At 29.5% G+C, this 144179-nt stretch overlaps 9 protein-coding genes and 2 pseudogenes across 16 annotated transcripts; 4 read left to right on the top strand and 7 right to left on the bottom strand.

Annotated features, from left to right (window-relative positions):
• The first annotated feature begins 5444 nt into the window (after nucleotides 1-5444).
• Nucleotides 5445-5906, top strand: LOC132935289 (uncharacterized; annotated as a pseudogene).
• A 13366-nt stretch (nucleotides 5907-19272) lies between these two features.
• LOC132948111 (piggyBac transposable element-derived protein 4-like) lies at nucleotides 19273-20452 on the bottom strand. Its single transcript, XM_061018432.1, has 2 exons — nucleotides 20192-20452; nucleotides 19273-20028 (listed from the first exon to the last, which is right to left on the bottom strand). Exons 1-2 carry the CDS (start codon nucleotides 20450-20452, stop codon nucleotides 19273-19275), a joined length of 1017 nt encoding a protein of 338 aa, XP_060874415.1.
• Nucleotides 20453-38273: 17821 nt separating this feature from the next.
• Nucleotides 38274-41175, bottom strand: LOC132948103 (E3 SUMO-protein ligase ZBED1-like). The gene is made up of 3 exons (XM_061018420.1): nucleotides 41115-41175; nucleotides 38996-39346; nucleotides 38274-38875 (listed from the first exon to the last, which is right to left on the bottom strand). Exons 1-3 carry the CDS (start codon nucleotides 41173-41175, stop codon nucleotides 38274-38276), a joined length of 1014 nt encoding a protein of 337 aa, XP_060874403.1.
• A 5471-nt stretch (nucleotides 41176-46646) lies between these two features.
• On the bottom strand, nucleotides 46647-47123 carry LOC132948097 (uncharacterized). Its single transcript, XM_061018410.1, has one exon. It carries the CDS (start codon nucleotides 47121-47123, stop codon nucleotides 46647-46649), a length of 477 nt encoding a protein of 158 aa, XP_060874393.1.
• A 5425-nt stretch (nucleotides 47124-52548) lies between these two features.
• LOC132948090 (uncharacterized) lies at nucleotides 52549-53412 on the top strand (annotated as a pseudogene).
• A 2342-nt stretch (nucleotides 53413-55754) lies between these two features.
• Nucleotides 55755-57233, top strand: LOC132948084 (ATP-dependent DNA helicase pif1-like). The gene has a single exon (XM_061018386.1). The coding sequence runs from the start codon at nucleotides 55755-55757 to the stop codon at nucleotides 57231-57233; it is 1479 nt and encodes a 492-aa protein (XP_060874369.1).
• A 261-nt stretch (nucleotides 57234-57494) lies between these two features.
• On the bottom strand, nucleotides 57495-57836 carry LOC132934180 (zinc finger MYM-type protein 1-like). The gene has a single exon (XM_061000459.1). It carries the CDS (start codon nucleotides 57834-57836, stop codon nucleotides 57495-57497), a length of 342 nt encoding a protein of 113 aa, XP_060856442.1.
• Nucleotides 57837-84692: 26856 nt separating this feature from the next.
• Nucleotides 84693-88472, bottom strand: LOC132933911 (uncharacterized). The gene is made up of 2 exons (XM_061000184.1): nucleotides 87540-88472; nucleotides 84693-85226 (listed from the first exon to the last, which is right to left on the bottom strand). Exons 1-2 carry the CDS (start codon nucleotides 88470-88472, stop codon nucleotides 84726-84728), a joined length of 1434 nt encoding a protein of 477 aa, XP_060856167.1. The 3' UTR covers nucleotides 84693-84725.
• Nucleotides 88473-91512: 3040 nt separating this feature from the next.
• Nucleotides 91513-101382, bottom strand: LOC132934954 (dual specificity protein phosphatase CDC14C-like). Of its 3 annotated transcripts, none has more exons than XM_061001393.1 (13): nucleotides 100806-101382; nucleotides 100655-100698; nucleotides 100367-100577; nucleotides 100100-100308; nucleotides 97116-97199; nucleotides 96971-97050; nucleotides 96775-96907; nucleotides 96628-96715; nucleotides 96195-96542; nucleotides 95996-96134; nucleotides 95648-95879; nucleotides 95234-95589; nucleotides 91513-94381 (listed from the first exon to the last, which is right to left on the bottom strand). In XM_061001393.1, exons 3-13 carry the CDS (start codon nucleotides 100446-100448, stop codon nucleotides 94282-94284), a joined length of 1851 nt encoding a protein of 616 aa, XP_060857376.1. In that variant the 5' UTR covers nucleotides 100449-100577; nucleotides 100655-100698; nucleotides 100806-101382; the 3' UTR covers nucleotides 91513-94281. The 3 variants fall into 3 exon arrangements, with proteins under 3 accessions (XP_060857376.1, XP_060857374.1, XP_060857375.1); XM_061001391.1 differs by having other exon boundaries at nucleotides 100367-100558; XM_061001392.1 differs by having other exon boundaries at nucleotides 100367-100555.
• Nucleotides 101383-106196: 4814 nt separating this feature from the next.
• On the top strand, nucleotides 106197-123897 carry LOC132934957 (uncharacterized). 6 transcript variants are annotated; one of them, XR_009663114.1, is made up of 16 exons: nucleotides 106197-106272; nucleotides 106423-106648; nucleotides 106854-107126; nucleotides 107204-107330; nucleotides 107391-107540; nucleotides 112499-112863; nucleotides 112926-113057; nucleotides 113117-113339; nucleotides 113408-113632; nucleotides 115668-115941; nucleotides 116372-116519; nucleotides 116601-120421; nucleotides 120854-121018; nucleotides 121110-121171; nucleotides 121248-121322; nucleotides 123296-123897. XR_009663114.1 is itself a non-coding variant. In XM_061001399.1 (11 exons), exons 2-11 carry the CDS (start codon nucleotides 107056-107058, stop codon nucleotides 116650-116652), a joined length of 1767 nt encoding a protein of 588 aa, XP_060857382.1. In that variant the 5' UTR covers nucleotides 106212-106648; nucleotides 106854-107055; the 3' UTR covers nucleotides 116653-120842. The 6 variants fall into 6 exon arrangements, 1 of the variants encoding a protein (XP_060857382.1); XR_009663113.1 differs by lacking the exon at nucleotides 106197-106272 and adding an exon at nucleotides 106339-106353; XR_009663115.1 differs by having other exon boundaries at nucleotides 106212-106648; nucleotides 116601-116680.
• On the bottom strand, nucleotides 110127-112189 carry LOC132936329 (uncharacterized). The gene is made up of 4 exons (XM_061003040.1): nucleotides 112159-112189; nucleotides 110728-110865; nucleotides 110296-110493; nucleotides 110127-110208 (listed from the first exon to the last, which is right to left on the bottom strand). The coding sequence occupies exons 1-4, from the start codon at nucleotides 112187-112189 to the stop codon at nucleotides 110171-110173; spliced, it is 405 nt and encodes a 134-aa protein (XP_060859023.1). The 3' UTR covers nucleotides 110127-110170.
• Nucleotides 123898-144179: the final 20282 nt, after the last annotated feature.

The following is a 144179-nucleotide window of genomic DNA, read 5'->3' as shown; positions in this document are numbered from 1 at the left end:
ATCATTGAATTCAAATTTAACACCATCCATTACGGTGACCCACTTGTAACCTACTGTACAGCAGAGCGACATCCACTTATCCACCTTTTTAATTATTTGATGTATGAAATGAACTCTTTGCTTGGAAACCAATGTTTTCGGACATTCAGAAAAAAAAGCAATTTGCATTCAAATCTGTTCCCTAGTTATAACCAACGTCGTATTCGTCCCAACACTGACAAGACTTTTACTATAATTTATTATTAGTATCTATTTTTCATGCAACCTAATAAGCATATTAAAGAAGACAATGATTAAACGAGCGGGTAAGTGGATGTTGCACTGCTGTGCAGTAGGTTACAAGTGGATCTCTGTAATGGATGATATTAAAATTAAATTTAATGATATATATCATACAAAAAACGATTCCGAACGGAAACGGTTTGTCAGTCTAGGATATTTTGTATTATATTTATTATATTGTTATTACTTATGAATACAGTAGCCGGTAAGTTTAATTAATATTATAAAATTACAAAAAAATAATTAAAATCGTTATTCACGGTTATTTAATATGTAATTTCCTCCAAATTTTAACGTAAAATACCTATAACAAAAAAGTGCCGAAAAACCAGTTGTTGATAGTTGTAGTATCTTTGTAATATCTTTGTTGTAATATCTTTGAATAGTCCACAATTTTCCATTTGAGGAACTTAATTTACCTCACTTTCTTTAGGACCATTACAAAAGTAACTAGATAAAATATAAATACATAATTTTATACGATTGCAGATAAAAAAAAAGTGTCATTTAATTTATTTTAAATTTTATACTTAGCACAATTAGAATGATGTCCAAATACATGGTATGGGCTGTTCAATATATCTTGTTTTAAAAGTTCAACTTTTTCATTATGATGCAACGTCATATTTTTTCGAAAAACTATTGCTTTGGTAATTGCACACCTATTTTAAAATATATACATTTATGATTTTTTGATTTTTCTAATAATTTTTAACAGACCAATTTAAATTGCATTCTTACAGTATTAATATAATATAATTTACATATAAATCATGCATATACACACACCGTAATTTTAGTCGTTTATCTTTTAAAACTTTCCTAAGAAATCCGGGTACAACTATTCCAGAAGAACTTTTTCGATGGACGGACAAATCAACAATTCGATTCAGATAATTTCTGAGGATGTGATTCATACATTCAATTTTTTTAACAAAAACATCGCGTCCATATGGTTTAGCCAGAAATAATTTTTTAGTTACACTTGAGTCACCATCTCCTATAAGTTTATTATATATAATATTATGCATTGGAATGCTTTGCCGAAATCCTTTCACAATAATATCAGCTTCCATTGCTGTAGAAGTACCATCCCAATTTTTGAAGTATACGTGAGCTGAAGCAGAATTTCCGTTTAATTTTGCTTTATCACAGATCGAACAATATTTATTACGCACCCCCATATACAGTACTTTTTTTGTATTATAACCTATTATTGACGCCCGTTGTGATAATATAAAATTCAATAGTGATAGCGAAAATATCAAATAATCTATAAATATATAAAATAAAATACTTACTACACCAGACAGTGCATTATAACCACTTTTGTATGATCTTTTCGACCAAGCACCGTCGGCAATCACAGTTATAAGTGGTACTCCATTTTCATTTATATTACCTTCTTTTTTTAGCAATTTCAGCTTCCTCATTTCCCGCTAGTATCATTGCTTCTATAGCCGTTTCATTAGTGTGATTTGATACATCTAAGTGAAGTTTTTGGTCAGTCATGTTTGACATACTTGGCATATTTAAAAAAGCTGCCATGGTATCTAATTGAGCAAATCCTTGTCCTGAGTTTATGGTTGCCATTACAATAGCGGTGTTAATAGATAACGAAATGTCAGTTGTCTTAGGCTCGTTAGATATAATGTCAATTTTATAGCATAAATCACATTTGAAAATAAATTCCGAAAAAAAGCCATTTTTTCTTTCATTTATTAAATTTAAATTTTCAAATGTACAACTAAAAGGATCGTGTTTAATATTTTTTAAAGAATTAAAGAAGTGTTTTATGTCCATAAATCTTCGACCTTCACAATTGTACCTTGCAAAAACAAAACAAAAAACAATACTTTTAAAATTTTTAAAAAAATGTGAAATCGTTTCCTAATTTACTAGTGAATATCTCATGTTATAAATTAAATTTCTAACCACAAAACAATTTTTTTATTGGATTTTTTAATCCTATTTTATGTTAACATCTAATTAAAATAATTAAAATAATTTGTCTAACATACAATATTGCACGGGGACACACCTAGACCTAATATTATATTATTATGTAAGAAACAAATTGTTATCTTCGGTATAAAGATTATTTACTTACTGTACTTGTTTATTTTCGCTTGTATTTGTCACAAGCAATTTATACTTCGAATGAAGTATATTGTGATAAATATTTGATGTCGACGGAGATAAAATATTAAAACCCATTTCTACATCATCGGTATTTATTCTAAATAATGAAAAAAAAATTGTATCAGTAGCCCAAAACGCAGGGCCTTGCACCCGAATCATTTATTCGGGTTTCGGGTTTTGGGTGCTGGATGTATTTGGGTGTTCAAACACCCGAATAAAAAATTTAAACAAACATTTGGGTTTTTAAAACCGTTATTATTGGGGTTAATATTGGTTAATAGGGGTGCTGAGAAATCTGGATAAAACAGAACTTTTGATGACCCCCCCCCCCCCCAAAAAAAAAAAAAAAACCGTAAGTGTTCATGTTTATGTTATTTATAATAAAATATAAAAGTTTTACCCAAATTCGCAACGTTTGTTTTTAACTAAACTAGGTTAATCAATGTACAGTAGTTACCTTTTTCTATGAACTATAAGAAATAAGACAATGGGAAACTAATTATTTAACTACCTATTCGTTTTATTATAGGCATTAGAGTCCACGTAACTCATTTTTTTTTACTATATAACATGCCTAAATTCTAAATAGGTACTGGACTTTAATTATATACTAGCATAATTAAAAAAAAAATTGTACTTATTAAAAATATTCAGAAAAATTGTATTTGATAAGCTAACAAAAAACAGTCATCAAAAATCAAAATGTTTATAAGGCTTTCTGTGGTCAAAAAATAGTTAACTTGCTAGAGCCTAATCCCATTTAAAAGTAAATACAAAAACATAATGAATAGGTATATTTTACAAAATCAACAGTTACAACAGATTGATATTTTAATTTTGCATAATGTTACGTACCTATATAACAGAATAGGTATTGATTATTTTGTGATGACTTAAAAATTAAAAAAATTAATCTTTATAAATATTATGAATAATATTATTATACTATAACTAAAAGGTAATATAAAAATTATATAGGTACTTATAAATTGTACGATGAAATAATAATACAAATGAAAATTGAGTAGGTACGTAGTGAGAGGCGCGTCGTAGACTCGTAGACCGAATGTGATACAAATTACAAATGTACAATTTCTCACATACCAACGCCAAGTCGATGGATATAATAAATAATAAAATATTAAAATGTTTAAAATAGATGTCCATAGGGGCTGACTGTTGAGCCATAGACAAATAAAATAAAATATAAATTATGATTTCGTGATTACCGAAACACTGGTAAATAATAAATATAGCCGCGTATTACGATATTCGAGTTACTAAATTAGATATTATAGGACATAGGTAATTCCGCTTTGGAAGTTCGTCGCAAATAATGAAATAACACAAGTTATTATTAGTTATTAGTGTTTGGTATTTTGGTCACGGCTGTCAATACTTTCAGTTTTGTTGAGACCACGTCTATTTTATATTGCTATTGGCTATATTTGGATTTATTTTACTAATAAAGTAATAAAGTAATAAATTATATCATATAATAGGTATAAGAAATAATTATATACTTCGTATTTTAATCAGAATCAATTAAATTATTAAACATTTTAATGGATTTTATTTTCAAGAAATTACCTATGATTGCTTGTTAGATTGTTCCTGTTATTATTATTATTGATTATTTAACTCTACAAAATCGAACTCACCACAAGAAATACATACGAAATGATATGTCACACGAAGAATGAGAAAAAAAAAATTTTTCGGGATTTCGGGTTAACCCGAATATTTATTCGGGTTTTGGTTAACACGGGTGTTTTGAAAACAGAATCATTGGGGTTTCGGGTGTTTGATTTTTTAAAAGTGTTTAGGGGTGTTAGGGGTTCGGGTTAAATCGGGTGCAAGGCCCTGCCAAAACGTGTAAATGTACAAAAAAATAAAATTTATTACGAACAATTCAATACTACTTTGTTCTACATACTCGTTATTTTGACCTTCAATTGGAATAGTCAAACTATCGGTGTTATCCTACGAAATAATTTAAACAAAAATAAAAAATGAAATTTATAAGTAAACAAACATTTAAGTAAGTATATTCACTTACTGTTTTTTGTATGCGATGAGTTTGCCAATTTAAAAGTGATGAAACATTACCTCTATTTTTTTTCACTTTGGATAGTTTTTGTTTTTTATTTCTCATTTTACCGAATTATTATCAATAAAATAAATCACGTTTTATAAAAACAAAATCTAAGTTTTAATCACTTAAGTGCGTAAAAATCTTGCTACTTTACACTAGCGAAAAAAATACATAATATACCAAGTCCAAGTGTAGTAATGACGTGAGGCGAAGCTCAAATGAACAATATTTCATATTTTCATGTTACATTATTAAATTATATTTCATTCATACCAAATTATCAATATACGCAAGATAATAAATATCTTATTATAAATTTTATAATTGTACCGTAGTAATTCCACAGATTATATGAAAACAGATTGTGCACTTAAATGTAAACAAAAAACGGCCTGATATGATCACTGCCAGAATCAATGTGACCATTTCAATGAACTAAAAATATTTGAAACTTATTATATACTGGTGGCTCACCTGATAGTGATACCAGAGTATACGACAATAACAAACATCTTGTTATAAACTCTGACTTTTGGTTTTCACATGTTTGGCCTTTGGTAGTTCTGACTTTTGTGTTTGGTTTTCTACAACAGTTACTGACTTACTGTTTCGTTTGTTTTTTGAATTTTTTTTGAATCAAGATAGATTGGAAAATTTATTTGGTACGTTTCGAACCCAACATAATGGAAATAATGTTAATCCAACTCCCATACAATTCATCTGGTCATTTAAACAAAATTTTTGTCTTAATTATTTCACTCACTCAGAGAATGCCAATTGCATAGCAGACTTGGATGAAATTTTATCTAAAATAAATACTGATTCTTTTAATGACGAAACCATAAAAATAATATTTCAAGATAAAAATCCATTTAAATTTAAAAATACACTTAAAATAGATACCCCAGATTATAGGAATTTATCGATGCCTGAGAAAAATGCTTTTATATATGTTTGTGGGTTTTTGATGAAAAAATGTATTGAATAACATAGTTGCGAAGTTTGTATTCATTATGCAAAATCACAAAAAAAATTGGATGACTCTTTTTTATTTTGTTATTTCAAAGCATATGAAAATTCAGAAAAATCAATGTTTGGCAATTTAATGATGCCACAACATGAATTTTATGATTTTATAGATGAGTTAGAAAACATTTTTATAAATAGGTTTCCACAATTATCTATTGAAAATGAAGTAGGTATTAAGTTAAAGCTAAGCATGACTAATGTTGTATTTCGACATCCGTGTCCACTATTTAATAAAGAGTATTTAATTAATTATTTTATAAGATTTAGGATTCATGCTGCTATTAAATTTTTAAATAGGAATTTAATATCAGAAAAACAAAAAAAAAATAGAAAATTGTGTATATTAAATCATTTATAAATAAATTAGAAAGAAAGCCATTTGTAATAAAATTTTGTACTTAGTTATGTTTATAATTTATAATATGTATTTATTTTTAATTGTTTATAGTAAAAATTTGAAGGTATTTGTAATTTACCTGCATTCTAAAATTTTTTAATTGTAAAAATATTGTTATATATTAATATATGTTAATATATTTTTGGAGACAACGATTTGCATTTTTTACTTTTCTATTACTTTTACCAAAGTACAATATTATGAGTATTGAGTTGCAATTGAAAAGTTCACTGAGCTTAATTCAATATTATGGTATGTAAGTATATACAATAAATTAGCATTGGTATTTGTGGTCACACTGATTTGGGAGACAACCAATCAGAGCACCTTATTCATTTTTTACATTGCAGCATAGGAAGTGCACAATCTGTTTTCATATAATCTGTGGTAATACCTAGAATAGTATAATTACGATTTGTAATCTATCTATAGCAGACCGTGGCATGCGATAAGGGTGAAGGAACGGTAGTGGCGGAGGAACTCTTCCGCACGCGGCACGCGCAATACATGTCACTGTCGCATTGTCGCGCGCATGAACGATCCAGAACGTGTGTTTTTTTTACTAAAACTATGTATTTCTATTTCATCATACTAATCGCTGTAGTAATGCGATAATACTTTTAAAAACTGATTTGAATTCGTTATAATGTCTACTTGAGATCGGTCAGTTCACATTTTAAGATTTCTGATTTATATTCCGAATAATCAACGTTTGAAAATGCCGAAATTTCAAAATATTCAAACTAAATTTTTGGTTGTTAGGGGGGAGAAATTGGGAAAAATAGACTGACCGATCTCAAGTAGACATAATAACAAATTCAAATCAGTTTTAAAAAGTATTATCGCATTACTACATCGATTAGTATGATGGAATAAAAATTGGATGTTTTGGCTAAAATAACAGTCCGCCACCGATCCCCTTAAAACAAAAAATGTCGAACAAATTTGCTAAATAATAAATAAAAAAAATGGTTGTATTAAATATATGTATGTCAAATAAAACTGGTTCTATGCCAGATATATACTGCTCAATTTTCTATAATACTACTTTCTTCTTGCTATATCTTGTTCTATTCTTAAAAAACAGTTCCACATTTCAATTTCAATTTTCGGTTGTTTTCGTCTTCTTCGTCTGTCTAATTTGCCTAACCAGGTATTTTCGAAATAGTCTAAAAATTGTTCTAATATTTCTTCATTTTCTGTATAATAATTTCTTTCAATTAAAACACTATATGAACTTATTACATCATCCTTAGGTACAAATGCTAAAACTGGTAACATTCTTAATTGCAATGCAAATTCAGGGTCTTCACTGTATGTTTTTCGCAAGCCAAATTCCTGAACATGACGCCACATACACTGGGACAAATTAAAAAAAACACGCATTTACTTTAGTGATAGGAAATTCTGTTTTAATTGCATTAATAGTAGCTTTTTCATAATCAATCATTATAGTTTTGGGATTTAAATTTAGTTTTAATGACTTTAAAGCATCAAACATTCGACGATAGGTATCTTCTTTTCTATCTTTTTTATCTTTTTATTTTTCTTTTTATCAATACATAAACACTGGGAACCACATTTGAATATCATAAACATGAATTGTGCATAATTGCGTAAAAATCGGTGGAGCTACCGTACACGTTCCATCACAGAACTAATGTTCCCAATTCTCCATAAAATTCAAATTTTTTTGGGTTGTATAAATCAAAATACGCGGGAGATGTGTGTCACTATCGTAATGTAAAAATAACTCACCATCACTTGTCTTTCGGTACAGCTCAGGAATAATAAAATTAAAATTATTTGGGTTAGGTGGAGAAGCTTCTTCTCTTTGACGAAGACGTTGAATTGTTTTATTTAACCTTTGTACACTTGGCATATCTGCAGCTAGAGCACTTGGTAACTAATTATAAAAAAAAACATTTTAAATTAATTTAAAATTATTGTTTTATATTTATGTTAGGTATAGCTAGCCTGTCCACCTTTTTTTTATTATTCAAGTAACAAACATTTATGGATCCTTATATTATAATATGTAATTATATTATTCAATGATAACATTAACATATCAATAAACATTTTAAATACTTACGTGGAATCTTGTTTTATAAGTATTTTTTTCTATGAATGTCAATACAACTTAATTTGTTGGGTAAAAAAGCTTTAATTTCACACGACTGTCCCATCGGATTTCTGCCCATTTTTTAATAGAAAGTTCATTACAATGATTTTTTTAAATTTCCCATCTGTTTATTGATGCTCAAAATAAAACATAAATCCTTTTAATCATTTCAAAAAATAATTGAGCCTGAGAATAACTTCCTCCAGCATCCTTGAGACAAAGGTTAAGGTGATGTGCGGCACATGGAACAAAAAATGCCCGAGGATTTTGGTTTAAAATATGAGCCCGTACACCTTTATAGAGACCCGCCATATCTATCTGTAAAATTCTTATAAATTATTATAGATTCTTATACATCTTATAGAAATCTGTTCACAGTGGCTAATATCTGGAGTAGTATCCATAATGACAGAAAAATATTTAGAATTTTTTATAAATTTAATTATTTTAAGTTTTACTTCTTGTGCCATCGTAGAAATCAATGAGTCTTGAATATTATGTCCAAGATAATGGACATGCGTCTCGTTATCTTTAATACGACGTACATGTTCAGAGATGACTGGATTAAATTTAGCCAACATTTCTATAACGCCTAAAAATTTACCATTATTTTTCTCATTTGATATTATATTTGTTTATACCTTTTTATGATTCGACGAATGCATATTTAAATATTTAATATATTTTTAAATATTCATATACATATATCTAAGCCAGAATTTAGTTACAAACTACACGGAGGATAGGGAACTAGTCGAATGTTCGAATGAAGAGTGTTCGAACAAATCTGTTCCAAATGGACTTGTGTTAGAATAATAATATGTACGAATGTTATATTTTCCTATTTGAACATAATTAGGAGTATACGAATATCGTTTATAGTCACAGATATAATAATAATAATAATAATAATAATAATACATTTTTCTTCCGATTGACCGATTTTGTAGTGTATTATAATATCATATTTAATTGTATAATTAAATTATAAATAATAATAACAATAATTAATTTTTATACCGAAAAATTACATTTTGTTGATTCCACAATAAAAATATTATTCGAACATTGTCTGCAGCTATACATATAGTGGGATAATCTATAGTATTCCCGTTATCCCGCATAACCAATAACCATTAAGGCAGGCATTGTATCTGATGTTATCAACAGTTATCTAATAATTCAAAGGGAATATTGTTATTCAATAACTATTTTTAGAAATCTGGTTTTCACAAACCTTCGGGCTTCGGCTAACACAGAAATACAGGATATTAATAAAACTATTATTCTTTTATTGTAGTGGACAATAATATTTTTCCAACCAATTATTTCGAATAAAAATAAAATGTTCGAAATAAAAAACCAAAGTATTCAATACAAACAAGTATTTAATACAAAAAAAAGTGTTTAAAATACCATTCAAAATACTTCATGCTGAAAGTATTTAAAAAGTTATTCAATACTTAAAAAAGTATTTGAATACTTTTACTCAAATACTTAACAGGACTGTGTATACTATATAAATTTCTATAATATGATACTTCCCTATTGGAAATAAAAAGATTATATACATATATAATTATATAAGTATAAAAAATACACCTTATGATACTTACAAGATTGTTGACCATAACATAAGGAATTAATTGACGGATTAGGTTTAAGGAACATTGACTTAGGAAAACATTGGATTATGACATCATTGTTCTCAACTCCCTTAATCATTTTGCAAGCAGACGTCATATCTTTAACAATTCAAAAAGTCCTATTATTTTATTCTAATAACATATAATTTAAAATTTCTTATTTTTATCCAAATTATAAAAAAAAGGTACCTATTTATTATCATAGACCTATAAACTAATGGATAGCGCATAGTGAGAGAGGTCAGGGGTACGATATAGTGTAAAAGAGAAAAGAGAACGTGGGGGAAATACAGCATTAGTTTCCATAGACGTATGATTACCCCCTTTATGTTCTTTCTCTCTTTTCTCTCTTCGTTCTTTCTTCTTTCTTTCTCTTATATGATTCCCGTGCATTGAGGGCAGGGCGAAGTGGAATGCGCTGTCCATTAGTTTATAGGTCTATGTATATTATATCCCGGGTAGAAATATTGGTTTTCAGTTAGTGTCAGTAGTTATATTTATTGGTCCTGTACTGGTGCCAGACACCAATCCAACACTTACATTTGAATACGACAAGATCATTGAATGTGTCAAGTTTGGACACCGGTGCCTAAATGGTGTCTTTAAAATAAATATGGACTTGTGTCTGAACAGTGCCAGGGGCGTATTTATGGGCTGGGGGGGGGGGGGCACATGGGACCTGTATCCTCCCAATTGACCGTATATAATTTGTACATGATCTAAAAGTATAACTTGTAACATGACAGCATTTTTTGGCGTATTATTTTATCAAAGACAGTCCCCGAGCGTGTGGTTACAATCTACGGTTGCGCGTACCCACTCTCATACAATGGTCATTATATAACAAATAGTACCTATCGCTAGGGATGGCAACGATATATCGATATATATCGATATTTTTATATCGATATTTACTTTTCGATAATATCGGTACATCGATATTTTCTCTTCTACATTATCGGTACATCGATATTTTATCAATTGGTACGACTGTACGAGCCGATACTTCATACGTATCGGTTTTGTTTCTTTGAAAATCTAGAATCTCTTTTTTTCATGGTGGTGATACTGTCGATAAATGATAATAATTATTTTATCAAATTATCGCCACCGACAAGGCGACAACCGCCAAATGCCGTCAATGTACGACTGTACGAGTAGTACGACTCAGTACGACTCAGTATTTTATTAGTTTATTACACTTTTTAAAAGTTTTGTCTTGTGTCTTGTGTGTTTAGTGATATTTGAACAATGGCCCCTCCCAGTAAATTGTGGCAAACATTTACTAAAATAAACCAAATATCGGCTAAGTGTAATTTATGCAACCAAATCATAAAAACCAGTGGAAATACGTCAAATCTTAAAGCACATCTCGAAAAGCATACCAAGAAGAACGTGGATGAAACTGAAGGCACAAGCACAACCAAGAAAAAACAGGTTGCGATTTCAAGCTTTGTGTCTTGTAGCCAAAGTAGTAGCCAGGTCCAGGAATACGGAAAACGAAAAAAATCTAGTTTGGACAATGTGGTTGATGATCCAGACGATCCAGATGAGGTAATTTTACTTATAGGTTTTAAAAATTAGGCAGATTGGGATAGTATCCTGACAAAATGGCTATAAATTATATAATATTCTAAGACTTTTTTAACTTTTACCATTTAGATTTGTAGCGTCACAAGTGATACATATGGTGTTGTTGCTGAACCGTCAAGATTGTGTATTCCTAAACAACAAAATATTGACAGAATGTTTGGCCAAATATCATCAATAGCTGGTAAGTTATTCAATGAATGATAAGTTTTGTGAGGTAATGCTTGTTTTTTTTTGAATCTCATACATTTTTAGAAAGGTTGTTCTATACACATAAAATATTTTATGTTCCTTGTAAATGCTGCTTATACTTTTAATTTTCCTTAACTTGGCATTATAAATAATTTATACAGTAATACAAAATATAAATAGTTTACACAATTCTAAATGTAAAAAAAGTTTGTCTATACAAAATGTATATATTTATTACTTTAAACTATAACTATATGAATATTTTGTTATAAATTACACATTTGTAATATTAGTAATTTATTTTTATAGTTGGCGGTTCCCAATATCACCGTATAAATGAATCAATTGCTTATTATATCTGTAAAGATAATAAGCCATTTTCTACTGTTGAGGGAAAGGGATTTCTTCATATGATGAAACAAGTATGTCCACTATACAAAGTTCCCTCAAGAAATACAATGAAAAATATTATAGACCAAAAGTATTCCATTGTTGAAACGCGATTTCGTTTAGCATTGCAAGATATTAATTATTTTTCACTGACAACTGATATTTGGACTGATACCCAACAGATGAAGAGTTTTCTTGGTTTAACCATACATTTTTTGGAAAACCAATCTTTACAATCTGGTTTGTGTATTATTTTTCATTAATTTAAACATTTAACTTGCAAAATGTACCAACAACAAAAACAATCTTTGTTTAACAGGTACTTTTGGAGTCATTGAACTTAATCAATCACACACTGCCGAGTACATATCCAGAGAAATTTCAAATTGTTTAGATAGATGGAATGTTGACAAATCAAAAATTGTAGGAATTACTAGCGATAATGGGGCAAACATGGTGAAAGCAGCTAAACAATTATTTGGTGTTGAAAAACACATTCCATGTTTTGCACACACAATCAATCTTGTGGTTGAAAATGTAATAAAAAACACTGATTCTTTATTAAATCTTTTATCAAAAGTGCGAGAAGTTGTGAAATATTTCAAACGCAGTACACATGCTAGTGATCAGCTTAGGAAAAGGCAAATTGACGAAGGTAAACATTATTTTAATGAACATTTATATTATTAGTTTACATTATGATTATCCTAATTTTTATGTAACATTAATTTTAGGAAAAAAAGAAGGGAATTGCAAAAAACTAATTTTGGACGTCAGCACGCGTTGGAACAGTGTATATTACATGGTGCAACGGTTTCTAGAATTTTCTTCGTTAATATCTGATATATTACTACATCGTCCATCTGCACCTCAAATGCCTTCCGCCATTAACCTTCAGGAACTTCAAGCTGTCTTAGTGGTATTGCGACCATTTGAAAACGTTACTTTAGAGATGTCATCGCAACGTAATGTGACTATTAGCAAAGTCCTTCCACTTGTGAGTTGCTTAAATAATAGCATAACTTCGTACACACCTGATACTGAATTGGGGTCAAAATTAAAAGATGTTACAGTTGCTGAATTAAACAAAAGATTTGGGAATATTGAAAAGTTCTATTCATTTCCTATTGCTACATTACTTGATCCTAGATTTAAGAACTTTCATTTCAAAGATCCTGTTGATTGTTCCAAAGCTATTTCAAATTTAAAAAAATTAGTATGTCAACATAATATAATATCATCTTCTTCTGAAGATGATCAACCTGAGGCTGTCGAAAAAAAATTTGATTTGTGGGAACATCATAAAAATCTAGCGCATCAAAAATCAAAAAAAAAAGTCATCAAAATCAACATCTAAAAATCAGGAATCAGCATCAGACCAAATGGTTATGCAATACTTAGGAACACCGGTTATAAATCTCTCCCAAGATCCTATTGAAACATGGGAAGAAATGAAAATGGTGTACCCACAACTGTACAACGAAAGTCAGAAAATGTTCTGTATTTTGGCAACATCAGTTCCATCAGAGAGGCTGTTCTCTAAGGCTGGAGCCACGTTATCTAAAGAACGCAACAGGTTGTTGGGAAAAAGGCTGTCAAAATTACTATTCTTAAACTCAATCGAAGATAAATACTGGTTTTGATATATTACAAACACCGTTATATGTTCATTTGTATACAGTGTTAAATATTGTAAAAATATAATTTGTTAAAATATAATTTTTTTTCGAGATTGGCAGCATTATTACCTATTATTATTAATGTAATGTTTTACATTTTGGCAATTTGAAATTATGTTCTTTAGTAGGTACTGTTTTATGTTACTGCCAGTACCTAACTGTCTAACCTAACCAGTATACATTAAACAATACCAAGAAAGTTGCTTCAATGAGAAGAGATAAAATGTGTTTATGACAGAACATTAGGTAATCATTTAAAAAATATTAAAAGTTGCACAACCTATTGTCTATCTAGTTTGACCAAGGTAGTTGTGACGTCCAACGCAAACGATACTACCATAGTTTATAATTGTACTAGCAGGTACCGGAGAGCGCGAAATGCGACGAGATAGATAAGGAATACTATCCCCCGCGCCTCAGTCTCCGCCGTACTACACCACCGTTCCGGCAGTCGCACACACGCTCCCCTCCTAGTACCCACGGCCCAGAGTACCGGCCACTCACGTTATCTGTACATATGTGCCCCCCTCCCTCACCTGTCGTGTTCCGTGCCACCAAAGGTCGCAAAGAACTGACCGACACCAGCAAAAGCCATCACTACCTTTTTTCCCGTCTGAGCTCCCGGTACCATGAGCGAGTAGCACGCGTTTCGCTGATGCGCCGAGGGGCGGCACGGGACCCACACTAATCTACTGGTAACGTTTTGGGTACATTATTATTACTATTCTCACCGTGGCCGGTACTTATTTAGGGTATTATTATTATATTATTATTATTATTATATTATTATTATTGTACTTGTATTATTATTATCTTTATAGCTTTACTCTGACCGAGTTTTATGCCTTCGGCTTTCTCGGCACCAACTTAATACAAATTTATTCAAATAAACTCATATATATATATCTTTCCCCAAATTGAGGTGTTATTATTTCACCGTCGGTCACCTGTCCTATTACTGTGTCAAATGTATTCACGTTTCTTAAATAATAAAAAAAAAAATCCACGCCACTCCGACTTTCGGGTCTCGGTCCGTGGTTGGCGACCGTGAAATGTTCGAGGCGGCCACATGACTCTCGAGAACATGACAAACATGATCGAGCAGTCACATAGTATTCAAACATAATTTAATAAACTTTTTTAACTGAGTAAAACATTTTCTTATGACTACAATTTTAGTATTGAATATATTATTTATTAACTGTTTATCAACTTAACTTAAATATTTTTTCTCATCAACTTACTAACTGTCTAATTACCAAATAATAAAGTATTTCAACATTATTATTAGGTATATTAGTATAATATACATACTATATATATTATATGGAAAGTATTTGCATATCTTCTTAAACAATTTTTCAAAATGGATGTTTTTTGTGGACATTTTATTATATTATACTATGGCATATACTATGTTAAGATGTTAATTTATGTTAATTTAAAACATTAAAAATTTGGTAATTAATTCAATAAAATTGAGTAAAAAAAATTAAGGCGTATCCTTTCTCCCTGTTCATTGAACGTGGATATGAATTCCGTTGTGATTGATGTAGCCTCACAGACTACAACATTATCCAGTGTATAAACATGACCCGAAATCAAGAGGGACAGGGAATACTACGCACTGATAGTAATTGGTATGAAAATCCTTTATATAGTTATCATTTGAACCGTGCCGTCACAAGTGAGAGCGAGAGTAGGTCAAAACACGCCATCTAGTAATTAAAAAAAAACTCAAAAACCGCGATATATCGATATTTTCTGATCCGATATATCGGTGTATCGATATTTCGATTTTCGATAATCGATAATCGATATATCGAGGTCTGGAAAATTTTTGCCATCCCTACCTATCGCGCGTTAATGCGTAAATCCGTAAATGATCGTAGTATTATGTAACAAATATCCCCCGACCACCACAACCTGCAGTGTTCAGTGTCCACACGCCGTTACCCACGGCTGCCGATGCCGTCAGCGCCTCGGTCACGTCCGGCATCATAACACCGGCAGAACAACCTGTCTCCAAAAATGTAATTAATTGCATGACAAGATAAATAGGTATGCTATCAACTTTGTGATACGCAACTGTGTGTTCTCCCCATAGAGTAATAATACTATAGAGGAGGCATAACCCACTATTCTACATATCGGCTTTTGCAGCTCATGTAGACACACTGCAGTGCTGCCGTTTTCACAAAAAAAAAAATGTTCGCCCAATGAATCCAGATTTAAATTACTTAATTAGAAGATGCTGATTAGTATAAGCAATTTTTTATAAGTAATTATTATAGTTATATTAAAGAAATATGTTGACATTAAATTATTAAGCAATAATGAATGTTATTAATATTTTTTAAGGTATGCATTTATTAATGTTGATTATTTTATATTTATTTTATTGCCGGTACTATTGTGTACATTATCAATGTTGTTACATTATCAATTATTACTTTATGATTTAAAATTTCTGTTTTCTTCAAAAGTTCGAAACAATAAATTTTAAGTTTGTAATTTCGTAAAATTTTGTAACTTCCTTACAAATTTATATAAATTCAATTTAAAATGCCGAGTTGTGTTGTATGTGGAAGATCGCGTAATTCCAAAAGCAAATCTGATGGCATTACATTTCACATGTAAAATTATTATATACTATTATTATTTATTTAATTATATTTTAATATACATATTTTACTATTTTATCAAGACTACCATCAGGCCCTATTCAAGCTGAATGGATTACATTTGCATTTAAATGTGGTATCCATGCCAACATGCTTGAACCACAGCATAGTCTGTTTTGTTCTGAACATTTTAATAAAAACTGTTTTGAAAAATATGTTCGTACTACATTATTAAAACCAGATTCTGTACCATCAATCGAGGTTCAAAGAATACAATGTGTAAGTTTTAAATCAATCTTACAACATATCTTGTTATTCAAAACAAAATATAAATCTTGATGATTAAGATTTATTTTTTAGTTCTGATTAAAAATAATAATAATTTTGATGCATTTCAATAATTATTATTTGAATAACTTATCATGTGTTTAATTAATAAAGGCAAAAGTTCTGCATCCTGAAAAAGCAGTTTCGGTGGTAATGAATTTGAACAATACTTCTACCATTGATACTCAAGATGACATTGGTGTTCAAGTAGTATCCAATCTTTGAACCTTAACTTGTAAGTGAATTTGTTTTTATCGTATTATTTTTTTTTTTTTAGGTTTTATCTAGCGAAGACCTCATCAACAATTGTGATCCAATTACTGCAAGTCCTGGTGTATCTGTTGAATTGATTACAACACCACAAAATGTAATTGTGAAATTTTTATATTCTGACATAATGTTTTAAAGATTTGTTTTAAAGATTTGAGAACTTTGTTTAAAATGTGATATTTAGATAGGGTTGCCATTTGTATGTTATGTACTCATAGATGCAATTTATTTTTACCAAATTATATTCAAATATTCAATACCTATATTTATATATTTTTAAGGGCTCTGACAAAAGTGTTAGTAATGAAATTTGGAAGCCAGACCAAGATGACACGCCAAAAAGATCTTTGCTAAAACGTACAGTTTCAAAATTGATTGTTAATGATGCTGTAAAATCTAAAAAACTAAAGTATCTAAGGCAAAAAGTTAAACGACAAGCAAAGAAAATTGCTTCAATGAAAATGGTCCTCAGTCATTTGAAAAAAAAAATTTACTTAACGATGATGCACTTGAACTCTTCACTGAACAATTTGGTAAGCATAATGATTTAATTAAACGATTTGTTAAAAAGGGTAAAGGCCAGAAAATCCCTAAAAAATATAGTCCAGAGTTACGAAAATTTGCTATCACACTACACTTTCATTCTGCTAAGGTATATAACTTTGTTAGAAAAGAGTTTAATACAATAATTCCTCATCCAAGAACTTTAAGTAAATGGTATTCCCACACAAAAGCTGAACCAGGATTTACTGAAGAAACAATAAAAATTTTGACCCTCAGAGCGAAAAACTCTGATCATACTATTTATTGTGGTTTAATCATTGATGAAATTTCAATCAGACATCATGTTGAATGGGATGGCAATAAATACCACGGATATGTGAATTTTGGTGCTGGCTTTAATAATGATAAGTCTGATATTGCTACCGAGTGTTTTGTTTTCATGCTAGTTGCAATTAATGAATTGTGGAAAATACCTGTGGGATACTTTTTGTGCAATCACTTGAATAGTTCACAGAAATCGGAACTAGTTCAACAATGTTTAAACCTTATATACAAAACTGGCATAAAAGTGGTTAGCTAAACTTTTGATGGATGTGCATCAAATATTAACATGTCAAAACTTTTAGGTTGTGATTTAGACCCAACTTCATTTAAAACTAATTTTGAATTTAAATCAACTGATTCATTAACACAAAATATTGCGATATTTCCTGACCCTGCACATATGGTTAAGTTGGTCAGAAATACTTTGGCTGAAAAAAAAATTATTATAGATGGTGATTACAACATTATTAAATTTGATTATCTTGAAAAATTGTTGATACTACAAGAATCTGAAGGCTTGCATTTAGCAAATAAATTAAAAAAACAACATATTTCGTTTTTTAAACAAAAAATGAAGGTCAAACTAGCTACACAATTATTGAGCAGATCTGTAGCAGATGCATTAGAGTTATGTAAAAAAGTTTTATGTCTGGACGATTTCCAATCATGTGAACCCACAATTAAGTTTATTCGAATGTTCAACGATGCATTTGACGTATTGAATTCTAGAAACCTAAATAGTTATGGTAAAAAAAAAGCTTTGTGCTCACAAAACTTGGAAGACTTTAAAATTTTTAAAACACATTTTTATGAGTATGTTATTAATTTAAAATTTCCCTGTGGGACATCGGTGTTAAGTTCAAATAGAAAAACTGGATTCTTGGGGTTTATGATTTGTTTTGAATCATTATTATTTTTGCATAATGAACTAATTGCCACTAGTTGTTTAACCCTACGTTAGGCGCGTCGACATTTGTTTTGTGTTTTTTTTTTTTTTTATTTATAATTTATTACTTTTTTTATTATCAAACGTTAAAATTTACATTATTTATTTATAATTATTTTATTACTTATGATTAGAAAGATATAAATAGCTTATACATTTTTTTTTATAGTACACAATTTTTACATATGTCTTTTAAATGGTCACCGCACATCCACTTCTTACACTTACAACACCACCTTCTGGTAGTTTTATCACGCGCTCGTCCACAATCATAACATCGACCTCTGGATCCATCTGGTCTTTCTGTCTCTATAACTACCGTATCCTTTTCTCCTAACAGAATTTTAGCACGTCTTCGAAGTTCAATTGGAAGTGTTTGTATTGTAGATCTAAATTGAATTTGTGGTTTTATTAGTTCCCACGACAAGTCTTGTAAAAAGTCGATCCTTTTTATTTTTATATTTTCCGTGTGATTAGCTTTATAAATACATAGTGCATTTATTGCAGCCACGTTCAAAAGATTATAAAATATAACCATTGGCCAGCGTTTAGTGTTACGTGCTATATTATAATTTTGACAATATTGATCAACCAAATCAACACCAGTTTTAGTCCTATTATAGAATGTAATTATATCTGGTTTTTTTTTGTCACCTGTTTCTTCGTCTATTGCATCATCATGATGCATAGACGAGATTACTAAAACCGTTTTATTTTTTTTTTGGACAATATGAAACCAATGCACATTCTTTTTGAAATCCAAATACTGATGACGTTTCAACTCGTTGTTTGTTTAGTAAAAATTCTTTTGGAATTTCACGTTTATTTTTACGAATTGTACCTACATATGTAAGTTTTTTTTCTTTCAAACTGATAATCAAAGGCATACTGGTAAACCAGTTGTCACCCGTAATATTTCTATTTGTTCCAAAAATAGGTTCAACTAATCGCAAAACTACATCTTGAGAAGCATTACTAATTTTGTATGGTCCGTCGGGTTGTACACCAAGATAGGTCTCTAAATTTAAAGTATAGACAATTCTAGGATCAACTAGAGCAAATGTTTTTATGCCATATTTGGCCGGTTTACTCGGAATATATTGCCTAAATGGACATTTTCCTCGAAAAGCTAATAGCTGCTCATCTATGGTCACATATTCACTGGGGCAGTAATATTTTTGAAAATTATCAACCATCAATGTAAAAATATCTCTAATAGGAGCTAATTTGTCAAATTGTTTACGAACCGCTCGATCATGCACATCATCAAACCGTAAACATCTTACAAGAAAACGAAATCTCTTTTCACTCATAGTCAAATAACATGACTCCATTCCATTTCCTTTTGAATTGTCCCAAAGTTGATGTATATTTTTACGGGAGCACCTAAAGGATCCTATTTGGTATAATAGTCCAATAAAGGCTCTAATTTCTGTTACGCATGTAAGCCTCGCGTCTCTACTTCGCTGAAATTTGTCACGGATTGATTCAATATAAATATTTGTACAATGTGTTATAATTCTAGTAATATTATCGTCAAAAATAAATTTGAGACTTTTTTCCACATGCTTCTCTTTTAGGGCCAGGAAGATGGGTTATAATATTATGTGCACGTGTACGAACATTTACAGGAGGTTTTATTTTACACCACTTTGTTTTTCCATCTTTTCCTATGTAAAAATTATCGGTATTTTCACGGACCTCGTCTATCTCGGAATCAGTTGCCTCTTCTTCAGAATTGGTATCGTGATCACTTCTAAGTACAATATCCTCATCTGAATCACTATCCTCTCCAAAAGATTCTTCGTCACTACTAAAATCATCGAACCAATTTTGAATTATATTTTCGTCTAACGTCCTCTCAAGTCTCAGTCTTTTATTATTTAACATATTAAGCTAAATAAATAAAATTGTGAAAAAAATATTACCCAACTATTGATTTTATATTGTTATTTACTATATATTTTTACCTGAGAGATTCCGAATATTTTATTGCAAAGAAAGTCGCGTGGTGGACACTTGTCACCCAAAACGATAAATAAATTTATATAACAGTTCCAAACAACAGCCCATCGGTAAATGAGTCAGAAAACGTTTCACGTATGTCTAAATGAGAGGTACTAAAGATAACAAAGTCGTAAATTGCATTCGATAAGAATAACCTAATTTTAAAATATACTGGGTGACATCTGTCAACCGCGCGCCTAACGTAGGGTTAAAGTTCATACCGTGCTATAAAATGAGTCAGGACCACATTGAACTGTTTTTCGGAGCCATTAGATCTCACCAAGGACATAACAACAATCCTACTGCTCGTCAGTTCAAAGCTGCTTACCTTAAATTGTTGATTCATGCCGAGATAAAACAAGGAGGTGTTGGTAATTGTATACCTTTGGAGGATGTAGATATTCTAGTTAGTTCTAGTGTTTGTGAAAAAGAACCTGAAGATATTATCAATGAAGCAAATATAAATTATTTTTCAGACATTACTCCTGAACCTGAAAGTTATTTTTTAAAAGACCATGATTACATTTTTGATAACTCTCTTTCAATGTTTACTCGTGAAATTGTAATTTACTTAAGTGGTTTTGTCGTTCATAAATTAAGTAGTAAAATTAAATGTGATGTATGTATTTCAGCTCTTCATGGTGATAAAAATAATTTCCTAAAGTCTTTAATAGATTTAAAAGACAATGGTGGATTGACTTATCCTAGTGCTGATGTCATAAATATTTGTATTCAAACAGAAAAATATATAAGATCTTATGAAATTGATAGCTTAAAAAAATTAACTAAATTATTTATTCAAAATAAAACTTTACAGTTCTTTATAAATGACACCACTATTTTTGAGACAATTAAATTTCACAATGAAAATGATCCTCTGCAAAACCATGTAATTCTGTTGATAAAATCAGTGATTTCTTCGTATTACGATATTAAAATTCAACATCTTTGTAAAAAACAAAATGAAAAAGATTCTTTACGAACATGGTACAATAAGTTGGTACTTTTTAAGGGACAATAATTCAATCGTGTTTTTTTTTATTGCATTCTTTTTTTAAATTTAAATGTTATTAGGTAGTTAATGTTATTTGTTAGCTATAAATATTGTGTGCATTAATAAAGTACTACATTTATAATATTTGTTTTTTGTTATTACAGTTTAGCCAACGATGATCCAACATTCATATCTTGAAGTATTATAATTTTATTTGGATTTATTATAATTACCGTCCTGCGACTACTTTGCTGTTTTTTTTTAATGCATTTTGGTGGTTTAACCAACTTTCTAAGTCTAAAATTGACCAAGTTACAGGCTTATAGCCAATCAAAAAAAATACGCGAAATTTTTAGATTTTTTACTGTAATTCTGTATATTTATTTAGGTAATATTTAGGTGATACATAAATGTATGGATCTTATGTCAGAATTTTTTCCAGTGGCATTAAATAACTATTGAGAAAATCGAAAAATGACCTCTCTAAAGTATCACCTTGATCCGATTTGCTAAAAGATAAGGTACTATATGTTGAAATCAAAGAATTCCCATCAGGTATAAAAAAAAAAATAAACACCATTGTAAAACCATTCTAAAATCTAAAAACTTCGCGTATTTTGCAGAATTTTTGTTGATTGGCTATTAAAAGCCTGTAACTTGGTCAATTTTGGACTTAGAAAGTTGGTTAAGCCACCAAAATGCGTTAAAAAATTAGGCAAAAATATTTTGTGGTTAAAATAGGTGGTTGTCATTTAAGAAAAAAAAGAGTTGTAAGTACTGCGCATGCTCAAGCCTAATTAAGTTAAAAAAATTCAAAGGCTATGAAAAGGTATATTTTTATGACAATAACAACCAACAAAAAATCAGAATTCAAATTGCAGGGCTCTACGCAAAGATATTGAGTGTTCTCAATTAGCGTTTACCCACTGTATAATATATATTAATTATATATTTAAATTTTTTTCAAGCATATTTTGTATGAAAGTTTATTAGGCCAATTATTTTATTTCTATTTCACTGTAGAAACTAGTTTATAATTTATTAGTTCATTATGTATTGTTGGGAAAAAAATTTTATTCTTCAAATGTTATATTTTTAGACAGTTTATGTGCTAATATGACACCTGAATATATGGACAAATATATTATTGTCAACTCTTTTTATAAAAAGTAAAAATCATACATTGTAATTTTTATCAAAATATTTTTTAATTTTTTTTATTGAACAAAAATTGTATTTACAATCTCTAATTACATGTAGTACAATAAGTCAATGGGATGTGGGTTGATTAGTGGGAGGGGGAAGTCAACCAATGGTGGTACCCCGCTTATTAATAACTTAATTACGTTTTTATTGGTTTAAATTGTTTTTTTTTTTATAAAATTTATTTATTTTTTTTTTTTCATAAATATTTACCAAAGAAATGCTATAAGTGGATTTAATACATTTTTATTTGTATTTATTATTATTCTTAATTAAACTAATCGTTTTATTTGTTTAATTTTATTTAATTTAGTTGAATTATTATTTATGAAAGAATTCAAAAAAACGATAATATTTAAATGCATATATTTTGGTAAGAGCATATTTTTGTATATTATTAAAAAAAATAAGAGCATAATATCATGTGCATATTTTGAAGTTTTTTGATGCATAAAGGCATTCTAATTTCTAATATACTATTTTATATATAATATTTTGTTATAGGTGCACGGTAAGTAATTACTATTTACTAATTACGAGTTGAGTTTACATGCGTTCACAATTTCACATTCATATTTAAATTTTTCGGTGAGCTTTTGTTAGTTATAATAATTAATGTTTTAAATTTAACACTGACTATTGACCATAAAAGTAAATTATTTGTGCTACACTAAAAAGTTTACAATTACTATTGTATGAGTGGTACCACTGCAGTGTGTCCATTTGCGCTGCAGTTAATTTGTCATGTAGACCCCCCTTGGTTCTCCCACAACAAAAATTATGTCATCCATTCTCCAATATTATATATTATTATTATTATTATTTCTGCTGGTGAGAACGGCTTACGTCACAGTTCTTGACGAAGTGCGGGAGGGGTGCGCGTTCTCGACCAATATTAGTTACGTTGATAGCATACCTATTTATTTTGTCATGATTAATTGTATTATTGTAAAATAATGACAACAACGCCGACACTGACCTGCCCCACTTTCTACAACAAACACGAAGCTCAGTCGCCGGGCCGAAGCAGATCTCCGTCGCCGATTCAAAAACTTAAAACATTTCTTTTTCACAACCACTGGTGACACAACGTTTCTTTTTCGGTACACCAGTACGGCACGAATATTCGAGGATACCAAGGATACCAAGGATACCAGACACGGAATCTCCACTCAAGATGCAGCACAAATCGACGGTTGTTGTTCCGTCAAATGTCGTAATATAAATTTCCCTATGTCCCCCCCCCCCCTTTAAAAGCACGATTTATAGGCGTCGCAAGACGCGGGTCCTTTTAATATTTTCCTTCCCAAACTGTCGCAAGCTCTATGCTCTGGCGTACTTTAAAAATAACCTTGAACTTAATAAAAAAAAATACTATTATGTACACACCAGGTAACCCTGCGAGAGTATACCACGAGTTATGTGGTTATGTAATATTATGTTTTATAAGACGGATATTCGTTATACAAATTATTATTAAGTACTGAATACCGGTAAACTAATATATATAATTATGATGTCTTGCGACAGGTTCCGTACTCTAATTATTATTCTTTTTCCCACACCTGCCATGTGTAAATGCCACTATTGTTATAATTATTATTTACTATATTATGTCAAAAATAAAAACCTCATGATTACCTCAAACTTTACCTTTATTATTTTATTTTTCTTAATTAATATCGTTTTTTCTTTTCCCCAACATAAATCTTCAAAATTCAATTGTTGATGTGTGTAAAAAAACCTATGAGTTCTACTGACTTGACGCTCGGGTCACACGCGGTGCGGCTCATAGGTCACGAACAAAGTGTTCCCCTTTGGTCTTGGGTAGTTTTTGGTAGTGTCACAACTCCAAATTCTTACAAACTGATAAAGTGACAAGATTTCATGATAAAAAATGTGAGATAAGTTATAGCTGTGTAGTGCTTCTCGCTAACTGCAGAAACGGGACAAGTCCACTTTTCCTAATTTTTCTGGAATGATGAAAAACTGAACTTATGAAATGTTAATGTAAAAACTTTGAAATTTTAAACTCTATATTTAATTAAATCACTTAAAAATTTCATTTAATTTGTAAAAAAAAAAATTTTATAACTTTTTTTTAATTAATAAATTTAAGTTATGGACATGTCTCCTTTTTGCAGAAAACATCGTTTTCATATCTTATTTATTGATGTAGGGAGAGAAACACTATCAAATTATGCAAAATATTGTTTTTATTCATCAATTTATTTTTACCAAATATAACTTATATAACTTATGTTATTATTAAATATAAATATAAAATTATTTTTTACGTTTTTTTTTTTTTTGAACTACAACTTATAATTAAAATACATTGATGGTATTATTTTTAATACATTTTTGTCATTATATTTTTAGTCTAATACATTTTCATCAGATTTTGAAGGCCATTCACTTATTGGTTTCCAAAATCCAATATACTCCTCCAGGATAAATTTCAATGTATTTTTGATATCTTCCAACTTTTTTTCGTTGATTGGCAACTTTCCGTTGTGTGCTTTGTCGATTGGAAATAAAAAGCCCGTTGTGGAATTTCAAAGACGAAATGTATGTTCAACCAACGCATTTATAAATTCACGACATTTAATTTCGTTTTTATTGGAACATGAAACAGTGAGGTGATGATAAGATGATAAAGCAAATGATGATTTATTAGCTCTCAATACATTTTTCCCGTATGAGGCATTACTTAAACATGTTTTTTTGTAATATGTTGGCCATCATTTTTTGTAATCAATTATATAGTTTTGATCAACTTTTACGACTGAAAATTTGTTAGAAATTTTCGAAGCTTCGGAAATTAAATTAATGTATTGGTCTATTGTGTATAATCTTTCGTATTTTACTAGCGTACTTTTAATCAATCCAAAATCACGGTCACAAGGCATGAAAGAATGACCTCTCATTGGATATAAAACTTGGACTTCTTTAAATCTGTTATTTTCCACCAAACCCATTAAAAACCTAATAATTGCGTTGTTTTTGTTCTGACCTGCACAGTTATCACAAAAAATATAGAGGCGTTCAACTTCTTTGTCAATATCATTATTGATGTAATGATTTATAAATGATATGACTTCGTTAGGTCCTTTACCAGCTACCCCCTCATGATAAACGTAGCATTTCATACTTCCTGTGGATAAGTTATGAACACCAAAGTTACAAACTGTGAGCTGTCTATAATAATAAAGATCTTGGACAGGTATTTGAGGTAATGAAAGATTGGCCATGTAATCGATACAAATGCCCACACTTTTTGTATCGTCCAGGCATATTTTTTTAATCGAACTTAAAGCTGTATAAAACTTTTGACTTCGACGCTTGTGAATTAACAATTCAGCAACAGCCACTTTTTTTGCATTTTCATTAAGACTTTGAGATTTTATTTTAGCATTTAGCTCTTCACAAGTGGGAAAAGTATCCTTTTGTGGACGTCCAAATCTCAGATTGAAATTTTCCTTAAAATACGACCAGAAAGATTTATAAGAAACTTTGTGATAAGTATATTTTTCTTTAAAAATTTCGTACATTTTTTTGACAGACAATTTTGAATCCAAATATTTGACATCCTTTCCAGTATAGTGAGATAATTTTACTGGAAAAGATTCTAAATAACTATGAATATCAGTCATAATTTCACCACCCAATGCATTACCACTAACATTTTTTCCTCGCATATCCCGTGGACTTTGATTATTTTTAGATAAAAAAATTAGACGTTCACAACGTTTTTTTGTTATACAGAAAACACTCAAAAAAGCACTTTTACATACCATTTGTTTTTTTGTTTGGTACGTAACGAAATATTTTATCGAAACCGATTTAGGCTTGGCTTGTTCAGCACACATTTCTAATCTACTTCGTTTTCTCTGTACAGGCTGTAGTTCCATTAAACGTTGTATGTAAGAATCTTGCTCGTCCTTGTCCTTCATTTGGTTGAACATTTCAAGTAAATTTTTTTTTCTTCATCAGTGAATACAGATAGACATTGTTTTTTACACCTATAGATCATCCATTTTATTTTAATATGATTATATTATTTAGTAATAAAAATAAGAAGTGGACATACGTGCATATGGTTGCTGGTAATTTTTCATGAATTTCTTTTCCAGCGTAATTTATATAAGATTCACCTCGTACTTTCGCATTTTTAATAATGTTACGTTTATATTTTTCGCTGTTTATTACACCTTTCTTCCTTTTTGACGTTTCAAGAATTTCTGTCTCGGAATCAGAGTCAGAATTCATTTTCAAAAATAAAATAACAGTCCACACTATACTTTACTGTCGTAAAGGCTACGATATACTGAATTACATTACACTGATTACAGCACATTATGATGGTTATGGATAATATTGACAAAAATATTATATATTAATGATAGTGAATTTCTTGGTATTTTGTTCAACACGTAGTATAATTGTATACTATTAATAGTACATTAATTTGTTTCCATACAACTAAGATAAGATAAATTCAAAATAATTATATATATAAGATGTTTACTGCAGAAACGGGACATGTCATGGACATGTTCCCTTTCTGCAGTAAAGTGAAATTTCCAAACACTATATTTAGCGTTTGGATGGTCGGATTTGACTCCTTTCTACAGTAAACGATGTATTTACGCGTGCTTAACGAAAAATGATAATAAAATCAAAATTGAAAAAAATGGACTTGTCCCGTTTCTGCAGTTATTCATGTACAAAAAAATACAAAACGAAAACCCTCACTCACGGGCTCGGTTGTCAACCGTGACAATAAATTAATAGTAGGTACTCAATAAAATATTCGTTATCTAATAGCAATGTCATAGTTTTTGACGCTCAACACAACGGTGGTGATCGCCAACCAAACGACGACGGTCGTCGGGTCGTGTAATATCTATATATTAATATGGGGTATTTCTAAGAAACGCTTGAGAATTGCCGATAAATTTTACGATTATTAATTTTATTTATAGACAAATATTTATGTTGTTTACAACAAAAAATATGATGGATATACCGTGTTCTTATATAAATATAGTTTAAAAATGCATACTTCGGGTATATTCCGGGCACGGTCTTAGATGATAAGGTCGGACAACTATACATTATCAACATTCCGCTTAGTGAGGCAAATCCATTTCAAAATTTGGCCAATATACAATTGAGTGCTGCCCTGCAGACTTTTTTTGAGGTTATGGCATTATAGTATTATACAAGTTTAAAATAATCTTCGATAAGCTAGTTTATATGGTTGGAGAAAATAATATAATAATATAGTCCATAAAAATAACCCCGAATGGCCGAATGCCATATAGATATTGTTAACCTCAAAATAAGCCTAACTGGCAGCGCTTTTGTGGCAACTTGGGAAATGTTTTTGCCTCATTAAGCGGAAATATTGTAAGTGGTGGGTGGGTGGGAAGTTGTCCGACCTTATCTTCTAAGACCGTGATTCCGGGCCTACCAGGCCTACCCGCTGGACATGCCTCCGTTGTGAGGTTAGTTATTATGCAAAAACATGCGTATTTATGATTGATGAAAACCCATTTACTGCATGTAATTGCTCATAAAAATATGAACATGCATTATATACAAAATCCGGTCTTTAGTGATAATACAACATAAATGATCTGTATCTTGCAAAAGAAGCCTTCCGGAGTAAACAAATGACTGCTAGTGGTGCTACCAGGCTATTTAACATATCACGGCCTATTCTTTATGACCATATTAAAGAAGATTATTAAATCTAATAATATCGGTAGAAATACAGCACTTGGACTTCAGCTTGAACAAAAATTGGCCAATTTAATGAGAATAATGGATAAACATGATCAGGGTTTATTAAAAAAGAAGTTTTAAATTTAGTGAGTAAATATATTAATTAAAATGAAATGTCACTCTGTTTAAAAATGGTTATCCCAACCAAGTTTTGTTCTCGAAATAATTAAAGTTTATAAGAGCTTCAAGTTGTTGGATGTTCTTTAAAAAAAGCATGTGAAGGGAAAAATAATAGGACAATTTTTTTTTCTGTCAAATCTGATTTTACTTACAACAAATGGGTGGATGGAAATAGACGTGCTTTAAATTATTTTGAAAAAAGTTTTCTCAAAACTGCCCTACTTACATCAGATAACCATGTTTTGTTAATCTACGACGGACATTTCTCGCATGTTTATTTAAAATTAATTGAAACTGCTAATAACAACAATGTAACGTGAACAGCTATTGATCAAAGATCGCGGGAGTTGCTCGGCGTTATCGGACACGAGGGTTGATTAAGTACAAGATATATTATTTTTAACTATTCGTAATAATTATATTGCATACAAACAAAAGTATATTGTACACAATGATTAGAGGCGGTCACGATCAGTAGGGGGAATAATGTATATATATACAAAAAAAATAATAATGTGAGAATAATACATAAGTATTTAGCCAAAATAATAACAAGGTATCATACACTAAAATACAGTGGTCACCGCTTATTGGACTCACGGTTAATTGACTCATTCGCCTATTAGACTCAAAACGGCTGGTCCCAATTCACACATATATTACTAACACACAGCAAAAAATTTGTCTATTCGACTCACACACCGGTTAATAGGGTCATTTTAAAATTAGATAAATAAAGAAAATATGTAGGTATATACATTGAACAAACGTTTTATAATTAAGTCGGTACCTTTTATAAAAATAAATATTGTCTGCGTTTATATTCTGTGTAAAAATTTTTATTTTTCGTGTTACAACGAACAATCGACGTGATTTGAGTGTGGAAAAAATATGACGAGCTTCCGAAAATGAGCCAGCGACAAGCAGCATGTAAGTTAAAAGTGTCTCAAAGTTTACTAGGTAGGATAATGAAAAGTCGACAGGAAATCGAAAATGCATCATTAGAAAATCTGAATTCAAACCGTAAAAGAAAAAGGGTCGGTAAAGAAGAAGTTGAAGAAGCTTTGAAACCATGATTCACAAAAGTCAGAGAAAAAGATGCCCGAGATACAGAACCACTGTTGCGCCAAAAAACCAAAGATCTCGCGAAAAAAATGGGTAAAGATGATTTTGTGGCAACAGAAGGTTGGTTTCACCGATGGAAGAAACGCGAAAACATTTCATTCGTTAAGCCACATGGAGAACAGGGAGAAGCAGACCAAGTAGCTGCACGGTCGTGGATTAATTCCATCTAAGAATGGCTCAAAACTGCTTGAGATTGGTAAAAGTAAAAATCCCTGGTGTTTCAAGGGTGTTAAGAATCTACCGATAGACTATACTGCAAACAGTAATGCATGGATGACAAAGGACATTTTCACAGAATGGTTGACCAAGTAAGAACTTCGTCATGACGTTTTATTGTTAGTCGATAACTTCACGGCTCATGTGGTTGCACTGAAATTCAAACATATTGACCTCGTATTTTTACCCTCTAACACTACATCAGTCATACAACCGTGTGATCAAGGGATTATACGCACTTTTAAAGCTTATTACAGAACAGGCATGAGAAAGAATGTGATCAGTGTGATTGATGCTAACCTGGAACAAGAATTATGTACCTTACGTGCTCATGAAATCGCCAAAAAAATAACTGTACTTGAAGGTTTGCATTTAGCCTACGAAGCGTGGAATATCGTCAGTAAAATCACAATACGTAATTGTTTCCGACACAGTGGTTTCATTCTCAGTCCAACAGAAGTTGAAGCTCCTGTCGAAAGACCCACTGACCTATCAACTGAACTTTATAATGAATGGATAAATATTGACGAAGAAGTCCGTTACCGAGGAAGATATATGTGATGAAATACAGTCAAAACGGCTTAAAGAGAATGTGGCTGGTGATAGCGACGAAGAGGAACCTGATGAGAAACCACCATCAACTAAACAAATGCTAGAAGCGCTTCAAATTTTACGTAGAGGGATTCAGCGAAGAGGCGATTTTGACGTATTCGAGAAACATAAATCTTATGAAGATATGATTATAAAGTTGGCCGAAAAAGGGAAAATCCAATTAACATTAGATGGATTTTTATCAAAAAATTAATTTATTTTATTAATTATGTTTGTATCTTATTTATTTAATTTTATTTTTTAATTGTGTATAGCTAGATTTTTAATTTTATACATACCTTGAACCTCAATACATATTTTTAAATTTAAGCATTTTCAAAATTTTTTTGAGTCATTCGCCTTATTGACTCATTCGGTTAATCGACTCAAATTGACGGTCCCAAAGTGAGTCCAATAAGCGGCGACTACTGTAATACAAAATATGTGGCTGACAGCCAACTCACAAAACCATCAGATGTTGAATATGGTGGTCCATGCTCCGGCATGATATTGTTGGTATATGATTTAATATGAAGTGTTATGGTACGAGATGAAATGTAGAATAATAATTTTGTCACACAATGAATGATGGTACAGCACGTCACACAGTGGTCGGAAACGTAATCTAGCTTGCCTAAATTAATATCTCCGAAGTAAATCAATATTTTTTAATGCGGTTTTTTTCACAGTTATCTGTATATAGAGGTCAATTTGAAAATAAAACAAACATTTTTTATGGAATTTAATTTTTGGAAAATTTTGAATAATTTGTCCTTTTATAATTTATTTTTTTTTTCATTTTTTTTGTTGTGGGGTTTATCCGGCTACTAGGACAATCCCGGTCATGAGATGTCTCACAACCATTTTTCTAACCATCTCTAGTCATTGCCAAACCATTTTATTACCTTATTTTTTTATTTAATAAAAAATATATATATATATATATTCAAATTAAGGAAAATTGTATTAGTTTTCAGCCGGTATAATACTTCAAAAAAACATATTTTCTAATAACAATAATTAATTATAACGATAAAGTTATATTACTAAGTGTTATTTAATCAATTATAGGATTCAGATTCATGGTAAACGGAAAATTGGTACGGTGATTGTGTTTTGAACAAAAGAAATGAAATAGGCGGAATATTGGTACTATAAAATATTTTATTTTCAGTGGTTCAAAAAATTAAATTAAAATAAACATATGTTCACAATTAATATTAATAATATAGTAAAAAAATATGCCGAAAATTAAATTAAATATATATTCATAATAGTAATATGGTAGTCAAAAAATGTGTCCAAAATTAAATAATTCATAATAATTCAAAATTAAATATAAATTCACAATAGTTTCCCTATGATATTTAAAAAAATGTCCATTGTAATTTCTTTATTTACGTAACTGGTAATAGTTTCATGAAGTTTATATTGAAGGGAAGCATATTTTTTTTTTTTTTCGAGATGTTAAATTATTAGGTTGTTTATGCCGTATACTTTCAATTCGCATCGTAGATTCATCTTGTTGAATACATTGTAGAACTAACCAAAATGATGGGTTGCTTGTTCCTACAAGCTTATTAAAATAATTATTCGCAATAGTTATTTGTTCTATCACCACCGTTCAATGTGACATCGAATACATTCCACAAAATTGGAGAAAACATTGGGGGTACCGCTAGTACCACTGACATAGATGTCATCAAAATATTTAGCCACTAACAATAGTTCTATAAGAATTATTGTGTACAAATAAGCCATTCCACTGGATACTTCATTGAGAGGTAAAAAAGCTAAAGCATTAATCATACTGCAATTTATTCTGATATTTTTGTTATTTTTATAAACAGAACTTAGACCTAGGTGTTGAATTTTTCGCCACATTGACAGGCATAAGTGAAAAAAACATCCTTTAACCTGCACACTATCACCAAATACATGTTTAGTAGCACTTATAGCTCCTATTTCGAAATCCATCACGATATATTTTGGTTTTGGATTGTTTGAAGTTTGAAGACAATTAATAACAACTTGTTGTAAAATAGTGATATACGTACTTATTAGGCAAAAATGCATACACACAAGTAGATATTTGATTTTTATACTTTCCTCGTATAACATAAAGTTGTTGGAATATAGTAGTTGAGCATTTGAAAGTTCCATCCATAAACCAAGTTTCGCGCAAGACAAAATATTTAAAGCAAAATTAGAGGCAAAAATCAAAATTCGCGAATCAGCTTGTTTATTATCAAAAATCAAAAATGGCTTAGGTTCAGCACCCATCACAGTTTTCCACTCTTCAGGAAGACAAAAATTTGCATTTAACGGTTCATCGGGAAATTTTCTATGTCGGTAATTTCGTATGTTACGTTTTATGGAAGACAAATTTCCCAGTGTTACCGCTGTATCTTCTACAGCCATAAAATATTTAAAAAAAAATTAATAATAATAATATTTATTTTATAAAAAAAATAATCATCTAACCAGAAATATTGTGCATGATGGATGAAACCATCTGACTTGGAGTTTCTCGTGTGTCTAAGGCTTTTTTTTTATATTATGTTTAATAACAATTATTTCCTCAATTTTATTATTTGAAGTGTGATTATGAGGCACTATATTTGAATAGTTTATATACTAAAATAAAATTAATAATAATACATTACAATACAATAGATACAATAATATAAATTATTACTAATTTAAAACTTACGGGTTTATTTAAATTCGTTGTAATTTTTCCCGGACATTTTAATGTTGTATTTTGTGAACATTTCCACCTAATAGTATTATTATTTTTTCTTAAAATTACATACGAATAATTCTTGTACGGCATTAGTTAATTTCCCTTTTCAGTTTTAAAACTTTCCATTATAACAAAAATAAAAATTGAAAATTGTGGACACGTGGCAATAAGTTGAACGTTGCAGTTGCACTAGGTCGCATGAAACCTATACAATATCTTTATTCATCGTTATCGATATTGTCATTTGTCGTTGTAGATTAGATTAATACTTCCCTACAATTTCATGCAGTACTTATCTAATTTAAGATTGTTTTTTCATAGTTTAAGAAACCCTGGTTTTTAACGACCATACCAATATTCCACGTTCAAAACAACCGTACCAATTTTCCGACAATCATACAATTAATAACATTTTTATTGTGATAAAAGGGTGTAACTCTTGAATTTTTTTTTTGTTAATACTTTTGTAATACTTATTTAAAAATAACATTTTAATAGGTATTACATATTGAATTTTAAAAGGTATATCAATTATTAAAAAAGGTTGTAAAAATTTAGATTGGCCCTTTCATATCAATTACATCAAACTTTTCTTTTCCAACACAGTGAATCATTTGAGTCCAAGCATAAGGGTGGTTTATAGATAAAGGGTATCGTTTGCGTCCTTTTTCAATACGTGCACGCTCCGAGTCACACTCCATTTGTGTGTGATACTGAACTAAAAAATTGTGATCTTTTATAGTGATAATATTTTGATGCTCCATAAACCAAAGAACCATTGCCATCATAATGCTATTAATATTTTGGCCAGAGCATAATAGTATAATAGTATAATAGTCATTAATCGGCGTTAATTTCTGGCGAGAGACGTTTTAAATAATTAAAAACACAAGAATCAATATCATTCCCTCCCCTCTTTGCAATAGGTTCACTCCATATGAAACATGATGCTGTTTAAGTGTTTATGTTATGTATACTACAGATCTTTTGAAAAACGAGTTAAACGAATGCCTTTCCTACGGGAATTCGAACAATTTATTGCCGTACATTCCCCCCCCCCCCCATATTATATTTTAATGTATGTTGTGGATTTGAAATTTAACTTACATCAAAACTCGTTAGAAATAAATTTTACTCTTTTCATGATTAATAAAATTAACACAAAAACACATAACAAACGCATTGACGAATAATGACAATTCACGACGTCAACGTTTATTTTTATTATTTTATAGGCATATATAATGAGATTGATGAAAGAAATGAAATAGAATATAATAATAATACTACACTAGAAACATCATCTTGTCTGGTACAAGTTCCTTCAAATTATCATCAAGAATGTGAATATTTTTCCTGTATTTTTATCTTAATGTAGAAGTATTTCACTAATAATTAATAAATAATCTTTTAGGTTTTGAATTACAAAAGGTTGATCAAGTGTTGAACAATAATATTCATTCTGTATAAAACTTAACTTGCAGTCTTTAATGCAAAAGTCAACATGGTTTAATTTTTTGAAAACATTTAAAGCTTTTTCAAACTCTGCATAGCTTTCGAATGTATCACCCATTTGCGTCATGATATGGTTATTATAATTTAAACACTAATTTACACTAATGTTCACCAATAAATTCAAAAATGTAAAAAAAAAACCACCAACACTACCTCTTGATGTATATAATAACAGTTGTTCACCTTTTATTGTTAAATACAAAAATACAACAAAAAAAAAAGCAGCAATAAAAATAAAGAAAATGTGATATCATCAAATGTTCATCAAAACCAGTTCACATTTTCCAGTTTCAAATAGACAATAGACCATAGAGTATAGACAGTAGAGTATGTATTTCATCATACTCTATATCTTACTATATTATAAGACATAATATAATAATTTATAAAAATACTTTTTTTTTTTATATTTTTATTAAAAGAATAATTACAATCTATACAAACATTTTATACAATAAGTAATTTTTTTGATGGATAATAGCGTTGATACAACAGAGAGGGAAGGTACTCAGTAGTACCACCCGACAGATCAAGCAAGGTTGTGTTCTGTACTTAAAATTATAATTTCAGTTTTATAATAAGGTTTGTTGGGAAAAAATAAAATTTGGTGTGTGCACGGTAAATATTTTTGAGTAAGGGGAGAATTCGTGGATAAAAAATGTGAAATCTCCCTGTAAAATGCTATACGGTAAATATTTTTGTGTGAGGGGGAAATAGGTGGACAACGAGTGTGAAATCTCCCCGTGATTTTTATCACGGTAAAATCATTGTGTTCAAGCGGGACATTCTCCATTGAACGTTGCGAAATTACCGCGGTTTAAAAAAAATAAGACTGAACATACAAATGTATACTATTACAGACATTTGTGGTTCGTGAAGTAGAAGAAGAAAATTCTGCCCATATTTCCGGAGGAAACACTGCAGAATCTGTATTTATATAGTTGTCAAAAACATAATCTATAAAATCGTGTGTAGCAGTACAGTCAGCCGGCAGCGTAGACATAAAATCATCTGTAAAGCAGTCATCCACTTCGTTAGGTAACAAAAACGGTAGACCAAAAAATATTTTTAAAAAGTTCCCCTTTTCATCCTCAGTACTATTTACTTTAGATAGACCTAATGACTGTATTTTTCTGTGCCAAGCTTGTCCGAGATGGAACCGACATCCTTTTATTTTGCTCATTGGCCACACTAGACGAACAGCTGAGTGGATAGATTGTTCAAAATCAATATGAAAAGTGGTTGGTAGTTGTGGTGAACGTTGTTTCAAAAACTTGAGTGCTGTACAATAATCAGTAACTGACTGACTAAGCCCACCAACAAACAAAAAAATAATGGTACGTAAATACTATTTTATACGCCATGAACCACGAATAATTGATTAAACAGAAATAAACAGCTTGAAAAAGTACCATCCATCAAAACAGCGTCACACTTTTGAAAAAAATTAAAATTTTTTATCGTAGAGAAGCACACAACACTTTTATTACTGTCAATGTCAATAATCCGTTTTTCAGCTCCCTTGGTGTGTAATTTATCTACTGCATCGGGAACCATCGCATAAAATTCTAAAAATATTTTAGGTAATATTGGATATATACGTATTCATACGAGCAGTGTGAATATTCTTTCAGATTAAATTTATATCCTTTGTGTGTAATACATTTAAATCATCTGGTGTAATCTCAGAATGTATAATTTCGCTGAGACGTTCACATAGCTGCTCTACCGCTTTGCGTTTGACACTATTACTTAACTTCTGCCTCACAAGTGATCGTTTCTCATCGGCCCCGTGGTTCTTATGTTCAAGATAATTTTCTATTTGAACACTATGTGTATTAAATTTTAAAAATGCATTACACCTTTTATTTGTACACGCCCACCCGTTGAATTTCATTTTTCATTATGCGATGTTAACGGAACTTGAACCCGTCCAATCACATGTAACTCTTTAAGTTTTTCACCATACATTTTTATACAGAAAATAAACGAACAGCAAGCGAGTATGGTTGTCGATAAGCTGATTAAACATAGGCAGCGGTTTCAAATGCACCGACACAATCTTAATCGTTAGTATAATAATATCACGGTTATCTACACAGGTTGGAGCTCACGCCTATGCTACCCGTGCACTGGTTATGTCGTGGTGACGACTACGCACAACTACAGCGCTAGGTGTACTTGGCCCTATCTATATATATAAAAAGAGGGTTGGGGGCAGTTGTCCGAAAAATGATAAGGAAGTTTATACTAGTGATGGGAACAATCGAGTGATTTCGATAATCGAGAAGTGAGTAATCGAAAAGTTATAGCAATCGAGAGATTCACTCGAAAAAACCTCTCGTTCAATTTAGTATTTCATTAATTTATTATTATTAGTTATTACACTCAATAGTCAATACACTCAGTTACTCTGTACTCGAAAAAATGACTCGGTTAGTACAAATACTAAATAGTAAATAGTAGGTAGGTACTAGGTAGTGTGCGATTTCGCTCGCTCACTTATCTCATTAATAAAGCAGACCAAACTTACCGAACATTGTATACTACTTATTTATTTTTATTTTTTATTATTATATTAGTATAATCATATTTCCCGGACATATTTAAAGTTTATTATTAGCAATAACTCATCAACTTTAACATGATTACTTTATTAATTATTATGGTACAACCGTACAACTTAATATGTTATATAATAATGAAATGTAAAAAAAAAATTAAAATATGTTTAAATTTGAATTTAAAAAAATTATAATATCCAAATTTTTCGGTGAAAGTCTATTTCGGCGGTCATTTGTGATTTGTCCAGTTTTAGAAAAGACACGTTCTGACGGTACCGAAGTTGCTGGAATAGATAAATATTTTGAACTTAACTTGTACATTTCTGGAAACGTTTGTTTATATTGTTGCCAATATTCCAATGGATTTTTTGTTCTTTCCAAATGCGGAATGTCTAAGTACTGGCGTAACATCAATGTGATCATCACACTTGGAGTGATTGTAGTTTTTACTTGTAATACTTTTGAGTCAAATTGTTGCCATAGTGAATTCGATTGTTCTTGTTCATGAGCATTAATATCAGCACTTGTAGTTGTAGTATTTAAATTATCTGGTTCGGAAGTTATGGCACATAGTTCATCACATATCCATTTTTGAACGTTGCTCGCATTTTCAGTCAGACCAAAAGCCGTTTTTTTAAATCTAGGATCAATAAATGTTGATTTGGCAATTATTTTATTGCCTTCCAAAGATCCCAAACGTCTGGAAACTGCATTTAATAGTGTTGTTTTTAATATTTGACCTGTGGCAGTCTTTGGCATTATCTTTCCAATAGTATACTGCAGGCCTCGTACAAGTGGTATTACCATAGATAAAGTTGGATAAGTTTGTCCAGATAGTTAAGTGGTCATGCTCTCAAACGGTTTCAATAGTGGTATACAATCTTCAATTAATTCCCATTCTATAGCAGTTAAGCCGTTTGGAGCACGTGGAAGTGATGTTAATGCAGCAGATAAAGGGGCTTTAATCTCGAGAAGTCTTTCCATCATAATTAAACTCCAGTTCCATCTTGTAGGAACGTCTTGTTTAACTTTTAGTTGTGGTAAGCCCATTTGGATTTGGTAATTTTTTAATTTTTCATTAGCAAAAGTACTATGTTTAAAGTGTCCTACTATTATTTTACATGATTTTAACACTTGACTCAGCTCTGTATTGTTTGTGATCGCTTCACTAACACTTAAATTTAATGTGTGTGCTACGCAAGGATGGTGGTACTTTTGAAGATGAATGTTGATTGCGTTTTTAATATTTGCGCCGTTATCAGACACTATAGTTACAATTTTATTATTTATTTCCCACTCATTAAATATTTCCGAAAGCACAGCCGCAATATTCTCCCCGGTATGCGCTCCGTGTACTTCTCTAGTGGCCAAAACTGGCGAGTATAATTTGTCGTCGAATATAAAATGACATGTTACAGTAATATAACCTTTATTAGAATCTGAAGTCCACATATCGGTTGTGATTGACACATAATCAATGGTTACAAGCATACATTTTAATTTAGAGACTATTGTATTATACTCGTCCGGTAATAATTTTGTTGTAAGCAATTTCCTACTCGGGGGATAATATAAAGGTTGCAACATTTTGGAGTATTCTAAAAAACCGATATTTTCTACTATAGACAGAGGTTGATAGTCAGCAATAATCATTTTTATTAAAGCCTTGTCAATAGATTTATTTTCTGTGTCACTAAGTTGGTTTTTTTTCGTTGAACCAAATAATTTAAGTTGTCGTTGACGCTTAGCAGGGGGAATACAATTTTGTTCTGAAGTTATAGATGATGTTGGAAAAGCAATTGATGTAGATGTACTTGCTAAAGTTTGGACATTTTGCACTTCGGAGTCGGGATCATCTTCATTAGTAAGTGTAACATTTAGTGCAGTTGGGTGTTTTCGTTTTAGATGGTCTTGGGAAGGTATAACAAATTAAAATTAAAACTAGATTGTTGATAGTTATATTATAAATTATAATATTATATATTTGCTCTAAGCTTTGAAAAATAGTGTTATATAAGTTTAGCAATTATATTGTTATTAATTATTATTCATTATTTTGCAAAATAATATTTAATTTTTATCTATAGAAATACATCGAAAAATATTTTGGTTTAGATATAAAATTCAAAATTCAAATAAGTAAAAACTCAAATATTTAACGATAAAAAAAATTGAAAATATAATGATTATTTTTAAAAAATAATGTTTTACAATGACTTGAAATTATCTAAATTTTTGAAATATTTTAACTTTGAAAAAATAAGTGCATGCCTTAAATTGATCACCTTGTATCTATGTATTGAATATGTATGCTTGTGCTACAGCTATATGCTATATATTATATGCTTGAATAAATGTTCTGTGTTTTAAAATAAATTGTAAGAACTTACTATTGAAATGAATACTTAATAATGTACTTCTTTTATATAATAAAAATTACTATTTTTTTTAAAACACCATTATTTAATTTTTAATTATTTATAGGTATTATTTTATAATTTTATTGATTTAATATAGGTGCTAAAAATAAAACTGGTAGCTCTTGAAACAATATACAATACGTATTAGCTAATAGTTAAAGTATAGAACTATTTTTCAAAGCCCAGAAGATTAATTTAAGTTTACCTTTTAAATTAGTTGTATTTCCATAATAATTGAAACTTTTTTTACATATCTGACAAATAACAGTTTTATTTGTATCTGTATTTTTTTTTAAATGTTCCCACACTACAGATCGCTGCCTATTACCTGGTCACATTTTTAAAAAATACTGGTAGGCAAGAAAATGTTTATATATACGAAAGTGTAAAAACCTGCAGTGAAAATATGGAGAATATAGACTATGGAATAATAATATTTAAAATTACAAATCCAAGAAATCATATTTAAATAATTTATTTTATTACTTACCTACTAAAATTTATGCGATATTAGGTATGCAATGCAATAAAAATGTTAGTACACCTATATTGTATGTAATCACTAATTATACTCTTTCAGTTTAAAGTTGAAAAAATCAAAATTATATTATAATACAACAAAAACTGGCATGTGCATATCAGACCGCATCAGGGAAAGAAATAAGAAACTAAAATAATTTAAAAATCTACTTATTATTATTCTGATTTATCGTGTGTATTATTATTATTTGTATGTTTAAATATGTGTACCAATAAGAAATTAAATGTAAACTATAAATAATTATATTGAAATAGATATGAATAATTAATATTAAATACTAAAATATACTAAATATAGTATAGTATAGTTCTTAGTTTAGAATGTTTAGATAATCCTGCAGTATTACGATTAAAAATTTAAAACCCAAACAAAAATATTAAATAATAGTGTTTTGCTTTAAGAGAATCAAATACCGAAATGAATAAACTGATAATGGAAATAGCTTGTACTTAGTAGTTAGTAGTTTTTACATATCTACTTAATTAAATGTTTATCTTTATATTATTGTCAATATTTCGAGAGAATTGATTTCGAGAGATCGAGAGAATCACTCGACGAGTTATTTTTCATTCGATTGTTTTTAGTTGATACCGAGATCGAAAGAATCACTCGATTATTTTTATAGTAATCGAAATAATCGAGTGATTCAAACAATCGAGTATTTCGATTATTTTCTCTCGATTGTTCCCATCACTAGTTTATACCACAATACCGTACTAGCATATACCAGCATATTCCAGTGACACCAATTTGAAAAAGCATCGTACAGTGATGCCATGCTAGCGGCACTCGTCGCTACGCTCCTCGGCGCCGTCGCTCCGCTCCGCAAATCGAAAATATCCCCCGACTTGCTGTGCAACACCACCTCAAGTTGGTCACAGGGTAACCACAGGTGAACCACCGTACAACCACTCTTATCGGTCTTTATCATTATTCGGACAACTGCCAGCCACCGATAAAAAGACTTGTCCTGGGTGATTCATCATCGCCTAGCCGGAACTGCTGAAGCTATGGATATGAAATTTTCAGTAAATGTACTTATTACTATGTATAGGCGCACTAAGAAAGGATTTTTCGAAATTCTCATTTTAAATAGCTGCTCAAACAGGGACATTGAGGTTCAAGATGGAAATTGGAAATTTTATTTTTATTTATTAATAGTTGCCATTGGTTACACTCTACAGTAGAAATTAGTAATTATTTATTATTGGTTGCCATTAGTAGTTTTAAAGTGTATATAAATAAAATGAATTCGTAAAATATCCTACGTATACACAAGGACAAGGTGTTTACTTATTATTACGAATATTAATGCGTCATCGTATACGCACCCCAGTTTATGTACGGTTCTTTCTAAACATTGAAGTGTATTAAAATAAAATTTACATACTTACAAATTAATAAAAAAATAATTAATATGGTTGTCGAATTATTGAACATAAATGGCATAATGATGTCCCACACTATCATTCCAATTATTGGTGACGGAGCTTGCCTGTTTAGGGCAATATCTTTTGTGTTATATGACACTCAAGATAAGGCCCAAGAAGTACGTAAAAAGATAGTAACCCATGTGATAAATAATTGGGAAGCTTATTCAATAATGTCACATGATAGTGATGGAAATAATTATCGTAGTTCTGCTGACTACTTTAGTGATATGTTAAAATTTAATACTTATGGAGGTTTATGTGAGCTGGTGGTAGCCGGACAATTATTTTTGGTATTTATTGAGGTGTACCTCAATGGTGAACTGTATGAAAAATTTGGTTCAGAAAGGAACCCCGTAAAGAGATTTCGTTTTAGTTCTATGCAAAACATATCTAATGGGCATTTTGATGTTTATTTACCATATGAAGATGAATTGACTAACTCTGTATCTGATGAGTTTGATAACATACCCAGCTCTCAGAAGCATACTAAAAAAAGACAGAAGAGATTTACAAATAATATCAGAAAAAAACAGCTTATACAATCTGCTACTAAATATCAGCTCAAAAATAAAGAAGTTCATAAAGTAGCAGCAGCCAAGTATAAAAAAAAAAAATCCAGAAGTAAATAGAGTGCAAGTTCATAGATATGAACAAAATAATTCAGGAGGACGATCAGAAAGGCGAATCCATCCATGGAAAATAAAAGCTTTTTCCGGCATGAAATATGAATCGGAAATAGCTTATGAGACGGATGAAACCGTATCTTTGGGTACTATGAGTCATAAATGCGTATACTGCGATGCTCTTAAATTCAAAGAAGAGGCGCCTGGAATGTGTTGTAGTGCCGGTAAAGTACAACTTCCGTCTTTTTTACCTCTTCCTGAACCTCTTTACAGTTTGATTATGGGGTTCCATCCTGATCACAAAAATTTCATGGACCGTATTAGAAAATACAATAACTGCTTCCAAATGACATCTTTTGGAGCGAAACAAATTATCGAAGATGGATTTATGCCCACATTCAAAGTGAAAGGTCAGGTGTATCATTTAATTGGTAGTTTGCAAGCTTTACCTAAACGAAACCCTCAATTTCTACAGATTTATTTCGTTGGAGATGATGAGAGAGAAACACGCTTAAGATGTAGCCACTTCGCTGATGTAAAGCAAAGCCTGGTAAAACAATAATAAGCGATGTTGCACCATAATAACCCATACATAAAGGACTTGAAAACCACACTCGAAAGAGTACCTCAAAATAGTAAAAACATTGAAATTATAATACAAGATGATAGAAAACCTGATAATGCTCACAGAGGACGTTATAATGCACCAACAACAAGTGAAGTATCATTGGTCATAGTTGGACAACAGTTTGAAAAACGAGATATTATGTTACAAAGTCATGATAACAAAGTGCAACGGATTAGTGAATTGCACCGTTCATACGATACACTTCAGTACCCGTTACTTTTCTGTCATGGGGAGGATGGTTATTCCATTAATATCTCTCAGATTGATCCCAAAACTAAATTACCACTTCAGAAAACAGTTTCTGCATCGCAATTTTATTCTTACCACATCATGATTAGACAAACGGAAATCAACCATTTACTGTACTTTAGATCACTTTTTAATCAATATTTAGTACTGTGTACTTGTATTACTGTACTTTAGATCACTTTTTAATCAATATTTAGTTGATATGTACGCTAAAATTGAAACAGAGCGCTTAAATTTTATTAAAAACAATCAAATGCAACTCAGAGCTGATAATTACATACATCTCAGAGATGCTATTGGGAGACAAGATACTGATCTTACCCATCTTGGTCAGATGGTAGTTCTTCCGTCATCTTTTACTGGCTCACCACGGTATATGCATGAAAAAACTCAGGACGCCATGACATACGTTCGTCATTACGGTCGTCGGTTTGAGTCTTATAGAATTGGTACATTTAACGGGCAACGAAGTGCCAGTGGGATCAGCTAGTTTTGACATATAGAAGATAGTGTTTATAGTTGTTTTTAATTTATATTTCGGAATTAAATATTTTTACGAACAAATTGTACATAACTAAAATTATAAATATAAAAATATCAAAACGATTTTTATTAGATTAAATTGTTATCAATTTATTATCTTTATTCAGTGTTCAAGTTATCTACAACTCTTGAGCTGTAAGCTTCAAATAAAAAAAACCGCGAACGGCCAAGTAGATGATAACTACTGTAATTCGTACATTGTTTTTTGTGATCTAAGTACTATTAAATATTATTGTTATTTAATTATTATAATATTAATATTGTAATAATTTATATTTATATATGTTATTTGACAATGGTTAAATGTATAATCGTTGGTTGTACATCCGGGTACAAAAGTAACACCGATAAAGTGCACCAATTTGGTGCTCCTAAAGATTCGAAATTACGAAGTGAATGGCAAAGGTGTATTCCTAGAAAAGATTTTATTCTTAAAGATAATTCGTATGTTTGTGAAAAACATTTCAAAGAAGAAGATATCATAAAGTATTGGGAATCTGGTTCAGTGAAAGTATTATATAATAATATTTATTGTTTTTTTTGTAAATTAATTCTGTATATATTATGATACATACCGATATAATATGTTTTATTTTTTAGGTACCATATACTAAGTGGAAGCTTAAAGAGGGAACAAAACCTTCAATTTTCCCTGGTCCTTCATACTTATCTAATTTTAAAAAACAACGTAACCTAACCTAACGGAAGTTGCCTGCTGTTCGTCATACCACAATAAGTAAATCTAGTGATGAAAATGCTGTAGATTATACTAATAATTGTTCAATAGAACAAGAATCTTGTCGTATTGAAGGTAAACTTTTAACAATAATATTTTATATATATATAGGTAGATATATGAAATCTACTTAAAAACTACCTAAATTTAAATAAAATAATAAATAATAATAATGATAGTGCATTGCACTCATCCTATTAGCAATAATTATTTTAACAATAATATTAAATTAAACATAATATGTAAAATTCAAAACAGTAATAATATGACATGTAGTAAATAGATATACATTAAAATGGACTTGAAATATAAAAATAATTTAATTAATTATTATTTTTAATTAATTTTGATTTTATATTTATGTTTTAGACAATTTGTATCATAAGTTAGCTAACTTCCAATTTAGTCCATGGGTAAAATTACCTATGACAGTAGAAAATACAGATATATGTTTTGTTATTTTTATTGCAAACTCTAATTCAGTACCCACTGTTGAAAGAAGTATACAAGTCAATAAGCAAGGTCAAGTGTCTTATGCTGTCAATGGTAAACGTATTGATATAACAGAACAAGGTATTGAAGTTGTAAAAAACATTGAAGATTTTTCAAATAATATTAAAAAGTTTGAATCAATAAGATTGTGTTATGGTAGTCATCTAGCAAATATTTTTCCAAACTTTCCTAAAGACTTGTGCACTAAATCAAATAAAGGCTTTCTCCAGCACAGACAATGTCTTCTTACCATTCAAAATTGTTCAAAAGACACTTATTGTAGCAAATATAAATTATTGAAAAATATGTTGGCATGTAGAGAAAAAAGGAAAACTCTTGGTTCTAAAGAAATGTTAGCTAAAATAGCAATAACGATGAATTCATTTAACAAACTTAATTTATTTTCCAAGCTACATGAATCTTCACTTTCATAGCATGATTCAACTGGGTACCATTGACCAGTGTTGAGCATTATCTAGATGATTAATACATTATCTAGATAAAAATAAAATTGATTATCTGATGAGTTATCTTAGATGAATAAATGTGTTTTCTAACCTCATTCATCTAGATAGTGGTTTTTATTTTTATATAGGTATATAATTTATATGACATTCATCATAAAATCCAAATGTAACAATATATTATTTTGAATAATAATTATTATTGAGTAATACATTATAGTTAAGATACAAATTGAGTTTATTTTATTTATTTTAAAATATAAATTGTTAAAAATGTGTATCTTGTAAAAAACAAATAATTTTTTTTTTTTTGCTTTATTTCAGTTTGAAACCGACGACGCCGCGGGAACTGCTCTCGCATTGCTGCCGCGACGCCGCCATCGTTTATTTGACCAGAAAAGACAAATATTTATACATACTTGGGGGGTAGTCGGGACAGTCTCTGAATTACCCCCCAGACATAGTCCTACGTTATACAAAAATATACATGTTACAATTTAATTTTGATATTTTGCCGGTGAACGTGAGCTTCCCGGGTCGACCGGAGTCAGTCACCCTCGTAGTCGCGTACAAGTCCGTGTTGGCGGGCCGACCGGAGTCCGCCGCCCTTGAGTTCGCGTTCTCCTCTTGAGATGCCGCGATGCCGTGATCGCCGTCCCGCCCGTAATTCCTAACCTTTTTTTTTTTTTTTTCTGTTTGAATCGCAGTCAGGGAGGGAAAAAGGTTTCCCCATTGCTGCCTCCCTGACCACATCATTTATTTCAATAAATAAAATCACAACAATAAACATTATTTAAATAACAAAAACTTGGGGGCCTCTAACCACCCTGATTGGCCTTTCAGCCCACAACAAATATCAACACATCAAAATAATTATAACAATGTTTAGTTAGTTTACAAAAACCTGGGGGCCTCTAACCACCCTGATCGGCCATTTCAGCCCACAACAAATAAACTTAACTAATGGTTATGTATTCTCATTTGGTACTGGCGCTGCCTCTCCAATTCTTCTTTCCCGGAGAGAATGGTCTCCACCATCTGTTGAAAGAGTTCCGTGTGTCTCTTTGAAGCCTCAATTAACCTACTCCGTTGCGATGGTTGTTCCGGGAGCTCTTGTTGGTCGGGACCGCACAGGAGGTACGGAACGTCCTCTGGACCGACTGGATTCCTTAACGCCGCCGCAACAGAATGGACAGGCGAATAACGTGTGTTCAGCATCATCAAACACAGCTGGACAGTGCACGCACCCCGGATTCTCGGCTTTTCCTTTCCGCCATAAATAACTCTGAAAGCATCCATGGCCCGTTAGGGCTTGAGCCATGTGGTAGCTTACTTCCCTTGGTCCTTGGCTCCACCATCTTCGTAAGTCCGGGATGAGCTCCTTCGTCCACGCGGCTTTGGTGGAGACGTCCCACATCTCCTGCCACTGGCCAATCATTGCATCCTCTTTCTGCTGGTTGGTCAAGACCGCACCTTCGCGCCTGAGAGCATTGGCACGTTTGCGCCCGACTGCCTGAAGCGTGACTGGCGGCATCCTCGCCAAAACAAGAGCAGCCATGTCTGAAACTGTTCTAAAGCATCTCGCCACTCTGAGGGCAGCGCACCTCTGACTCTGGAGCATCAGGTTCCTGTACTTGGCCACGTGCTGAATCTCATCAGCCCACACATCGGCACCTTACAGCAGGCGGCTGTGTACCACACTCATCAGCAGGCTGCGCTTGGACTGGGCTGGACCGCCTACGTTTGGCATTAGCCTGCCGAGCGCAGAGGCGGCTTTCCTCGCGCCCGTCGTCACCGACTCCGCGTGATCACCAAAGGAGAGGCGGGTGTCCAAATTTACGCCTAGATATCTCACCGCCCTTTTGACGGCTACCGTGCACCCATCTATGAGCAGTGCTGGATCCCGATAAACATACTTCTTTGTTAGAACCACGCACTCAGATTTCTCTGGCGCGAGCCGCAATTGATTCTCTGCCATCCACTCGCAAATCATCCTGAGAACAGGGTTCACCAATTGCTCGATCAGATCCGCATTGTGGGCCACTGCCACCAGCGCCACATCATCCGCGAATGCGACTAGTTTGATTCCGTCGGGTACTGGGAGTCTGAGCACTCCATCGTAAAACAGATTCCATAGAGTTGGGCCCAGCACCGAGCCCTGAGGAACCCCACAGGTGACGGGGAGGCAGTCGTTGTCCCCTATTAACAGTTCCCTGTTCTCCATAAATGATCTTAAGATGTTCAACAAGTAGTTCGGGGTCGCACAGCGGCGTAGTGCCGCGTCGATTAGCCTCCACGGAGCTGTATTAAAAGCATTCTTTACGTCGATCGTCACCAGGACGCATAAGTCTCTGTTTTGAAGCGGGCCACTGCCCGCAGCTTTGGCCACATTCAGAACTTGTTGGATGGCGTCTACGGTGGATCTCGACCGCCTGAAACCAAATTGGAGATCACTCAACGCACCAGCACTGTCGATGTGTTGGGTCAACCTCTCTAGGAGCAGCCTCTCTAGAACCTTGCCGGACCCGTCCAGTAGGCTGATCGGACGATAGCTCGACGGTTCATTCTTAGGTTTCCCTTTACCCTTGTGCAGTAACACCAACTTGGCGCATAACCTAACCTAACCTAACCTAACCTAACCTAACCTAACCTAACCTAAATAATTAAATAAATATTCTGATTCGCAGCAGTATATTGCCAGGTAGGCAATTTACCTGTGGTAGGTCGCGGACCCAGTGCTGTTTGTACGTAAGTGTAGGATTTAACTCTAAATTATCGAAGTTATACCAAGTTAATTTTGATATTATAATATAATTCGAATTGATGCCAGCTTGTACCTGATCCACCCGAATAACCAATGGCAACCAATAATAAATAATTACTAATTTCTACTGTAGAGTGTAACCAATGGCAACTATTAATAAATAAAAATAAAATTTCCAATTTCCATCTTGAACCTCAATGTCCCTGTTTGAGCAGCTATTTAAAATGCGAATTTCGAAAAATCCTTTCTTAGTGTGCCTATACATAGTAATAAATACATTTACTGAAAATTTCATATCCATAGCTTCAGCAGTTCCGGCTAGGCGATGATGAATCACCCAGGACAAGTCTTTTTATATATATAGATAAAACAAAATATATAAATATATTATAAATTATAATATTAATAGTAAGTATTATAATAATATACCGGGCCAGGTACAGCTAGCGCTTTTAGTTCCTATAGTCGCCACTTCGACAAGTGATAAGGCCGTGAGCTCCAACCTGTGTAGATAACCGTGGTTAATATCAAATAGTAATTTCCCAACGTTCACGATCGCTATATCAAAAATAATAATAGGAAATTTCTTATCTTATATATTTGTGTCCGTGTGTTACCTTTTTAGATTTCGTCCGCAACTCGCATGGTTTTTGTCACTTGGTCTGCAATTCGGAAACACCGAGAAAAACGATTCTGAGCGGAGACGGTTTATCAGTCTGGATTTTTAAAATTTTTATTATTTATTATTATAGCCTTTAAATTAAAAAAATCCCATTTTAAGCGGTTTTTCGTAATTTACCAGTAGTTTTTTCGTGGCATTAAACAACTATTGAGAAAATCGAAAAATTACCTCTCTAAAGTCTAAAGTACCATCTTGATCCAATTTGCTAAAAGATGAGGTACTATAAATTGAAATCGAAGCACTCCATCTGGTAGAAACTTTGTAATTTATAATATTAAATCAACATATAGGCTATAATAAAATATAATAACAATATACAATATCCACACCAATGAACCGTCCCCGGTCAGAATCGTTTTTCGTATACAATGATATGATATCATTGAATTCAAATTTAATACAATCAATTATACAGAGACCCACTTGTAATCTACTGTAGAGTACAGCGACATCCACTTACCCGCTTTTTTTTTTTAACTGTATTGGACGCGTTAAAAAATATATTTTGGGGATAAATATGGGCTCCGAAAATCAATGGGCCCCGGGACCGTGCCCCCCTTGCCCCCCCTTAATCCGGGCTTGTATATAGATGTACATTATATATTATGTACCTATATGTTATTTAAATTATTAGGAATTTAACACATACTATTTTCTCTAAATTGTCATTTTTATATTATATCATACAATAAATACGTATTATATTTGTTTTATTTTTTGTAAATTATTTCGAATGTTGTGTGTATGGGTTTTTAGAAAATACTATTTTTTCACTTTCTATAGTGAAAGTAATAGAAAATAATTAAAAACTACTTAAGGAGTACTTTATCACAGTGTAAGCTTACAATCTTAGCTACTCTATCGATTGAACAAGAAATTTGTGACTCATTAGATTTTAATGAGCTGATTGAAATTTTTGCTGCAGCAAAGGTTAGAAAAAAACAATTTTGATGTTAAAATGTTGATTTTTTTTTTAAATTTTTGTGTAGATAACTTGTATTTATTGTATCTTAATATTTGATCAGTACATATTTTATTTTAATATGAAAAATGTATCTAATAGTGCATAAGCAAAATAATATTTGTAATTTTAAAAAATAAATCCACAGTCAAAAGTGTACGTTTAATACTTTGTTTAATTGTGTGCATAAAGAATAAAATATTTTTTAGGGGTTATGTAAAATAGAAAAAAATGTATTTTTTCCTCTTAATTTTTTATAGGGCCTATGAAAAAAATCTGCCCTGGGCCCCGCAAAACCTCGCGCCGGCGCTGAGTCGGATAGCCCAGTGTTTCTCAACCTTTTTACTGTGGCAACCCCTTTTTTAAATTTAAATTTATTAGCGACCCCTACATATATATTTTTTACATACTCGCTTAGATTATCATTATAAATAATCTAGAGTCCATAGTTACTTCAAGTACTGTACACGAGAAATATAAAAGATACATATTATAATATTATATTTATTTAAAATTAAAAAAAACGTACATTAAATATTTCATTTTATTATATAAATATATTTTTAAATTAAGATTTTTAATGGTTTGGTTGTTGCTGTTGATGTGATATTATTTCGTCAATTCTAAGTTTAATTGACTTCGTCAAGCTAATTCTCATAACCGATGAAATTTCCAGACGGTTTCTAGTTTTATTTTTTATTGTTGTTAATGTGGAAAAACCATTTTCACACAAATATGTAGTAGAAAATGGAATAAGTAATTTTAATGCTTCTTCAGCCAAACTAGGATATTCATTTTGAACCTGAAAATCTCGTGTAAGCCCACATCTGCACTCAATTCAATCAACTTTTCTTTATTTGTTAATGATACTATATTTTGATCAGATTGTACGAATGGATTTATTACCCATTTACAATTTTTACGAATGTCTTTTGTGGGGTCGAAATATTTGGACATTTTTTTTCTTAATCTACCTAAGTGTTCTTCGATGATAATACACATTTCATTATATTAAATTTTTTGTCAATATATTTTCCTGAGTCATGTTAAAAAAATTTGGAAACATATCAAATGTGTAGTTTTTTACTCGATTTGTCCATAGTCCTATTTTTTTTTAGGAATGCGTCAATTTTGTTGTACGGTATAAAAAGATTAGTATGTGGACCTTGCATACTTAAATTTAATTCATTAAGAATTGAAAATATATCGGAAAGATATGCAAGTTTGGCTAACCACACATTATTTTCGAAATAATCACTAAGTGGTGATTTTTTGTCTCTCAAAAATATTTCTACTTCAGTTTTCAGTTCAAATAACCTAGTCAAAACTTTTCCTCGCGACAATCATCGAACATGAGTGTGTAATAGCAAATTGTTAAAACCTGAACCCATTTCTTCACACATGACACATCACTTTAAAAACGCGAGTGTTTACGGCACTAGCTCGAATAAAATTTACTATTTTTATGCATATATTTAGAACGTCAAATAGGTTTTCGTTCATATCTTTAGCGGCTAATTGCTCACGATGGATGAAACAGTGTGTTGATATAATGTTTTTATGAGCAATTTGTTGAACGCGTGTGACAAGACCATTCAATTTTCCGGTCATAGCTGCAGCTCCATCAGTACAAATACCGATACAGTTAGAAAATTGTAAATTATTTTTTTGGAAATGAAATGAAATGGTTTTGAAAATTTCTTCAGAAGTACAGTATGTATTTAAATTTAAGCAACAGAAAAACTTTTCTTGTATATCGTTCAGATCAGTATCTACATACCTCACATACATCAATAATATAGCTTCATTATTTATATCAGTAGATTCGTTAAGTTGTATTGCGTAAAAAATTGATTTTTTCATTTTTTCATTAAGCTGATTTTCAATACCATTAGACATAGTATTTATTCTTCTACTTATCGTATCATTAGACATAGGTATTTTTTTAATCTTTGTCACGTGCTCATTACTAAATAATTCTGTACAAATATCAATCATACACGGTTTTTACAATTTTTCCCCAATCGAGTATGGTTTTTTTGATTTAGCTATGTGTAAGGCTGCCAAATAAGAACATTTTAGGTAGATTTTGTGGTGGTTCATCAACATTTTGAGTAGTATCCAAATTATGTTTTTTTATAATATTTGAGTTTTGATTATCAGAATGCGATGTATTGTGCGGTTGTTTGAAAAAGTTCGTCATTTGCGACTGTTTACTCATATTAGAAATATTTTATAATAATAAATAAAGTCAAATAAAGATAAAGTGTATAAAAATGTGAAAAACAATATAAAAATGCAACTTATTACAACGGCGCACGGCACGGCGATGTTAACGATGAACTGTGACATAAATAATAATATATAATATATATAATAATATAATTATGTCACAGTTGTCTATTGTACGTTGACCTGTACGGTCGTTTTGCGTTTTACGTTGGTCGCTTATCGCAGTTACCGCTTTACAACTGTTATCTAACCGCATAGTGCTATATCGTTACCGTTGTGCTCGCGTTTCATTTCCACGTACATAATCTATACATATATTTAGTCACGTACATAATCTATACATAATGACTATTTGTAATAGCTGTTCTACTGCTATTACATCAAGATCCTTATCCATATCTTGCAATGATTGCAAATTACCATGGCATGCAAAATGCCAAAAACTCACAAAAGAAGACGTTGCATTTTATAACGATGAAGGCTCATACTGGAGATGCCACAAGTGTTCGGCAGAAAAAAGAGCTTCTCTACGAATAGATAACCAAATTAATGATGATAATACAAATCTCTCCCATATTAAGGACAATATATTACAACTCAAAGATAGTTTTGAAATGTTTAAAAAAGAAACCGGGAACAACTTCGATCTTATAAACAAAAATATTAATATGATTGATATAATCAAAATATGAAAACCCAAATCAATACTAATTGAAATCCTTGAACGTCGTTTGATTAATAATGAAATTGTCATTGCCGGTGTTCCCGAAAATAAATTAGAAAATTGCTACGAAATAGTCAAAGCCATCGGTACTCAACTTAATATTAAAATTACAGACCCTATGATTAATGACTGTCACAGAGTTGGTCGTACACAAAATAATCTTACAAGAAGAATAGTAGTTGGATTCACAAGTCACCAAGATAAAGCAAAAATATTAGACTCTCGTAAAATAATAAGAAATCTGTCCACAAAGAATATTGGTATGGAACCTGAAGTGTCAATATACATGAGAGAAAATTTAACATCAAAAAGCAGTTTTCTATTCAAACAAGCTCGAGACTTCCGCAATCAATACAACTATAAATTCGTCTGGACTAAAAACGGGCAGATTTTCCTCCGCAAAAATGAGTCAGAGAAAATAATCAACGTGGCCAATGAAGAGGTAATTCATAATCTGAAATCTAACTCTACTCATTTAAAATAATTTGTTTCATATTTGCAAAATCATACTCTCACATTAACATTAAAAAAAATCATCTACTATTTATTAATAAGTACATCTGTTTAATATCATTATGTAAACACACACACTATTCAAAATTATTATTGTATTGTCTAAAACTTAAATTGTTATTCCCTAATTACATAAACAGAAAGAAGGTCTTATTAGTGAACGTCTATTTCAATTCATTAGCCAAGTTATTAACCACTAAATATCACATTAATTAACTTTACAAATATTCATTGAACTTTAAACTAATACACTACTATATGTGTCCCTCGTATCATGATTATTTCACTATATTTTATGAATGCTAATTATAACACCGATAGTGCATTAGTTCTTGATAACATCAACGATTTGTGTGAAATGGAATGTGTGTATAATAATCTCGACGCCATAATGTTCAATCAAAATGCAATAAATATATTTACAATGAATATCTGCAGTATACAAAAACACTTTGATGAATAATGTATTATTTTGGATAATATTGAAACAAAATTTGAGGTAATTATCTTAACTGAAGCTTGGCTAGGTTTAGAAGGTATATCAATTAATAATTTCCAAATGAATGGTTATACGGTTCATGCATCCGAGCGTAATACAAATTAAAATGATGGAGTCGTAATTTATTTAAAACACATTACATGTTATCTCGGTATCGGAAACTCAACATTCAGAATATAACAGCCCTAGAAATTGTCTTCAAAAAATCAAAAACTGATTTTCTGATTTACCCACTGTACAGATCACCCAATAGTAACGTTGATTTTGCCCTAAATGAACTAGATGATACCATATTATACAGATCTACCCTAATAGCCGCTAAATATAAAATTATATTGGGTGACATTAATATTGATTTGCTTAAACCCTCAAAAATTAAAGAAGACTATTCGCTTATGATGGCACAGTTTGGCTTTTTACCGTTAATCAAAAACATCACCAGACCTACCTCAAAAACATGTATAGACCAAATATTTTTAAAAACAAAATCCTATAACAATCTGTTACTAATAGTTGTGCATACAAACATAACAGATCACTACCCAACGACTCTTAGTATAGGTCACTTATCAGATAACCGTAATAACAGTCCGAACCCCTTGAAAGTCTTAAAAATTGATGACTGTAAGCTAACTAATCTGATTCAAAATCATAATTGGTCAGAAATATTCGACTTTAATGATGTCAATCCAGCCTTACAGTACTTGGTTGAAACTATAAATAAACTAAAAAAAAACTCCACAATAGAAATAACTATTTCATCTAAAACTAAAAAATTAAATCCATGGGCCACTACTGCGATTATTAATTCCATCAGACAAAGAGATCGCTTACATATACAAGTTAGAAAATTTCCTATAAATCTGAAATTAAAAAGCTACTACATACGATTTAGGAACAAATTAACCAATGTAATAAAAGACGCTAAGATAACGTACTATAAAACTGAAATACTGAATTCCGGAAATAATATAAAACTTGCGCTACTATTTATCTCGACTTAACCAAAGCATTCGACACAGTAGATCATAACATACTTTTAAATAAAATGAATAGTATCGGAATATCTGGTTCCGCTCTTTCTCTTTTTACATCATATCTTAATAATAGAAAACAAATTGTAAAAATTAATGATTCTATCAGAAATGAGTTGTCAATAAAATGTGGAGTCCCGCAAGGAACAACGTTATCTCCTATTTTATTTAATATCCAACTACATGATATAAAATCACTTAATTTAAAAAGTCAAGTTATATGCTACGCTGATGATACTGCACTAATTTGCATAGCTAATACATGGAACGAAGTTTTTAATAATATTGAGACAGACCTCAAAACCATTGATAACTGGTTAGGTGTTAACATAGGCGCAAATCACCCAAAAACATTAGGGGGGCTTAAGCACCAAACATTTTTGAGGAAACAGACCAAACTCGACCCCAATAGTACTATACCATATATCTATTATATAAAAATAAGTCCGGTTTTCCTCCCTGACGCTATAACTCCAGAACGCACGAACCGATTTCCACGGTTTTGCATTCGTTGGAAAGGTCTTGGGCTCCGTGAGGTTTATAGCAAAGAAAATTCTGGAAAATTCAGGAAAAATTCAACAGAAAAGTGAGGAAATCGTTTTTCACATACAGCGCCATCTATTATACATAGCATGTACTTCAAACCAATAGCAACGGTGCGTGATAAAGTGTTTGACAGATAGTCATTATTCTCTGCTCAGTTAATTTCATTTAAGCTCAGTGTAAATTATGTGGATCGTGCATTTGAAGTTAAATTCAACACTCTGTCCATAGTCCAAAATGCCTAGAGAACGACGTGCGAACATCGGCCGCCGCACAAGACATGCAAGCCAGCAACAAGTCTATTCAAGGAACTTAAGAGAAGAAAGACAAAATATAATAAGAGAAAATGACCGATTGAGACATCGCGTGAGCACACGAAGATCATTGGCATCATACAATCGCTTGGCATTCCAATATGATCCCACTGCGAACTACAGTGATGATGAAAATTTGGATATTGGACGAATGACGACTATATGCCGATATTGCAATGCGTTAAAGTTCAAAAGAGAAACGGTTGGATTGTGCTGCGCAAGTGGAAAAGTCAAACTGGATCCATTACTTACACCACCACAGCCACTGAAAACATTGTTTGATGGAAGTGATCCCATGTCCAATATTTCCCGATCCAGTGCAATGGGAAAATTGTTAATGCAATGCAAGCTCATTGTTTGGGATGAGTGCACAATGGCACATAAGAAATCACTTGAAGCACTTAACTTCACACTGAAGGATCTTCGGAGAAATAACAACATCTTTGGCGGCTTGATGATATTGTTGGCAGGCGATTTCAGGCAGACGTTGCCAGTAGTTCCCCGTGGAACGCCTGCAGATGAATTGAATGCTTGCCTAAAGGCATCACCTTTATGGAATAACGTAAAAACATTATCGCTAACCACTAATATGAGAGTTCAACTTCAAAATGATCAAAGTGCTGCACAATTTTCCAAACAATTGTTAGATCTTGGAAATGGAAAAGTCCCAGTTGATGCGACATCTGGATTAATTACTCTTACCAACGACTTTTGCCGATTTGTAGACACTCAATTAGTTCTTATTGAAAATGTTTTCCCAAACATTAGTGAGAATTATAAGAATTATGCTTGGTTAAGTCAACGAGCAATTCTTGCAGCAAAGAATAATGATGTCCACGCACTGAATTTCACCATTCAATCAAAAATTGCTGGCGATTTGGTGACATACAAATCCGTTGATTCAATAACAAATCCCGATGATGTAGTAAATTATCCAACGGAGTTTTTGAACTCTCTGGAGATACCAGGATTACCACCACATAACTTGCAACTGAAAGTTGGTACAGTTATTTTGATACTGCGTAATTTGAATCCACCGCGACTTTGCAACGGTACTCGACTTTCGGTAAAGAGACTTATGCCGAATTTAATTGAGGCAACCATTATTAACGGAAAGTACGCAGGTGAAAATGTATGTATTCCTCGAATACCAATGATTCCGACTGATCTTCCGTTTGACTTCAAACGATTGCAATTCCCAGTTCGCCTTGCGTTCGCAATGACAATTAATAAGTCGCAAGGCCAATCGCTTAGTGTTTGCGGGATAAATTTGGAAAATCATTGTTTTTCACATGGACAGTTATACGTTGCGTGTTCACGAGTTGGGAAACCATCCGCTTTGTTTGTGTTAACGTCAGACCAAAAAACAAAAAATGTGGTTTACCAAAGAGCACTACAATGAAACAATTAAATAACACTTCATTTTAGTAGGTAATTGAAATGAATTTATTACTGTTGTGAAATGAAATAAATATTTTCCTTTTCAAATATATAACAAAAAAAATTTTTTTTCTTTATCTTTAAATCACCAAACGAAATGTTACATAAAACGAATCTGGTGGCGAAACGGAGTTCACCGGGTCTGCTAGTTATTATATAAATAAAAATATAAAATAAAAATCAAACAAACACAACTAAACATTTTATTATTATTATTTATTTATTAAAAATGTAAAGGCAACGTGCGCTTATTTTCAGCAAACTTATTTAAAATGATGTCTTTATCAATGACTAGATCGCTCTCAATATGAATTATCGATAAGTCAGATAGTCTTTCCTGACCCATCGTGGTACGTGTCCAAGATTTTATTCTTCTCATTGCAGAAAAGCTTCTTTCACATGAAGCAGATGATATCGGCAAAACTAAGGCAACTTGAAGTAGCTTGAACAGATTTGGATAAACAGTCTTACTGATTACCTGTTTTAGCTCTTTTAAGCCAAATTTGTTACTAAGTTGAATTGCACAATTTCTAGCAACTGTCATTTCCGACTTTAAACACTCCATGTTTATTGAAAACAAATCCTTAAATATAGAATTATTTTATTATATAAATGTACTTAATAAAATATTTAAAAGGGACTCAAAAATATTTTTCAAACCTTGTAATGGTTAATAAAATATAATGAATTGGTAAAGTCAAGACTTATTAAACTCTCTGTTGCTTGGGCTAATTCTTGCGATTCTTCGGAAAATCTTAATTTTAAATGACTTAAAATGGTATCAACAATAGGGTTGTAAAAATGATTACGCCAATAGTTTTGAATTTGTTTGTCTACGGTTTCTGTACATTGAATTGGTAGCTGTTGTTCTGCACCAGTAGCAACAGTAACATCAAAGTCTCTTAAATGATAAGGTTCAGTACGCTGTCTTTTTGATTCTAAAATTGAAGTGTTGTCAGTGTTGACTACTAAATATTTATCAATTATTATAATTAGTATATAATTACTTTTTGGAATATCAAGTGAAATATCATTTTTAGATGCAAAATTTGAAATTTTATCCCAAATTCCAGAAAAGTGATCAATATTTCTCATTTCTTCAAATGTTTTTATCACTCCATTTATGGTATTTGTAGCATTGCTCAAATTAGTATTTTTTTGCTGCAACTGCTTACTCAGTATATTTATTATTTTCAATACTTCATGGAATATAAATAGATGAAATACAAATGTTTGGGTTTTCATCATGTTCAAGAGACCTTTCAATAGAAAAGATATATAGTTCCTAATTAAGTAAAATAAAGTAAGAATAGAAGATATAATAACTAGCAAATGGGTATTAATAATGAGAAACATTTTAAAATTATACATTTATCATTGATATAAATTAAAATGTTCGTATAATTGATTGTTACCAATTGCTTGTGGCACATCTCTATTTAAACCTTCGTCAACTTCTCTTACTAAAATGCTAATTATCGCACCAAAATTGTTTAATACAGCATCACAATTTTTGAAGCGACAGGCCCATCTTGTTTCACACAATCTCATGATAGATAATGGTTTAATTTTCATTTCAGATAACAAATTAGTCAGTTCATTATTAATACCAGGTTGAGAAAAGTGAACGTATATAGCTTCAAGAGTATTAAAGAAATTTCTTACTTCCTATATTAAATTTAAATTTAAAATGAAATAATATTACAAATACAATGATATTTAAATTGTTTTAAAAAAGTTCATCACACAATACCTTGATACTACTGCAAGTATTGCAAACAACTAAATTTAGTTTATGAACTAAACAATGAATATATACTGCCTCTGGATAGTGTTCTCGAATTTTTTGTTGAACTCCAGATACTGACCCTGACATTACATTAGCTCCATCATAAGATTGAGCTACTAATGGTATTTTATGAATATTATACTTTTGAATTGCAGTCAAAATTGTACTAGCTAAATGTGATGCTCCTCTGCCACTTGAAACATCCATAAAACAAATAAATCTCTCATTTACTTCCAAGTCCTTAACATACCGAATACAAAGTGATAACTGCTCTTGCTTGTAGAATTTATAGAATATAATGTATTAATGCAATACAATTGTTAGTAATTAATTTAGTAAATATTAAGAAGGAATGTATAATTTCAACTTTAAAAATATAATGACCTGGCTTCATCACACATTATTACATACATTCCACAACTTTTAATTTCCTCTAATATACTATCAACAATAAATGTAGCACATATGTTTAATATTTCATTTTGTACTTTCCAACTAGTATAATTTGTCTTTTGTTTGAATATAATTAAAAAGTTATCATCATATTTGGAGTGTAATTTGCATAACTCTTTAAAATTACCTACATACACAGTAAATAATTATTTTAGATTAGGTTAGGTACATTCACATAAATAAGAACTATTTTTTTCTACGTACTAATTGTATAGTAATATAGTATACAATCTACTATCTACTAAGTATGTGGTATACTGGCATAGGTATGTGTTAATAACAAAAAAAAATATAATGTATTGACTTTTAGGTGAAATTTAAGAACTATAAATTAAATAGGGAACATCAAAAAAATTGCTTATTATAATATTAATTGATGGTTAATTTATACCTTGATTAATGGAATGTTTTGATTCATCATGTCCCCGTAGAGCAATTCCTTGTCTGGCTAAATAAATTAAAATGTCAATTATTACTTTTAAATAATTTCTTTTCTTTTCAATAAAATCTTTATGAGCTGTAGATAATTGGGTGTGAACTGTTCCCGTTTTTTCTGTTTGAATAAACAACTGGAATTTTGTAAAACTTGATAAATGTGACAATGATTTCTGATGTCTATTCAACTTATCACTCAACTAAATTAAATTTGTAAATATATATTATTAGTTAGTACTAATCAAATTATATATTTAAAAGATTAAATTTACTTTTCTCCAGTTCCTAATACCATTAGTATTATCAAACTTATCATCATGAGTATTATTAGAGAAATGACGGCAACTAAAATAGAAAACTGCATCATTTTTTTCACTGTACTCAATCCAACTGAATTTATTATAGAAACTTGATGAAAATGCTCTATTTTGAACGCCAAATTTGGTTAATGGATACATCTATAATTAATTTAAAAATAGCTTCATAATTTTTTATTTCAGTTTTATTTGGATTTAATTATAATATAGTCTATAATTGTAAATAATACATTTTTAATATAATTTTAATGTGACTCACACGTAATACTGGTTGTTTTAGACCCGTGTCCTTTGTTCCTAGATCATCTGGACAAATCTGCATGCCAGTATTATGGCTTTTTTCAGTACCGATTTTTGTAGCTGGTGTGACGGAAGTAACTGAGGCCGAAAATGTTTCAGGTTTACTTTAATGCGGCAAAGACTAAAATTGTAAAAAAAATTATATGTACCTAAATCTACATAATATACGTATACTGTATAGACTTGGCCTAATACTGATTGAAGGAACATACCTCAAGTTCCTTGTCTGTATTCGACGGTTTTTTGTTGAAATATGAAAATAACGTATTCATTTTTTTTAAATGTACCTATATATTTATGTTTATTTAATGTATACAAATGTTGTGTACACTGTACAATAATAATATAATTGTAATTTTTATAGCAAAAAAAAAAAATAAAACACTTAACGTGAACGACGAATAATTAAACGATGTCGAACTAATCGCGTAGACTCGTGGTTGGGTAATGCCGTGCTTGGAACCGTTCTGGTATTATAATTTTTAATACAAATAGTAAAAACTATTTATAATTTATAATCAATGATATTATGTTTGTAATAACTAATAATTGATATTTGATAATATTATATATATATATTATTATATTATAGTGACGGTCGACGGGACGGAATGCAATCAAGCTACAAAATTATTTTAATCCTATTTTATGGAATTCCTCACTGCGGGTCAAATTAAATAAAATTATATACCTGTAGTGTCGTTGCGGTCGGTCTGCGTAGATTATAGATACTCCGAATTTTATTATTTACATACCTATATGTTTAACAATTTATTATTTCCCGTTAATATCATAATTTCACAATTATTATGATATTATATAATATGTTTTATACGTCATTGCAGTTAAATATATCCAGACGTAAACTCGACATATACATATTATTATATTATAAATAATTAAATAAATATAAAACTGTTTTTGAATTTTTAATAAATGTAATTAATTTGAAAATGTGATGGTAATAGTACTATAAGTTATAATCACGGGATTCGGGGTATTAAAATTCAGGGTGCTAAGCACCCTTAGCACCCCTGCGATTTGCGCCTATGGTGTTAACAACTTTTTTTTAAATTTTGAAAAATCAGCTATTATACTACATTCTCTCACCAAGCCCACTTTACCGAGCTTCAATTCAATTAAAATTCACGATAATACACGTCAGATTCATGACCTATGCCATTGCAAATCAATCAATATAGTAAAAAATTTCAAATATCTAGGTATTGAAATGTGCTCTGATATGAAGTGGGTAAATCAAATTACATCTGTCTGCAATAAGTTGGAAAAATTAATTTATATAAGAAAACAACTTCGTGATATTCTACCACCTAAAGACATTAGAATATTTTACTTAGCTCTTGTTGAGTCGCAAATCACATATGGTTTAATAGGTTGGGGCGGTGCCTATCATAATATTCTCTCCCTACTTCAAACCTGTCAAAACACAATTATCGAAGTTGCAATCAAAAAAGACCGTAGATATCCAACCGAAAAAATATTTAAAGAGTTTAATGTATTAAATATTAAAAACCTGTACTTTAAAATAAGCATTTTGTATATAAAAAAACACAACATACTGTCCCCTTTGAACCATGGTGTCAATACTAGGTACGCACTAAATAAATACTCCCAATTTTGGCCTAAAAAAACCGGCTGTCGAATGGTATTTGATTTCATAGGGACCCAGATTTTCAATTCAATGCCAACTTATTTAGCAAACATGCCATTGCCATTGTTTAAGAAACATATCACACACTGGTTAATGTATGAATGTGACGTCACTAAATATGATTAAAAATATGCCACTCTATTCACACACATATTACCATTCAGAATCTTATGTTACCTATTGCTTCCATGTATATATTTATAATATTTATAATATTAGTATTATTTTCATCATGAATTATTTTGTACCAATCTACCTATAACTTACTTTATCTGTTTTTGTTTTTGTTTTTACTTTTATTGTACAATTAGGATATTAATTTCAAACACAAATATTGTAGATGTCTGTCAATTATAATTTTTATGCAAATGTGTAATGTATAGTAGATAACCCTGGGCCTCCACACGAGTATGTCTCAGCGAGGCCCAGTAATCTCATGGATTTAAATTTAAATAAAATAAAATAATATGTGCAGTGTGCACTGCGGCCGCGGCGGTGGCCTTATCTTAGGTTGATACTTGATAATCTATATTCGACGTTTATTATAGATTCTTTAATAGACGTCATAGAGTAATATCGCTTTAAAAATTATAATAGTGTGTTTTCCATTTTAATATAAATAATCTATACTCGTGATAGGTATGTAATATAATAATATTTTATTGATTTTATTTTTTTATTATTTGAGCTTTAATTTTCGCATTGATTTAAATCATTCGATTGCGACCCTAAATAATAAGTTGGCGACCCCCAGGTTGAGAAACACTGGGATAGCCTACCTAGTTGGCTAACTTGAAAGTTAATAGATTTTGACTTGAGATGACTGACTTGCTAGACACTCTAATACGGTTTTCGACTTTACACTTTTTACATAAGAAAAAGCACCGGACATGCGACGGCACATACCTACCACTCTATCCGCTGTAGACAGATTGCTCATTTTGGTTTCGTATTAGAAGGTGATGCTGACTTTCTGGCGTCAAAAGCAGCGGACAAACGTGTCACAGTTTTTATTTATAAGCATTTAGAGTTCAAATTTTGACAAAATACGGAAAAATCACGAAAATTAGCAAATGATTTTGAGTTGAGAATTCATAAAAATTTTTCTTTTTAAATCTAAGATTTGAAAATGTAATACAAGATTACCCATAAGTTTGTCTACCTTTATCAAAAAAAAAAAATGTCTACAAGATAGTCAAATTAAATTTTTATGTTCGTTTGAAATTCATATTTTTACATTTGATATTCACTCGATTTGTCATGTAACAATTTTCTTATTTTGTTGTAATTAAAAAACGTATGACTGTAGATACTTGAAAATTTCACTGAATGTTTATATTAGCATTTTCTATACACGATAAAATTTTGAAAATAATTTGACTCTTTTTGAGCGGTTTACGGACATTGTCAGTTTTCAATTTTTTCAGTTTTTTTTTTCTATAAATATCAATAAAATTTTATTTGTTGGGTAAAAATGCGTGAAAATTTAATGCAAGGCTCCTGATATATTGTAACAATAGCAGTTGAAAAATATTAAAAATACATAGGCACAATTTTTTTTATATGCATTCAAAGTTATCAATGAAATTTTATTTGTTGAGTAAAGAAGCGTTTGCATTTAATACAAGGCTCCTGATATATCGTTCCAATAGCAGTTTAAAAATATTAAAAATACATAAACACAATTTTTTTTTAAAACAAATCATTATAAAATCACTATTATTAGCTCTGCTATTAGAGTATAAAAACGTTTGCAATCGAAGTAGGTATACATTAACTATGCATGTAAAATATAGGTTTTAAATAATTGTGATACCTACTTAAAATAACGTTAAAGTACCTATAATTAATGTAAAAATAAGTTTTTTTAGTAAACAATGTAGCCAATGTGCCCTTACAGTAAACTATTTCAAAGTAAATTCCACAAAAAACCGCATAGGTTTACCTGCTTGATACAATTGACAATTGATATGGGTAGGTATTACTTACCTAACGTTTTAATTTAGATTTTATTATATTATATTTTATTTTAATCGGTTACTGATAGAAATACTAAATTGAACGATTAAAAATGTATAAACTATATGTAAAGATACCAACTGTTGTACGAGTTTGTCGCATTCCAGGTAGGATTACTTATAATAATATGCCATATGTAGATAGGTATCTACATTTTACATGATATGAAAATAGCCTTGATAGTTTTTAGCAATATTGCAAATTATATTTTCATAAAATCGAGCAGTTTGGGGGATACGTAAAATTGTGAACGCATTTAAGAATATTTTAACTTTTCTGTCATAGAGACATAGTGTATCATATATCAATAATATATAGGCTTATTAGCTCTTAAGTATGCCGTATATCTATCTACTCTTTTTTACCATTTTAGTAATTAATAGTAAAAAGGGTTGGTGGTTAATTTAATGTTATATACCTACTATGTATAAGCACCTGTGGTATCACCCGTATTAGACAATACGCGGTAAACCAACTATCGCCTTACCCTCGTATTCTCTAGTTAATGACACTCTCTAAAGTTAATTAGAATGGCACTGTTAACTCGTTGAGGTACGATGGTAGGCGCTTGTCAATTCTTAGTTCGTTCCTATCTAGTTGAAATGACTCAAAGATTACATATACCTTGGCACTATTCAGTTTAATAAAATTTCATTGACACATAGTACGTATATCCCGGCTCTGTTCCTATAAAAGGTAAGAACGTAAGAATAACTAAAATAATGTTTAACTCGGGTTTTCAGGTCGGAAACACTTTTATTGTATTAAAACAAACATAAAATAAAACACTTAGCAAATTCAGATCGCCTAGCCCGTACTACGATCGGCGTTTCACACGCACGTCGTAGCTACGTCCTCGCCGAATCACTCAGCGACCACGGGGGCCGTGCCTGCGCGTACGGCGGTGTTATATAGAAAATATTATTGTCGCCTCAGCACATATTGCTTCGCTGGCCTGACCTATGTCAATAATTTACAATTTGAAATATTCCCACCTATATTACATATATATTAAATAATATTATTTTGACGACCGTCTGTAATATACGACAGTCCCCGTTGTTTTTTGGAAAAAATGCCCTCATTTTTTAATGCTATTGCTACATAAAAATGTCTTATTACAAAATTAAATACTAAACTTATATAATTACTAGGTTACTGTCTCGGCTTATTCGCGTCGTTGACTATAAAATTATGCTTAAATGTTAATTTAATCTTACTATTTAATAATTAATTATATAATGCGTGCCTAAAAAAAAAAAAATAAATATGAATATAAGGTTATAAAAATGTATTGATTGGTCCTTTTGTGGAAAAATGTTTTCTTAGAGATTGTTCACAGTTTGAAGTATAATATTTTTATTTCGACAAATAGCAATAAATTTTCGTTGTTTTTCTATGGTATTTCATTCTTTGATTCTGTGGTAGTTAATTCTTCTTCTCTTCTTGTATTTCATAAGGTAAGTATTTGAATATTATCTTGCTTGTTTTCGTTTCGTCGAATTTGATTTGTAATTTTTATTCTTATATCTATATTTCTGCTTTTCAAATTTCTGTTTGAACTGTGTCTTTTTCGTGTCTTCGTATGGAACAATTTTATTTGCTATTGTTTCTATAATTTTTGGTTTAATGCTTATTGTCTACTTTGAAAATATTATATTCGCCCTTTGTCTCAGAAGATTGTTGCTACTCGTTGACTCGTGAATTTTTGTTTATGCTGAAAATACATTCTATTCTTTTGTTTTTTACTTTTGTAACATGTTTTTAATATTTTATTATTGTAAAAATGTAATTTTAAAACCTTAAATGTAATTTGTTTTATTATAATATTACAATAGTTTAGTTATTATAAAATCTGCTAATGTCTGCTATTGATTTTACTAATCTGGTGCTAAATTACATATTTGTTCTTAAAAGGGTATTACATATTATAAAATTCTGGAGGAATATTAAAGGTAGAAATATTAAATTTTTAAGGTAGTTAAATTAAATTTGTTCGTTGATTTAAAACCATTATACAATGCATACATATATATATATTATATAACGATAACGTGGGTGACAGCCGGCTTGAGAAGTTGACTTAAAGTGGTAGTGTATACAGTGGATTGGCCTTTCGGCCATCGGTGGCCCATGGCGGTGTCCTCATCATATAGTCGTACACAACAACCGAAAAGAAAATTCAGTGTCGTGAAAACGAATAAAAGATGATACTAAACATGAGGTTGGTGAGGTTGCGTGAAAAATTTTCGTCGTGGACAGTGTTGCAATTTGCAGGTCCGGGACGTAATGGAGAATGATGGTTGATGATGAATCCGTAGAAATCGAATGAAAGAACGTTGGCGGCCGGAGCGGTCTGCTGGTCTCCGACGGTGGCTTGTTGAGTGGTAGGTAAAAGGTATTACATGTTATAAAATCTTGAGGAAAGTTAAATTTTTACAGTTATATTAAATCTTGTGTTTTTGTTTAAAGTAATATTCAGAAAAATTATTCAAGGGACTTGATAAAATTTATAAGATTTTCGAAACCTTCTCGGATTTCTTTAATTAATTACGGTGGTTGAAATGTCGATTTGTCTGTTTTAAATTTAATTTCACATGGTTCTACTTGTGCGCATCCTAAGTCTAAAGGGTCTGAGGTGAATAAACGCTTGAATTTGTTTATTGGTGTTTGTGTCTTTATACGTTGTTCATAGCTAAATTCGTTAGGTATTTGTATTATTGTACCTTGTTTATCCGTTACTTCTGTTATTTTTGTTACTATTATTTTTTCTTTATTAATAATTTTATTGTCTGAATTAATATTTTTTATTTCGTATTTATCGCGTTTAATCGTATTTAATTCAGTGGCAATTGCTATAACCATGTTTCTTGGTATATTACTATAGGTATTGGAGAAATTGTATAATATGACTTCGTCATCATTATTTAATAATGTAGTTTCTAAAGTTATTTTTTTATTATTTTGTAGGCGCTCAGTTGGTTTTATTATATATTGTATTTGCTTGTCTTGCATTTTTGTGGACACTTTTAATTTTGACCTAGTCTTAGGAGCTATGGTAATATTTTCGTTAGATATAATTTTAATTTTATTTTTATTAATGTTGGTTGCACTTGTGATGCTTTCAGTTGTATAAATGTTTAAGTTGTGATTTACATTATGTTCGTACCATATTTCGTCCATTTTTATAGAATTATTATCGATTTGTATGTTTTTATTTTTAAAATCGACTATTAGGTTGTATCTAATATTAAAATCGTTTCCTAATAGTAATTTACAATTTAGTCCTTCAACGACGTATACTTTGATTTGATATTGGCGTGCGTTGATTGTAATTGTTAATTCTGTTGTTCCTATTTGTATCAGTTCGTTGTTGCCAGCGCCTGTTATAGTCATTTGTTCTTTGGATTTTGTGACTTGTTTATTTTTTATTAGGGAATAATCTATACATGATATATTTGAGCCTGTGTCTATAATTGCATTTTGTTCGTTGCCGTCTAATTTTATTTTTATGGATAACACTCTTTGTTTTCGTTCAGTATCTGAATCTACGCTTATATTTTGATTGTTGATTTTGATTTCATTTTTTAATTTATCGTTAATTGTGTTATTGAAATTTTTCCCTAACGTGATTATATTACTAGTTTGTGAACCATTGTTTTTAAAATATTTATTTTGTTTTTCATCGTCATTGTTTGGTAGTAGGCATATTAAAATTTTTATTTGCGTGTCTTGAAAAATAAACTTAATCATAGTAGAAATAACTTTCCAATCCTTTTTGTCTCGTCCAGTGCAGATTTTGGGTAAAGCTAAAGTAGTAATATTATTCTCAATACAAAATTTCCTAGTGTTAGCTAGTGTTCTAAAAATGTTAGTGTATGCTGGTTTGTCGTAATATTCATTTTTTGTTATTAGATATAGAACCCATTGTCTTCCGTTTTTCAAATAAGCAATTTCGGTTATTTTTTTTCTTTGGTCTATTAAATTTTGAACGTTGTTAAATTTATTTCTAAATTGTAATGCGATCCCCTTCGACATAGTAAGGCATTGACTTGTGCAATGGCCGATTGCGATATCATTTCGTAATGATAAAATATTTACCGTCTGTTCACTGTAATCGCATAGGAAGTCGGTTCTATCGTTATTGCTGAGTAGGAATTTTTGAAATTCGTTTAGTGGGTTCAAACTACTTATTGTTACGATGTTTTCTATAGCTTTTTCGTCATCGTCGTTTACTTCATTAGTTATTAGTTTATTTGAATTTTTTGATTTGTACCAATTTTCTACAAAATGAATATAATTATTTTTTTCAATTTTCTTATCTCTGTTAAATTTAGAGGTGTCGATTTTTAAATTAATATTATTTGTTCCCTGAGGTAGATATTCCGATTTTTCTCTTAGCTCGGGTGCTATTCGTTTTTTTGAAAAATTGCAATCGTTTGCATAGTGTCCTTTTTCATTGCATTTGTAGCATATTATGTTTTCTCTTCCATTAAATTTTTCCTTTGTTGAGTATCTTTCTCTGCTGTTGTCCCTACTGTGCTGTTTTCTATTTGCGTCATCTCCACGATTTCTATTGTTATATCTATTTCTGCTTGTGTCTCTGGACCTGTCGTAGGAGTTTTTCCTTTCCCTTGAATAAGACCTATCTCTATTATTGCTAATTTCTCTGCTGTTATCTCTGTATTTATGGTTATTATTTCTATCTTTACTATTGTCTCTGAACTTATAGTCGTTGTACCTATCGGGATAAGGACCTTTTTCCCTATAATTGTTCCTGCCTTTGTAATCTGATTTGTGTGGATATGGACTTTTGTCTCTGTTGCGTGATCTATCTTCAAAATTTACTGTCTTGTCGTATTTTTTTAAATTGTTTATTTCGGTACATAGTTGATCAATTTTGTTTTTGTAATAACTGTCTATTCCTTCTAATTTTGTATTTAAACGTTGAATTTCTTGGTTGCTGTCTTTTGTTTCGGTATTTAATTGCATTACTTGTTTGTTCAAAATTTCTGTGTATTCGCTAAGTCCTGAGCTTCTTGAATTAATTCTAAATTGCATAAGTTCATATTTTTTTAAATTTTCTTTTAACTTTTTTAAGTTACTGTTGTCGTGAAGTGAAATTGCGTGTAATATAGGTTCCTTTATACCTTTTAGTATGTAAACACAAATATCTTCCTCTTTCATATCCTTGTCTACTTGACTACATAAATATTCTATTTCCGTAACAAAACTAGAAATTGACTCTAAGTCGTTTTGTTTCCTGTTTTCTAATTTGTCTTTCAGTATTATAGAGTATCCTATTGGTTGAAATTCGTTTATGAACTCACTTTTTAGATTTTCCCATGACCAGTTTCTTCCTTTGTTTTCCAAGTTTTGTAAAAATTTGTTGGCAGTATCTTTCAGAAATATTGATAAGAATTTCATTTTTTCATTGTCGTCCCAATTGTTTATTTGTGCTGCTTTTTCGTACTGTCTAAGAAATATTTTGATGTCTCCTTGTCCGGAAAAACTATCTGGTTTAATTATCATTTTTTCCATTTGTGTTTTGGATTTTTGTTTTTTTTATTATTTTGATATAAGGTATTACTAGTGTCTTAAAATTTTGTCTGCCTGAATTATTAATTTATTTGCGTTGTTATTTTGTAGTGAAAGAAGTTGATTTTTATTAATATATTTATACTTAACAATAACTACTTAATTTTTGAATAATTTAAGAATTAAAATTAAAATATATTTTTTTTTTGAAATAAACTAAATACAATTTTAAAGGGCGAACGAAAATTAAAATAAAAATTATTTAAATTATTAAAAAAACTAATCTACAATCCTAATATTAATATTTAAGTATATTACAAAACGTTGCTCACCTTGGCGTATATGTGTAGACGCACGGTTAGCAAAATTGTACTCACGCGGCACAAACGTTGTCTTGTCGGTAAGACAAAAATCGAACGCGTATTTGTTAGTTAATCGGTATACACGCACACAATTGCGTTCTGGGTTTCTACTGTACCCAAAACTCTTATAACTGTTATTTTAACTTGTAAAGCACTAAAAATTTGCTCCCGGTTATACTACCAGAAATGTACAATTAGTCGCACTTCACTTGTACAAAAAAAAAACAAAAAATTATATATTGGTGTACTCATGAGGTACAAGCGTTGCTTTTTCCGTAAGAAAAATTTATCGAACGCGTATGTGTTACTCACTCGGTATACACACGCACAAAATTGCGTTCTGGGTTACTACTGCACCCCAAAACACACACAAAAAGTATATTTTACTTTAACAGGTAAAAACACTAAACTTGCTCCGGGTTTTACTACCCAAAACGTACACAATTGTCGTACTTCACTTGTACAAAAAATTGGTGTGCCAAGGGAATTTTTCCCAGACCACACGTAAAAACTGTTGTACTTCTCGTACATAAACACTTCGAAAAATTAAACGTGCCAAGGTTGAGGTACCAGGGCACACGCACAAAAAAAAAATGTCTCCGCCCGTGAATAAGAACCCCGTTGGGTGCCACTCTGTGGTATCACCCGTATTAGACAATACGCGGTAAACCAACTATCGCCTTACCCTCGTATTCTCTAGTTAATGACACTCTCTAAAGTTAATTAGAATGGCACTGTTAACTCGTTGAGGTACGATGGTAGGCGCTTGTCAATTCTTAGTTCGTTCCTATCTAGTTGAAATGACTCAAAGATTACATATACCTTGGCACTATTCAGTTTAATAAAATTTCATTGACACATAGTACGTATATCCCGGCTCTGTTCCTATAAAAGGTAAGAACGTAAGAATAACTAAAATAATGTTTAACTCGGGTTTTCAGGTCGGAAACACTTTTATTGTATTAAAACAAACATAAAATAAAACACTTAGCAAATTCAGATCGCCTAGCCCGTACTACGATCGGCGTTTCACACGCACGTCGTAGCTACGTCCTCGCCGAATCACTCAGCGACCACGGGGGCCGTGCCTGCGCGTACGGCGGTGTTATATAGAAAATATTATTGTCGCCTCAGCACATATTGCTTCGCTGGCCTGACCTATGTCAATAATTTACAATTTGAAATATTCCCACCTATATTACATATATATTAAATAATATTATTTTGACGACTGTCTGTAATATACGACACACCATAACAACGCACAATTATTATTTATGATTATTTGTCATGCAATATTACTTCAAATACTCGATAAAAACACATATGTATCTATTATAATTTAAACGCATCTATCAGGTATCTATATTGCCTATATATAATTGTGTATTGGTACAGATGTGCTCTGTATAAAATATATACATTACATGCTGAATGTCTGATTAATCTGACTTTTTCCAATTAATAAATGTATATAAATGAAAAACGTAATTCAATTTTAACTTCTACGTAATTCAATAATCCCTGATATAATATAATCATTTTTATACAATAATTCAACATATCAATAGGCAGTCTTGGGTAGTATTCCGAATAAAGTATTCCGAATACAGTATTCGGAATACTATTTAGGTATTCAGAATACTTTTGAAAATACTTTTCCTAAAAGTATTTTATGCAGTATTCAGGATACCTTCGAAAGTATTCCAAATACTATATTCGGAATACTTTAATAGTATAACAGTATATTTTTTTTAGGATTTTGATTATACAATATAAAACGTATAATTTGTGTTGGAAATTTGTAGGTAATTGATAACATCTCTCAATATTTAATATCATACATTCATACAATAATAAAATTATGACCGGTATTGGTTCATATCATGTTTACTGATTAGTGGTTACCGATCAGCGATACCGATTGCAATAACAAGAATGCTATAAATAAATTTGTATATTAAAGACTAATGGGTATTTCCGTATTGGCTCATGGTGCTTATCTTATACATTTTATCCACTGTAACTGAACGTCTGTGTCTCTGACGTCTCTGTAGTCTGCACATCGTTGTACCCATACTAACTAATGGTCTATGTTCAATGACAAACCAATAAGCCATTTAGAAATGCAGAATGAAGTGCAACAGTCGGACAGTGACACATCACACATTATACTGAGTACTGACATAATATATTATTATTATATACTATTTTACGTATTTTTGTTTACAACGTGTTAAATCATTAATTTGCGAGTTCACAATTATGGCAGATAAAACTTTAAATAGTGTAAATAGTGACTACCGTCTTCCTTGGATTAAATATGAAAATCTTTAACAAAAAATATTTTAAAAGTATTTGGAATATTTTTATAGTATTCTAAATACTTTATTCAGAATACTATTTTTATGGTGTATTCGAATACACATTCGGAATACTATTTTTCATCAGTATTCGAGTATTTATTCCAAATACTTTTAAAAATTTTTTACCCAAGACTGTCAATAGGAATGTGTTTGAAATTAAACCTATAACAATTGAGTTGTATGCGTGTGCCGAGTGTCCCGACTGGTGTTGTACCGTCATCTTAAAAAGTTGTCTATAGCCATATTATTAATTAATCAATTCTGCGCTACATAGGTATACATATATATACACATCTAAACAAAACGTTGAATATTTTATATTTTTGTTATACATCCACAGGTTTTAATAGGCATATTTATTATAGTACCTACTAAAATTAACCTACTCAAATAGTAGTGAGCTGTTCAAATAATTTAAAATATTTATAACTAATACTTTATAGTATAATAATAATATGTTGATTAGATTTTTATTGGTTTGAAGTAAAAAAATGTATGTTTTATTCTGAATAGGTATACATTTTTAATAATATTTATAATGCATGTGTAGTGTTAGGTATTCGTATTTATTATAAGTATATAAAGTTGTTTTGAAATCGAAGTATTTCGCAGTAAATGTACTATTTGATGTAATTCATATCAACTATATTAAATAGATTAATAAGATAAATAAGCCGAGCATGAAATATAATTATAATTTTTATATTTCAAAACATAGGTAGCTTGTAGGTAATAATTATAATTATTTCATATTTGTGAATAAACTAATATCCATGACCTCGGGGATATTAGTATAAAATTTATTTCACACAATACGCATATTATACCATATATTATGTGATAATAAAGATTTATCACGTGATTCAGAACAAGAAGCCGCCAACCGACAGAACTTCAAATATATATATATTTAGTAAATTGCAGTTTAATTTAATTAAATGGTTTAGGATTAAAAGTGAATGTGTGTATGTTGTAACATATTTTTCTTCTATGCATGCGACAACGTTTGTTAGTCAAAGGCATGATTCAATATAAAACTGTTGTGTAGATGTGTGATTAAATTAGTAGCTCAGCTTATATGGTTATAAGCAAGGCTGGGCAGGCATTAACGAGTTAAAAAGTTAATTTAATTTTAACTTTTTAACTTAATTAGTTACTTTTGGCTTTTCATTAACTTAACTGTTAATTTACTTTAATTTCTTTTCTAGTTAACGTGAAATTAACGAGTTAATTTTTCTTTTTAAAAAGTAAGTTAAGTTAATTTATTTTGTTTTGAATTTTATTATATTTCACTATTTCAGTCTATTTCGTTTTCATGTCAAAAAAAATGTGTCGTAAATTGTTTAAAGTTAAAAATTAAAATCATTCGAATCTATATGGAAATACTGTATGGAGTATAAACACTATATCCTATAATTTAGTTTTGGGTTGGAAAAAATTAAGTACGCTACCGTTTTTTAAACAAATTAACTTTTCTTTAATTTAATAAAAAGTTAACAAAAAGTGTGTATTAAATTTTAACTTAACTGAGTTAACCTATAGTTAAATTAACTTTTAACTTTTAACTTTTTGTTATTGGTGCATATTAACTTAACTTATAATTGAGTTAAAAAAAATCATTAACTTGACGAACCTTGGTTATAAGCTATGGTACTTGGTATGAGATTTAGTTAGGGCCACTGGGGAGCCGTCGGTGGAGGGGTTTGACACAATGGAGATTTAAATTTTTTTGGGGTGGTGTATCTGAAGGTTGACGACGACGCTGGAGGTCTTTATTGTATGAATTTGACATGCTGCAACCTCTACAATTATTGACATAGTCAATAAATGGTATTTCCCTTATATAAAGTGCAAGTAGCTGAAATATATTTTGATTTTAAGCAAAAGATATTGATAAGTGTTTTCCGAATCTTACCATCTTATCCATCTTGACGGGTAGTTACAGTGTCTAAGCGTATAATATGCGTTCCTATATTACGATTTCGCGCCTTTTTTATACAGCTTTTCTATCTTTATTTTAGTGTGTAAAATTGATGTTATTTCAAAAATGTCCAACAAATACGTATTTTCTAGACATGCGTGGTACACTCGTCACCTATAGTAGGTATACATACAAGCATACAGCAGATGGACTTACACGGTTGTTTTGAATTAAACTTTTATTTTTACGATATCATAAAATATTTTAGTGTTGCTTAGATATAAGGTCTATACATCTGTATTATATTATTATGTTTCTGTACATACCACAATATTCTCTACCGACCTCCATTACGAAAATAATATAATTAACCCCGCCCTCTGTCTCTCACACACCCTCTCTCACTCTCACTCTCTCTCTCTCTCTATCCCTATCAGTTCATGCATGAACTATGGTTCATCGTGGTGGCATTAGAAAGAGATTACCAATATTAGTTTGTGTTGGCAATTCCATTAAAAGTTACACATAAGGGTTATCATTGTATCAATACACAATTATCAAAAATATTCCAACTTATTCAAAAGAAATGATATAGGTATTTATTTTTTAACGTCGAAATATTCTTTTTATAATGTGCAAAATAAAAGTATGAAAAAAAATATAAGTAGTAAATATAAGTATTAATAATGTACAATTTAATTTTAAAGAACACTAATTATAAACATTTTCTCACTTTCACTTCGATTATAATAAAATATGTAATATCGAAAAAAACCAACCTCTAGTTATATTTGATAGGTGTCAAGCCAAAAAATAAGCTGTCAAGTAGGCATAGATACTAGCTACTGCTTTGCTGTACAGTAAGAGTCGCGAGTGTAGGTATATCGTCAATCGTCATTGATTAGGTCACGTAAATTATAATGCTGACATGGATGTGTTGAATTTGAACTCAGTGAAATGTTATTGCTCTCAGTGAAAAACGATTTTGAGCGGAAACCATGGTAACCAAAGAATTGTTTTAATAAAAATATTAAAAGTTTTTTGGAAAAGATTGGATCTAATAAATACAATTAATTGATATGTAAGTAAAATTAGTAATAGCATTGATTATACATACTATGTATAATCAATGGTAATAGTGTTAAGAATAATTATACAGAACAAAAGCTATAAGTATTTTGACCACAGTAAATAATAATGTGAATGTTGTTAAATAAAAGTAATATGAATAGTGAATACAACCTAAAGTAAAAAAATAATAAATAATGACAAATCATATTTTGAGCACATATTTTAAAACTTTTCTAATGATTTCTAAAGGTGCACCGATTTCCAACACAACAGTGGGTTATCTCAACCTATATTATAATTATTTAATAATAATAATGAAAGGTAATAATTGGTACTCCTAATTCAAACTTTGTGTTAAGAAAACTGTTACCTATACAATAAGCTACAAAAATACACTTTCCTACAAACTACCTAGGTATTCACAACCGTTCACCACCTTAATCACAATAATAAATAACACCTAATATAATAATTGTATTATGACGTATAATACTAATACATCTAATGTTATAGTATATTATAATAATTATAATATGATATAACGGCGTGTCCTACGACTCCTACGCATAAGCGTAAATTGGGGGCTTAGATATTTTGGTCATACTGTTCCGTCGCAATACGATGCATCCGATGCGACGAAATACAAAATTTTTTGTTTGAAACGTAGAACACGAAGTACCTAATACATTATTTTGTATTATACAAATTTACATCCCTACCAAAAATTATAAAAACAGTAGGTACTTACCGTAAAATCTGGTACTTTAGGGTTCAGGCGTTCAATAGTTAGATAAAATTATAAATCTGAACAAATTTTCGAACACCAGTGAATACACAACACGATAAAAACACACAACTACGGTCTACACCAAAGATAAAGTTAACAATCAGTCGGCGGACGGCGGTCCTCTAGTCAATGGAGTTATAGTTTAACGATTAACCAACAATAGTGCTGGCGATGCATTGTTTAAAGGTCGCGGGGCCACGGGTTGTAGCTACGACGGTTATTGGGGTTTCCCAGCTATTAAACTGATAAACAAACCACAATGTAACCACTTTGTAAGAATTTGGTAGATTTTACCCTACCAAAAACTACCCACGACCAAAGGGGAACACTTCAGTCGTGACCTGTGAGCCGCACCGCGTGAGACCCGAGGGTCAAGTCGGTGGAGCTCACAGGCTTTGTTACACGCATGGGCTAATGAAAGCCCAAGATTTATGGGGGGAAATAAGGTAAAATAATATAAGTAATGCAAATGCTTTTTTACGGGTCATCAGTGATTAATTTATAAGGTGGCACATGGCAAATACAATTTAAAGAAATATAATATAAAAAATAAGGTGGCACATGGCAAATACAATTTAAAGAAATATAATATACGAACGAAACATGGGGACACTTTTCCCGGCCCACAGGAGGCTAAACACCGTATCAATCACGGTGTGCCCTCACGGGGTTACCGGGAAAATGTACAGGTGGTTCGTTTAAACCGGGGAAAGGTTACAGCGGGGCCATGTCTTGCGACGCCTAATATCGTGCTTTTCAGGGGGGGGGGGGCAAGGGAAAGATATAGTTACGACATCGACGGTGCTGGTGTGGTCTGACTTCGCCCCATCGGGCCCATGGAGGTCGGCTTAGCCCATCATGACTGGTATGGACCTCGTTGAGACAACAATAAAATCGAAAAACTGCCGTCCGTATCGTGGGTGACGTGACGCTGAACAAGCGTGCGCGATCACGTGGTCCGTGGTAGCCGTGAGACCGGAGCGATTGTTACCAATTTGTTATGAAGAAAAGGCACGTCCGACGTGTTGGCCGTTGGAAAAAGTAGTAACTCGTCGGTGGCCAAGCAGTCAGGCCGTTGCTGAACTTGGTGTTGGGTCTTGATGGAGTGGGCCGTGGGGCAGGTCAGTGTCGTAAGTTAGCGGGAATTTATACAGTAATTGGGATATAGAGACAGTATTGCCTGCGGGCCGTGCCGGCGGACGCGACGAAAGCGCCGGCGGCAACGGACGGCGGGCAACCGCGACACTTTGACGACGGACACTGCATGGTAAAGGGGGGATCGGGGAACAACTATTACATAACACTGCGGTCATTAGTGCACTAGCGCGCGATATCTAGTTTTATTACCCATGGTGGGAAGAATAAAGGTGCGTTGACTTGTCAACAACGTTAGAATAGGTATGCTCGGGGATATTATAATATATTAAGGAGGCTAAAAATTCCGTGACGTTACAACTTATTATAAATATTTATACACAGATGCAAACAGTGGCGTAGCCAGGAATTACCCGAGGGGGGGGGGGGGGGGGTTTAATGACTTTTATTTTTGCTCAACTCTAAAATATATTGTTCAGGAGTGGTAAAACTAAATGCGCTAAAATGTACCGAGTTATACGCTTATATACGCTTATTTAGTAATACATTTTTTTTTTTATTAACTGAAGGTGAATAATAATTATATTTATTTATGTTAATATTAAACACGCAGTACATACTTATTGACTTATTATTATAAACAAGTAAAAATAAAAAATAAAAAAAAATTTAAATTGTAATATTTATATTAAAGTTAATATATTTTTTCACATTATAAATTACAAGCTATAGCAATCTTATTTTTCTTGAGTCTTTTGCAAAGTCATTAAGAACTTCATCTGTTGTTAAAAATAATTTCACGATGAATATTTAGTAGTGCTAAACTATTTAATCTGTTTTCTCCAATAGTATTTCTAAGGTATGTCTTAAGTCTTTTTAACGTAGAAAATGACCTTTCACTGCTTGCTGTAGTTACGGGAAGTGTAGCTATTATTTGGAGAAGTTTATAAGTAGATGGAAAAATGAGTGGGTTACATGCTATAAGAGCTTCTAATGCATTTTTTGGTTTTTCTGTTCCAACAAATTTTTGTGTCCATGTCAATACTTCTCCAATTACTGAATCTGAACTACATTGAAGATCTTCACTATACTTTTCTGCCAAACTTTTTATGTTTTCTTCTCTATTTGGCAAATTATTGTTTGGTAAGAGACAGCAAAAATTGGTGATTAGAGATTTATGTGCAATGAACCTATCATGAAGTTGACTAATAAAGTAATAAAATTATCTAAAAATGGAATAAACAATGATATTTTATAGTATTCATTTGGACAAGTAGTTTTTACATTAAACCGATTTTTTTGTATGTTTGTTAAACGAGGTAAAGTTATTTCAATATCAAGTGACATACATTTTTCTTTCACTTTCAAAAATAGTTTCTTAAAATCCTCATCTGCAATTTAAAACAAGCTAAATGAAGCTGAAATTTATTTTAAAAAGTATATATACAGTGTACCTTACTGGAAACTAATATAAATCATAAATGTATATTATTATATCAATTCCCTAATCATTTAACAGTGTACACACAATTAAATGAAAAATGCTTTACTTAAGTTATCAGAATTATGGATCACCAAAAATCTAAAATATAATTAAATGAGTTTTATCTAGTAGTTTGTTGTTATTACCTATTGTATTCAAAATTGCATATTAATTTAAATAAATCAAATAATATTGTGTAAGGATATAACTACTATATTATTACTACTATATTTAACTACTTAAAACTTACCCTTTCAGAACAATTAACAAATAAACCAATATCATTTAGTGACTTTGCTGTTTTATATTCATCCATATTTACTATTGATACTGGTGTGGACTAAAAATATAAAAGTAATTTAATATTTTAAACTATGACAGAACATTATGTTCTAATATAATATAATATTTATAAACATCTTACAATTGAACAATCTGCATTTGTATTCAAATTAATATTCAATTCTGATGAATTTTCAATGAGAAAAAAAAATTATAAATACTTACATCTAATGATTCAGGAATTTTGTTTTTAAAAAACTGTAAAATAGTTTTTGATTGTCTTGCTTGAGTGCTTTTCTTTTCAGATTATTCATAGCGATTACTTATTAGTGGCCTTAATAACTACTAACTAGTATTAAACAAACGTTAAACAGTTAAGAATTTAACAGTTACAGACCAACAAACCACACTTGACACTATCACAGTAGAATATAATCAAGACTCAGTCTCTCAGCAGCACGATAGTATATGGTATAAAAGAATAATTGATAAAAGTATAAATAGAACAATATTACCCGTCGCTGTCGTCGGGTCATACATACACGCAATAGACATATACATATGTTTATATAATTCTGAGTAGATGTGGGATCGTTCGGTCGTCGGTGCGATAAGCACGCGACGATCACCGAATAGCGTCCCACAGTCGTACATAGAAAATACTAAAATAATATTAAATAATAATAAAAATAAAAGTATTAAAATCATACAATAAAAACATTTTTTTTTTTTTAGGCCAAGGGGGGGGGGGTTTGAACCCCTAAAACCACCCCCTGGCTACGCCACTGGATGCAAAAATATAATCGTATTGTTTAAAATAAGAACGCACTGGACGCTTGACACAACTACGACTTTTTTTTTCCTGTTTGAATCGACAACGCCGCGGTGACTGCTTTTGCATTACTTCCGCGTGACACAACTTCGACTAATACTGGCTGGCCAAAGCTCGCATTTACAACTGGCCTGTAGTACGCCAGTATACCGCCAACGATTGGCACAACTTCGACTAACCTGGCTAGCCCACGCTCGTAATTCATTCGCTGCCCGTTATATGCCAGTATTGAATCAACATTGTCTGCCAGTACTAGTTTTCCAGTACTAGTGTAGTACTGGATAACATTTTGGCCAGTACTTTACCCGTAATGGCCAGCCAACTGTTGGGAAGCCAGTACAGTCGCAGTACTGCGCCCTTTGTAAGTGTCGGCGTAAGTCATACATTTCCGATTGAGTAACTAGTTGGTACTTTTGGGAGATCAAAATTGTATCTATGTCACCTGAAATACATATATTTCTTTAGCGTTTTATGTTATTGAAGCTTATTATCATGTTAAAAAACTATATAATAAATTATTACCAAAACAGAATTTTTTTTTTAATTTGGTACAATGGTACATAGTATATACTTGGTACTAGTTTTACTTGGTTATAACTTATAACGACTACCTATTGGAGTAATATACTTTCTCTTTCTCCTCGAATATTATGTTATACAGTTTTTTCTGTAGCTTTTTAAGTTTCTGTTAAAATACTAAAATTTAAATTTAAATTTAATTCCGTAAATTGTTAAAATATTTTTTTTTACTACTTTTCAAAAATTATTTAAAAATAAAACACTTGATTGTAAAATCAATGCAGTCATCCCTCCGCTCAGAATCTAAAATATATTTTATTAATTACATTTTCAAATATTTATTTCAAAGATATTTTAAGCACAATATTTGTTTACATTAAGTTTAGATGCATATATTCGTTGAATTATGACGTTCTTATAGGGATGTATAAGCTTGAAAATTTTCATTTAAAAATTTTTTTTTCACTGAAATTTTCCAATTTTTATTTCTATGTTTATTTTTAAAAATTATGTATTTTGTAATAATTGTATAACAGTTGGTTACACTGACTACACTGACTTACACTTAAGTTGTCTAAAGCCTACATAGGTAATGTGGTACCTAATATAAAAATGTTAGGCTTGATGTTATAAACTTACTTGGCAGCCATTAATTATGAAATTTTCTAAATTTTCATGAAAATTTTATATGTAGGTGCTATCAATTTTCCATTATATCAGCTGACAATTAACTACAATATTTCTATTACCATGTTTACCATACTTTTGAGTTATGGTTGCAATTTTTCTATAAACTATTAACTAAGTTAATCTGATTTTGAATTGCTACATGGTAGCTAAATTATGTTCCAACAGTGTTAAAGTAGGTAAAAGCAAAGGCAATAGGTACCATATCATAATGTAATAACTTATAAGTATCAACAGTGCGCAAAAAGTAGGTAGGTGCCGCTTAAATCGAAATGAAAATATTAATTTCAATGTTTGAAAATTTGAATTATAAATATTACATATTTTATAATTGTAAAATAATTCAGCTCCACAGAGATCAAAAGCATCTCAAGTTTAGGTTTCTTTTACATGATATGTGTCAAATATTTTCACACAAATTCGAACGTTGAACGTAGGTACTCAGGGCCGGATTGGGAAGTCTCGGCCCTTCAAGAAATATTTTTTTACCGGCCCATAATTTATTATAGTGGCCCATACCTATTGGCCTAATGCAAGTTAACCAATTTTTTTAACTAGTTAAAGTTAAGTAATCCTAAAATAAAAAATAACAGCTAAGTTAAATTTAGTTTTAAAAAGTTACTGAATTTGAGGAACTAAGCTAAGTTACAAATTTTCATGAAAATAATAACTAAGTTAAGTTAAAAGTTAAGCTACTTTTTTATTTTTTTAAATACCTTTAACTTACTCATAAACGTTTTTTTTATCTCATCGTAGGAAAATAACTAGTTTTGGTATAAAGTAAAACAAATTAATAACAAATGGGGGGACGGAGTGGCTGAGCGGACTAAGGCGTCGGCTGCGACGTAGTCGACCCGAGTTCGATTCCTCGGCCATGGGCGGCATTTTTCTTTAGACAAGTCACGGTGTCCGGAGAACAAGTGCCGTCATCCCCCACCCGGGCATGGCAGATACCTACTGGTGCCCACTTGAAAATCTGCCAAAAACTACACACACGTGTTAACCAACCAACAGCAGTATCCTCCTCTACAAACAAACAAAACAAAACAGCTAATGACCATAGATGCCGGGCTTAATGACCATTTAAAAAAAAAATAGTAATCATAATAACAAATGCACAGACTATATTATTTTATAAATTATACAACTGTTTTAGATTATTGTTATAGCTGTACCTTACATACAGATCAAAATTATATATTTGCAGTATAACTTAAATATTAGTATTTATTTATTAAAAACAATTAAAGAGTAGTTGAATCTTGAAATATGATTTTTTTCTATTTGTTTCCATTAAAATACAATAGAAATATAGAATAGGATTTAGTATAATATAGTACCATTTTAATCATATTCTACTTAAAAAATATAAATTAATCTACTGCTGCTAGTTCTGCTCTATAAAGCAAACTTGTCAAGTTAATAATTATTTTCAGTTTTAAATGTTGTTTAATCTAAATGTTTCTTTTTTGAATTTGAAGGAAAATGTTTAAAACATTGATATAAAAAAGAAAATATTTACAGTTCACATTAAAATATTAAATATTAAAATGGTACTTCAAAAATATTTTTACAGTCTTAATCTCATCAGTTTATTAAAAGTAGCAATCAAACTATTAGAACTAATAGAAGTGTTCAAAATGACAAAATTACTTAATTAATCATGGCGGTTCTCAGAAATATGAATGCAAATAATGTACAGTTCATAAATCATAATAAAAAAATTTTGTAAATAACTTTTTACAAATAACTTTAATTTTAACAAAATAACTAAGTTAAGTTACAATTATTTATAAAAAGAAATAACTTAGTTACTAATTAAGTTATTTTCTACATTCTATTTTTTTTTAATTAGTTAAGTTAAAAGTTATCAAAGTAACTATTAACTTAACTTTTAACTTTTTAACTAGTTACTGCCCAGCTTTGGGCTAATGTTAATATTCAATATTCATTAATAATAATGATCTTATCACATTTGTTGACAAAATGATTAACTTAGATATAGCGAACCCCACCACAGCACCACTAGAAAAATAATTCAGCCCCCTCCCCAAATATGCAGTTATCTTTTTGATTGACCAATTTTAAATAATAATATAATATACCAATTTAATAATATTTAAAACTGTACTGACTGATGTAACTACTAACTACTCTTAAGTAGGTCTGTATATGTTTTCATATTTTAAAGATAATTTTCGGTAAATTTACCCAGTAGAAAAATATGAACTACTTACCGACTGCATGAAATAATGTGGTTTAGTTTTGACCTGACTTAAGAAGTAATTTCGTTTTTCTGTCACGTTCTTTTTCTCCTCTTACTTTTCTTTTATTGGGCGTGTCCATGATGATAATATTGATGAATAAATTGTAGAAAATTTCAAAGGTAAAAAAAATTGTAAAAAAAAACAAAACAAGTAACAATGAATGAAAACGGAGGTTGAGTGTTGATGGTTGTGATGATTTAAGAATTATTGTGATTTGTGATAATATTTTAATCTAATCATTTATTGTGAGAACTTATATTCTTATAAAATACAAATGATGAAAAATATATGATTCAATTCTATAATTAGAATTTAAACTGACGCGTTAGATAACAACTTGCAGTCGTGCGTACCAAATAGATGGATATTGCATATTGTCGTACACTATATACGACATCACCACCACAGTGAGCCTCCCAGCAGACACCTGTATTGGAATCCGGATATAGAGTCTATACAACCTCTAAGGGACTTCTCCGGGGAATTGAGGCATTTCGGTCATTTACTCCTACCAGCCCAAATTTAAAGCGGCCCTTCGAGATTTTCTCGAACGCTCGACTGGCCAATCGGGCTCTGTAGGTACTTATAGAAAGACATTCAATGTTCTTTATTATCCAGAAGAACATTTTCAGCATATAATTATTTTATGGGTATACAACTTTGAATATTAATAGCATAATCATTATTGTGAGAACAGAGAACAATATTGTCGTAGATTCTAATAATTTACTGTAATATAGTGGATATTTTTGGGGAGCGAAACCGGAAAAGTTTAATATTTAAATATATACCTACATTGACACTTGGGGAAAAAATATAATAAATACTGGACTAGTTATTTGTTATTATTATTGTAATAATGTATTAATGGTTAAAAAATAATGGTCTAGAATATCAATATGTGGAATATAATTTTTAAAAAGTGTGTACGAAGTTAAAATCACTATCGGATGGAACTATAACATTAACGAATAACGTATATGGCATAGATCAGCATCGCAAACCTGGATTTCGATCGAAACTAATCAAGCCCGTGTTCACCACAGAACTGAAACCGTCTGGACTTGCCGTCAGAACTTGAGCCATACGGGCTTGCCGTCGCTGCTACAGAACTGGAACAAGCCGAGAGGCCACATACCTGATTTATGAGAGGATTTAAATGGGTAAGTATTTTTTATAGGTGACTTACTAGTGGTTTCACTTCGGTACCAATGTCGGTAGTTTAGTAATAGTTATAGCTCAATACGAACAACAATTCTTTAATTTTTCTTTTTGTTTATCGGTTTAACTGGTGGTAGGACTTCTTCAACGATCGTAATAGGAGGGTGCACGGCTTTGGCCTTAACAGGTTTTTTCGAGCGCAACGCGTGGATTGCCGTTGGTGTGATGAATTCTACGTTGAAACTTGAAGTGGAGTCCCCGTCCTCATTGTCCTTCGTGTGGTCAGCTAACTTGAACACAACCGGTTCTTCCGTCTTATCCAATCGCCCATCATTCGTATTATTTAAAGTCACCGTGTATATGCCTCTGCGATTTTTATTCAACTTGAATACGGGAACCGCCTCCTCCACTTTCTTGATTTTCGGGGCTTTTGATCCTTTCTTAGATTTGCCTTTAGAGTTTGAAGAGGGATAACGTATCACTGCTCTTTCCTGTCTCGCTCTTTTCATTGTGGCCTTTTCAGTCTCCATGGCTTTTATCCTGTTCTGTTGTTCCTCCTCAATTCGTAATTTTTTCTTGTCTATTGTTTTTTTCCTCTCCTGTTATAAAAATAACGTTATTAATAACATACTTTATGTTTCCATGTACACGAGATACATCATTATGTATTGTTATTATTATTACTAGCTGTATTACCCGGCGTTGCCCGGAAAAAAATTGTGACCGTTCAACTCATTTGGGTCTAACACACTGTGCGAGCAATGTCTTTTAAGTGTATATTATATTATAGCCATTCCGACTGGCGTTGTCCGTGAGATAAGAGATTCGCTTGTGATTATGCGAGTAGTATATTATTAGGTAGGCAATCTAACTGCGATAGATCGCGGACCCCATGTGGTTTGTACGTAAGTGTTCAACTCTAAAGTATCAAAGTTATACCAAATTTGTCACTTTTACTTAATTCAACATACGACGGATTAATACAATCAAATTATACAATATCCTAACCTAACCAAACCGTACTAAAGTCCGATGAATAAAAAAAACCAAATATTCGTATACCTATAGATAAAGAAGGAAAATATAAAGGAAAATAAAAAAAAATTGCAAAAAATTGGTCTACCAAAATTGAGGTTTGATCTTAAGACATTCTGTACTAAAATACATTGAAGTTCCATTGCACCAAAAGGCATTAAAAATTAATATTATTATTATTAATACCAATAGCGACCATTTACAAACAAACATTTCTATCGTACATTTCAAATCCCTGTTATTTGAGTACCTCCCCGGGTCGGACCTCTAATTAACCCTTTTTAAATTAGCCTATCTTCTTCAAATGTCATCACAATCGGATGAACGGTTTAGGAATGCATAAAGGACACACACACACAAACATTATTTTTATATATTAGATATATAGATTATTACTGTGTAGGTCGGTCATAGTTAAAGAGACACGTAGATAATTTAATCAACCTAATTTAATTTATCATCTTATAATTTTTATTTTAAAATAATATTATCGAAATATTTTTACTTAGGCAAAATGTGTTTTATTTTTAATTACCTATTCAGTTTATGGATATATGCCAGTCAAAAAGAATTCATCACAATTTATTATATTTGACATGTAAATACAAAAAGGTTCGCTGTCCATAGTATGCACATTATATTATATTTTATTCGTAGATTAACACAGCCACGCAGGTAAGTACATATCTGAATATTTATAGACCAATTTAACAAAAATTAAAATATGTTTTCAAAATACAAAATGTTAAAAAGTATTGAAATTAAGCAGTGGCGTAGACAGGAATTTTCACTGAGAGATTATAATATATTCATAATTTTTAAGATAAATCACAAGGTAGTGTCCCCCCCCCCCCCCGCACTAATAATATATACAAAAAAGTGGGCAAGTGGGTAGGTATTAATCTGCTATACTGCAGTAGGTGTCTAGATAAGTAAATTTAGACATTCATTGACGTTAGTAACAAGACTAAAAAATTATTTTTCAATTTTCGTGTTAATTTTAGGTATCAAGTTATAAGTATATAAGGTTACTACTTTTTAAATTTCAATAAAATAAAAAAATCCCTATGAGATTTTGTTAATTTACGGGTGAATATCCATGGTCAGAATATAAACATTCTGTAAAAATTTAATTTATCTACGTTACGTTTTCTTTTTATTTAGTCACCAAATTACAAAATAAATTTTTTAGAAAACTAGTTTTGCATAAAAATCTCCGTTTTTTTTGTTCTTCCCGACATTTGATAAGTGTGTACTTACTGAGAATTTTTCATTTTTGGTAAACTTTTTTTATATTTTTAATAATACCAAAATACCAACTAGATTCACTTTCCTACCAGAAAATATACTGAAGTAGAAAATCTAAGCATTTTTACTGCTCCAAAAGGTGATGACGAAAAATAAAAGTTTAATATTATATATAATTGAATTCAAATTTAACACATCTATTACTGTGACGCCTTTAGACTCATAGATACCTACTGTAGATACAGCAGTGCGATACCCACTTGACCACATTTTGTTTAGTTTTCATTTGTAGAAATGTCATTAGTCATCTCTCAACTAGCCCAGCTTAAAAAGATTGATAAAACTGTAGGTAATTAAACATTTTAAACATTTTACAACCTTTATAACTTATATTATTTAACGTGTTTTTATGTGTAAACTAAAAACCATTTATTTTGTTCATTAGAAGTATTACCTACTATGTTTATGTGAGTACTACCTTTATGACCTACATTTTTGTATTGTTATTTTTTAAATGAACCCAGATTTGTGTACATAAAATAGGAACCAAAAATGTAATAGGTTTGTGGAAGAAGGTTCTGGTTCAAATTTTATAAATTTATAATAATCGATTAAAATGTATAACTTACGGCTTCCAAAAATTTATCATCAATCCAACCTTTATTATGTGGAATTGGCATCCAAAAATTAACACAATTTTTATGACCATAATTTATTCCACCTCTGTAATCCTCACCAAACGTGTACACATACTTCATGTTATTCATCCTGTTTTCTTCTTTTTTATTATTTAAGCTTACTAGTAATTTTCTTTCTGTACAACGTTTATTCTGTTTTTTAGATGTCTTCGATTTATTTTTAGAGTTTTGTTTCTGATTTATATTTTTAATGTTTTTCTGGTCAGGGTTTTTGGAACCAATATTTTTATTAGCAACTTTTATGTCGTTAGATTTCGTCATTTCTTTGTCTATTACATTGTGTTGTCTACTTTCGGGCCTAACAGGTTTTTTAATAGTTGGTTGTACTTTGGGTTCATTAACAATAATTGGTTCTTTTTCTTTTATAGCTGTATTTGCATCCTGATATGGGCCAATTTCATTAAAATCTCCTAATTGTGTGTACATGTATTCTTCATCCAATAGAAAATCATCTAAATTATCATCTTGGTAATCATTAGTAGGGTCCACCGGTAAACTATAAAAAATATCTTCAGGGAACATGAATTTTAATGTCTTAGATCCCTTGAGTATTTCTTCATCAGTTAATTCGAAAGTTTGTTTAAGTTGCTGCCACGTAGCGGTACAATTGCAATCGCATTGTTTATTATTTAATATTGGTTCTTCAAAGTTTAAATTTTCACAGTAATCATTGAAATTTGTATCAAACAGTGCTGTACTTGTGTCATTGGTATTTATATTGTCCAAACCCCATATAGTTAGTTGGTCATCAACATTCTTCTTATCGTTACAAAATTCATAAACGGAATTACTGAGAAATATTGGTTTCAAGTCAATATTATTATTGCTTACTAAACAATTTGGTTGGGATGAAGTATCGTTCATTTTATAGTATTATAAATATATAAATAATTTACTTGAAATTTTCCACTGTCAATTAAAAAAAATAAACTTAAAAACAAATATTTTAAATGACACAATTTATCATTGTAATATATCCATAGTGATCACCTAACCGTCGGGTAGGAACCATACTGTTCTAAACACATTATTTTAAGAACAATTTTTTCATAATGCATAGAAAATATTATACATAGTTACGTATTTTAGGTATACAAGTTATGCCTTTTTTTTTCATATTTAGTAGGTACCTACAGTTAATATAAGAAATACTTAGGTTACCTATGGGCAATGGGTATAAATTTCCATACAATTACATAAATGGAAACATTATAAAAATTAAAATCATTTGTTAAATTGTATGAATGTTTTTAACAAAAAAAGGATTTAAAAATTGTATTTCTTATTACGGTGGACAATGAGCGTGCAGGTGTAAGAAATTTAAATTAGAACCTGTCTATAATGTGTAGTGCTGCCAACTAGTTCCAGTTTGTTACCAGAAACCACCTTAAAGCTGAAAATAGAAACATTTTTGGTTTTCCAAAAGCCAGTGACGTATTTATGGTTATGGTTCACAGCTATAAAATAGTTCACAGGCCATAACTACACCACTGCCAAAATGTGATCGCCAGACACAAAAATCATAATTGTAAGACCCATGAAGCAACGGCATACTTAAACCTGCATTTTTTTGGGGGGGGAGGGGGGTTAATTTTTAAATTAGTTATTTAATGCCACGGGAAACTACCAACAAATTATAAAAAACCGCCAAAAATGGGATTTTATTTTCTAACGCTTTGTTTATTACCATAGAAACCAATAAAAAATTATAATATTATAATATTAATTCAACTTACAGGCTATAATAATTAATAACAACAATATAAAAATCCACTGACAAACCGTCTCCGCTTAGAATCATTTTTCTTAAACATTTAATTCACGTTTAATACAATCCATTATACATTGACCCACTTGTAACCTACTGTACAGCAGAGCGACATCAACTTACCAGCTTTTTTTATTCGCGTTATTATTTTTAATTTAACATGTCATATTGTCATAATTTAATGTATATTAAAGTCTGAAATTAACCAACTTCCTACTATAAATAAAAAAAAGAAATGTTAAAATATAATTTAGATATTTTTTAAGACATTAACTTTCAACTTTTTTAGAAAAAGGCTAAAATGCACTTTACCAACCCCCTCACGATTTTCAATTTTTTTTTTCAAATGACTTGTTTTTCCATGCTTAAAACGATGGTGTAAATTTTACTGGAAACTATTATTTTAGAAGTTATAGCCTTTCAAAGTTTGTAATTTTACGTATATGTGCTTGCGCGCAACGCTACTTGACAGCCACGCGCAGCGCCAATAACAAATTTTATTTTTATTTTTATATAGGTAACTATTAGCCTGTCATCTACCTGAAGATAATGGCTTTTTAAGAACATTATTTAGTTCTGAGGCCTACCCAAGGTGGTTTTACACAACAAATCGAGGGATATTTTTGATTTTTTGTTCAAGTGGCAACGCAGACATCACTTTTTTAATTTTTTTGCAACAGTTCAGCCGATGAAAAATGTAGCATAATGAGTATTTATGAGTTATATAATAATATAAACTGAAAACTTTGATTAGCTAAATTCGAAACTAATTCAAACTAATTTTTTAAAAAAAAAAAATTGAAAATCGTGAGGTTGGTAAAGTGCATTTGTTCCAGAAAAAATATCGATCACCTCACTACTTTGGATTGGTATTCCTCCAATCTCAAATTTCGGGGGGGGGGGGGGGGTTGTCCCCCATTAGTACGGCACTGCCATGAATACTAGAATAAGGAGACCAAACTATGCTTCTGATAAAGTCCCGAAATTAGTCACACGATTAAACAGCCACAGGCTGCGCTGCGTACGCTAAGGGTTGCTAACCCGCGTAGTATAAGGATTATTCATGTTTTTTGCAAAATATATCCATTATTTTAAATACATGACCCTTTTAAGATTGTATTATAGCTTGTACGATAACGCGTTTATACATATGCATGTATAATTCTTAAGAAATAAATTTGTGTAACGAATAACGATACATATCGGTATAAAATGATCGTTCAAGAAACACATATTGTGTATGGTGTATCGAATAGTATCGAGCTCAAACTTACCGTAAGCACATACTATATTATATAGGTATAAAATAACTAGATAGTGTTAACGGATTGTATAATTTGATCATTTACACATAAATAAAAAAAATATTTATGAAGTATACATATATTATGAAACATGTACCTGTCATAAATGTACATATCGTTCAACCTATAAAATCTAAAAGCGTCGTGGTTCAAAATAATGCACATATTCTCAAAAAATTTGAATAATTCCTATACTACTCGGGTTAAAGCTAACCCTAACGTAACGCAGCGCAGCCTGTGGCCGTTTAACCGTGCGACTCATTTCGGAATAGTTTTTCATGCGGGCGGCCATATAAGTTTGGTCTCGTTATTTTAGTCTTCACGGTAAAACCAATATATTTGTCGCTCTGCACATTATAAACTAAAATCTTAAAAAAGCAATTGTTTAAGTAGGTACCTACCTATAATAAATATATAACTAAAATTGGAATAATAATTTTGAAAATGTCATTGTGATAGAAAATATAATTATATAAATAATAAGTCAATAAGTGTAATATTACAAGTAGTTGCAATTAGGTAATATTTTTTTAATAAAGCAAGATAATTATGATCTGCTACCAAATTTGCTACTATGTATCACTCACAAAGTTTAAGATTGAATCAAATTAACTGATTCTAAAACTGTCTCGGTGCACCCTCGAAATATCCCTGGTTCAAAATGTCCTCCGTTAAAAATATCCCTGTTACAAATATCCTACGTTGAAAATATCGTATATACAAAATATCCCCAGTAATAGTATGCCTTAATTCATGTTTATATTTTTTTATTTTTCTAAAATAAATAATGTAAATAAATAAATAGTTTGCATCACACAAAAAAAACACGTCATTGTACAACTTATTGTTATCTATTATTCATCAATAACTTCAACATAATATTAGTATGGTTAGAGTCAAAACATTTTTCATTTTTAAGAAGTATTTTAGATAGTGATTACATAAAAATATGTAAATACACTACATTATTGCTCATATACATAAAATGTAAAAAAAAAACAATAATTGATTATATTCCTATGACCTATGTGAAATGAATAGACAAAATTCATTCACGTCCTAACTAACTTTAATTATGACATTATACCACAACTATTATGATTTTATATGATAATGTTTGCATATCAATTGTATCTTGATTTTATCAAACAATATTATTTAACCAAATACACTAAATTTTAATATAACAAACACAATTAAAATTTACTTTAACATCTGATCAACTAGGTAAGAAGTTACAGTCATAATATAATTTGTATACATCTCAACAATCACAATATTATGATTTTTATATAAATAATAAATGTGTATCAATGTACTATTAGGTATACTATTAAAACAAAATTAATTTATAACCAACCATAATTTTAAACTAAGTCAAGTACATATCTTACATACCTATGGTACTAGGATCGCATACATAAATTGTATAATATAATATCTAATACCTAACTTAGTTAATAGTAATATATTATATAAGGTCTACAAATTAAATCTTTAGGTATAAAATAATTTAAAGAACAACATACAATTTAAAAATTGTATTATTATTAAATATCTACAGTGACAATCACTTAATAGTAATGTGTTGGGTTGGTTAAACACTAAACACCTACAATAACATAAACTGTTTAATACATTTGAAGAAAGTTAAAAACAAATTTTCATCCGGATTATTATTGTTATTATTTATATCAAATCATAGTAATAAGAATAAGTACATGTAACACGAGTATTATTGTATTAATTAAATTTAAAAATAGGACTAATAAATGTATTATTTTATATTAATCAAAATAAAAATGAAATTAATATCACAATACACATATTTATTACTATACATATAGATATAAAAGTATTTCTTGAGTTTTTGGCAATAGATTACAAATATATGTAATTAATTGGTAATCAGAAAATAATCAAAATGAAATATTAGCAGACACTGGACAGCTACATCTATGCAAATGATTATTATTATTTTTATTTCAAAGCTACATTTTAATGATAGCGTGAAAAATTTAATTTGAGCAGTTGTTTATATTACCTAAAATGTATTACAAGACTACACATTTCACTCAGAATCTAAAATCAAAAAAACATTATTAGCTCATAATAAACTAGAAAAAACCTAATTAAATATTAAATTCAAAGTAAATGTTTGATTAATGGCACTATTCATTGAGTGAAAATGAATATGAAAACACTATTTGACCATAAAGAAAATCTTGTGATTTAGGAGTACTTAAGTTATATAAACTTGTATGGTTAAACTCTGATATTGTAAAAGTAAAAAGTGTATTTTAACCAATTATGTATATTATATATTGATAAATTGACATGATCCACATAAATTGTCCTATAATTCTAACATTAAAGAATATCATAATTTATCACCAAACATTAATTTCAGGCACAGTTTCTTATTAAAGCCCCTGCAAACCCAATCAATTTTTCATCAAAATCATTTAACACCTGATAAACATAGGTACTTGTACTTCCTAGGGTTCGATTTAAAAAATATAATGATTGGTGCTTAATTGATACAAAAATAGTTTATTTATAAATTAAAATGAAATTTCATTTTTAAAATCCAATCAGAAGAATAACCTATGTAATATGTTGTTTGTCAGGAGTATATCTATGGTTGATTTGATACATTTATTTAGAATATATTATATATATGTTTAAATTACATGGACATGAAAATGTACAGGCATATTTTGTATGATGTGGGTCATCTTTGGGAAGGGTACACATACGGGCATAATTAATTTAGATGAATGACCCCAAATTTACATGAGTAACATACATCAATTGGGCAAGAAATAAACAAAAAGTTCAGTCAAATTCTTATTTAAGAGGATGTCAGCAAACTATTTGTTTTAACTTTTCTTGCTCTTATATAGACTTGCAACAGTGCAAATTTTAATTCAGCAGAACCAATTTAGTATTGTTAGCTTTTATATTAAAGCAAACTGACCAAAAATTGTACACAGTATTATCAAACTTAAACTTAAGAACATTATCTGTGATTGTACGTTGACTTATTACAATATCTCAATTTTCTGCAATATATTTTTAATAATTGATACCACATGATATCTTTACTTACGTAAATGTATTCAAGAAACATTTTTAACTGTGCTAATAAAAATGAAAATTAGATGTATATTACCCCTTAAAATTATGCATTTGCAAGTACTTTTAATAATCACTGTACAAAAATAAACAAATAAATACATTTTTTTTAATTTTGTCATCTCTAGGTTTTTTTCACGAATTCCTATCAGTCAATAAAAAAATACAAACAAAATTCCAGTCTCTTATTGTAGACATGTCCAGTTTTAAGCACTAAAATAATACTATCAAGATATACGTTTATGCCTGATTTGAATAAGCGCCAACCACTATAAATTAATACCGAACTCAAAATGAATCTTTTCTACACATTCAAGACTAAGACCATTAAAAATCTAACCAATCATTTTAGTTGTTCTAAATAACTAAATCTCTAATGTATGAGATGCTTCTATCCAAAAAGAATATTCATTCTTCATTAATTGTGAGTAATTAACTCAGTGTTATGAATGTATTCACTATTTTATTTAGTAATGCAGTTTTGATTACGAAGACGCCTTGATACACGAGCAGATGATGCCACAGTAGCTAATGCATAAGATGGTTTGGTTTCGTCCGTTATTCTATGCAAATAAATAAATACATATTAAATGTTTATAATGAAATTCACCTATATATAGTGTGTTCCAAAATTGGATCATGACATTAAATTAATGTAAGTTAAAAATGTTGATATCACAATTTTTTAATGTTTTTTAAAAATCTCAATTAAAATGAATATTTTTTGACAAATAGCAGTAGTAAATATTAAATTATAATAAAAATACCGATATCTTCAATTTTTACAAATAATATACCTGCATAGTAAATTCAATGTGTGCATTGCTTTAAAATGTAATACCAAAACATTTACAACTGTACTGGGTGAGCTATTTAACATACGGTACTTAATATTTCAAGAACTATTAACATATTTGAAAACATTTATTTCTCTTTTTTATCGTAATAATTTATTTATTTTTATGTTCTATCACAACATATATTTTAATTCTCTATTTCTGCTTTTTTTAGTATTTAGTATAGATATAGTATTTTGGATGAGTATTTTATGAGGTTAGAGTATACAAAATGTTGATGAGTGGAGGGGAGTGCTAAAGAGGTATCCTGCAGAATGTTGGTCATTTCTCAAAACTTTAAAGTTTAATAATGACTTATAATTAATTAACTACTTGTCCAAAATTTAATTTATATAGATCAAAGTACTCGTATTCTACTTCAGATTATGAAATAAAAAAATATGTTAACGTTCAAAAGAGTAACATTGATTTTTCAAAAACTAATGTACCACAACTATCATAATTTTGTGCTCAAAGACAAAAAAAAATATAATTTCTCAACTCAAAATTACGAATTAATTCCACTTTTAAAACACAATATACATTATTTTTAAAACCAATAATAAAACAAGTAATTACGCTGTTTCTGATGTATTTGTTGTTTTGGTGCTAGCTTTACATACAGTTATTGGTTTTGTATTTTTTTTTCCGATTATAGAAGCCTTTAAATTACTTTTTGTGATACTAATTGTAGTTGGAGCAGTATTATTTTTTTTCACCAGATTATTCATACTTATTCCAATAGATGCATTTGTAACTCGACGAATATTTTTTAATGCTGAAAATGTACTCTTAGGCTTAGGGTCCTCTGTTTTTGAGGCTGATCTCTTTTGTCTTAAGTTTGGTACATAGACATCACTTTGGATATTAGGAAGGACATGACTGTTTGTCTTTAATTTATTTTTTAAGACAGATGACAGTCTGTTTTGGTTGTACTGTAAGTAATTAAATAGAATTAAAAATTATTTTACACAAACTAACTCAATAGATTACCTCTTCAGATTCTTCATATTCTATTTCACTATCTCCACTACAACTGCTGGTGAATTGTTCCTCATTACTGATGTATAAATTAGGTGGTGGATCTACATACTCATATGCCTTAGCACTGGAGGTATGCCGTTTAACACTGTACACCCCATTTGTAAACCGTTTATATTTATTACCAGCATTTTTTTGGTTTTCTCGCCATTGTTTACCAAGAGTTATTAAATAATCTTCTTTACTGTGTAATAAATATTATATTTAAATTAAAATACTGATGATATGAGTGAAAGTTTAACAAACTAAATTTTTATTTTTCAACTTATAGGTAGTTTTAATTTGAACGTAGATTCTTACTTAATTAGCCATTGTTGCTGCACACCAATTACTGAACCAGGTCGACATATACGAGTCCATGCTATAGCTTCTACTGCCGTAAATGACCAATGCTTCACAATATATGAAGCCACTAAACAACCAGTTCTTCCCAATCCAGCTAAAGATTATAGTAAACAAATATCTAAGAGAGTAAGTATCAGGTCATGGTTTACTTTACCTTTACAGTGTACAGCCACAGCACCTGAATATTTAGCCACATTAGCTTCACTATTTATAATTATATTTGGAGTGATTTCATTTAGTTCACTTTTTTCATTATTTGTACATTCAACTTCACAATTATCATCAATATATTGCTCACAAAGACGCAAAAAATATTTAAGAATAGCATCTGAAGGTGGTGTACCATCGGTAAAAATCAAATCCGTGTGTTGAATATTAGCTACTGTTACAAAGGTACGTTTAGCATCATAAGTCTTTTTACTGTTTAATCTAACTACATGCTTGACATTGTTTTCTTTGAAATAGGGGTAATAGTAAGCTGGAGAATGTATCTGATAGCCAGCTATAAATATAAATATCAAACAATAATTTATAATTATTAACAGATAATTTAAATAAATAAAAATTATAATATTATGTGTAATTACATTTGTCAATATAATCTCGAGAATGTGGTGATGAAAATGCCAATAAGGTAGCAGGTACAATCCAATTAATATCACCATACTTCACAGTCTAAAAAAAACAAACATTTTACAGTTCTAAATAAATAATAATTTTAAATTTCTACTAGCCTCATATTTTTCATATTCATCCAAATCAAAGTCACTCATATCAAAAAATCCATACCATTTTGCTTTGTATAAGGCATTAACACATTCTTCAACTGACACTGAATAGTCTGATTGCAACAAACATGATGCGTCTCTAATAGTGTTAACAAATTAATAAATTATGCAACATTCAAGTTTTTTTTAACCTTATATTTACCTAAATGGTATATATTTATGTTGATATTGTTTTGATAGTATATTATATGTTTGGTGTGCTGTCCAATTATTTTCAATTATCTATGACATTAATATGAATGTAAAAAATCTATAATTTGTTAGTAAGTTTATATACGTAAACTGACCAAATATGCACAAATAAGAAAAGCTGCATTTGACCTTTTCTTTTGATCACCAATATGAGCACAGTGAATAACTCTCTTATATACCTAAAAATTAATTAAAAAAATAATTAGACAAAATTAAATTGCAATATGGATAATACAGCAAGTAAAAATTAATTATGAATGATAGGTTAGTTTTATAAATGTTTACACCAATAATTTAAAAGAAAAATGTAAGACCATAATATTTATTTATTTATCTTGATTTAGTCAAAAATGTATCAATTATAGTATATTAATTTCAGTATAATAAATAAAAACAAAATATTTTAAAGTTATGTTATAACTGTGTATTTATAGTTATTTCATTATTTTTTAATATCATGAACTCATTAAATGGAAACATTGTTAGAAACACATTTAATATTGTACTTAATTTTAAAATAGGTTAAATTTATTTTTAATAGATCATTATTGGCATTAATAATATACTTAAAATGTAAAGTAAGTAAATGGTAAAAATGTAATTTATTTTGTAAACTAATTGTATAATGATAACTGACAAGAAAGTAATCCTTTCAATTCTAAAATATATTAACTAATAATGGTTATTAAAATGAAATAGTAAAATCATAATTTAAAAAACGAAGAATAATAACTTAAGGTTACATAATAATTAATAATTACATTTTTAAAATTTATAAACACAGAATTGAAGTGCTTGATTAATTAAATAAATATAAATTTATGATACCCAGTATATATCAAGTATATGTATTAACACTTAATTAATAAAGATAGGTTTAATTTTTATAAAATATTGTTAAGAGCCACATCGTCTATATAATTAAGTTCTTAATTTAAATTGATTTGTGGTATTTACATTTTTTATGAATAATGATTATAAGATTTAAAACATTATTTAAACATTATGAGTGTTATACTATAATATTTTTAGAATCATTTAAATTTAAAATTATCACAAGTAAATATTGAAATGACTGAAACAATATTTCATTCTTTATAATGTAATTATTTGTTTTTCATCTTTAAAAAAACTTAAATAAAATGGTCAACAATTATGCACTCAAATACAGTCAACTCACGATATAACGAATTTCAAGGGACTGAGAAAAAAGTTCGGTATATCGAAAGTTCGTTACACCGAAATTCGTTATATCAAAAGCATATATATCAACAAAATTCGTTTAAACGAGACTTAAAAGAAAATAAATCTAGGTTTTATTAGATTTGTATAATTACATAGATACATATTACCTAGATATTATCACATATTTTATTAGATACATACATATTATTTATTAATTAATTACAATTTATTTTTAGTTTATTACATATATAGACATATTTTTTTTTTTTAAATCGGTTATTTTTTTTTGTTTGTCGTTACTTGCGCTTATGCGGTCAATAATGTTCTCCAAATTTGACACAACAACGAAACTAAACTAAAACGTTAACGACATAACGTAGAGGTTACAATAACGTTGTAGAGTCATTTATTTTATCGCATGATAATCGCTGAAATAAACTCCGTTATAGCTTAATTTATATTGACGTGTATCTTATAAGCAACGACATGAACATTATCTTATCGCATAATAAATAATAATAGCCGAAACAAACTCGTATAATTTGTAACATCAATCTCCAAAATTATAACAATTTGTTACATTGCGAGAACTTTTGCCTAAAAAATCTTCGTTATATAGAGGGGACCAAAAATACATTTAATTTTTCGTTATATCACGAGATTTTCAATGGAACGACAGTTGTATTCGTTATACCGAGATTTTCGTTATATCGAACTTCGTTATACCGCGAGTTGACTGTATAAATAAACTTGCTGTATTACTTGACTGTTTGGGAAAAAATGTACACTCCTAAAATACAGTGTTACGTATATTGATGTATCTCGATAATAAATAAAGACAAAGAGACAATACATCATTATAGTAATGTAAGAGTTGAAACTAAATTTTTTCGTTAACGCAATTTATATAATTCAGCTAGTTGTGGTATAAAAATAAAGTAATTGGTGTTTTCCAAACAACTCTCATGTGTTTAATATTAAAACTATTTGTGTAACAAAATTTATATTAATTTGTAGTTTATAATTTCGGCCAGTCCTTATTTATGACAGAGTGTGTAAACGATTATATAATCTGTGCATGTACATATCTTGCAAACAACAGAAATTAAAGGTACCTATATTTCAAACATAAAAACGGATCACAGTAATAATTTTAGAAACTAATTAAAGTCTCTCCAAAATATTTACTCACGAGCCGCTACTGTTTGATATTCATAATTTTTGCATTGAAATCCTCAGGCAAATATTTTGATAGGTTAAAAATGTATAAGTACTTAATTACGGCCATTCAAAAACGTAAATATTTTTAAAATTAAAACAATGAAAAATATGGAAAATTTTGTTATAGGATGAGAAACAATGTTATTGCAGAATATAATGCAAGCAAATATTTTCAAAATGATAATGTTTTATGAGATAATGAGTGTTTACTGTTGAACAAATCACCCTGTGATGTCAGTTATGTATTTTTAGTCCAATATTAATTAAATATAATTTTAAACAACTAACATTAAGTATTGGTTTATTTGTCTACAATTTTCAAAGTATTAAATTATAAATATTCAGTTTTTGTATTATAAAATAACTCAACAATTTAACAATAATACATTGTGATGAAAATGAAGAAAAAATCATAGAAATAATTTTACCAACATAGTAAAATATGTCCATCCACACAATATTGTATAGCCGTATAGGTATATATATATTTTTTTAATTTTTTTAATTTTGAATTAATACAAAATAGTAAAAATTGTAGGAACTTAAAAATTATTATAACTTATTTTAAACTTATAACTTTTTTTTGAAACTAGTTAGTACCTATAATATTGAATATAAAATAATAATATAAATATCATATATTTTATTTTTCATTAAAAAAAGTATTACTCACTTTAAATTTGTCCCGTACTATACCAATATAACGATATATCATTGCTAAATTTAAAGGACCAAAGTCGCTATAAAAACCGTCATACACCAAATGGTCATCAACATTTAAATAAAATACATCATTATCTTTTAATGAATTTTTCCAATCCTTAAAATTCTGAAGCGTTGTGGGACCCTTATGATTAGATAATACCATGAAATATAGCCGATCTGTAAATGAAAAATCGGTCAGATTAAAATGTTTTGGCAAAGATAAATTTAAACTTACTTTCAATAAATTCTGATAGTTCAGCTACTTCCAATCTATTAGCGTTATCACTAACCATCAGATTATTGAATTCAGCTGACATTTTCTAGTCGGTTATTTTTCCGTTAAACTGAGTGGTACCTACTAATATGTAGCTATAATACAAGTACTGATGATGAAGATGTTTGGTGTTCCGCCATCCATCCTACACTGCTAATTTAACGAAAGCCCACTCATAACAAATTATGATTAAACACCTACACCAATAATATACAACTTTCTGGGTCGGTCATATGTCCGCCTACTTACTCTTATTAACGTAGGTGTGCCTTCCGGATTCTATAATTTGTATTCTGAAAGGTCAAAAAAAAAAACAAATAAATTGATTAAAAAAAAAAATTAAAAAAAGATTAAAAACAAGCAGATGGATAGTCAATTTATGGGCATTACAACTACCTACCTTTATTATGCATGCTTCTATACTTTGTATACTATTTCAGTTTGTATTGCTTATGTTTACATGCAATAACAATTTATGTCGACACATTTCAACCGGTAGCTCGTAAAATAATATTTTTGGTAGGTACACAGTAATTGACCCGACATTAGTATATTAATTATTACACACTGGTTACCAATTACTTCTGCCACTACACCGACTGTTGAACACTTCATACGATAAAATAATATAATACATCAAATAGGTAGTAGGTAGTAATAATTAATTGCATTGTGTCTGTGTTGTGTTATTAAATTCTGCGTTTTTATTTCTATTTTCAATTTACATACCTAACTAGATGATGTATGTACATATTGTCATGCTACATCAACATCTTGTTATTATACACATGTTCTACTAGCTGATAACAAAATGCAGGGTTCCCAAACACGTCTGAAACGGGCGTTACCATGGGCAGCCGTCAAATAGCGAATACGCCGGCCTATTCCGACTTTTAAAATTAATTTTTGATAGGTACTTAAAAATCGGCGGCAATTTATAAATTAGTTCCTATGTTAACTTGGGTATTGACAGAAACAATCGCGTTCAATCAACACGTAGGTAGTTGGCTCGCAAAAATGTTAAATTAATTAAGATTTTTATTATAATAATACATTACTTACCTACGATTCTTTAATAATGTAGTAGGTAAGATTAAAAACAACTATTACCTAAAAAATTAGCATTGCTCAAACTTGTTTGATCATTAAAATATGAACTTTATTGGACATTTGTTCTGTATGACTGTACGTGTGAAATGTATTGTTGAGCTATCGTATATAGCCATATAGGTAGTAAAAAAACTGGAAGCTATTAAAAATAAATCTATATACTTTCGTCTATCCATCAAATTTGATACACCATACATGTATAGTGTTAATAACAGTTATTATAATTTAAACAATACATTTTTTTACTTAATAATATATAGGTACACTGTATAATAAACCATAGAAACCCGATTCAATTGTTTGACTGTTTTAATCACGATCTATATTATGTAAAGAGTAAACATTATTAAATAAATAGTTTATGGTTATATTTTATATAGAACCAATGTATTAATAGAGCTGGGATATTTATGAATTGCCATTTTTTACTAATGTTTGAAAGCGAAGCTCTGTAAATGGAAAAAGTGTGTTTTAGGTGATTCTGATTATTTTAATGATATTTTTACTTTGCATATTTTACATAACCATTTATTGTACCTATAGGAATAGGTGCCAGATAATGGTCAGATAAACAATAGTGTCGTACGTGATTTAGATATGCAATTATCGTCGACCACCGATTTCATATCTACAAATTATTAAAGTGCCAATAACAATATTTCTATTTTACAGTGTTTAATTTTTATTAGATGTCTGAAAATAAATCACCATTGTACAATGAAGATTAATTGTATGAAAAAAATTTTTTGCATTTTTTAGGGGAGCATTAAAATCTCAGCTTTAGTCCCTAATTGTGCTATAAACATCGAGAGTAGGAGTCGGTAAATTGCGAACCTAAATGTAAGATGCGGCTCGAGTAGGTACTTTTAAAAATACGTAAATAGCGTCTGGATTTATTTGAAATGTACGTGAATTGCTGCCTGGGATATTCCAATTTCCGGTCGGGTGCAGTGGCGCACTCATTCATTTTAAACCGCCTAAAATGAGTAAAAATTTATCCAGAAAATTAATATTATTACTTAAGTAAGTAGGTACTAGGTATTTACACACGTACCAGTTACGTATTACTTAGGTATAATTATGCATTATTACAATATTGTATTACTCTATACCCAGGTTACTAATATGTCTGCATCCGCTGTATGCCTGAAACGAATTTCTATGACAGTGTAATAATTATATGTGATTATTTATCTTTAGTCGAATCTAAAATTATCTCAAAACACAAAATTCCGGATTACAGAGTATTTTCCCTACATTATAAAACACGGCTCTTTAAATCGCTTATTATAATCTACCAGTATCTAGCAGTATCTAGAAGAAAACCATTAAACATTTTCAAAAGTCGATTGAGAGCAACAATTTCTCATGACCATATAAAACAATTGATGATTATTTCCCATGAGTCTGATATGGATGCAAATCAGGTTATATAAGATAAATTTGCGAGTACTACATATTATTATGCACTATCGTCCATCGGACATTTAACCTAATTTTGGATATACTTTATTGTAACATGAAATATTGAATTTCAATTTTTTTTTGTGAGTCAAATATCTCAAAATAATGTTTCTAACGGGTGATTCTATTATGTGAGTAGTTTATGAGTTATAAGTATTTAAAGTTTAGACAAGCGGAGTAGTAGACAAACATTTTGCGGGGTAACCCCGTACCACTCCACTCCATTCATCAAAATTTAAATACTTATAACTCATAAACTACTCACCCAAAATTCGATTTGTATGTATAAAAATACTTAGAAAAATATTCTGCTTTGGAATATAAAATTAAAACCCTATGTTGTCATTCAAAAAAGTAAAAACTTAAAAAAATTTAAGGATAAAAAATATTGAAAAATATAATTTTTTATTATAAATGTTGTTTTATAAGCAACTTGAAACTAAGTAAAAAAATATTTTCAAAAAAATTAACACTGAAAAATTGAGTGTTGTTTGATAAAATAATCACCCGGTATATTTATGTACTAACATTTATACTTGTACTAGCTGTATTTACCGATTATAACGTGCTTTTTGACCCAACAAATAAAATTGTATTGATATTTATAGAAAAAAAACTTTAAAAAAATAAAATTTGAAATTGTCCGTAAACAGCTCAAAACGAATTAAAATATTTTCAATATTTTATGGTGTAGAGAAAATGAAAATGTATACATTCAGTGAAATTTTCATTTATTTACACTTATTTGTTTAATTGTTTTTTAATTACAAGAAAACAAGAAAATCGCTACTTGAGAAATCGAGTGAATATCAAATCTTGTAAAAATATGAATTTCAAACGCTCATAAAAATTTAATTTGACTTTATTGTAGACATTTGTTTTTGAGTAAGGTGACAAATTTATGAGGAATCTTGTATTACATTTTCAAATCTTAGATTTAAAGAGAAAATTTTCTAAATGAAAATAATTTGCAAATTTTTGTCATTTTTACGTATTTTGTCAATATTTGAACTATAAATGCTTACAAAAAAAAATTGAGACTAGATTTTAAATTTTTTTTATCTGCCTTTGTAACAATATACTAGAAGCCTTCTATTAAATTTTCAAGCTTTTTTAATCAACGAATAAAATTTTATTGATATTTATAAAAAAAAAAAAAAACAAAAAAAATGGAAGCAGTAAATATCCGTTAACAGCTCAAAATATTTGGAAAATGTTATGGTGTATAGAAAATGCTAAAATAAACATTCAATCAAAATTTCATATTTTCATGTACCTACAATTTGAATTCAATGATATAATATCATTGTATAAAAAAACGATCCTGAGCGAAAACGGTCAGTCAGCCTATGATACTACCAAGTATATTTGATGATATTATTGTGAATAAAGTAATTTATATATAACCTATTTACGTGGAGCCTTGTTTTAAATTTTCAATCCTTAGTCATAAAAGTTAAAAATTTTATACATTTTTAACTACAAAATAATTAATAAATTATAAATTTGATAAATGTTATCAACATTTGAACTTTAAATGCTTATAAAAAGCTTTTTTACCCAACAAATAAAGGTTTATTGACGTTCATAGAAAAAAGACTGAATAAAAATTGAAAACAGAAAATATTCCTAAACAGTTCAAAACAAATCAAAATATTTTTAAAATTGTATTGTGTATGGAAAATGCAAATATAAATAACGAGTGAAAATTTCATGTGTTCATTTGTTTTAGAGTTACACCAAAAATCAAAATTGATTTTCTCAAAAACAGATTTTGCGTAAAAATTCCCGTTTTTCCTTAATTTTTCAGGGTGCTTTTGAAAACTTCTGGAAATTTTTTTCTTTTGACCACTCAAAGTACCAACTAGATTCACTTTCCTATCAGAAAAGATACTGTTGAAGAAAATCTAAGCATTTTTACTGTCCTAAAAGGTGATGACAGACACAAAACCAGATATCAATGGATGGGAATTCGTAATTTTCAAATGTAAGCTATGAAATAAAAGTTTTTATGAGTTACTTAAAAATTCTAATTTAAAACAATTATAAAAAGTATTGTGGTTTCACGATCAACTTTTTTTTAAAAATTAAATTATAAATAACTTGTGGAACCTTGAATGCATTTTCAAGATATTTGATCTAGCAAAACATTAGACAATAATTAATAAAAATCGAAAATGTCTTATCGCTTTAAAAGTCACATTTTTTTAAAACTGTATCATTTCTGTAAAAATTGTCGTATTTGGTTAGAATGTTAAGTAGGGACGGTTATTAATTTGTTAATAAGTCAATTTATTTAAATTTAATTGATTCACTTTTCTATTAGACTAACTTGGTTTAGATGAACTGTTGAATACTCGGTGGTTTCAAATTGTTCTAGTTAGATAATCTTCCCTAGGTTAATTCAGTGCTGTATACATTACGGAGAATGAAAAATTTTGAGCAAGCGTTAAATTTTTGATTTTTTCACAGAAATAACATTTTTAATTCCTCGATGCGCGTTATTGCTATTCACACAAATTAAAATTGAACTATTAATGTTCAAATCAGTTTTTAAAAAAACACTTTATAGAGCTGCAGTTTTTTGAACACATCCAACGAATACGGTTTTATCATTCTTGAGCAGTTGAGCTCGGATTTGGAAACCACCTAAAAATACGACAACGAAGTACCTACTGACTACTAAACATAATATATATTACCCGCTTACTCGTTATGGCTTATATGGATAACAACCATCATATTTATTACGATTCCATTTTTCATTACCTACGTTTAAAACGTTTAATGTTTATAATATCATGATTTATGATTGCGACTTGCGAGTTGGAACTATAGGGAACCAAATAGTGTACTAAGTATGATAGGTAGGTACCCATCAAAAGAGACGCGGGTTGTGATAGATAATAACATATTATGACAGTCGACAGATGTACGTCATGTACGGGAAACGGGCATTTTCCATTAAACACTAACCAGCTCTAATAATATAAAAAAAATAATAAAGTACAAAGTACAACCTTCAATAAGAAAATTAAATAACTAGTTAACTTACTAGTTCAGTTAAAAAATTAAAATTAAACGTTTTAATTAGTTAGTAAGGTCTATGGTTAATGTCGACATTTTGGAATATTTGGTTATTATCTGCGTTTGTAGAGGTAGCGAGGTTATCAGTTGTTTATCTGTAGATAACCGTGGTAGCCGGTAGCCAACAACAACACATTTTTACGACGACGCCACCGCCGGCCGCCGCCACTAACCGTATTCCTAGTCCGTGAACTAAACATTCAAACGTAATGGAATATAATTTAATCAATTATAATAGATATATTTTTTTTTAATTGTCTGATCAAAAATTCTGAGCTTCAAAACGTGTAAATGCATGAGACTATGACGATAGTAATGGAATCTAACCAATAATAACAATGATTATTGTGTTCTAGTCCATCGCTTTAAAGTAGGTACGAAGTATGTGCCGGCTATGAGACGCTGACTGTTCTCAATCCTCAAATGTGAATTAACATAGCAATATTATGTAAAATACTGGGATTCCATTCAAGAACTAGAAGATAACATTAAGCCTTCTCGATCACAAACACGATCATAGTTCGTAATGTCGACCAGTTTTTGACAAAACGGCAAACACGGTTATTTGAACACTGCACTGAGGTAAGTACTAAAGTACTTTGTTTACATATTTTGTAAATTTTTTCGAAACTCCGCATGCCTTATTCTAATGATTTTTACCCATTGTCCAAAATAAGATTTAATGTCTTATACGTACGGTTTTATTGCAAAGGATCTAAATATTTGTTATGAAATATATGATATTATAGGTATGATAAAATTATGAAATAATTTAATTCAATTCTAGTACCACTGTCTAGCTGTCAGAACAAAGCTCTACACTTAGCATAATGGTGTTTGACATCTGATTATTATTGATCTCGTGCTAAAATTGTGGTATCTTATTGTTACCTACTACAACTTTTTGGACTCGTTAATTTGTTGCACATTCTACTCGAAGCATTGCGGTTTTGTGTTGTGACCAGTTAATAAAGAAATTGTTTCACATCATGCCCGTTGAAATGGAATCTGAAGTTAATTTTATGAAAACTCATAGCATAATAGAATGCGAAGAACTAACGTAATCATACATTTCTTAAACCAGTATTTTTTATTTTATTTTTATTTTATTTGTTTTACTTGATTTTTACATTTAAGAAAGATAAACAATAATCGTAAATCGCTTAATCAGAAAATTACACTTGGATTGGCCACCAGAGAAGAATTTTTGAAACAAATAAAAATTGAATTAAATATGCTGGATACGTGTCAACTTAAAATTGAAGTAAGGTTATAACAATTGATATTAATTAAATTATTATAATTATCTATTTTTATTTTATAGCAAGAACTGAAAGAAAACTCGGAGTGTCTTAACACTGAAATACTTACCATTTTATCAAATCGTATCAATGATATGTACACCAAAATGTTTCATTTGTTTCCTGTTTTAAAGACTTCACTGTCAGAATATATTGAGTTCTGTTCAAATAATGTAAGTGAACAAATTACAACATTTATGTAATGTCTTAGCTGATGCAGGGGGAGTACGTGCGGTTTCTATTCTGGCCATGCTGTATCGCATGTATAGTGTTGCCCGCATGCCGAGAAATACAAGTTATTTTGTTTTTCTCCACATGCATGCAAATCAACTAGAATACAGCATCATAGTTTTAAATTTAAATATATCAGATGTTTTTTAATTTTTCTATTGACTAAAAATTATTGGAAAATCTCCAAAGCCTACTTTATAATACAATAATTTTGGTGTCGCTCTTGTACGCTATGTGGACTACCATCTTGTTTCTGCTCTAGTGTGCAGTCTACAGTACATAGTAGACTGCGTAGTATATTAGCACTGCCCTGATAAGCCAAAAGGCAGTAATTAACAATGAAGTAGTTTTGAGAAAAATAACTTTTTCTGAATCATCTTGTTATTTTTATCATATTATAAAAATTAAATAATAAATTATTGATTTTTAAATAACTAATCCTGTAGAATCCAATAATACACATGGATAAACTCTAAGATACCTCATAACACCTTAAAACGCATATACATACTTTTTGCTTTGTGTTGTCAGACATTAATATTATTGTTTACAGAGGGAAAATGCAGTATGAGCGCATACATACTTTTTGCTTAGGAATACATATTTATTTTTGTTTTTTTATTAGACCAAATTTATGTAAATAACAAGCCTTTATTTAACATAAAATAAAAGAAATACTCATGTTTAAAAAAAATAATAATAAAGAAATAAAAATATGAACTTTTAGGAAAATAATATAATTATGTAACATTTAAAATTAACAATTAACATTTAAAAACATGTTAAAATTAATATAAAAATTAATGAACATTTTAAAAATAATCAAACAAACTTGTTAGGTATAATTGTATTTACAATTTACAAATATTCAAGATTTTACCAAAACAGTTTACGGTTTTCTGGAAGAATCTGATTTAAATTTTGAAGTATACTCTCAACCTTTTCTCTGGCAACACCGCATGGTTTTATTTTTGGTAAAACAATAGGAATTCCATCTTTTTTCATATTTTTCTTGCACAGAAAATCCAATTCCTGATATTCTGTATCAGTTAATTTAGTTTTAAAATTCAAAATAAATTTTCCTCTTTCAGCTTTAATGCATACGATATCCTTCAATAAAATACGATTTTTTTTTTGTAACTTTTGAACTGACTTAAAATCTTTCCAACTATAAAATGATGTATGATCCATTACGTTCACATTAACTTTTCCACTGTTTGAACTTTTAACAGCATGTTCAAAATCATTAAAGTCGTATGTCTTTTTTTATTTTTTTTTTTGCCAATTCTACCTGATGATGAAAACTATCATCACTCAAATATGTATGTCCTGGTTCAAAGTAGTATATTTTAATTGTATTAGTGGATACTTCACACGAGTTTACAATATAAACAAGAAATGTTAGGAGGCACCAATTTTTATTCTGACTGGTGCAATTATCCAGCCAAATTTGATGAGTTGAAATATCTCTATGTTTTTTTCTAAACGCATAACATACTTATGATATCTTCTTTGTTTCGCCCAGTAGTTCCTTCGTGCCAAATACAAGCTAGTGGTTTAATATTGGAATTACAACCAACAGGAACAAAACTTTCGTGGTATGCAATTATACGCCTTATGAAAATTACTTTTTTTAAACATTTCAGCTTTTAGAAGCATAATTACTTTTTGTAAATCTGCAGAAACTGTAACACAATCATTAATATTATCTTTCTGACTCGAATGTATTTTATACAGATTTCTAGCATCTGTATACTTTGTCTCATATTTTTTCCATGTAATACATGTTTCACAGTCTTCTTGAATTGAATTTTTATTGTGTTCATGTAACTTGAATTGTTCACATTGTTCACACTCTTCATGTCCTAAATTAGTAAAAGAATGTTTATTTTTCTTTCAATTTGCATCTGTATAATTTATATGATATATTCTGATTTGGATGTTTGATTAAAAAGTCTTGATGTACCATTAAAACGTTGACATCACTGGGCAAATAACAAACATTAGGAGCATGTTCGCGCCTATAGTGAGAAATTGTTGGGTGAAATGACTATATGTTCATTAATTAGATCATTAAATTGATATTTATTGTGAGTCTCATGACTTCTTTTAACAAGTTCAGGTATAATATTTCCTAGAGGAGTTTTATGAGTACATTGTATACTACCTTATCAATATTTTTTTTTTAATTCTAACATTAAGAAAAACCATTTACACACATCAAAACATTTATAATGGTTATCAGTTAAGAGATAAATGTATGTTTTATTTTTTCGGTTAATGTTTGCATTAACTGATCTCCGTTTGACTTTTGTTGGTATACATACATTCAAAATAAATTGTTTTCTTTGATTAGCATCCATCTTCCAATATTGATCATTAATTACATAGCGTTTCTCTTCAGATATATTAGTAATACATTTTTTTTTTTTACAATTATTTACATCACAAGGTTTTAATGCAGTTTTTTTTTTTAATATCTTTTCTTTTTTAAACACTAGTTTTGAACTTTTTACATTTTCTTGTTTGCTTCTCAGACTTTGTATAAAGTTCAACTGAATACTCTGTCTCACTACTTGACTATGATTGATGGTAATGGTGCTTGACAAACTAAATAATAATAAGGAAAAACAATTAATAATTAAATATAGTTTTCTCAATGATACATATTAATTTCTAGAATAGTAAAATCGTTACCTTTATCACACAGGTAGTCCATCAAAGATACAATATTTTGTTCATTATCTGAATAATGCATATCTACAGTTGAATCATTATTGATTACTTTAACTTCTAAGTCATCATCAAATTCTCCCAAACGTCTCTTATTTTCACCAGGTGGTATGTAGTCTTTATCTTTATCCGAGTCTTCCAATATAGAGTTCAAGGAAGTGTCTATATTTTTTAAAATACATTATTTTTTATATTTGATTTGAGTTAACTTTAATACAATAAGCAATTTAATTACTATTGACTGGACAAATATGTTTTTAATTAAATGATTACTAAATAGGTAATATATTATAGATAACCAAGATAAAAGATTATTTAATACCTATTTTAACTTTAAAATGTAAATTATAATGTTTAATGAATATATTAACACAAGTTATCAAGTTAAAATTTAACCTGTATGCTTGAGATTATTAGATGATTCAACAATATCAGTTTTAATGACATTATTCAAATCTTCATGTTGATAATGATGTGATCGTAGAGGTAAATCATAACTAGAAAAAACATCGCTTCTGATAACATCCAAGTTGTCTGTAAATAAATTTAAATAATAAGTTAACATTCAGACTTCAGAGAATAAATTAAAAACTATTTTAAATACAATTTTAACTAACCTTTTATATTTGTTTTTTTCACCAATGCATTTTTATTGTTTTCCAATTCTGCCAATTTGAATATCTTTTTTCTATGCAACACCATATTGTAATAGAGTATCAGACTATAATATTCACGTTTATTATGTTAAGTATAAAAATACTCTCATGATAGGTAACTAAATTAATTCAATATAATATTAATCGTGACTTGTGTTACAATAATAACATATTAAAACGTATTACGTGTTGTACAATATTGGACGATTGGAGATAATGATAATAACATTGATAACTAATAAGTAATAAGTTATAACGTACCTACTGCAAATATTAAAACATGAAAATAATATAATATTAAAATAAACAACATTTATTAATAGCACAACCATGATAATAATATATAATAGTCGATGGGAAAAACCATAGAAGCGACACTCGACAGCTGATTGGGGTCTTGTTTACCTATGATCTGAAGTCTGAATCTCCGAAAAACATGGAAACGTTTACCGTACCAAACCACAATCACAGAATTAATAACAACCAGAATGTTAACAGCACGGTTAAAGATATCTTTAATCGCAGTTAACAGTTGTATGTTAATAAATTATTATAATGTTTGATAATATGATATTGTGTGATACGGCTAGAAAATTATCATCAATACTATGTCAATACTAAACAAAAATAACGTATTTGAGCAATACTATGCAAAATTACCGTATACTGTGGTCAGTTACTACCTTTTTGCTTAGCATGTGTTTGATACTGCTTTTTTGCTTAGTAACATTCATATATTTGTAAAAACTTATTTGGTTAACCACGTTTATTACAAAAACTATTGCATTTACGGTATTTTTCCTAAGGAATCAAAAAATGCGCCTTAAAATAACGATTAATTTGATATAATAAACTCATTTTTCAAATCTTGTCACTTACTGCCTTTTGGCTTAGGAGGGCAGAGCACTTCAAAAAATTAATTAATGTAGTTTTATCCATACTATAATTAAAAATATATAATCACATCACAAAAATAATCTATGTAGTTTTTTTCCATAGTATAATTAAAAATATATAAAAATTAACAATTTTAATTAAGAATTGTCAATTTTATCTATATACCTATTTTAAGCAACTTTATAGTTGGAAAATACCGTGTACAATCACAAATCTTACTTATATATACTATGTATATGTATTGTGAATTCCAAAAGTACATAGTATACTATACCTGTTAAAATATATCCATCAAGGATGGTCATATGGGAAGGGGGGTCATGCTATATGTTATTTTAGTGAATATTAATTTTTTAATAATTTGTTAATAGAATTAGGCTATATATTTTTATAAATTTGTGTCGTATACTATTTTTGTGTTTGCTATTGGGTTATATATTTTGTGCGGTATTGGGTCATGTTTGTGAGATAATGGAAAGCAACAATTTAAATAACCATTGAAATATGTATTAGCATATTTCCATTTTAATGTTGAATTAAAATTAAATAGTTAACGGTGAATTTGTTTATTCATTATGAAATATTTATTTAATAATTTTATACTTTTATTTCAGATATTATTTATTACTAAATGTAGCATCATATTGAATACACTCATGTCGAGATACCATAATGACCCTGAAGTGTATTTAACTGCAGCAACATATGCATTTGATGACCGAAATGATATTGAATCAGCTAGACGATATTTTGCAAAAGGATTAAAATATCACAAAAATTGTAAAAATTTATATGTAGAAGAGTTCTGGGTAGAAGTACAACATTTAGAAAAGACTGCAGGAGCCTCACTTCCAATTGCTATTGCAAAATATAGACGCCTAATAAAACGTTTTGAAGGTGATATCGAATTTCATTTTATATTATTGGACAGAGCAATAAAATTAAGTGCAGTTAGAGAACTGCAATGCAATGTAGTCAGGTATTGATTCATTTTTAGTACAATTTAACATAAATTCTTATAAATATATTATTTGTATTTAGAGATATGGTTAAGAAGTATAGGCATAGTGAACTAATGTGGCAAAAATTAGCAAAAATTCATTTTGACGGTTTTATCTATCATAAGGAGACTGAGCAATTACGCTATGATAAAAATTATATTAATGGTATTAGGTCAGTATCCAAACAATTAAAAAATATATTTTTATGATACTTACTTATTTATTTCATAGAAACTGCATTAAAACCTATGAAGATGGATTAAAAGAAAATTTACCACTAGAAAATAAACATAAGTTATGGAACTTTTATATTGATCATGTTATAGAAATTCGAAAATCTTATCGCATGAAAAAAGAAACAATCAGAAATTTTATGAATGAAACAATGGAAAGAGCCTTTCAAGAAGCTCATGATAATAAAGCATTATATAAAGCTGAACAATACATTTATTGGGTAAGTACATTTTTATAAACTACAATTATTTAATTTAAATAACAATTTGTTTGTATATTTGTATTCAGGCTGATAACACAATTCAAGATTACGATAAAATAATGAGAAAAGCAGTTGAGGTGATAAAAGATGATCTTGAACTCTGGATTAATTTAATATCATATTATTTGAACTACGACAGTCTTGAAATGGGTATTGAAGCTTTTCAAGACGGTGTTCGGGCTTTAAAAAACAAATCAATGCCTTTATGGGAGATTCTAATTTTATACATGGGGAACACTCATCCAAAATTGGTAAAATAAGTATTAATATTTTGATGATTTCTCAATGATAAACCTACTCAAAATTAGTCAATTGAAACTCTTGTGTCAACAGTTATCCTGTTAACTTACATACTATTACAGTTGATACTTGATTTTTTTGACCAATGTGATCATAACGCATATATTACATGATATCTACATTGCTGCCCTAAATTTATTTGTGTATAGTATGATATGTACCATATCATAGTTCTGTAACTTATTAATTTCTACTGGCTAGTGTATTTTTATTTTAAACTTACTATGTTGATAATGATATAACGCGTAATTGCATTTTGATTATAACCTTTTATTAATATTTTAGTCACTGAATAACTTAACACTGTAAACTTCAGAATATTCAACTTTTTTTATAACTAAAATAAAAAAAGTTAAGATCATAATATTTATGAATTAATATATTTAATATAATACATATTTTGTACTTAATTTTAAAATATGTCTAACTCAGTATAAATATATTATCATTAATATGATTAATAATATTCTTAATATGTAAAATAAATTAATTGTTAAAATATAATTTATTTTGTAAAATAATCATATTATAACAACTTACTAACAATAAATGATATAACATGATGGTTTTCATAATAAGACATATTGAAAAACATTGTTCATATGCAATTCACAGTCCTTCCTGTTTTAAAATATAATAACTATTAATGGATATTAATATTATACAATAAAATCAGATTTTAAAAAATTAAGAATAATAACATAAGTTTGTAGCATTTTTAAAATTGTAAATACAAAGTTGATTAGTACTTGATTTATTTAATAAATATATAATACTTAATCAGGAACTAATTGGAATTTCGGACCAGCCCAGGAAAATAAGTTTTTAGTGGCCCTCTAACAGTCATGTATTGTCGGGGGCTTGTAGGGACAAGTGTACAACACCGAAGGTGGTAATTTTTTTTAGCCCTTTAAAAGTTAAGTTTTATGGTGTGTTTGTTGTTCCTACAAAAATAATTATATTATAATATATTAGTGATGTTTGCATAGATATATATAAGATAATATACAGATAATTAGTTGTTATTAGATGTAATTTTTTGTTAAAAATCACATGGTCTACTTGAAATACATAATATGTAGGTGCTATTTGAAAATATTACACTATGACTATTTATTTATGTACCAAAACATATCTTACCAGTAGCAATAGACAATATTTATAATACAATATTATAATATATTAGTTTAAAAGAAACTGATTAACACCTTAATCATAAAATCAACCTTTAACGGCTTTAACAATAAAATGTATTATAGATTTTGCTGAGGTTGATTTTTTGATTAGAGTTATTGTTAATACTTATTATTCAGTTTCTGATATATTGTTATAGTAATATTTATTATTCATATTAGCTATTGACTTATTGCTCTCTAGTTTATTGTTTTGTAAATTTAAATTTTTGATATGTAAATAAATTATGAGATACCAAGAAGAAACAAAGTTTAAAACCGTCTATACCTAATTGATGTAAGTTAAGCTACAGCCGTAGAGTTCGGTAGTGCACACAGTGACCTCACAGACTGTCAACTAGTTAGTACATGGTCAATCAAAGATTTCCTAATGGCCCAATCCATCCCTGTACTAATTGACAATTATAAATTTAATATTTATTATATATTTTTTAGAACCATTGTCTATATAATTAAGTTCTTAATAAATTAACTTTTTATTTTCCTAGTTATCTCTGGCATTTTGTGATATCCTTGTAAAATATATTTTATGATCCAAAATGTTATATAGTTAAATCTTTACATATAAACATGTTTCAGTAACATTTAACTAAATTATTTCTTATGTCACAATAATTCCTTGCAGTAAATTTTTTAATTTTTACTCTTCCAATATAGCAGATATCAGCTGATAGCAGGCCATACTCAATACTTATCTATAAGTGTTTGATTTTTATATTGAGATTAAATTATTAAATTATTTTTTCTCTGTAATATATATAGTTGCTTCATAACAGTATTTATTTATATTTAGCTCCAACAATTATATCACGAAGGATCACATTTTCCATTTCCGGAAATCAATTTTATAATCAGGCCTAAATATTTAGAATGGAACGTTGTTCACAATGGAATACTATCAACTCGTGAATTGTTCATTAAACTCAAAGACTTAAAACCAGAATGTAAACAGTTGTATAAGTCCATGATTTCATTTGAACATAATCAGACCTCAGGATTTACCAAATTAAAAACTATAAGAAAATTGTATAACGAAGTATGCAATACTTTTGGCGACACAGAAATTGGTGAGTATCAAATTTTCGGCTTACTGCCAAAACTCATTAACGGCAAAATTTCAATTTTTTTATAAAGCGCCATCTAGTATAAATTTCAGTTCTATAATTTGTGTAAAGGCACTGAACATCAAAATCTCTATAAACCCATATTTTTTTTAGCTTTTTCAATATTCATTATTGTATTGTTTTATTGTAAAATGTAAGAATTCATTAAACAGTTAGTGTGATAGGTTTATGTGAAATAAAACAATAAAAAAATTATAATACGCTTTTTGTACCTTATGAAAAAATATAAACATAATCCTAGAGAAACTTTTCAATAATTTAAAAAGCCATTTACCAACAATTTAATTTTTACCAATAATGAGAATTGGCGAGAAGTCTTTGAAATTTTCCTACAATATAATTGAAGCTAATTTTAAATTGATTACATATACAGATGTATGGACCGATTGCATCCGTTTTGAATGCATCTATGGTTCTCATAATTATGTGAAAGAAATTTACAAGGCATCATTACGGTGCTTGGAATCAGATTTAAAAAGTACTATGATAGAAGAGTTTAAAAAACTTAAGAAGGAATTCTTGTATGTATTGTTTATTTAATTTATTGTTAATAACACATAAAATGCAAATTCAATTTTTTGATTTATTTTTTTGTTTTTAAGGGAGTATGATCCGAAAGATGAAGGAGTTATTGTCATTAATGATGATGAATAATTTTATAGTTAGGGAAAAAAATGACAGGGTATGTGCGTGTTTTTATATTCATGTTCTTAAATTACTATTCTGTGCACATAATTTTTTTTTGATATTTGATATGTTTTATTATGTTAATGTATCTTTATTATTTACAATTATTTTTTTGTATTTTTTAAATAGCCTAAGCATAAAACAACAACATTTTAAATTTTTGTTAATAATTAATTATTAACCCTAAAATGTATTGTTTAATGGCATAAAAATATTTTTATGAAGTAGCAAACAATCAAAATAATGCCAAAATAAAAACAATTAGACGTATGTTTATATTTTACACATAAAGCAAATCATATTTTGAAATTAAATTATTTTTTTTTATTTAATAAATATCATTTCACTTGACCTTTAAAAGAAATGAACTGATATCAGCGAGAGAGAGGATTAGGATTTAACATTGTTAGAAAAAAATAGCTGCACTTTATTTTCATATGCACAGGCACATCTGTTTCTATCAATGTTGGCATTTAGTAACCTGTATAAGGCAGGGTCGGACTGGGTACTAAATTACTATTTCATTTTTGGAAAGTTTTTCACACATAAAATATTATTATTTTATAGTTTAAATATTTTCTAAATCTGAGTTAATTTTGTAATAGAACAAAATGTTTTTCTTTTTTTTATGGAACTATTTCATTATAGTTTATATATTACCTGCATATAGAGTATAGATTATTTTGTATTCTATGTATTTTAAATACACTACCTAGAAGTACTGATTAAAATTTCAGATTTAGTCCTTCAGCTTTCTGTCTTATACTGTAAATTAAATTCTTATTACTTCGAGTATTAATATATTATTTTAATAACTGTGTTACTATTAAACAATAATTGTGATTCATAACTCGTAACAGTGGTAAATTATATTTTGGATGGATTTTCACTAGCCAGTAGAGATTTTGAGTGTTTAGTTATAATAATAAATACTCCCAAAGTCCAAACTCGTACAATATTATTAATTGGAGCTGATAACATAAACATCAAACACATATTTAGTTCCCATAAAGCCCCATCAAATAGGCACTAGTGCACTGCACTACTTTATAATTTTCTTTAAATAATTAGTTCATGCTATTATGTTTTTAAAATTATGAAGGGCCTCATCCCATACAGTTACACAGACATGAAGCCTCACTGGCTATTGCTAGTCTAGAGTATACGCCAGTCCGATCCTAGCAGCAAGGAATGGTAGATGTGTTCATATATTCTTATTTCTTATGTCCGTGCATTAATCATTAGTATCTTACATGAATGTGGCGGTGCATAAGCGTAGCCTGATGAATTTATGTAGACATAAATAGGCATATGTAAACAACATAAATTCTAAACATTTTACTAAAAAAAAATTTACTAAATGAGGCTGCTAAACAATATTTCAAGGGGGCTGTAGCCCCCTTAGACCCTCCCCCCCATTCTACGCCTATGGTGCGGTGGTTGTGTGTGATTTATATTCCGATCACTCTGTCTGCCGCGCTACGATGCAACGAATTATATGCAGTTTTTTGTTTTCACCTATTCGCGTAAGTCGTACGAAACTGCGTCGGAATATATATAAACAAAAACTTTAAAATGATAATACCGTGAATACCAATGTCTAAATACCAATATACTAATATCAAAGATCATTCTTCCGTTTTCCGTAACCAGTGTTTTCCAAAAGTTTTACAACCGGTAGGTATAACGCAATATTGACACTTGAAATTAGGCTCTATTAATTTTTTTAATTAATTAATGAATAAATCTATAAAAGGATTTATTTCCAAATAATTTGGATCATTATTTTTTAACAATATCCCTAATAACAAAAATCATAAAACTCTGTAGGTACCATGTATTTATTATAATTTCTGCTAGCACTGATATAAGGAGAAAATATCAAATAATTGTTCACCACCGCCTTCTGGTATCATCATTTAAAGTATTTGGTACATTATAAATTATAATATTATAATATCATGGTTATAGATACTATGGTTGCGAAGGCCGAGTACTAAGATAGAACGGGCTGGAAACGAGCTGGTGGCCGTTTAAGGTTTAGGGGGTCTTGTACGGGTAAGGGAAACGGTAACTATGAATCGAGTGCTACCTATATTCATCATCTAGTTCATAATATTATTTTTGTAAATCTTAAAAGGAGGCTTCATCCACACTCGCGTTGTCTTACAAACGCATGACATTGCAAATTGTACATTTACAGAATAATCTATTTAACTCTATAGGTACATAATAATATTAGAATGACCAATTATAAAATTTAAAAGTAAGAGAATTATCTAGTGAGTCTCATAGATTTTTTTTAATATTTTAATTTTAAAGCGAGGTATGAATATTTTATAATGTACAAACAATTTAAAATTTCAAAATTATCATAAGTCGCAATAGTCGCATTAAGAGGACGCCGCACCCGCATACCTATTATGTTATCTCCGTCTTACAAGTGCGTAACATAGCAAAATTGTACGCTTAGCAGAACACGTGTAGCTCCGTTAATTTAAATATTAGAATGAATTCAAATTTAGAAGTAAGAATATTATCCAGGCAACAGAGGCTTTTTATTATATTTTAATTTTAAAGCCAGTTATGAGTATTGTAAAATTGTAAATTGTTAGTACATCTTAAAGTACTCATAACTCGCTTTAAAAATTAAAATTTAATAAAAAACCTATGTCATTGCCTAGATAATATTCTTCTAAATTTGATAAGAGGTCAATTCACTCAAATTTTTAAACCAACAGAGCTAAACGTGATCTGCTGAGCGTACAATTTGCTCAACCTAACCCACTGATTTTACCGGCCGAATTCGGTGGTTTAACCTTAGTTTAACGATTGTAATACGGGCCCTTAGTCCGTGTTGGCAACCATATTATCTTAAATCATGGTCGTGACCCAAAATAGGCTGCTGTGCAACCGTACTATTTATAAATTATATAGAGGAGTTTTTCCGTATAATAATAGCCGAAAGGCGACCAACTGCTTCTGATAATTCAGTATTTTAATCGCTCATCCCGGCGTGGAGCATGGTTAATAGCACATTGGCGTGAGACACAAACGTTTTTGACCGACCGGCGTCCGTTAGGCCTCGTTATATATCTTATCGATATATGGGTAGACGACAATGGAGAAGTTCGAGGTTTAGTTGTCGGTACCCGCGCCATTTGAGGCGAACAACCCGGGTGCGCGGTGCTTACGTGCGTCGCCATATTACTCGTCACAATATGCCATAAATGATCGCGGTGAGGCAGTGGTTCGAGCCTTTAACGCGTTTGAACAGGTTTGGACTAGCCGGGCCGCCGATAAGAGAGCGATGGATCACGTTGAAGTCACCAATTTGACGAGAGGCACGACAGTTTTTGACCGGCCGGCGTCCGTGTGGACATTCGGTCTGGTGTTCGGGCCTCGTTAAATATTATCTTCTCGATATTTGGGTTATATGACTGGGTCGTCAGTGGAGGTGGAGTTCGTAGTTTAGTCATTGCCCATTGGTACCTGAGCCAGTTGAGTAATAACCAGAGTACGCTGTGCGCAGTGCGCGGCGCTTATGTGCGTAGCCACAGCACGATTTAGAGAAGAAGATTATCTTCTCTACATCGTGGTTAATAGATACATTTATTGACCGTGGCGTGACACTATGGCAGAAGTACTGATAATATTATATTTTCCAGGACTGATAACTGATTTGTTACGTATTTTTTCTTATATAATATTTGTATTTTGGACTTTTGGAAATGATGTAATTCTTTATGTTCTTTTAAAATATAACCATGTGGCCGTGAAAACAGGGTTCATTGTATAATCAAATTACCCATATTACTCAATACCCTAAACATATTTTTGAATTCTGTTTGTGGGACACGAAACTGACTATCAATCAACCGCAGACATAATCCTAAAATATGTATTGGGTATTGAGTAATGTAGGTAACTGAGTTATAGAGTGTACCCAGTTTTCGCGGACACACGGTATTTACACGTTCTTGTTCTTTTAAGGTTTTAATTTAATATATTATGTTTCATTGTATGTAATACATATTTTTTAATTGTGTAGACTGCTATATCCATGTACAATGTACTTACATAACTATAACAGACTAACATTATTTTACTTAATACATCATTTTAATCGTTCAAATTTTATTTTTGTAAATTAATCTTTGCTTTATAGAAGAAGAAAGAAGAAAGAAGAAAGTCTATCTAAAATCGAAAACAATATGATATGCACACAAAAAGCATCAAAAAAAATGTAGCCAAATATGGTTCATTCATTTTGATAGGATTTGCTTCAATGTGTACTATTAACACCAAGTAAATAGTTCAATGATTGAAACGTGTAAGATACCGATTAAGAAATTTAATGAATAAAGTAAATCATAAAATTAATATTACAACGTTTATTTTTGTTGGCTAAACAAAATTATTAGGAAACTTTTTCACCATCCTATTCAATATTAATACCACCAAAACAAACAACAACTTTTCACTGGTAAATTAAAAAAATATATCTAAGTAGGTTATTACAAATGTCTGAGTGTACTTACAACATTTTTATGAAATTTAAGGTATCTGATCATGCGTCAACTAGCTAATGTATGGATACTATAAATATTCTGGGTGATGTACCAGTTGATTCTTCTGTGAGTTTGTTTTGTTCATTTTAAGTTTAATTTTAGAAATTGTTACACTATTTAAAACACGCTTTTAAAATTATATACATGATAATACAAAAATACATAGTATGTAGTATTAAAAATAAAATAGTTTTAAAAAAGTATTTTTAGTTAATTTATTACATAAATTTAATATTGCTAATGTAGATGATTTAGATGAATATTGTAAAAGTCAAGGTAAAATCATTTGGAATAGTTGTTAAATAGTTGTTCTCTAACTAGTGAACTAAAATTTGATAAAACTCTTTATGATAAACTTGTAATAGCGCCCGCAAAATAAATTATTCATTTGTTTCCTAAAATATTAATAAATCTTTAAAAATTTAACTGTATTTCTTACTTTTTTTTTGGGGAAAAAATGTAAAATTATCTAATTTTTATTTAAACTTTACAATTATTTTATATTGCCTATGATAAATATGGTAAATATCATTAGCTGTATGCCTGTATCACCCAACGAACAATCCCGGGAAAAATCCCCGACCCTAGGAAAAAGAACCCCCAGACTACAATATGTTACTGACAACTAGGTACATGAAATTGATTGATCAATTATTTTTTAAAAGCTAATTAATGTAATAATTATCATATTAATCATATTTAATTACAACTATATTATACTTACTACTATAGGTACTATACCTACTTTTCATTAAAAAATTAAAATATAATAAATAATTTTCAAAAATTAACAATTATATTATTTTGTTTTATATCACGATTTTAAACAACATATTATGGTAATAGTCTTTTTAAAAGATTAGGTACCTACTACGTACATTCATTGATTATTTATTTGATAATTATTTGGATTATTTGACGTTTCGATAATTCGAAATATTTTTATTTTTTATTTTATAATATTTTAAATATTGTATCTATAAAGAAACCTTGTAAAATTGTCTTCTAATAATAATAGTAATTATTAATATTGACATTTTGTTTATCCTCAAAATATTATTAGGAAATGTAATATTTTATTTTGGGGATATATTATAATATATAATGAGTATAAAAAAATTATTATTGTTAATGCCTGAAAATTATAATATAAATATTAAGAAATACTTGAGTTAAATTGTATTTAATATAGGTTAGGTACCTATATTACCTACCTACCTACATATATATTTAAACTTTGAACATAGATTTGTTTTGTAATTTAATTTTTCTTTAATCTCTACCTACTTGATTTTTAATTTTTTCAATGATATTTAATATGTATAGTTTATACCTATACTATAACTTATAAGTATATATTTGTAATTAAATATTATTAATGTGATATTTACACTAATTATAGCGTTAAAAAATATTTGCTCAATCATTTTCATGACGTGTTTGTAAGTAATATAAACTAATATTGTAGTCCGGTGATTTTTATTTTGATTACCACAGATATAGTATACTATCATTGTGAAAAATTAAATTTGAGTAAATAAATATATTTTTTTATATTCTTATGTAAATATATACATATGGGGGGTGGGTTACTTTTCATGTAATAACGGGGGGGGGGGGGGGGGGCCTACATCCATCCAACATTTTAGCCCTAGTTGCGCCACTGTAAATTAGCAACCCAGTTCCTATTTAAATTGTTGCAGATGTTTTACATTGCTATAAATACATATTAAAATTGCATGCATTCCAACATTATGGTGCTTTTGGAAATTAAAATCTACCATATTCTTTAAACTTTCAAGTTATCAATGCTTTTGTAAATGATTTTACTAAATATATTAATAAACTCAAGTTCTTTAATAGTAATCTAGTTATTAATTCTCAACTCAAAATTAGTTATTTGATATTTAATTATCTTTTAATAATTTTAATATCTTAATAGATTTTAAACCATAGGTTATTGGTACTAATATATTATTATTCATTTATATTTATAAAATAAGCCATGATTATTTATAATTGTTATTCTGTACTATTAGGTCACAAGGCGTTTTTAATAACATCACAATCGCAAGACATTTAAAAAAACTCTTATTCATGTTAGAGTTCATGATTGATAGTGAAGATGATAAACAATTACTTAATAGTTGTGATATTTATTTTTTAATGATTTAAATTTTAGTAACTTCTCCTTAAAGTGTATAATTTATATTGCTTATAAATGTTTTTTTTTTTTTTTTGGTTTGTACTTTTGTTAGGATGATAATCTCAAGTTAAATGCAGTATTTGTATATCTGCTCTTATGGGCTCAAATGAAAATGTATGTAGGTACCTAATTAATTTTTTAATTATTAAGATATTGATGATATTATTTATCCTAGTAATGATGTAATTTCAATTTATATTAAAACAGTCTAATGTTAATAATTTTATAAAGATTTAAAATTATATAAATTATTAATTAAAACAAAAATGTTATTTTATTTAAGGCATTGGTACATTAAACTTCTGATTAATGGACAGCAAAATATCATAATTATTATTACTAAATGTTATTTTTTAATTTTAAGTTTTTTTTTTCATTAACATGAAAAAACGAATATAAAAAAAAATTATAAATAAAAACCTAAACCTGTACAGAATTCTGATTATTATATTATTTTTTTTTTTGTTTTGGGTTCAAAGTTAATATTGGTAAAAATAAATGTATTGATAATTATTTCAATGTATAAAATAATAGTACTACCTTTTTATAAGAAGGGAATAGTATCTTTTCTTGAAAATGACATGGATATTTTCAGATTAGTGCTACATTTTGCCACACTTGACCAAATATTAATAATATTAATAATATTAATAATAATATTATTAATATTTCTTTATATCCAATTTATATAATATTAGTTGGTAAATCAATAAGTTTCTTGATAATTTCCCAATGATAATCAGTATTACCTATATAAATTATTATACAAAAGAATAAAGGTCATTAATTGATTTATACAGAGAAATAGTGTTGAAAGCATTGAAATTTCTTTGTCATTTTTTGTGAGAAGTCTATTTAAAATGTGTTGTTTTTGCCATATTTATTTGATGATTTTAAAATAAGTTGCATTACCTCATGATCTTTGTAAAAACAACTTATGGTCAGGGTTGGGCAAGATTCTCAAAATATAGTATTATGATACATGAATTTATAGTATATAGATACAAGATACCTACAAGATACATTGTGAATGTAGAAAAGATACAAGATACATGATACTTTTATATTTCCAAATTAATTTTATTAACTAAAATGTTTTATAATTATTCAAGTGACAGTTGACACAGACGCAGAAGACTCAAGACAGAACAAAAATGTTTTTACAATGATGCGAATAGTACACTATAATTGTTTATCTGTACTTTTAATTTAATTTTTATATTATGTGGACCTAGGTAGCGGATTTATATTTTATGAGAACGAAAATTTCAGTTTAGTGCGTATCTATAGATAGACTGTAGATAGATATTATATATAGCTAGTAATTTAATTTAATGTTTTTAAAATTATCTAACAAGTTATAACATTGTATGGTGAATTTCTACATTATTGTTAATTTCGACTCAATTGCACCTGGACAATTTTTTGTAAAAACACAATCCGTGACGAAATTCTATACAATACAATATTATTAATAGACACACATAAAAAATTACCACTATTGTTACATTCATTTGAGTTTTGAGTGTCCTGCAAATCGAATTCAATTTTCTTGGTATATTATGTACTATTATTCAGTACAAATGTTTATAATAATAGTATCTTGTATCTTTTGGAAAAAAATGATACATGATTCTTCAAAATTATGTATCACGATACAACTGCCATATTAAATAATGCAATTTAAATAAATGTTATTTTTGTATACAAAATACTGGCTTATTATACTGATATATACAAATTAATATCACATTTGAATTAAAACATCAGTATCGTATTTATTTTGTGTAATATAAATAATTATTAGGTTACATGTTAATTATTTAACTATATATTAATAAAATGACTGTAAATGCTACGTACGTGAAGTTGGCACCCCGAGTTTTGCAACCATTTTGCAACAATTTGCAACGCTCATTAAAAAATTTGCAACACATTTTTTACGGTGCTACAGACAAACATAGCATTGGGGTGCCAAATTCACGTGGCACCCCGAAACCTTCCGATAGGCTCCATGTCCGTGTCAATTTTTTGCAACCAATTTGCAACAATTTGCAACGCTCATTAAAAAATTTGCAACACATTTTTTACGGTGCTACAGAAAAACATAGCATCGGGGTGCCAAATTCACGTGGCACCCCGACATCGTCCGATCGGTTCCAAATCGGTGTCACTTTTTTGCAACCAATTTGCAACATTTTGCAACGTCGATCAAAAAATGCAACGCATTTTTTACGGCGGCATAACCGAAATTCCGTTTAGGGGTAGCACCCCGACATCGTCCGATCGGTTCAGAATCGGTGTCACTTTTTTGCAACCAATTTGCAACATTTTGCAACGTCAATCAAAAAATTTGCAACGCATTTTTTACGGCGGCATAACCGAAATTCCGTTTAGGGGTAGCACCCCGACATCGTCCGATCAGTTCCAAATCGGTGTCACTTTTTTGCAACCAATTTGCAATAATTTGCAACGGCTTTTTTTAAATTTGCAACTTCACCCAGTCTCCGGAAAATCCGATTTACTGATGCCGTGCCAACTTATCGCAACATTCCCACTTTTGAATTTTTATATCTTCCCACACTAAAAATATTATTCATATAAGTTTTAAGTTTGTAAAATATAGAAAATATTATTAATATAAATTCCCTACAGCCGTACAGGCCAAGTTACTTACCTACATAATAATATTCAATCGTACATTACTATCCAAATGATTATCACTCATTAGTTATTTTAATACCTTTTTAATGAATATTTTTTTAACTAACTTTTGTTAGATTGAAAAAAACATTTTATGAGTGCTCAAATATTTATATTTGTAAAATTAAGTAAAAAGTTCTTGCTTATTTTATCTAAGGTTTTAAAGTTTTATAATATACAGAAATTATAATTAAAGGTTTATAGTACCAAAAATAAACAATTGTTTTGTAACATTGAATAAAGGATTATTAATTGTAATTATTTTTGTCATTATTCATTCCTGTTTATGTACAATTAATAATTATATATATATGTTATATTATGACCACCAAACCAAATGATTTTTGATCATTTAATTATTTTAATTTAAATACTTTTTTTTTTTTTAGATAAATATAAAAAAAAAATTAAAATTAAAATTATAAGGTACTTATGATTGAGAACTATAAATTAATATTATATCAACACATAAAAACTGTAAAAATGTTGTTAATATGGTAAAGCCAAATTGATTCACATAAAAATAGATATATTGCAAGATATACTATTAGCTGTAGTAGATTTGTATCATTTGGGAAAGTATTAATGAATATACTAACTTAAATATAATAACTTAACATGATTGAAATTAATAACAAAAGTTAGTTAAAAAAATATTCATTAAAAAGGTATTAAAATAACTAATGAGTGATAATCATTTGGATAGTAATGTACGATTGAATATTATTATGTAGGTAAGTAACTTGGCCTGTACGGCTGTAGGGAATTTATACTAATAATATTTTCTATATTTTACAAACTTAAAACTTATATGAATAATATTTTTAGTGTGGGAAGATATAAAAATTCAAAAGTGGGAATGTTGCGATAAGTTGGCACGGCATCAGTAAATCGGATTTTCCGGAGACTGGGTGAAGTTGCAAATTTAAAAAAAGCCGTTGCAAATTATTGCAAATTGGTTGCAAAAAAGTGACACCGATTTGGAACTGATCGGACGATGTCGGGGTGCTACCCCTAAACGGAATTTCGGTTATGCCGCCGTAAAAAATGCGTTGCAAATTTTTTGATTGACGTTGCAAAATGTTGCAAATTGGTTGCAAAAAAGTGACACCGATTCTGAACCGATCGGACGATGTCGGGGTGCTACCCCTAAACGGAATTTCGGTTATGCCGCCGTAAAAAATGCGTTGCATTTTTTGATCGACGTTGCAAAATGTTGCAAATTGGTTGCAAAAAAGTGACACCGATTTGGAACCGATCGGACGATGTCGGGGTGCCACGTGAATTTGGCACCCCGATGCTATGTTTTTCTGTAGCACCGTAAAAAATGTGTTGCAAATTTTTTAATGAGCGTTGCAAATTGTTGCAAATTGGTTGCAAAAAATTGACACGGACATGGAGCCTATCGGAAGGTTTCGGGGTGCCACGTGAATTTGGCACCCCAATGCTATGTTTGTCTGTAGCACCGTAAAAAATGTGTTGCAAATTTTTTAATGAGCGTTGCAAATTGTTGCAAAATGGTTGCAAAAAAATGATGTTGATTGGATTCTGATCGAAGAATGTCGGGGTGCCAACTTCACGTACGTGTAAATGCTGGAGTGGCTGGAGTTGGATGTAGATATTATACGTGTACCTATATATAGTTAAAGAATTAAATTAGCAGTTATTACGTGTGAATGACTTAAAATAAAATAATTGTTTCCTATTTTTTAGATAGAAGACGATGGCATCACCATTAGAAAGGACGGTTTTTATTTAACATTGAAAAAAAATCTGAAATATTTATGGGTTTTTTTAATTATTATCCTTTTTATAGCAGCTGTTGTAGGTTATTTTTATTTTTTAAAGGAAGACCATATCCAAATTTAGAATATTATTGACAACTTGTAGAGACATGTTATAATAATTAATATTAAATATATAACTTGATTGTTGTGGTTGGATATTTTTTCCCTTTGAAAAATAAAAATAACCTACAACAGCTGTCAGCTGCCATAAAAAGGATAATTATTAAAAAAAACCATAAATATTGAAGATTTTTTTCCACGTTATATAATACTAGAAACTCCGTGAGCCACACCTCGCAGATGGGCCATGTAGTCTATGTCATACCACAAAATGTGTATTTTTAATCGGACTGGAAGGCGGAAAACTGAATATTGGTCGTTAAATTTGTGACGGATGACAGAAAACCATTTGGTGATTCCGCGTTACTTTGAAACCATGGCGCATCCCAATCGGAAAATTATGACTTACGCCGACACTCACAAAGGGCGCAGTACTGCGACTGTACTGGCAGACAACAGTTGGCTGGCCCTTACGGGTACAGTACTGGCTATAATTTTATCCAGTACTACTACTATTATACTGCTAGTATTTTATCCTGTAATGGAAAACCAGCACTGGTAGCTAACTACTGATCTAGTACTGGCATATTACGGGTCCCGATCAATATGCTAGCAAAGGCCAGCAAGTGTTCCACGTAGTTGTGCCAACTTTGGCGGAGTACTGGCATGTTACGAACCATATTTCAATTTCAAGCAAGGACCAGCTAGTATTTCTCGTAGTTGTGCCAACGTTGGCGGAGTACTGGCATTTTACGGGCTCTCTTTCAATTGCGAGCAAGGGCCAGCCAGTGTTTGTCGTAGTTGTGCCTACGTTGAGGAATATACTGGCATAATACGGGTCCCGATCATAGGCAGAGCTACGATGGGGCTTAGAGGGAGTGGAAGGGGGGGGGGGGGCTAAAACCCTACCCCCCCAAATTTCCGATTAGCCCCCCTCCAAAAGTAAAACAATATACTACATAGACATTTATTAATGATTATTTTCATAAAGTAATCTGAGGCTTGAGCCCCCCCCCTCCCCACCCCGACTAAATGTATCAAGCTCCGCCTATGGTCCCGATAGATATTTTAGCAATGGCCAGCCAGTGTTTGTCGTATTTGTAGCAACTTTGGCAAAACTATTTGCAAAATTAGCAAAATATTTTGAGTTGTGAATTCATATTTTTTTTTCTTTTTAAATCTAAGATTTGAAAATGTAATACAAGATTCCTCATAAGTTTGTCTACCTTTATCAAAAAAAAACAAAAAATGTCTATAAGCAAATCAAATTAAATTTTTATGAACGTTCGAAATTCATATTTTTACAACATTTGATATTCACTCGATTTCTCATATATCGATTTTTCTTATTTTGTTGTATAATTAAAAAACGAATAGCTGTAGATACTTGAAAATTTCACTGAATGTTTATATTAGCATTTTCTATATACCATAAAATTTATAAAATATTTTGACTCTTTTTGAGCTGTTTACGGACATTGTCAGTTTTCAATTTTTTTATTTTTTTTTTCTATAAATATCAATAAAATTTTATTTGTTGGGTAAAAAAGCGTGAAAATTTAATATAAGGCTCCTGATATATTGTTCTAATAGCAGTTGAAAAATATTAAAAATACATAGGCACAATTTTTTTTTATAAGCATTTAAAGTTCAAATTTTGACAACATTTATCAAATTTAAAATTTAATAATGATTTTGTAGTTAAAAATTTATAAAATGTTCAACTTTTATAGATAAGGATTGAAAATTTAAAACAAGGATCCACGTAAATAGGTTAATATATAAATTACTTTATTCACAATAATATCATCAAAATACCTACTTAGTAATATCATAGGCTGACTGACCATTTTCGCTCACAATCGTTTTTCTTATACAATAATATTATATCATTGAATTCAAATTCAACACCATCCATTACAGTGACCCACTTGTAATGTACTGTACGGCAGAGCGACATCCACTTATCCATCTTTTTATTTATTTATATTATACTAGCTGATCCCGTGCACTTCGTTGCCCGTTAAATTTACCAGCTCTATATGACTCAAACTTTGTTCAATTCGTTATTTAATATTCGGTGTATGGTGTTCAAAATTTAAAAAAAAATTTGAGCCAAATCGGACCAGCCGTTCTAGATTGATGAGGTAACGTACATTTTTCACCCTCCATTTTGTATAAATAGATTATCATTGATTATATTAATCCACCTTAAGTGGAATACGACAAACTTGGTATAACTTTGATACTTTAGAGTTGAATCATACACTTACGTACAAACAGCACGGGGTCCACGATCTACCGCAGATAGATTGCCTACCTGATAATATACTGCTGCGAATCAGAATTTTTATTCCTGGTAACGGAGAAGTTAAGATAAATTGTATAGACGTTGTTGTTGTTTTTGGCCATGTCACCAGGTATGCACTTAAGAGGCCATAACTTCCGGAACCACTTATACCACAGCGTACAAACTTCACAGAAACCATCTACATTTCAATCTTAATATGCACTAAAATTTTTATCGAAATCGGTTTGGTGCATCTTGAGTTAAAAAATGTATTCAAAATGTACACTTATTTTTATATATATATAGATTATAATACAAAATCCTAACCTAACCTAACCGTACTAATATCAGATGAATAAAAGAAAACCAATTTTAACCATTTTTAAATTAGCCTGTCTTCTTCCCAGAGGTCTAATCTACACAAAAACATTAATTTATATATCTATACTTTAATATATAAAGCTGTAGAGTTTGTTTGTTTGAACGTGCTAATCTCAGGAACTACTGATTTGAAATGAAAAATTATTTTCTTGTTGTCCATTCATCGAGGAAGGCTATAGGCTATATCATAACACCACGCTACTACAAATTTATAGAAGCCTTATGAGATGTATGGTGGAAGTGTTTGTTTATATAAAGGTCGTCATTGGTTTATAGAAGAATAATATTATTTTTATCTATATATATAACCCATAGCAACCATTAAAAAACAAAAATGTCTATCGTAAATCTCAAAATTCCTGTTTGAGCACCTACCGGGGGTGATCACTTCCCTTTTTAAATTAGCCTATGACACTCACAAAGAATGTGGCTTTGTATTGGTGAAAGAATTTTCAAAATTGGTTCAGTAGTTTCGGAGTTTATCCCCAACAAACAATCAAATCTTTCCTCTTTATAATATTAGCATAGATTAATTAATATTGATAATTGATATAGTTACCTATATTCTCGATTTATCACATGCAAATGCATTCAAATTTTGGCTAGATTTTTCAATAATTTTCTTTTCTTTCTAGATTAGGGTTATGAGCTAGGTTATGTAATCGTTTTCCGATCATAGTTGATTTTTTGTAGGTTTTTATTCTCCTCGTTGTTAAAACTTCTTTTAGCTGTAGCACTTGATTACTTGAAACTGGAATAATTAATACTCATCTATAAATTTCTTCTAGCTCTGAGAACAATGATCCAATGTTTTTAGTTAAGATGTATACTTCCATGGAGTTTGATTCTGAAACAAACATTTTTTTCCCTAAATCGCATTATACTTTTAACTTTTTAAAAAATTGGTTGTCTATAGAAATTCTTGGCAATTTCATAAATGTATTTAAGTAAGTCTAAAAATATTTTAGAGTTTGGATTACACATTTCCACTGCTTCAATTAGTTCTGTTTGTTTAAATCTTCGATTCATTTCGATAAGGATATTATCAATTCTCAAAGTATTGACTTCTTATTTTTTATTTTGTGATCAGAAATGTCGTGATTTTGTCCTAAAGAATTTGTCACATAATAATAAATTGGTAAGTTTTGACGACACATTTTTTCATTTTTTCTGTAACTAGAACGCTTATTTCACTATTTATTTCATCTACACAGCCAAATTGCCCAAATTATTCAATTATTTCAATTAGTAAATAATATGTATGAATTTTTATAATTATGTACCTTGAACATTTTTATAAATATCAAACAACCCAACACATCACTATAAATATTCATAATTATTAAAAAGAAAAACCATATTTTATGTTCGCATTTAGTTAACAAAAAATAAAATTAAGATACCTTATTAAATTTAATTGGGAAGATATATTAATATCAATAAAATAATTGGTATAGGGCGATAGTTTAAGATTCTGTGGTTTAAGGTCATCGTTTGATGTTAGTGCTAATTAGGTTGTATCTACAGAATTTACAAGGAAAGATTTTAAATTATATTTTATTTTACGTTCAATTCTGATACTTGGGTTACTAAAATAATTCGATTTGGTTTACTTGATAAATCATAGATTAAAAATTAGGCTTGGGTTATATCCTTATCTTTTCCTACTTGCTACACCAAATTGGTGAATGTTAGTTGTTAGTTGTTATTATTGTTACGTAGTTATCAATTATTTTCAGTGGCTTTAAAAGAAATTTCTAGCCAAGACTTAAGCAAAAGTTCAACACAATTAATATTCTCTGTGAAAACATAATAATATTATAATTTTTATAATTTTAATAATTTTAAAAGTTGTGACACTTTATTTTTGTATTTACTTAAAAAAAAAATACAGCAGTTACAACTAAATTAAAAAATGAAAAAAAAAATGAACATTAACATTTAAATAAAATTTAAATCATACTAATTATTTATGAAAATAGGTGTTATATAAATAACAAAAAAAAAAACATATTTATAATTCTTTTTAGACGATATTTAACATCTTTACTACCATCAACTTTTCAATTTCGGGAGAAATATTATTTTACGAAACCACTTTTAATACTGCATTTAGATGTGCTGCCCTTCTAAGCTAAAAGGCAGTAAGCAACAATGTAGTAGTTTTGAGAAAAATAATTTTTCCTGAATCACCTTGTTATTTTTATCATATTATCAAAATAAAATAATAAATTAATGATTCTTAAATAACTTTTCCTGTAGAATCCAATAACGCTCATGGATAAACTCTAAGATACCTCTTAACCAGTGGCGAGACTTTTTAAGGTGGGCCCGGGCCCACCCCTGGCGCCGCCACTGCTTTTAACACCTCAAAACGCATATACTTTTAGCTCAGTGGTGTGAGACATTAATATTATTGTTTACAGATGGAAAATGCAGTATGAGCACATTATTTTATTAATAGCATAACCATGGATTAATATAAAATCATATAATATAATCATGGTCGATGGGCCAAATACAATCACAGAATTAATAACAACCAGAATGTTAACAGCGGGGTCTTCCAAGACCGTGGTTAACAGCGTACGTTTATAAATTATTATAATCTATGATAATATGATATTGTGTGATACAGCTAGAAAATTATACTAAACGAAAATACCGCATTTGAGCCAATACTAAGCAAAATTACCGTATACTGTGGACAGTTACTGCCATTTTGCTTAGCATGTGTTTGATACTGCTTTTTTGCTTAGTATCATTCATATATTTGTAAATACATATATGTTTAACCACGTTTATTATACAATCTATTGCATTTACGGTATTTTTGCTAAGGAAACAGAAAATTCGCATTAAAATAACGAATACTTTGATATAATAAACTCAATTTTCAAATTTTGTCGCTTACTGCCTTTTGGCTTAGGAGGACAGTGTGTGTCGATTAATCTGGATTTAACGGGTGATTTATTACTGTTCATTATTAAAAAAAAGTTGCTCGCATTGATAAGTACTACTAAATATAGAATGAATTTTACTAACAAATCTACGAATTTCTACATATCGTATTGGTACAAAATTGTAAAAATCAGGAACACCAACCTCATTAAATTTATTTTTTAAATTTGAATCATTTTGAATCTCGATCAGTAAACACTATCTGTTGTTTTCCATACCCTAAAATAAACTCTTTCAGTTTTTCTTGCCTCAATAACCCTTCATACTTAATCTAAGATAGGCGTGACACAACAGTAGTATTTTATTATTATTTTTTTTGTCCATTAATATTGGTAGCCGTGGGCCACAAAAATATGAGCCACGGGCCGCGTGTTTGACATGCCTGCTCTAGGGGTTGAAATATTCCTAGATTGTTTTTCCTCCGCTTTAGGCATTTCTTTCTTTGATATTTTTGTCCTGTTCTGTCCACCCATGGTTAAATTTTTCCGCCTTGATAGGATCGGCTAATAATTTCCTTTAAGACTATTCTCCTTATCTGAAGTTTGATAAAAGCCATTGCTATAAAATTGTAAATGTCCGCCGCCGTTGAGTGAGTAGGTACCTATACATATAGGCTATAGTAGACACTAGATACCATAGATAGGGTTGACGGTATTTTCGGTATACCGGTATTTTAAAATTATTTTGGTAAACGGTATACCGTAAAAATCCGAACTGTTTCGGTATACCGAAACCGAAATGATTCTGTATACCTAAATACCGATATGGTACGGTATACCGAAATAATAATTAAAATCTAACTATAGTATCGATATTTTTTACTTTAATTGTTTCACATTATAATATACTTTATTATATACTATAATATTATATAATATTGCCATTGATACTAGAAAACAGCACTAAAACCGTTCATTCGGTTTTTTGCCAAAATAATTTTAAAATACCAAAAATACCGTCAGCCCTAACCGTGCCATATCGGTATTTAGGTATACCGAATCATTTCGGTTTCGGTATACCGAAACATTTCGGTTTTTCAGTATACCGTTTCAAACCGGTATTGAAATCAATACCGAAATACCGAAAATTATTTTCAATACCGTCAGCCCTAACCATAGACAAAAATACTAGACAGTGTGACACGAGCGACACCACGATAGAAATAATTATTTGTGTTATGAATTACGATTTATGAGCAACACCAGTACACTGCTGACTATAGATATCATTCGAATGAATAAAACGCGAACACCCGATCCCGGGCAATAACAGCCGTAAAATTATCGGCCATTATAGCTTTTCTATAATAGATGATAACATTTTCAAAATATTCTAACTCGTATTCAGCTATTTATCGACACTTTCAATTTTTAATTTTTTTTATTCATGTCAATACATTTATTTTTTTGGGGTCGAAATGCTTGACATTTAATACAAGGTTCCTAATCAGTTGTTATAGAAAAAGTTAAGAAACATCAAAAATACATAGGCACGATTTTTATTCATAAGTATTTAAAGTTCAATTTTTGACAAAAATGTATCAAATTGAAAATTTACAAATTATTTTGTAGTTAAAATGTACAAAATGTTAAATTTTTATAGCTAAGAATTTAAAATTTAAAACAAGATTTCACATAAGTTGATCATACTGTAACTAATAAATATAAGAAATATATACACACAGTATTTTTATAGACATTTTAAGTTAAAATTTTCTCAATATTAAATATTTAATCACAGAATACCGATTTTAGTTTTTTTGTTTTAATTTAAAAATATTATTCCTGGGTTGAATACTTGAAACGTTTAAATATATATTATTATATTTTATACACACGATAATCTTTAAATGCAATATTTTCGACAACAATTAATTTAACCTACTGTAGTACCGAAGTAATTACAAAAAAGTAAAAACAATAATAAAATTCGGGGAAGTGGGTAACGCTCTGCTGTAGCTGTACATTAGCTATCTAGTCACAATAATGGATGTGTTAAATTTAAATTTAATGATATAAAATCATTGAATACGAAAAACGATTTTGAACGAATAGCCTATAATATTATTAAGTATATTTTATGATATAGGTACTTGTGATTAAAGTAATTTTTTTACTATTAGGTATTATAGCATAGGTAACCTACATATACATTTTTTAAGCACAAAATATAAAATATAAATAACTATACTTATTTAACACATTATAACTATAGCCATTATATTTTTAGTTTGTTAATAGCTTTTAAATAGTGCATGTACATTGTTGTATCATTATTAATTATTAATTTTTATGTGACCAAAACAATGCCTAAATGCCCAATCATCACCATCAGCATTTAAATTCTAATTATTTTTTTATTATTAATTTTAAATTGCAATGAGTATTAAGTAAAATACAGCTAAATAGTTAAAAACAACAAATTGTACGAACATATTAGTTGAAATCATATGCATGTTGTACCTACATTTGTATACGTAATATTATATAGGTACGATTCATTTGGATTATTCGATTAGGTCAACAAATATTATCACGTAGTGTTAAAACCGTTCAAGAAGTAGATTAAAATGTTTTTCTACTTGATCGACCAATATTGTATTATCGGTAAATGTGTACCTATAGGTATAATATATATAATCACGTGAAAAACTAATCAAAATCACGTTTCGTAATAATTCGTGTTTAGTTTATATCTTAGCTATATAATATAACACCTACTCCTACTGTAGAAATTATCAGGAATTATTTTGTTAATACATTTATTACACACAGTGAAATATCTATGATACTATACTCAATATTACCTACATTATACAATTGTTGAATTGTATATTATTGGAGTTGTAAATGTGGTCTTGCAGGCTGCGGTATATTTCAAATTTCAAATTATTTATTGTTTTAATCCTTCCATTTCAAAAGGTGAGGTATAGGTATAGGTTATAGGTATACGCTCATCTTTCAGAGAACATAATTTGGTACACGTAGGTAAATATTTTTTACCCTCCCACTACGCTAAAATTGAAATTTTTATACTTTTAATCCGATGTTTTTCAGATGTTATTGACATTTGACATTTTTATCTATAGAAATGAGTTCAATAAATAATAATATTAGTGTTATGTGCAAAGCACTTTATCTAGTCATTGAGTAATATTTGTACCTATACAGTGTTCTAGATCTAGAACGTTCTATACGAATATGCGTTATTAAATAATTATTGTTATATTATTATTATTGGTCATTAACGATCTTGTTATTTCGACTATCTTTACCTACCTAATTATTTAGTATTTAAGTACTAAACATAAACTAATACCTACATACCAACATATATAATTGTAGTTGTATACAGTGGCGTATTTTCAATTTTTTTTTGTGAGGGGGGGGGGGGGGGTTAAAAAGTAAGTAAGTGTATAGGATTATAAAAATACATAGTAGAGTTCGGGACTAATATTATTGTTGCACAAAAATGATCGAAATATGATATCTTGAATATTATATGCAGCTACATTTTTATATTACTTTCGAAAAATGCATAAAACATATTACAATTTTAGAAATGAAAACTCAAAAATAAGTAGATACATAAACAGTAATAAAAATAATTTATACATTGCAGGTTTACTAATTCGAATATAATATATTTATTTTGTATAGACATTATTGCATGTTTTGGGCATTTTTAAACTATCGTGAGATCCTTAAATTTAGACAACTAAAATTTAAAAAAAGTGGGCAAGTGGGTGTTACTCTGCTGTACAGTAGGTTAAAAATGGATTACTGTAATGGATGGTGATAAATTTGAACTCAATAATATAATATCATTGAATGAGAAAAACGATTCTGAGCGAAGACGGTCAGTCATATGGCTGCAGCCTATGATATTACTAAGCATTTTTGATGATATTATTGTGAATAAAGTAATTTAAATAATATAATATGTATAACCTATTTACGTGGATCCTTGTTTTAAATTTTCAATTCTTAGCTATAAGAATTCAACATTTCATAAATTTTTAACTATAAAATAACTTTTAAGTTTTGTCAAAATTCGAAATTTAAATGCTTGTAAAAAATAATTGTGTTTATGTATTTTTAATATTTTTCAACTGCTATAGAAACAATATATCCGGAGTCTTGTATTAATTTTTCAGGCTTTTTGACCAAACAAATAAAATTTTTTTGACAATTATAAAAAAAAAAAAATTTTAAATAATTAAAATAAAAAATGTATTGGAATTGATAAAATAATAACATATTATATGGTGTAAATTGCATGTATTTACACTATTTTACAGGTTATTCGTTGACTTCAAAAGCTCATAAAAATGTAATTTGGCTTTCTTGTAAGCCTTTTTTTTTTATTGATAAAAATAGGCAAATTTATGAAAAATCTTGTATTGCATATTAATATCTTGGATTTAAAATGAACATTTTTTATATATTTCTAATTCAAAATAATTTTCACATTTTCGTGATTTATACGTATTTTGTCAAGATTTAAACTAAAATGCTTATATGCTTATAAAAAAAATTGTGAGTATGGATTTTTAATACTTTTCAAATATCATTGTAACAATATAGTAGGAGCCTTGTATTACATTTTCAAGCGTTTTTACCAGACAAATAAAATTTTATTGACATCCATAGAATAAAAAACTAAAAAAATTGGAAATTTAAAATGTCCGTTAACAGTTCGAAATATTTTGAACATTTTATTGTGTATAGAAAATGGCAATATAAACATTCAGTGGAAATTTCATGTATCTACGTTCATCTTTTTTAGAGTTACACCCCAAAAGCCAAAATCGTTTTCGTCAAAAGAATTAGTATTAGTAAAGTACCTATTAGTCATAAAGTCATAACTTATTACGTACAAATATACAAATTACAGTTACCTTCAACAATCATTAAATTATATAATTGATTAATTTTATTAATTATATACTATATAATAATAATTCAAACTAAGCTGTTAGTATTTTACGAGGTGTTTGACTATCAACATTTTAATATATTTAAAGTGTAGGTATTTATGATTAAATTTATAATTGCTCTTAATCGATCAATTTTATTTTTGGAACGATAATATTTTAATTTCTAAATTACTTTAAAAAAAATAGCACTGCCTATTAAGATGGTGTCAGCGCACTATTTGTTTTCTCTCTCTGACCCACGCGCAACTTAGCAAATTGTACGTTCGAATTAAAGATGATATAATGATTATATACATAATTATTTCTAAAATTAGGGTGAAATAATGACAATAATACAATTTAAATGTAAGATTATTATCTAGGGAATCCCATAGGCGTTTTATTATATTATTTTAATTTTAAAGCGAGTTATGAGTATTTTTAGATATAGGTACAAACAATTTACTATTTTAAAATACTCATAAATCACTTTAAAATAAATATTTTAGAAATTATTATGATTATAATCATTATTGCAAGTGTAAAATTTGTTATGTAGCGCGTGGGTCAGAGAAACAAAAAATTCGCTAATATCCTCTAAATATGGCAACAAAAATAATTGTTGCTATTTAAAAAAATTCAAATTATAATATATACGACTCCCGGGATAGTTTGAAATGTTCCTATAATCCTATAACTTCGGTGTATTTCTATAAGTATTTCTGTATTTAGGTAACCCGCCGAGATGTCAAAAAAGACTGGATCCAATCCAATATTCCGACGTACCTATTATTCATTCGAGAAATGTATTATCCTACCGGAAAGAATTATCACATTAATGTCTTGTGTACTGTGCTGACGGTTTTAAAATTTAAATACTAAAAGATAGATTTCTTATCTATCACTATATGTTTATATAGTTCATATTTAGACAAGAATGGCTTTGCTAAACAATGGTTTATGGTTACATAAGATAAATACCATTTTAATTTTTAAGTACCTACGTAGGTAGGTCTCTATACGGTACTTACTTTTAACTCAGTTTTAAGTCAATAATAAAATCGAGACAGGGTTATAATCTAAACTATAGTCTCTACCGTACTAAATTTACTTAAGTATATTGTAATTGCGGCATAGACTATATAGTATGAGTATATTATTGTCTATTGTCTAATATCCATATAGGTACCGTATAGGTAGGTATCAAAAACATTTAATACTTATGAATAATGAATAAAATATATATAATAGCAACAGTAGGTGATTAGGTAGGTAATATTATGAAGGGACAAGGAATAAGCATACCTATATATTGGTATTAGGTATTCAAATTTAAAATCATAACGTTAACCATAAATATAAAAGTTATATCGTCACCGAATTAAAATAATTCATCGTAATTCAAGTTTTAAGGTTTCATAAAAAAATATCTATTGTAATAGTTGAAATATTATCGTCATTATCGAATATATTAAAAGTATCCAATAACTTACGATACATATCTTGTCAAAATAATTTAAAAAGTTGTATCTTGTATAAACTAAATATTCACAAATTTAATTATTTTTAAATTAAAAATATATTGTATAAATAAAATGGATTATTTATACAAAAAATATATTTGATAAATATAAGTTAAGTAACTCAATTTTATAACTAAATATGATTTTGTAAAATCAAAGCTGTCAACCATTTATGAACATTATAGCTCCACTATGGCCATTACACTAATTTAGACTTTAGTAAGATACCTACGTCATTATAGACCTATTAGGCTTCAATATTATTAAGTCATCAAAATAATTAGGTATTTAATATGTAATAACGCACAACTTAAGTAGGTACAAATAATTATCATAATGGTACGGAACACTTGAAAAGCAATAATTTTAGTGATTATTTTGTATTGTAAATAATATAATATGTGATAATATTTATTAATTTTATTAATTAAACAGTAAAATTGGTTCAATTTTCTTCTTTGAAAGTGGTCTAGAGTAAAAATTTAGATCTAGTTAGTACTTTGGGATAGAGGGTAGAGGGGAAGTAAAAAGTGCCTATAGTACTTTTCAAAAAAAATCGGAATAAACAAAAAAAAAAGGTGGATAAGTGGATGTCGCTCTGCTGTACAGTAGGTTACAAGTGGGTCACTGTAATGGATGGTGTTAAATTTGAGTTCAATGATATAATATCATTGTATAAGAAAAACGATTCTGAGCGAAAACGGTCAGTCAGCCTATGATATTAGCAAGTATATTTGATTATATTATTGTAAATAAAGTAATTTATATATAACCTATTTACGTGGAGCCTTGTTTTAAATTTTCAGTCCTTAGCCATAAAAGTTAAACATTTTATACATTTTTAACTACAAAATAATTAATAAATTATAAATTTGATAAATGTTGTCAAAATTTGAACATTAAATGCTTATAAAAAAAAATTGTGCCTTTGTATTTTTAATATTTTTCAACTGCAATTGTAACATTATATCAGAAGCCTTGCATTTTTCACGCTTTTTTACACAACAAATACAATTTTATTGATATTTATAGGAAAAAAAAAACTAAAAAAATGAAAACTGACTATGTCCGTAAACAGTTCAAAAAGAGTCAAATTATTATCAAAATTTTATGGTGTATAGAAAATGCTAATATAAACATTCAGTGAAATGTTCAAGTATCTACAGTCATTCGTTTTTTAATTACAACAAAATAAGAAAATCGTTACATGAGATATCGAGTGAATATCAAATGTTGTAAAAATATAAATTTCAGACGCCCATAAAAATTTAATTTAAGTTTCTTGTAGACATTTTGTTTTTGATAAAGGTAGAAAAACTTATGAGTAATCTTATATTACATTTTCATATCTTAGATTTAAAAAGCAAAATTTTTTTGAATTCTCAACTCAAAATAATTTGCTAATTTTCATGATTTTTCCGTATTTTGTCAAAATTTGAACTTTAAATGCTTATAAATAAAAACTGTGACTAAGGATTTTTAATTTTTTTCATCTGCCTTTGAAACAATAACCTAGGAGCATTCTATTAAATTTTTAAGCTTTTTTACTCAACAGATAAAATGTTATTGATATTTATAGAAAAAAAAAACTAAAAAAAATGGAAATTGACAATGCCCGTAAACAGCTCAAAATAAGTCAAAATATTTGGAAAATATTATGGTGTATAGAAAATGCAATTATCAACATTCAGTCAAAATGTCCCTACGGTCATTTGTTTTAGAGTTACACCAAAAACCAAAATTGATTTTCTCAAAAACAGATTTTGCGTAAAAAATTCCCGTTTTTCCTTAATTTTTCTTTTGTTTTTCACGTCGCTTTTGAAAACTACTGGGAAATTTTCATTTTTGACCCCCCCCCCCCCAAGTACCAACTAGATTTACTTTCCTAACAGAAAAGTTACTGTTGAAGAAAATCCAAGCACTTTTTACTATCCTAAAAGGTGATGACAGACACAAAAATTAAAATTAAAATTAAAAAAAAAAATTAAAAAAAGGTGGATAAGTGGATGTCGCTCTGCTGTACAGTAGGTTACAAGTGGGTCACTGTAATGGATGGTGTTAAATTTGAATTCAATGATATAATATCATTGTATAAGAAAAACGATTCTGAGCGAAAACGGTCAGTCAGCCTATGATATTACCAAGTATATTTGATGATATTATTGTGAATAAAGTAATTTATATATAACCTATTTACGTGGAGCCTTGTTTTAAATTTTAAATCCTTAGCCATAAAAGTTAAACATTTTATACATTTTTAACCACAAAATAATTAATAAATTATAAATTTGATAAATGTTGTCAAAATTTGAACTTTAAATGCTTATAAAAAAAAATTGTGCCTATGTATTTTTAATATTTTTCAACTGCTATTAGAACGATATATCAGGAGCCTTATATTAAATTTTCACGCTTTTTTACCCAACAAATAAAAATTTATTGTTATTTATAGAAAAAAAAAACTAAAAAAATTGAAAACTGACAATGTCCGTAAACAGCTCAAAAAGAGTCAAAATATTTTCAACATTTTATGGTGTATAGAAAATGCTAATATGAACATTCAGTGAAATTTTCAAGTATCTACAGTCATTTGTTTTTTAATTACAATAAAATAAGAAAATTGTTACATGAGAAATCGAGTAAATATCAAATGTTGTAAAAATATAAATTTCAGACGCTCATAAAAATTTAATTTAAGTTTCTTCTAGACATTTTTTTTTTGATAAAGGTAGACAAACTTATGAGTAATCTTATATTACATTTTCAAATCTTAGATTTAAAAAGAAAAATTTTTATGAATTCTCAACTCAAAATAATTTGCTATTTTTCGTGATTTTTCCGTATTTTGTCAAAATTTGAACTTTAAATGCTTATAATTAAAAAACTGTGACTAAGGATTTTTAATTTTTTTCATCTGCCTTTGAAACAATAACCTAGGAGCCTTCTATTAAATTTTCAAGCTTTTTTACTCAACAGATAAAATTTTATTGATATTTATAGAAAAAAAAACTAAAAAAATTGAAAAACTGACAATGGCCGTAAACAGCTCAAAAAGAGTCAAAATATTTTGTAAATTTTATTGTGTATAGAAAATGCAAATATAAACAACCAGTGAAAATTTCATGCATCTACGGTCATTTGTTTTAGAGTTACACCAATAACCAAAATCGATTTTGTTAAAAATCGATTTTTGCGTAAAAATTCCCGTTTTTCCTTAATTTTTCTTTTGTTTTTCACATCGCTTATGAAAACTACTGGGAAATTAAAATTTTGACCTCCCCAATGCACCAACGATATTCACTTTCCCATCGAACAAGATACTGAAGTCGAAAATCGAAGCATTATTTCGACTACTTATCGTGTACACAGACACAAAAATAAAAAAATAAAAAAAAAAATAAAAAAAAAAACACACATCATTGTAAAATCAATACATTCATCGTTTCACTCAGAATCTAAAATTATAAATAAAATAAAAAATAAAAAAAAACACACATCATTGTAAAATCAATACATTCATCGCTTCGCTCAGAATCTAAAACGTAAAAATACAAACAGTTTTCAACAAAATGTATTTTGATTTTGTTTTGATTCAAAAATGAATAACCATAAACACTACTAATTTCCACCAACTATTTATGTTAGCATTTTCTAAGCATGATATAGTTTTTAAAATTTATTTAAAATTGTTTACTTATCTTCTTTCAATTTAGAAATATATGATAACATTTTTGTTAGGTGGACAGGTGGTAAGTAAAATAGCTAGAAAATGTAACGTTTGAAGATCAAATAATCTTGATGACATATTATATTGAATATTTAAACGTAATAATACTATAATAACAATTTATCCTTGAACAATTTTTTGTTATTTTTTATAATTCTAAAAGTAATATTAATTCTAGAAACTCAAAACATTTAACTATAACATAAATTATCATTTTCTGAACACCATTAAATTAAAAAATATTTAGACAAAATATGTTAAAATAGATTTTTGAATATTGTTCCTATTTTGTTATAAATGTTGATAAAATGTTTATGCTTGTTCGAAAGGCCTGCACATTTAATACAAAGTTCCTCATTATGTATTC

Source organism: Metopolophium dirhodum, chromosome 1, assembly GCF_019925205.1.
Source record: "Metopolophium dirhodum isolate CAU chromosome 1, ASM1992520v1, whole genome shotgun sequence".
Taxonomy (NCBI): Eukaryota; Metazoa; Arthropoda; class Insecta; order Hemiptera; family Aphididae; genus Metopolophium; species Metopolophium dirhodum.
The sequence above is the reverse complement of the archived record's forward strand: the minus strand, read 5'-3'. Positions and strand labels throughout refer to the sequence as shown.

Bases quoted from the DNA above. Each gene is read 5' to 3' on its own strand.
- LOC132948111 (XM_061018432.1), bottom strand. From the start codon at position 20,452: ATGTTAAATAATAAAAGACTGAGACTTGAGAGGACGTTAGACGAAAAT. The intron at 20,029-20,191 runs GTAAATGTTCGT...GACAAATTTCAG, and splicing joins GGTGTAAAATAAAACCTCCT to CGAAGTAGAGACGCGAGGCT.
- LOC132948103 (XM_061018420.1), bottom strand. From the start codon at position 41,175: ATGGCATCACTGTACGATGCTTTTTCAAATTGGTGTCACTGGAATATG. The intron at 39,347-41,114 runs GTACGGTATTGT...TACCTTCCCAAG, and splicing joins GAATATGCTGGTATATGCTA to ACCATCTAAAACGAAAACAC. The intron at 38,876-38,995 runs GTAGGAAATTGC...TGTGGACTTCAG, and splicing joins ACCTTTATATTATCCCCCGA to ATTCTAATAAAGGTTATATT.
- LOC132948097 (XM_061018410.1), bottom strand. From the start codon at position 47,123: ATGGCTGCTCTTGTTTTGGCGAGGATGCCGCCAGTCACGCTTCAGGCA.
- LOC132948084 (XM_061018386.1), top strand. From the start codon at position 55,755: ATGCCTAGAGAACGACGTGCGAACATCGGCCGCCGCACAAGACATGCA.
- LOC132934180 (XM_061000459.1), bottom strand. From the start codon at position 57,836: ATGGAGTGTTTAAAGTCGGAAATGACAGTTGCTAGAAATTGTGCAATT.
- LOC132933911 (XM_061000184.1), bottom strand. From the start codon at position 88,472: ATGAACGATACTTCATCCCAACCAAATTGTTTAGTAAGCAATAATAAT. The intron at 85,227-87,539 runs GTAAGTTATACA...TTTTTATAACAG, and splicing joins ATGATAAATTTTTGGAAGCC to GAGAGGAAAAAAACAATAGA.
- LOC132934954 (XM_061001393.1), bottom strand. From the start codon at position 100,448: ATGTCAGCTGAATTCAATAATCTGATGGTTAGTGATAACGCTAATAGA. The intron at 97,200-100,099 runs GTGAGTAATACT...ATTAATTTTTAG, and splicing joins TAGTACGGGACAAATTTAAA to GTATATAAGAGAGTTATTCA. The intron at 97,051-97,115 runs GTCAGTTTACGT...TTAATGTCATAG, and splicing joins TTCTTATTTGTGCATATTTG to ATAATTGAAAATAATTGGAC.
- LOC132934957 (XM_061001399.1), top strand. From the start codon at position 107,056: ATGCCCGTTGAAATGGAATCTGAAGTTAATTTTATGAAAACTCATAGC. The intron at 107,127-107,203 runs GTAATCATACAT...TTTACATTTAAG, and splicing joins ATAGAATGCGAAGAACTAAC to AAAGATAAACAATAATCGTA. The intron at 107,541-112,498 runs GTAAGTGAACAA...CTTTTATTTCAG, and splicing joins TTGAGTTCTGTTCAAATAAT to ATATTATTTATTACTAAATG.
- LOC132936329 (XM_061003040.1), bottom strand. From the start codon at position 112,189: ATGACCATCCTTGATGGATATATTTTAACAG. The intron at 110,866-112,158 runs GTATAGTATACT...ATTTATTTACAG, and splicing joins TGATGGATATATTTTAACAG to ACAACTTGGATGTTATCAGA. The intron at 110,209-110,295 runs GTAACGATTTTA...ATTATTATTTAG, and splicing joins GGACTACCTGTGTGATAAAG to TTTGTCAAGCACCATTACCA.